Source organism: Vicugna pacos, chromosome 6 (assembly GCF_048564905.1).
Source record: "Vicugna pacos chromosome 6, VicPac4, whole genome shotgun sequence".
Classification (NCBI taxonomy): domain Eukaryota; kingdom Metazoa; phylum Chordata; class Mammalia; order Artiodactyla; family Camelidae; genus Vicugna; species Vicugna pacos.
Genome location: NC_132992.1, coordinates 62,615,743 through 62,747,541, shown reverse-complemented (window position 1 = coordinate 62,747,541; position 131,799 = coordinate 62,615,743). Strand labels below are relative to the sequence as shown.

The following is a 131,799-nucleotide window of genomic DNA, read 5'->3' as shown; positions in this document are numbered from 1 at the left end:
TTCCTAGAGGAGCCAAGAGTCTCATCCCATTACGACTCCTGTTCCAAGTCCAGAATCTCATTATCCAAATCAGAAACTGGGTGAAATTCCTCAACATCTATCAATTTTTAAACCTAGAGACAAGTTATCCTCCCCTTATCCCTGCAACCCACAACTGTGGAATAAGCATAGAATAACAGCTATTGATATTTCTGTTAAAAAAGGGGGAAATGGGAGGTACAAAGGAGTGCTAGGAATGATTCTCACTGGTCCTTTCCTTTAGGCTCTTTGTTTCATCCTCTGAATGATCCTCTTTTTTTTTTTTTAATGATGGATAGCACTCTTTGCTGCTTAGTAGTCCTATTAGCTGCTTCCTGTAAGTAGGATTTTGTGAGTCCAAATGCCTCATTTCACTTGGTCCTACCTGTTTCCTTCAGTTCACCCTGGCCGTGTTTTTGCTGAAGTAACTTTCTTGAAACCTTTGTGGATCTTACTTGGATTCCATTGGGGTTCACTCCATTAGGCAAAAGCCACCCCTATAGATCTTTGTGAGATAAACCCTTCTCTACCTGTGCTCCTGCTTTGATGTCTGAGGGACAAGGCTTCTGCACTCCCTACTGGCTCTTTGATTAAGAGGACCTGGGAGAATACCCTTAATGTATCGAGAGGACCTTCTGCTCCTCTGATCTGTCTTGAGATTTTAACAAAAGGTGTACAGTCACACTCTTGGCTTTTTCTCCATGCCACATCTTCCTGACAGTGCAAAGGAAGCCAATTCTTAATGTTAGCAACTTTCATCACTTGGGAAGTCTAATAATTTTCAGAATCATGTCCTTGTTCTTTGTTTAACACTTTTCTCTCAATTTACCTGTCTCCTGTGCATTTTACTATTGTACAATCACCAAGAAGCCAGGCAGTACGTTCTTCACTTTGCTTGGAACTCTGTTTGGCTAAATAACCAAGGTCTTTCCTTACATGTTCTGCTTTTCATCTAACTGCAGGAGACAACTTTGCTAAGCTTTCTGCCACTGCACCACAAGCATTTCCCTTTTTCCAGTTTCCAATAACATGTTCCTGACTGCCTTCTGATCCTTCTCCAGCAGTGCCCTCAAAATCCCTTCTACTAAGTCTATTGGAGCCGATTTAGTTTCCTCTATCATGCTCCTTAAAATTCTTCCAGTCTCCACACAGCTCCAAAGACGTGCTCATATTTTTAGGTATTTGTTACAGCAGCACCACACTTAAACATACCAAAATCCATATTGATAGGTTTGTGTATGCCTCCCATCAAGCTGAGTTAAGGGAAATTCACAGTTGACTCACTTTGATTGCCTAAGTGCTGAGTGAAACCTTAGCATACTCCCAGCAGCAAGTTAGGTGCAAGAAAAACTATTTGATGGCAGTTACCTTTTTGGGCAAGATTGATAGTATTTTTCTGACTCTGTTATTCCATTATCATGGATAGATTTCCTCTGTACATTTATATGCCTGTGGGGTTGTCTCTCTGCTGAGTGAGTAGGGCAAATTCCCTTGAAGCTAAGTCACTGGGTATAGATTTGAACTTGAGGTTTCTGGGAAACAGCATCAAGGGGATATGTCCGAGTGAGAGTGGCTTAGAGGGGTATTTGGGATGGAACATTCAGTGATGGGTTTGTGCTTTGTGATCTGCAACCTGTTTGAAAACGTGGCTTCCCTGGCAGGCTGCTGGGTCACTGCCTGCCTGTTTCCTCCAGCAGTCTGACCTTTGAATGAGAGTTCCTATGGCAGTTGTCCCCTGGGGTGGCAGCCAGGGTACCCAAGCATCTTGACACATGATAAAGAAGCTTCAGGCTAGAAAGCCCTCCTGGCAACCCTGTTCTGCTACTAACCAGCCCAGCTGGCAGTGGGATTCCATGACCTGCGTCCACTTCTGGGAATACACCCTGAAGGGCGCCTTGGGATCCCAGCTGGGGGCCTCCCACAATTCAAGAGTGCTGCTTGGCATTCATGCTTGGTCCTTACCAATCTGGAATGTTTCTCTCTAGCAAATACCAGAATGACAAATCTATAGACATTTGAGTGCCCTAAGGATCATGCCTGTCTAACTTGGTATATATCGCATGAGCTTGATTCAGCATGATCTCATGAATGCCGCGGGCATGTCCTTATACTTAGTGTCCTAACGTCTCGGTTGACCGAGTGAATCATTCTTCCACATGGGAAATTGCTACTGCATGCGTAGCACCCATCCTTACAGATTGTTCCATTTCATCTAGGTCAATATAGTCCTCAGTCCTAGCCAGGATCCTGTTCTCTGCTGTCATGTAAATGTATTCTTTCTCTTTTGACAGATTCATGTTTACTTCTTGTCTATTAGGAAAGTGCCCTCAATCATGTGTGGACTTGTCTTGTAATTATCCCCTAGAGCCTTTGTGCAATTTTCCGATCAACTTTAATTAAAACTCATCTGTTTTACTTTTTGGGGTGGATGAGAGGCAGGGTTCCCAGGGACAGTGTTGTATGGTTAACAGTAATTTCAGCTGATGTGAGAAACAGGCGGTCTTAGAGTCTTTTGCTAAGTAGAAAATGCTAATTCTTTTTTTTTTTTTTAGAATTGAAGTATAGTTGATTTACAATGTTGAAGAAAATGCCAACTCTTAAAAAAAAAGACTCACAAAGGTAATTTTTGTTTTATTGGCTCCCTTGGAGTAGGTTCCTATTCAGGTCAAGAAATATCACATTATTTTTGATGATTAAGCCTGGAGTGTAACTTCTCCAGAGGCAAAGGATAAGCTGCTTTAAGCAGAGGCAAGAATAGCATTTGTTCATCCCTGCCCACCTCCTCTTCTCTCTTCTCTTTTCTTATGGTTTAGTGAGTGAAATGATGGCCCTCCAAAAAATATACCCACACAGAACCTATGAATATGACCTTATTTGGAATGAGTCTTTGAAAGAGAATTAAATTACGGATCTTAAGATGAGGTCATGCTGAATTTACAGTGGGTTCTAAAACCAATGGCAGGTGCCTTTAGAAGAGAAAGGCAGAGGAAAATGTAGACCCAAATTAAGCTCCTTGGAGTTCTAGGATGAAAGATCAGAAGCTGAAGGGACAGTTGTTGGCCATGGGGTTAGAATACAACACGCTTATACTTTCCTCCTAATCAGGTGAAGGCTAGGTTTAAGAAGTCATACAATGTGTTCAGTTATTTATTAGAGCATGGTTAGTGGTAGCTGAAGATTGGAGAAAATGAAGCAATATTTTGAACGGATGGACTATACTATAGCATACCATGCAGCTAGAAATAAAGGATGAGGGAGAGCTCTGGAAACTGATAAGGTGAGATCTCCAGGATATATCGCTGGTTGAAAAAAGCAGTATTAAAAAGAATTTATACCTAACTACTATGTATAAAATAGATAAACAATAAGGTCCCACTGTATAGCAGAGGGAACTGTCTTTAATACCTTGTAATAGCCTATTATGAAAAAGAATATGAAAAATAATATGTATATAATATATATATGTATAACTGAATCACTATGCTGTACACCAGAAATTAACACCGCATTGTAAATTGACTATACTTCAACAACAAACAAAAAATTGGAAAAACGAGTTCACATAATATGCTTACATTTAAAAAATAAAAAAAGATTTTTAGGGTATTTCTCTGTATTTACCTAAGGATATACTAGAAGTATAAGTAAGCCATTAATATAAATGGTTACCTGTGGGGGTGAGGGCGGACCTGAAAGGATGGGGACAGGTTGAGAGTTAGACTTTAATACTGACTTGCTTTTTAAATAATATATTAAAATAAATAAAATTTTTAAAATATATAAATATATTACTTTTCAAGAAAAAGAAAGAATTAATAAGATTTGGTTTCTCTTTCTTCAAATATAACATAAAAATCTGATATATAATAATGTATGATAATATATATGATATTATATAATGTATATGAAATCTATCATTTATCAGTCTAGAATTCTTAAATTCACTTGACAATTTAGTCTTTTACTTAGAGTAAAGGCTTTGAGAAGATGAGTGTCCAGAACAGAGAGAGCAAGGAGCAAGGCTGGTGAGGTGGGCGAGAGCTAGATCACACCTAGCTTTGCAGGCCATATTAAAGCATTTGGATTTTACCCCAAAAGCAATCCAAAGCTACTGAAGGGATTTAGGAAGGGGAAGAGTTGAATACAATTTCTGTATATCATCTTGGCTGCTCAATTTTTTGGCCATTTCACTGATAGGGTCAATCGAAGTTATTTGCAACTCCTAGTACCTTATCACAAACCATTATGAATTGACTATATTGCAGGGCAAAACACTTTTGAAACTTAAATAAAATCTGATGCTGTTAACAGACTAATCATCTAATATAAAGACCATTCTCTCAGTTAAAACAGTTTTGCCTAAAAACTACAGGAATTTTATTTTGAGATTCAGGAAGAAATCTTTATTTGGTGCCAGTTGATATGTTACTGACTTCATAACCATTAATGAGAGTTGCTGATTATTTTATTGGAAATGTAATTAAATTTATTTTACTTCTGCTATGAATAAATTCAGGTAAAAATGATAGTGACTTGAAAAAATTAATTAACCAAAAAGCAAATTTCTCTCTCTTTCCCCTAGTCTTTCTAGTCTAAGTTTAGTCTAACTTTTTTTTGTAGGGTGGTCCTTCTCAAAGTATGGCCTTTGGACACTGAGATCCTTTTAGGAGTTTGTAAGGTAAAAACTATTTTCAGAATAATATTAAGGTATCATTTGCTCTTTAAACTATATTGACGTTTCCTCTGGTGGTGTAAAATCAATGGCAGATAAAAGTGCTGGCAGAGAGAAGTGCTGAGTTAAGGGCACCAAACCATGTTAGTCATTGAAAATTTCACCACCACACATTCTCAGTTAAAACAACATAATGCTAGTTTCAATTAAAAATGTCCTTGATAAAGCAGTAAAAATGATTACTTTTACTAAATTTCAATCCTTGGGTGATTTTAATATTTGTGTGATAGTGATATGAAAAGTACATGTAAAGCATTTCTGTTGCATATTAAAATGTGGTTGTTGAGGAACGCACTTGTATGACTGAGTTGAGACCGAATTAACTGATTTTTTCCATGGAACACCTTTTTTTAAAAATTGAATTGTAGTTGATTCACAATGTTGTGTTAGTTTCTGGTATAAAGCATAGTGATTTAGTTTATATATTCTTTTTCATATTTTTTTCGTTATGGTTTATTACAGGATATTGAATATAGTTCCCTGTGCTACACAGTAGGATCTTGTTGTTTATCTATTTTGTATATAGTAGTTCATATCTGCTAATCCCAAACTCCTAATTCATCCCCCCCCAATCTTTTTCCCTTGGTAACTGTAAGTTTGTTTTCTATGTCTGTTGAGTCTGTTTCTGTTTTGTAAATAAGTTCATTTGTGTCATTTTTTTAGATTCCACATATAAATGATATCATGATATTTATCTTTCTTTGGCTGACTTACTTCACTTAGTATGATGATCTATAGGTCCATCCATGTTGTTGCAAATGGCAATATTTCATTCTTTTTTATGGCTGTGAGTAGAATTCCATTGTGTATATATATATATATATATATATATATATATATATATATATACTGCAACTTCTTTATCCAATTATCTGTTGATGGACATTTAGGTTGCTTCCATGTCTTGGCTATTGTAAATAGTGCTGCTATGAACATTGGGATGCTTGTGTCTTTTCAAATTAGAGTTTTCTCCAGATATATGCCCAGAAGTGGGATTGCTGGATCACATGGTAAGTCTATATTTTTTGTTTATTTACGGAACCTCCATACTGTTTTCCATAGCGGCTACACTAAATTACATTCCCAGCAACAGTGTAGCGTTAATTGCTCCACACCACTCCAGCATTTATTGTTTGTGGCCTTTTTAATGATGGCCATACTGACTGGTGTGAGGTAATACCTCATTGTAGTTTTGATTTGCATTTCTCTGATAATTAGCGATACTGAGCATATTTTCATGTGCCTGTTGGCCATCTGTATGTCTTCATTGGATAAATGTCTGTTTAGGTCTTCTGGCTGTTTTTTGATTGGGTTGTTTGTTTTTCTGTTATTAAGTTGTATGAGCATGAGACAACATTTTTACTTGAAAGAATGACAAACTGTGGTTATTTAAAATTGGATATTTGGCATATATTTTCTGCCAAAAATTTCAAGTGAACCTGTCATTTCAAGGAAACTAACTGTCAGTATTGCTTGGCAAAATGAATTTTGAGATTTTAAAGGAAAATTAGAATTTTGGAAAACTTGTATCTGCTACCATGAGCTTGTCAGCCTCCAAAAATGTAAAGACTTTTCTGCTGAGGGTGCTGGTGAAATGAATGAGTGTGATTTTCTTTGGATACTGTATGATGAAATGTGTAAACATTTAGAACATTTGCAAAATTCAGTCAACTAATGTTTTCTAAATTACCAATGCAGTACGTGACATCATGCTTGGGTAAACAGTCACTTCAAAGTGAAGGCATACAAATGGATTTCAATGTAACTCATTATAAAAAGTTCATTGATGTGATTTCAGAGTCTACATTGTACCCTACCTTTAAGAAGTGACCACTTGCTGAGTTTCGGTTTAGTATCAAAAATTACACCTTATCTGAAAAGGGTATTGCAATATTCCTCTCATTCCCAGCTGTGTATTATTATGAGGCTAGATTGCCTTCATATACACCAACAAAAATAACATATCACAACAGATTGAGTATAAAAATACTTATGAGAATCCAGCTGTTTCTATATGCCAGATATTACAGCAGTTTGTAAATGTGTGAAACAGAGCAGTTTCCCCTACTATTTTTTTTTAGGGAACATGGAATTTTTTCCACAAAAAAATGTTATTTATGTTAACATGTAGTTTAGCTTATTATTGTTATGTTAAAACTAATTATATATTTTAAAATATCTATGGATATTTACCATAATAAAAATGAAGACTAAGAATTTGATGGATAGAACTGTATCAGCAAAAGCTCTTAGGAGTCCTCAATAGTTTTTAAGAGAAGAAAGGGATCCTGAGACCAAAGAGTTTGGGAACTTGTGGTCTAGAAAAAAAGCTCATGTTCTGTCATGTGCACATCCAATATTATTCTTGTGCTCAATGATTTCACATGATAAAGTCTTTAATTTCAAAATTCTTAGTTGAAGTGAAGCATAAACCAATTTGTACATGGGATAGACAATGAGATATTTAAAAATTTAAATATCACTCTTGGTAGTTTATTATTCTTTCTTCCTGTAAAACAGCATTAACATCACCAATTTTATGGAGTTGTTGTTGGGATTAGATGATGTATGTAAAATGCATGGCATGATTCCACTTGCCTCTCAATAGTCTTGATGATTATGTTTCAAGTAGGTGTACAAATATGCTTAAACATGTTGACTTTATCTGGGTCATGTATTTCTTGCTGGTGGCTTTGCTAGCCCTTTCCTGGGTGGTATGTGCAGTCCTACAGCTCTCCCCCTCCCTTATCATCAAATGAAAATTCCATATAAGGAATATTTTAGATATTTTTCTTCATGCCCCATAAGAAGAATGAGTCCAAGTGATAACCTCTAAGCAACAATTTTTGCTTTTCTAAACAGAAAAGGTGATGAAGACTGCTATAGAATATTACCTATGGAGAGCTGGAAAGCCTGCTAGGACACTGCATTATCCTAAAGCTACCTTGGAACCTTAGTGAATTTGAGTGACAAGTTCCTAAGAGGAGAGATTAAGCAATTCCGTTATTGCATTGAAAAGTCCCTACTCACAATCTTTTCTTTTTCCCTCCACTTGACAAACTATTCCTAAAACCATTACCATTACTACTATTTTCTGTGAGGTTTTGTTTTTTTTTTTAATTTAAATTCACCTACAACTCCCCTCAGAAATCCTTGGCTGTGATATCTGAGATTTCAGAACAGTCTGGCTCATTATTATGACTAGAAACCAAATAATGAAATTTGTGTTTGGCTTAACTACCAAGGAAAAGAGTATGGAGAACTAAGCCATAGGGAGTCCTTCTAGTATTTTTCTTTGATCAAATGTCATGGTTATGAATAATAGAAATCCTGCTTTAGCTGGAAAGTTGACTAAATAACACAGAGTTACTATGTCATTCTAAAGTAAACAAACATGTCTTTTGTTGTCTTTGTGGTTTCTTTTCACAGATGGGTTTTAAAAAGTTTTATCTTTTAATGATAGGGATTTCATAACCATTGATGATAGCTGATTGGCAGCTTATGAATATGAACTGGAAGAAGATTAATTCTTTAGGGGAAACTTTGGAGATGACTGGAGAATGTTTCATTAACAGGTAGATATCCTTTCTGAAGGAAACCTTCTTAGTATCTAGTCATACGAGAGATTAGAAATCCACTTAGAGCTTGCTGGAGAAAAACTGGATAATGGAATTGGAAGAAATTTATGTAAAGTTGATTTTTCCATATTAGCTTATTCTAAGTTCTGAGTAAGTGGGCTTTATCTGCCTAAACAGTGACTAATTTATTCTAACTTTGGATTATTGAAGTCTCTTGCTTTTATGTCTTCTCTTACTTTCATTACTCATTAATGTTTACACCAAAGGATGAAGCTTATAACACAGAAGAAATTTAAGCAAGATGGAAGTCTAATAGTTACTTTGAGCTTGCCTTTCCTCATCTGAAAAATGAGAATGACAATATTCTCTACTTCATAGGGTTGTTCTGAGGATGAAAGGCATAATATGTGTCGAGTGCTTAACACAGCACCTGGTACAAGGTAAGACCAACAGATACGAATTGTAAACCATTTTACGTAAATTAGTTTTGTTGATTGAGGGGACGTGGAGGTCAAACTACTGGCTGAAATGAGGCTTAGATATTATCTTTGCTTTCCATCATTCTCTCCTGAATTAGCTGGTCAGAAATACTATCAACAATGTACTTATGAACTCACCTAAGTAATTGTGCCTCTGAACTTCCTGACCTAAATACATGAATACTTCAATTTAAGTAATTCAGTGCTACCTCCTCACTGCAACAGTGTTGTATGAATGACAGCTGGCAGGTGAGGGATTCCACTCTGTTGGTCCTGTATCAGATGGAATGCGGCTGCAACTAACAATAAATTGGACTAAAAGTGGCTAAAATAATAAAAATATTTATAAATTCACATAAGAGGAAGCCTGAAGGTTGTTTAGTTTAATGGAACAAGTGGATACAGGGACTTCCATCTTATCATATTGCTGTCCTCATCACGCTGGCTTTTGGCCACAAGCCTTGTCTTCTCCTGCCTCCTAGAGGGCTGCCTCAGCTCCAGGCATCATGTCTGCATGTTACTGCATCCAGAGGAAGGAAGAACAATTTCTCCTTAGCACTCTCTTTTCATTAGAGGGAAAATTCTTCCCTAGAAGCCTCACAGGAGTCTTACCTGCCTTTGCTTGGGCTCCCCAGAATGCAAGGTCTGAGTGTCAGAATCTTAGATCTTAAAGAGTAGAGCAGGGAAAGCAAAGAAGTACCGATCTGAGGCAAGAAGAGTTAAAAAGGATGAATAATAATGGTGAATTTTTTCTAATGATGACCGTGGTCTTCTAGTATATAACCCACTTTCTCTCTTGTGCTCTCATTCTATGTGTGTATATGTGTATACGCACTTTTGGTTGTGTATGAATTCATTCATTCCTTTCTTTCATTCATACATAAATTCAGTATGTACTGAGCATCACCAATGCTGGGTGCTGGGATTCAGAGATGAGCATGACATGGCCCTTGCTGCAAGCACGCCATGGCCTATCAGCTCTCCCTTGTCCCTGCTCCCTCATCCAGTTCAGACTCCTGCTTCATTTCCTCACCCACTTTGTTGACAACACTCTCAAGCCCTTTGCCTTTCAACAGTCCTGGAAACCTCCTAATCTTGCCTCAGTTCAACTCTCTGCTTTCTGCAGTTTGGCTGACCTGGGTCACTCATTTCTGCTGAATAAAACCATGCAGACCTGGAAATTAATTTCTCTGCTCTATGTAGCTTCAGTCTTATCTGACTTTGTTTTGTAGCCTGTCTGTCTGTTTACTCAGCTGAAACCTCTCTGTCTCCTCAGTGGCTATTTTAAACTCTTGCTAGTCTTCTGTAGACCCCAAGTCCACTTCCACCTTCTCTTTGGCTTACTTTCTATTTTAGAGAGATAACATAAACCATAAAATATCTAATTCCTAAACTTCTTATTAGTTCCTTTCTGGCAAATCCGTCCACTCTTGCTGGACTCTGCTTTGGGAAGACCACAGAGAATTGCGGAGAAAGAGGGAAAAAGCTTGCTTTTTCCTGGAGAGTGTCCGACCTTGGGGATTTAGCTGTGTGAGATAAATTCCTTAATTGTCTAAATCTGAGTCAGATTTTCTTCTTTTTCCAACAACTTATTTATTTATTGTTTTCTTTACCTTTAATGTGTTTTCTTCCCTTCTATTACTTTGTTCCTCTGTGTTTTCTTTTAACTTTTTTTATTGATTCTTTAAATTCTATAGTGCTTTACAATTTTCAAAAGTTTTGCACACATGATTTCAATACCCCTTTTAAAAATCCCCTACCCCTATATTGCTCCTCTCCCTTCCCTCTCCCTGATGGTAACCACTAGTTTGTTCTCTATATCTGTGAGTCCACTTCCTTTTTCAACAATGTATTTAACATAATATCTACTTAGTAGCTACTATGTGCCAGGCACTGTCCTAGGTACTGGCTGTTCAGCAGTGAACAATATGGTCAGAGTGGCTACCCTCATGAAACATGCTTTCTGGTAGGAGAGAAAACAATACACACATGAATACATAATATGATGTCAGGTAATCAAGCAGGGAAGGGAGGTAGGGAGGGTTGATTGGGGGGTCATACGTCTGAGAGGCCTGCTATTTGGTCAGGGAAGTGAATGAAATGAGAGAGTGAGCCATTAAAACACTGGAGGAAAGAAATTTCTAGGCAGGGGAAACGGCAACTTCAGAGGTCCCAGGGGAGGAATGTGGTTGGTGTGTTTTAGGAAAAACCTAAAACACTGGTACAGCTGACTGAGATGGAGATTGATGGTAAGAGGGAGGCAGTGGTGAAAACATGGGTGTTGATAGACGTGGAATTGCCTGTCTACATGAAGCAAAGCTATTGGAAAATACTGAGAATGGGAGTGAATTGCGGCTCAAAGCATCCTAACGGACATTGAGGTAAAGTGACTTGGACCTGAAGGTGCAATCTGCAAAGACTAAGGCACTCTGATTGCAGGGCTTGCTTTTGAGTCTTTAAATTGTCATTCCACTCATTTTGCCTTTAAGGAACTCATCAGACCAACTAACTGTTGCTGCATTTTCTGATCATTCTAATAACCAAAATTCAGTGTAACTACGTATATATGTGTGAATATACAGATGATATTGAAAAAATACCTATTTTTCCTATTTTACCAAGAATTTACACATTACTTTAAATTAGGAAGAACTGTTGAATTTATTTTATTACGTGCTTTTGCAGTCTCTGTTGACATGACATCATGTGTTTTTCCTCCTTTGATCGATTAATATGGAGAATTAATGAACAGACTTTCTGTTAGTGAATCATCTTCTCATTTCTGGAATAAACCCAACTTGGCCACAGTATATTATTTGTTGAATATGTTACTAGATTCAATTTGCTAATATTTTATTTGTCACTTTTACATCAGTATTCATAAGAAAAATAAGAGTATAGCTTTCTTTTCTCATGCTCTTCTGTTCTGGTTTTTGTATTAGCACTTTGGTAAAAAAAAGAATTAGGGTGTTTTTCTTCTCCCTGGGATTGTTCACATAGTGTCAAAATTTTCTTTCCTTGAAGATTTGAAGTAATTCAGTTTTTATGATTTACACAATCTATTCACCTTAAAAAATTATTTTTCATATGACTTTTCAGTTTTTGCCCATAGGCTTGCATAATTGTTAAACAGATGTAGTTATACCATTTATTATGTATAATTTTGCATTTTGAGTTTTCTCCTTAACTTAGTTCAAAAGCTCTTCCAAACGCTACAGCCTTTATAATAATTTAAATTGATAAATACTATTCCGTTGTGTGGATGGACTGTAATTGAATGCTTTCCTATCCTTGCACGATAAGGATATTCCCTACTGCAATTTTTGTCAAATAATGCTGCAATAAATGCACTTTGCAAAGTTGTGTTTTCATTTTAGATTTTTTTTCCCGTTAGGATAAATTCCTAGGAATGAGAGAACAGAAAACTTTCAATGACTTGTAAGACCTACAAACAAACTATTTTCCAAAAGGTTTGTACCAATTTACAAGGTCTCCAGCATTTTGGTGCGTTATTTGCACAACATTCTTATCAGTATTGGGTGTTATTTATATATATTTTTTCTGTTGTCAGGTATGAAATAGCGCCATAAACATCTAGGCTCTGGTCTGAGGGGCAGGAGGGTAAGTAGAGGACTTTTCATGAAACACTGACCATCCCACTGAGATTTCAGAGTTGGCTTAGTTGCTGTCCTTTCTCAAGTGTAGCAAGAGTCATTCTTGAGCTTTGCCTGGGACCGGGGTTCCAGCTCTTGGCTGCATTGTACTGACTGAAACCAAGGCCCAGTACTCAGACTTGGTCACCTTTTAGTTTTATTTGTTTTGCTTTTAAGTTAATGTTGACTGAGCTCTCACAATATAGTAAGCACAAAGCCTTAACTGCATTTGCTTAGTTACTAACCAGGACACAATGTTTGGGGAGCAGGAGGCCCTCTCCGGGCAGATGGAGCAGCAGCCTGCCTCTGGTGGCCTCTTTTCAAAGACGAAATGCCTTCTGGCTTAACTTTCTCTCAAACTTAATTTAGTGCCTATAAAACAAATCACTATCTTCTGAGCAGGAGAGCTGGCTCGGGGAGGGGAGGAAAATCTTGGCTCTTTGACACTGAGCTTGTGGTTTTTCCCCAGTAAATCTGTACAAAACAAAACACCACTTGCCACCTTAGCAGAGAAGACCTCTTATTTTTGTGAAATCAAAGGACTTTGTAACCATGATGAACTTCCAATGTCAGTACACTCTCCCGAGGGAGAGGCTGCGATTACAAGCCTCACATACAGTAACCACGCTGCTGGAATTGTCACACTGGTGCCCGCCCTCAGAGGGAGTCTGATCTCACCCTACCTGCCAGGGTCTCAGAGAAGGATTAACTGGAGAGCAGAAGCCAATCAAGACCATTTCTATGGTTTTTAAATTTAGTTTTAAGAGTGAGCCCAGAGAATCCATTGTTTTCTCTGGTGACTTGAACTTTCTGTGGATTGCAGACCTAAATGTTTACTGTGAGTAGACATCCCCACTCAAATGTCTGACAGATATTTCAAAGTCAATCCAAAGTGAACTCACCTTTCCCCAAACCTCTTCCTACAGTGTGCCCTGCCAGCCGGTGGTACCACCATCTACTGAGTCAGCAAGGCAGACACGTGGGCCATCTGAGATATCTCCCCTCCTTCATCCTTTATAACTGGATCTTGAGTTAACCTCTCAGATTTCAGTTGCTCTCTTTTCTCTTTTGTCCTACACTTCCATTGTCTTAGTCTGCACTCAGGATTTCTCCCTTCGTTACTTCAGTGGTCTCATGTCTGGTCAGAGTCTCCTTTCTCCAGTCTCACCCTCCCTCCCCTACCACACACACTTTAGCTCCCTAAGTCAGAGGGATCCATGTGAAACTCATATCTGATCACATCACTCCTCTGAGTAAAACCTTCTAGTGTCTGCCCAGCAGAACCTGGCCCTTGCTCCCCTGTGTGTGTGCCCTCCACCTCCTGTCGCTCCTCCTCATGTCCAGATGACTTCTGATTCCCTGACCCTTCTGTGTTCTCTTTCACGTCTGAACATTTTCATGCTCTTTCTTCTACCCAGAATTCTGTTTCTTTCCCCTTAACATGTTCACTCCTAAATTCTTCACATGCTCAAAGGGCACCTCTTCCCAGGAAGCCTTTCTTCCTTCCTGCAGGCTGGCTCAAGTGTCCCTCCTAACACACAGCCCCTGTGTGTATGATAGCCCTTGTCACTGTTGAACTTTATTGACTTATTTTTCAGTCTATTCCTCTAGACCAAGAGCTCCTCAATGGCAAGAACTATTAACATGTTCTTCACTTCTGTTCCCCGCCCCCCAACACCTAGAACGGTATGACGTCTACTGACCGCAGGATGACTGTTGTTGAAGGGGCAACTGAAACCCCCACATCCAAAAACTATGGTCAAGTACTTCGGACCAAGTAAATGACATTCTAATCTAGTATACCTTACAGAACTAACACCAGAACCATGGCTAGTGACCTTTTGAAATAATGGAGGGCAGCAAGAGAGCCAAGAAAGGGATAAATGTTGCCTAAAATAATTATAATGGTGAATTCTTCAAAATTAGACAGGTAAGATTGATAGATGTGCAAGCACTTTGGAAGGCAATACTCATTGGTGATCCACGTGAGCTCACCAAACAGTCATGTCCAACTAGATAAGAAGGATATAGAGCATATTGATTTCAGAAAAATGCCTAAAATGTTTTATTTTTCCTTTTTGGGGGGCAAGGTGGAAGAGAGGCCCAGCACTGGTGATGGTCACTAGTGCTGTCCCAGGTGCTCTGTTCATGGCCCCTTCTGTTTCCCCCTCTTTCCTTGAACCTGCTCAGGAAGATGGGATCACCAACCAATGTTTTTAAAAAGCATTAAGTGAAAGAGAAAATACTGTACTTGGGGTTCAAAGAAGGTACACTATTAGGGCACACTTGCTCTACCCCATTCTTCTCTCCTTGACATTTTGAAGTCATCATGAGGTCCTTGGTGGGACCTTTGGGTAGGATGAAAGAAAAAATTATGAAAACATCTTTGTCTCTCTTGCCTCTTTATTTTAAAAATATGCAAATTTTTAGCAAAGGAACACATTACCTGGTTATAAACTCACATACTATACCAAGAGCTATAATGAAAAATGGCATTCTTGAAAAAAGAATATGAAAAGGAATATATATATATATGGCTGAAACATTATGCTGTACACCAGAAATTGACACATTATAAACTGACTATACTTCAACTGAAAAAAAATGGCATTCTCTTGCTGTATCCCAACCCACTTCCAAGTTAAGCTATCCTGGAGCAACAATTTTCAACTTGTAACTGTTTGTTTTGTAATTTACTTCTCCATTTCCAAGTACTATGCTTATGCTGCAATTTGTAGATTTATACATTTTAGACATTATTTGTTGACTTTGTATAATGAAGATGAGGGAGCAGGGCATGGTGGGATAATGGTCACTTATGCCACCAGCCCCCTTCCTCTTTTCCCCTCTTCAAATGCCATCACTGTACACCCTTCTGCTCTGGTTTGGGTTTGCCACTCTCTGAGCCTTCTGTACAGCTATTATTTCTGGACTTCTCTTCAACTCTGTCCTGCCCTGGATCCCTGACTCCTGGATTTGATGTTTTCTTCTTCCTTTATTTACTTCCTTGTTTACATTCTTTGGTAGGTTCCTGAGAAAGGGTCCACGGGGTGTACATTTTTTGAGATGTTGCACGCCTGAACATTTCTTTATTCTACTTTGATGCTTGATTGAAAATTTGTCTGGATCTAGAATTTCCTAAGTTGAAAATGCTTCTCATTAGAATTTTAAAGGCATTTTTCCATATTACTGTGAAGAAGCTCTGGTGAAAACAATAGTATATGTTCACCAAATTTATTTCATCTTCTTGGGTATACAGGACAGCCTCATTCCTCAGCCTTATTTGCAGTTAGGTCAGGGACCAGAAGACTGTGTTATGGCCAGTGGGATGTGGGTGGAGGTGATGTGCCCACCTCAAGCTTGCACTGTCCTCCAGGCTCTCTCTTCCCCTTTCATGGTGGTCTTACAGGCCACACCTTGAAGATAGTGTTATTGCAAGATAGACCCTCTGTCCCTTAATGATTGCAGAGCCCTGCCCTCTGCTTCTGCTGACTGTGAGTGATTTCATTGTGTTAAGCCATTGAGAGTCAGGGACTCTTGTTAGCTGATCCTGATTAGTAAGTAAATCCTATGCCATTCTGACTCTAGTTCCTTCTCATATGACTTGTTTTCCATATGATCTGTTTTTCTCCTTGGAAGGTGAATGGGAAGAACACAGCCAGGATGAGACACCTCATCACATTCCTGAAGGAGGAAGGAGGCTGCTGGGCAGAAGGAGCAGGATAAGCCAGGGCACAGCAGAGGAACAGAGTACATTTGGAGGGCAGTGAAAAGTCTGCACAGGGAGTCATTCATTCATTCTTTAAGTATTCATTTTTTAACACCTTTATTATGGTATGATTCCTGTACAGTAAACTACACATATTTGAGACGAACAATTTGATGAGTTTTGATAGATGTATGCACCAATGAAACCACCACCACAATCAAGATAGCTAACATTCCCATCACTCCCCAAGAGGTGCAAATTGCAAATGCCAAACATCTCTTCCCGCCCCTTTCCCCGCTGGTAACCGTAAGTTTCTTCTCTATGTCTGTTTCTGTTTTGTAGATAAGTTCATTTTTGTCCTTTTTTTAGATTCCACATATAAGTGATATCATATGGTAGGTATTTTTCCTTCTCTTTCTGCATTCATTCTTTAAGTATTTATTAAGTGTCAACTTGCTGTCAAGTTCAATACTAGAGGATGGAAAGACAATGGCCCCTGTGGATTAGTGGTAGAACTAGAAACGTAAACAAAAGTGAAGAAACTATTTAAAGACCGTCAGAGAAATATAACAGAATGGTTGAGGGCATGGGCTCTGCCTACATTCAAATTCTGACTCCGTTACCTTTAGCTGTGTGACCTTGGGCAAGTTACTTAATTCCAGTTTTTTCATATATGAAATGGAGATGATAACATAATCACAATATTTGTGTGAGGGTTAAAAGAGACAATGAAATATGAAGTGCATCATATGTATTGAGCGCAGAGTAAGGCTAAAAACATTAGCTGTTATTATTATTACTGAGTGTGTGTGTGTGAATACAGGCTGATGCTAGGCTGGGAATGAACTTTTATAAGCTATGTCCAAGCATTCGGGCTGTACCTGTAGACAGCAGAGATTATTTCAATGCAGAGTTGAAGAGACCTGTTTTTAGTGCCTTGTCACGCTGCTTGTCTTATAAAACTCAATTTCAAAGAAATAGCAATTTTCCTAAACTCTTGTAAGCCCGTGACATGGCCACTCTGAACAACAGGCTTGGGGCATATCCACAAGTTCCTATTTTTATTAAACTGACACTGGCTTCGAAGTGCATCATTATTTACTAGTTTTGATTCCTTAAGGCCAATATAAGTCAATGTGAGTCAAATTTTTTCCCTTCATAACACTTCTTAGGCTCCGTGTGATTTGCTTCACTGCTTGGAGACATTTGAATGCACAGTCATAGAACCAAGGACTGTCGGGGCTGGAAGGGGGCTGTAGAGATGCTCTCATCCAAATCCCTTGCTTTGCAAATAGAGAAACTGAGGGTGGTGGTTTATTTTCCCACAGTCGACAGTGCTCCTGGCAGTAACTTAGTGTTAGAGGGTAATAAGTAATCATGACTCTCTGCTTGCTCTGAGCTCGAAACTAACAGAAAAATAAGACACAGGCATCTGACAGGAGGAAGTAAAAATATTGGCTTTCCTACTGAATGAGGTTAAGTTGGAGAGCACGACTTGACATGGCCTTTGCTCAGACTTGAAGCGATGCGTGTGACAGGCACTGGTAGCTGTCTACCCTACCCCAGTAGGTGCCTTTCTCCCTTGCCAGCAGAGCTGCTCTTCCATGGTACAGCCTGGAAATGCCAGGTACTCCCAGCCCCAGCCTTCCTTACAGTCAGGGCATGATTGTGTGGCCTGATTCTGGCCAATGTGATTAAAGAGGAAATTGGCAGGAAACTTTTGCAGGACCTTTCCTCTCTTAAAACAGAAATGCTGTGTCAAGGTACTTTCCTCTTCTTATTCCCTTTCTTCCCTCCTTCCACCCTTCCTCCCTTCCTCCCTTCCTTCCTTTTTGCTTTTGGACACTGGTGCTTTAGAGTACTCAGTTTGGAGCTGGGGTGGGTCATGAAAGGAGGTACATCAACATGCGGGGGATGACAGCCCTGAAACGGGGAGCATCTGGGTCCTTGATGACACCGTCGAGCAGCCGCAGCAGTGCCAAATCACCCTGACTCTGGGCTCCTGGTTACTTTGTTCAAGTATGCTGATGGCACCTTCAGTGGCTTGTTATTTGCAGCCAAATCCATTCCAACTGATAAATCTACCTGAACTCTAAAGCTCAGGTGTTGAGTCACCATGTTTATTTCCCCGTCTCATCAATCGACCAGATAAGAGACACAGGGTGGGAGTGTGACGTAGAGAGACAGAGGTCTGAAGTGTTCCAGCCACGCTTTCTCCCCTTGCCCACTGCAGACACGCGGGAATGGGAGACAAGCATCCTTCCCCGCAGCCAACCCTGATAATCACATCAGGAGGAAAAGATTAGATCAGAGTCTGAAAACACCAGGGTCTTGTAATTTTTTGAATTGAGGAATTAGAGCCATGAGTTTACGTGATGAACGGAATTGAACTGAGTGCGTGTGCGTGTGCTCTGATAGTACTTTAAAAAAATATATTTTTATTGAAGTATAGTCAGTTGTGTCAATTTCTAGTGTACAGCACAGTATTTTAGTCATATAGGAACATACGTATATTCATTTTCACATTCTTTTTCACCATTAATTACTACAAGATATTGAATATAGTTCCCTGTGCTATACAGTATGAACTTGTTTATCTATTTTATATATATTAGTATCTGCAAATCTCGATGGTACTTCTAAAGCATCATGCTTTTGGCTCAGTCTTCTGCAGGCCTCATCGGTCTTCCAGGCAGTTCAGAAAACAGCATCAACAACTGTATTAGCCATGCCTGAAATATGCATCTTGTTTCCAGAGTCCTGGACATGAACAATGCAAAAAGGATGAACCTAGTGACTACATCTCTGAGGCACAGTAATTTCATTATGAAGTTTCCTTCTTTACTTTTGCCCTTGAGGGGAGAGGATTAGTAAAAATTATGTCATTGCCCATCAGGCTGTCAGAAAAGCCTAAACTCCTTTTTCCAAAGAGAACTACAGGATAGCAGAAGTGATTGAAGCAAATAGCTAGCTGCCAATCAAATCTGATTTCCATCCTGTCCACATATCTTTGATGAGCTATTTCAAGCTGCACAGAAGGAAAATGTTTTTTTTTTTCCCTCCAAGTGATTGAAGTTAGTCATAACACCCAAACAAACAGACCAAGGTGCCAAGGAGTTCCAAGAAACAGATATGTGCCCTGCCTGACCACTCATATGAAGGAGTCTTCATATTGGTGGGGGTGCTGGGGTGGAAGCCATCAGGTGTAGTCTCTTGTGATGGGAAAGAGGATAATGGGGAAGTGGGTGCTCACCCTGCTCCCTGGGCCTAACGCTTCCAGGACTGCTCTTTGCCTGTGTAAATCCACACCCCACCGTGGGCTCCACACTGCACTAACTCAAAGCACTTCATGGTGACACCTGCGCTGGCCCACTGAGTTCTCATTTACATATGGGAAGGCAAGTCTTGTTGCATTGACTGTTTGCTCTTCTGGAAATATTTGCCAAACCTGAATGGAGACTGATAAAGTTTTGAGTTGGGGCAAAATGGGAATAAGTGATACTTGGTGTTCTCCACAATCATTCTATCTTTTACTCATTTACTTAGGTATTTGTTGCCTACGATGTGCAGGCACTGGGGGCGGAAGGGTGAGCAGGAGAGTGACAGAGCAGCTGCTTGGAGCTAACAGTCTGGTGGGGGTGGGAGCCGAGGTGACCGTGGATGATGACCCAATGTGGAAGGAGCTGCGGTTGGGGAGGCCGGAGGCATGGTGAGAGCTCTTGTCTTGGGCACCCGTCTCAGTCTCTGAGGATGGGGAAGCCTTCCTGAAAGAAGCAAGTAGCTAAGCCAAGTCCTAAGGGATGGGAGACGGGGTGGTGCTGGACTCAGGCTGCAAGACCTGAACGTGGGGTGAGAATGGGGAGGGGCAGGAGAAGAGGTGGCGGGGCTAAGACTGCTTTGTTAAGGAGTTTGTAGTTTATCTTGGGGGCTGTGGGGAGCAGTGAAGAGTTTAAACCAGAAATGTACAAATCAGGGTTTGACCAACATTTACAAAAGAGCTTTCCAGCTACAGTGAACAGAGAGGAGGGGGTTAGAGGCATCAGCAAGAAGGGTCTTCAAGGGTTTTGAATTAGGAAACGGAGTCACAGGTACTTAGGAGATAAAACTGACAGAACTGTGTGTGGGGTGGTGCTGGGAGGGTATGGAGGAGTGTGGGACAGGGATGTGCTTAGACTGAATCTCAAAGGATGTCATTTACAGAGATGGGAAATACCAGATGGAGGGGGTGGGAAAGACCCTGGAGAGAAAGATCATGAACTTTGGGACATAATGACGCTGAGGTGTTTCTGTGACATCCATATAAAGAAGTCATTATCGATAGTGAGGAAGTCAACAAATGGTATTAGACATTTAGATACATAATCTTCAGACCATTTCAGCTTCATGTTCTGGGCCTTAGTTTGCTTTCTATCCATGGCTTGTTAACTCAGAATCATGGGTTTGAGACTTTAACTTTATTCAGCTTTTAAAAATCTCAAACTACATCTCTAATCCTTGGCCAGCACTTTGCAAAGGCGGGTCACTGGTTCCAAGAGAAACCCATGACCCAGGGGAAACAACTACAGAGAGAAATGGGTCTTAGGTCAGCCTTAAAAACACTGCTGTTCACTGTCCCCGCTGCCGTCATGGCTTCAAGGTCTTATATTGTATTTTCCTCCCCCTTAGCCTTTGCTTGTTGAGATTATCCTTTAGGCTGGTGATTTTTTTTTTTCTTCCCCAAAGCCTCTCCTTTATTATGAAATTCTTCCATCTCCTTGATTATGTTAGTTTCCTTTCTCTGGACCCGATTACCAAGCGGGCTTCATTGTTCACTAAACGTCAGGGCCATCCCTACTTAGGGGAAACTTCTCCCCCCATAATTTATTCCGATGTAGGCTCTTCAAGGTCGTTAAGGTAAGAAGCAGTGATTCAGTCAGGCAGAGCAGCACATTTCTAAAGACTGAGACTCTCAAATCAAGTAATTAGGCACAGCAGATCAGGAGTCAGGTTCTGGATAAATAAGCATTTTGATAAATTCTGATTTAAAAAAAGATCATCTCTTGGACTCCTTGCTGCGTTAAGCTTTGAAATTTCACATGCATCAGCTGCACGGGCTCAGCTGGCGAGGGCTCAGATGTTTCCGTAAGATTGATCTAATGCCCTCTCACCGTGGGCCACATTTTTCTCCCTGGAACAGCGTAGCAAAGTGGCTAAAGCAGCCGGATACAGGGAAAAGCAGGCAGAGCCGAATTTGAATCCTAGCTCCATCCCTCATTAGCTGGAAGGCCGTGGCCAATTTGTTTCACTTCTTTTGGCCTCAGTTTCTTCATCATAAAGGGTGGGTAATAATACTTCATAGGGTTTTTGTTGTTGTGAGAATTAATAGATATGCCACATGAAAAGGGTCTAGAAGGAGTTCAAATAATTTTTCCTTTCCATGGTAGCACCATCTATGCATTAGACCTGTGCCATCCAATATGGTAGCCAGTTCAGGTAGCTCTTCAGCCCTTGAAATGTGGCTGGTTTGAACTGAGATGAGCTATCAATGGTATATATACATACAGATGAGACTCCAAAGACTTAGTTTAAGAAAAAGATGTAAAAAGAATGTAATGTATTTCATTATTAACGTTTTATATTGATTGCATGTTGATTATGTAATACTGGGTACAATCTTATTTCTAGCACTTAACTGGAATTAATTTCTATAATTAATTTCCCCTTTTTCCTTTTGTTTTCTTAATATGGCTACTAGAAAATTTAAAATTGCATGTATGGCTTGAGTTCTGTTTCTATTGGACACCTCTGCCTTGGACATAGGACTTACCCTGAAGGACCTCCAACATATAAGATTGTAAGCAAAGGACGTACCACTTACCTGGATCATCACAGCAACCTCCCCAGGTGGTGTCTTTGCTCCAGTCTGTCTCCTCGCTATGCCCAGAGAATTTTTCCGAAACACAGACGTGGCTCCTACTTTACACTGGCTTAGAGGTTGAGCCCTTCGGAGTGCCTGACCTGTAGCCCATCTTCTGCTACTGTCCTTAGTCCTCTCTTCCCGAACATACTCTCCGCTCCAACATGATGGCTCCTTGTAGCTTCCCAAACTCACCACACCCTCTTCCATGTCTTTATTATTCACTCAACAAACAGTTTTTGATAATTAACTGTGAGCCAGGAAGTGTATTAGGCCTTGGAGAGAGAGCACTGAACAAGAGAAAGCTTCTGCTCTTAATTCCACTGGTGGAGTACATGGAGTACATGGTTTCCTCTGCCCAGCATGAATTCTCTCCCAGCTCGCTGGAGGCACCTCAGCAGGAAGTCTAAGCCCTCGTAACATCTTCTTCCCATTTTTATCACTGCACTTATCCCGCTTAAAATTATATTGATTAATTTTTTAAGCTTCTGGTTCATTTAATTTCCTAGTAGTAATACTTAAAAATTAACTTCTTACTTTGTTTTTCTTAATGCAGAATAATTTCTTCATTAAAAAATGAGATATATATGGTATATACCTTTGTCTCAGTGTTAGGGGTACAACATGATGGTCTAATACATGTGTATCTTGTGACATGATCACCACATGAAGTCTAGTTAACATCCATCACTACACACATAGTTACAAATTTTTTCTTGTGATGAGAACTTAAGGAACTACTCTCTTAGCAACTTTCCAATATACAAAACAGTGCTAACAACAGTCTGCACTGTGTACATTACATCTGCAGGACTGGTTTGTCCAGCTGATGATAACTGGAAGTTTGTACCTTTTGACTGCCTTCACCCATTTTTCCAACCCCTAAATAAAATGTTGATTTATTTTTAAAAATGTTTTTCTTTCTTTTCTTTCCCTTTCTTCCTTCCTTCCTTCCTTCCTTTCTTCCTTCCTTCCTTCCTTCCTTCCTTCCTTCCTTCCTTCCTTTCTTTCTTCCTTTCTTTCTTTCTTTCTTCTTTCTTTCTTTCTTTCTTTCTTTCTTTCTTTCTTTCTTTCTTTCTTTCTTTCTTTCTTTTTCTTTCTTTCTCTCTCTCTCTTTCTTTCTTTCTTTTTTCTTAAACTGCATTCTCTTTCATTTTGGGCGGGGAGGGGTAATTAAGTTTATTTATTTACTTCTTTATTTAGATAATTTTTTGGAGTGGTTATTAGGTTTATTTATTTTATTTATTTTTTAATACAGGTACTGTGGATTGAACCCAAGACCTCCTGCATGCTAAGCATGCACTCTCCCACTGAGTTATACCCTCCCCCTGATTAATTTTTTAAATCCAACTTGTAATCTTGAGAGTTTTAGATTTGTGTGCAATTGTAAGAAATAATATCGAGACATCCTGTGTCCCATTTATCCAGTTTCCCTTCAATGTTTTTTATACTTAAAACTATAAATATTATAACCAGGCTATTGATGGCGATATAATCACCCATCTTGTTTCGATTTACCCAATTTTACTCATATTCGTGTATGTGTGTATATTTAGTTTCATTACATATTTTGTTCATTTATCTACCACCACAGTCAAGAGCAGAACATTTCTACCATCACGAAAATCCTACCTTTGCCCCTTGTAACCACATCCACTTCGCTCCTATCTCCTGGTCTCCTTGGCCACTGGCAACCACTAGTCTGTTCTACATCTCTGGAACCTTATTTCGAGAATGTTATATAGATGGAATCAGATGGTATATAACTATTTGGGATTAGCTTTTTCCACTCAGCATTATTCTCCAGAGATTCATGTGAGTTGTGTGTTTGTTCCCTTTTATTGCTGCGTGGGAATCCACTGTATGGATGGACCGCAGTTTGTTTAACCATTCACCTGTTGAAGGATACCCGAATTGTTCCCAGTTTGGGGCTATTATGAATAAAGCTGTCATGAACGTTTCTGTAAACATAAATTTCCATACCTTTGGGCCGAATGCCCAAGAGTGCAATTTCTGGGTCATACGTACGTTGGCTTATTTATCATCCTCGCCAGACTAACGACTCTTTGGTGGCAGGTTCTTAGCTCTGTTCATGTTTGCATTCCCTGTACTTAGCATGTATCTGACATCTGGTAACTCTCAATAAAATATGGAAGGACAGAAAGAAGGGATGGAGAAGAGACAAAGAAAGGGAAGGAGGAAAGAAATCTATCGTTACCGTCAGTTGTTAGCTATTCCGTCTCCATGCCTCCCAACATCATCTTTTTCTTTATTTTTAATGAACCCAGTGAATCAAGTGCTAGACAGTGCCTGGCACATAGTAGTTGCTTAATAATTATGTGTTAAGCTATGCAAGGAGAACTCTGGAGAGCAGAACAGCTCTCCACTCTCCCATCGCGCTGCTCAGTCCCTCGGGCACAAGCACGGTGCACACAGACACACGCACACGCTCTGGACCCATGGTCCTAGGAAACTTCTTCTAGAACAAAGCCAATAGCTCACAAATGAGGTGCTGTTGCTTCAAAGCTTAGCTAACAATAACTTTGGCCTTGTCTGTGCGGCTGCCTAGGGAATTACAAATGAAGGATTTGGGGACCAGCAGCTTTGTGGACTCATTCCAATGAGAATACAGGATGCACTTGAAATAAAGAATGCTTCTTTGTGACTCATTAAGCTCCTCTCTGTTCCTCTCTATTAGGCATGTGTCTGCCATGCCCTGCAAAGCTATGACATTCACAAGTGGAAGAGTCAGGCGGAAATAAAAACATTCCACTTCAGTGCCTAAACCATGTGCCCCTTAATCTGAGATAAATCTGTGACAACTTCTTTCAGACAGTTGTGGAGAAAGGCTTGACTTGTCCTAGTAAATCAGACACAGGCTTCATTATTTTTAGTCTCGTTAAAAAAAAATGTTACCATGGCAACGGCACCATCATCTAGGGCAAATGTTATCTCTTTAAATCAATAAAACGAGGAGCTGTCCCACAAATACCCAGGGCTTCGAAAGAAAGAAATGACTTTTCAATAAAATTAATTTCTTCCACGACTTCACCATATATCTTCATTTATAAGCCCAGAAGTTTTTTTTGCCATGTAAATGAGGGATATTAAAAGCAAAGTACACCCTTGTAAAATCCCAGGCTGACCTTTCTTGTATCTGTTTGCAGAAAATCATTAATTCTATTACTTCCTTGAAACAGATAGCTTCATTTGTGGCTTTTTTATTCATCCACAGGAGGCACCGTGCTAATGAATTTGACCCTTGGACAGAGCATTGTGTATTCCCAGAGGACAATGGGGAGACACACTGCAGAGCATGCCCACCTTTTCTCAGCTCTGCAGAGATCATTGTAGCTGGCGCAGCAGAAAGCTGAGTTCCTACGGGCCCGCACTTACTACCTGTGGACAGAGGGTCTACTCAGTACGCACTGGTTGACTCAGTTTCACCCCATTCTTGGTCAGAACTGAATTTATTTGGGAATCTTCATGAAGATTTATGGACATACTAAAATTTGGTACTGTGGTAAAGCTTGTACCCACAAAATGTGTGCTTTGAACTTTAAAAATTATTTATGTTTTATTTTTTTAATTTTTTTTTATTGAAAAAGAGTCAGCTACAATGTGTCAATTTCTGGTGCACAACATAGTGTTTCAGTCATACATATACATGCGTATATTCGTTTTCATATTCTTTCATTAAAGGTCTACAAGATATTGAATATAGTTCCTTGTGCTATACAGAAGAAATTTGTTTTTTTATCTATGTTTATATATAGTAGTTAATATTTGCAAGTCTCAAACTCCCAGTTTATCCCTTCCCACCTCCTTTCCCCCTGGTAACCATAAGATTGTTTGCTATGTCTGTGAATCTGTTTCTGTTTTGCAGGTGAGTTCATTAGTGTCTTCTTTTTCCTTTTTTCAGATTCCACATATGAGTGATATCATATGGTATTTTTCTTTCTCTTTCTGGCTTACTTCACTTAGAATGACGATCTCCATGGACTTTAAAAATTAAATCTAACATATCAGCCTTTTTTTCCTACTGAAAAGTGTGTAATTTCAGTGTCTGGACAAAGCACCACAGACCATGGGGAAGTATGGCTGGTGCCCACCCAAGTCTCCTGGCTTCGGAATGCTGATACAGTCTTATAGCCCCCAAAGCCTTTGCTTCTATTTTGAGACATATTGTTTTTTCACATTTAAGACTTCCTGAAATCAGGGTATGCCTAATAATTAATGGAGTGACATAATTTTTTATTTTTAGGGGTACATTTAATGATGGTAGGAAAAAAGGCTAAAATATTTACTGCTTGTTTATCATGTATCAAGCGCTGAGATCAGCAATTTCTGGACGTTATTTTGTAGATGCTCACAAGATCCCTATGAAGGAGGACTTTTCAGTTGTGTGGAAAACTGAGACCCAGTGGGTTACTTGTCCAAGATCACAAGTTGGCAAGTGTCAAAGTCGGACAAACACAGTGCTGGATGACTTTATTATAATATGAACCATCAGATTCTCCAGCTGACTTGCCCTCAGCTTGTTCTGTTCATAAATAGTTTGCAAACCTTTAAATTCTGGTGCTAAGAGGGACTTCATAGTCCTAGGGTCCAACCTTATCATGCTACAGATGAGGAAACTGAGGCTGAGGGAAATGACTTGCCCAAGGCAGTCACAAAGAAAGTTGTGCCACTGAGAATCAGCATGGCCGAGCCAGAGAGGAGAGTTTCCAGGCTCTCGCAATGACTCCATTGCCTGCACGGAGTGTGAACTCCCAGGTCCTCCCTGCCTGCTGCTCGCCCTGGACCAGGCCTCACCCCTTCAAGACCCTACCACTCAGCTCATTGCTCCTCTGTTGTGGTGCTCCCTTAGACTTCAAGATACTGCTCTCCTGCATCCTTCTCCCCTCTCCTTGCCCCTACTGAACCTGTATCTTGTGACTCATCCTTCCAGGTAACAGTGAATCCACGTGAAGATAATGGAACAAGATGAAAGGAGATCCTCTAGGACTTGTGCATGGAGACATTGTCCACGTCTTTGCTACATCAGGAGAGTGACTTCGATGGTGGGAACGACAATGGGAATGGAAGGGAAGACGGCAGATACAGACCAAGGGGCCAAGATGTTCTGTAGGTCTCAGGGCCTTAAGGAGCCCTGGAAGTCACACAGTGACTTCTCACTGCCTATAGAGAGCAGGTGGCATGGCACAGAGAAGGACTGCAAAGATGTGGCCTCCGTTCTCCACCCCCCTTTCCTATGCTCATGATGAAGTTGATGGACCACTGCCCTCTGCACTGGGATTGGACTCAGAGGCCTTTCTTAACACAGTGTTCTCTGTGGCACCTTCCAGTTGACTGCAGTTGTCTGCAGGGATGAGACAAATCTATCTGCATCCTCAGTGTCGTCAAAGGCTTTGGAGGCAGGTAGATGACAAAATAACTGAGCCTCCATTTCCCCCAGTGGAAAAAGGAGAAACTAATCTTTGATTTACAGAAGTGTTGTAAGACTTAAAAATAACATATGCAAGAGCACAGCTGATTCCACAGCCTGGTACACAGTCGGTGCTCGGGGACTGTGCGTTGTCACTCTTGTGAAGTTAATGCTGATGAGGAGTAGGTGTGATGCCACAGCTCTGCACTGTCAGGAAGCTGGGGATTGTGAAAGCAAGGGACTCTTGGCCTCCCTTTGTTGTCTTTATCTTGTGACATTGCAGACACAAGTATGTATGTTTCAGGTCTCATCTCAAAGGCTTGAACAGTCTCAGGTCAGGACAGCAGCTTGCCACTGGTTGGCTAGCTCTTGGCCCGGCAAGTTAGGAAGATCACGCCAGGTAAGCAGTCTGAACACATAGTAGCCCAGGTCTGGTTGTGCTACTCATAGGCTGGAGGGCTGAAAAAAGTCCTTTATTCCAAGCCTCCTTCAATTTCTATAACGTACATATAATAATCTGACTCCAGAGATCGATATGTTGATGGTATCATGATGGATTCACTTAGAGTTGTTATATGTTTTGAAAAACATCAAACCCTTTAACGTCTTTATTTAGTAACATTTATTTATTTAATGTGCATCTTCAATGTCTTGGGCTATGTCATTATTTGCTATGATATGTAAATTCCTAAAGGCAAGCATGAAGTCTGCTTCATTTATTTTTTAGAGCACCCAGAATAATGCCGTGAACAATGAGGTTTTCAATCCATTTGTGTGCTACAGTTGCAGACTGGAATGTTAACTGTGTCTCAAACTCATAAAGAATACTATTTCATTCTTACTTTAAACTTTTAAGAAGCAGAAATCGAATGAAATATTTCCATTAGAACAGCATTGATTGTTCTTACATACAGCACAAATGTACACTTACCGGTTTATTTTGATTTTTAAAGTATCAATACTAATTGACTTTCTGTTACAAAAGCCTGCCTAATGGAGAAATTGTGGAAAATACTGAAAACTACATAGAAGAAATAAGAAGTCATCTTTAATTCCCATGCTGGAAGATAATCACTTTGAACATCTTAGTATTTTTTCCCTGTATGATTTGAAAGTGTTGTTGATACGATTTAATCCTTAACTAATTTAAAGACATTCACAATGTTCCTTCTCACTGTGATTTCCATCCTTTCAGTTAGCAATCCCATGTTCTTTCTAGGAAGAATTATTGCTTTGTTATTTTTCAATGTATTGAAGTGTGTTCTGAGTTAAGGGAAAGAGTTCACCATGAGCCGCTGGTGACTGCCTCCTGTTTCGAAGGAAACTCGTGGTTACCACGAAGGAAAATCTAATCCATCTTGCCCCAGTGCACTTGTTCTCCTGGAGCCAGGTGAACTACCTTTGACTCTTTCCCTAGGATTATGTCACCCACCAAAGGTAACTTTCTGTTTCAGTAGTTGATGTTAAGAAACAAAACAACACCCTTTAAGTTAATCACCTTTGGAAAATAGAGGATGGCTTTATATCCCAAGGCTTTGATGTGTTTAGTGGTTCCTGTAATGCTCTGCCTCCCTTTTGTTTTGATTGACAAGGCCTTTCCTATATATTTGAGCAATCAAGGAGCCCAGTTACAGAGGGTAGAAGCATTTACCCAGAGCAAAGTTACTCATTGTGGCTTTCTGAAATCTTGGGTGCAAGTTTCTGCTTTAAAAGAAGTTAGCTCCAGCAAAATCAGGTAAGTGCCTCTCCATACTGCCTGAGAGTAAGTCCAGAGAGTCTTGCTAAGGTGATAGATCAGAAGTAGGAACTAAGAGATCAGTTTGGAAATAAGTAACTTTGCAGCCCGTGTTATGTAATGATGAATTGGGGGAAGGGTTCTATAAATGCAGTGTCCACCCTTGTTTCAACATGTAGTATGTTTTGTCTGGTGGGCCAAGCATGAAAGGAGTTATTCTGGCTCCTGAAAAAGCATAGGAAATGATCAAGACCCAGAGAGGACAGACGTGGCAGTAGATTGGGGTTATGTTTTAAATACCTCTGGTGCTGTCCATCATTTGGATTTAATGTCAATCACAACGAGGAGCCTATCACAGCAGAGGCACAGAACAGAGGGAACTTGTAGCAGGTAGGACACGTTTTATGAATGGTCACCAAGTCAGGGGCCAGGTTTCGTATCTTCCACATATCCATGTATTGTGGTGGGTTGAGTTAGTAACGGTATGTACAGGACATACAATTACTGTTTATCTACCCCTCCCCATTCCCCATCCATGACATTGGAAAAATAATTTTGAGCAAAGCATGTACCATAGCATCCAATACCTTGGTCTGAATAAAAATAATTTGTGTGTAATCATGTATCATGTTAGGCTATGCATTCCTTTTGGTGTTACTCATATTTTGTGTTCATTTTGAAGAGACCATTGGAACATATTTCTTTAACACCCAAGTCCAGTCCAGTGTAAGGATGGGCTTGGGATGCTGTAATGAAAAGCCTGAGGATGCCCTTAGAGGGCTGGGTGTTTAGTGAGCTCCATGGGTCCATGGAAACCATCCTGGAGCCACTTGGAACTTCGGGCATCTTTGTTGGAGTCTGTAAGCATTTACAATTTCTTGGCTCATTTCTGCTGAAGTGGGAAAAGCAATGTCCTTTTGATAGTGACCAACACCTGCAGGCAGCCTCGTGGAGGCAGCCAGTTCTGTTAATAAGTGCTCTTTCTTTTCCCTCTCTGGAGGAACAACATGAGGCTGGCACACCTCTTCCTTGGCCCCGTGGCCCTCCTCCTCCTGGCTGGCTGCGGCTGTGTCCTCAGCACCTCCAGCGAGAATCTGCGTACTTTTGTGGGCTGTGCAGTGAGGGAGTTCACTTTCCTGGCCAAGAAGCCGGGCTGCCGGGGTCTTCGGATCACCACGGACGCCTGCTGGGGCCGCTGTGAAACCTGGGAGGTGAGTCCCAAGACAGGGCAATGACTTCTGGGCCAGATACTTGGCCTGATTCTTAAGTATTCACTTCTTAATGAAATGAGACAGAGCTGGGGTATCTACCTTTTCCTGTGGTTTAAAAATAATCAAACAAACAAAAAACAATGACATGGCATCATCCAAAAGTAATCCAAAAGAAACATGATGTTGCTCTTCTCACAAAGCATTGATCAAATTGATCATTTGATTTACCCGGTGTCTATTTGGGAATCATCTCTGGGAGATCAAGATATACTATTATTCTACCCATTTTACATATGCTGTGGAAGAACTCAAGGGGTGGCTGACTGCAAAGTCACGTAGGGAGTTAGTGGGAAGTTCGGAATAAATTCTTGGTTCAAACTTGTCACCAAAACTTTTCTTCCTATTCCTCCACCTGTGAAAAAGCCAGCCAGGTGCCAAGAGAGGCCCTAAGCTGAAGAGCAGGTGAGGGCAGGTCTTCAGCCTCCCCTTCTGTGCCTCCCCCACAAGCCCTGCTTTCTTCCCTCCCCCTGGGGGTAACTCCTGGGGACCCTCAGGGATTATCACTAATAGATCCATTAAGGCCCTTCAAATGCAGTTATATCCAGTCTTTTTAGAGACAGTGCATTTAAAATGGGATAAAAAATCTCCAACAAAGTTAGAATCCTCTTGGACTGAGATAAGGAGGTGTTTGAGGGGTGAGCTCTTAAGCACTTATGTTTGATAACTCAAAAGGGGAGTATGTCTGAAAATAAGGACACGCATGATGGCAAAGTGAAGCTAGGACTGTGGCTGGAAATCACCTTTGCTCATGGCCAGGGTTCGTGGTTGCCAGAGTTAGCAAAAAACCAAACCAAACCAAACCAACCAGGATGCCAGTTACATTTGAATGTCAGATAACCTTTTCTGGAGGGGGAGGATGTGTGTATAAGTGTGAACCATGCAATATTTGGGACACACTTATACTAAAAAAAAAAAGCTTGTTTATTTGAAATTCAAATTTTATTGGGCGTCCTGTATTTTATCTGGCGGTGCTGTCTGGGGTCCCAGATTACTGAGGGTAAGAGGACACAAAGACAACTGAGCAAGGGAACAATGTTACCTGAGAAGGAGGAGGAAGCAGTTGATACTGAATTCAGCTGCTCTGCATGGTCCTTGTCAGAGGCAAAACCATTATTTCTGTGATATTCATGTAAGAGCTTCACCCTGGGCCTCCATTAAACATACTTTGTTTGCCCAGGACAAGTGAGGATGCTGTCCTCTACAAGCTTGTGAGTTGTTATTTTGATGATTGATTCCTTACTCTTATTAGAACTCTGATAGGAACACTGCATTACCTTTACTGAACACTTACTTGGCCCTAGGCAGGTAGCTATTTTGTTTCACAGATGAGGAGACTGAGGATTCAAGAAGTTAAATGGATTTTCTAAGGTCTGTGGCGAGTGGCAGGACAGGGATTCCAGCTCAGCAGGTCTGACTGCAGGGTTTGAGATTTTAACTATGAATTTGTGCTGATTTCCTGATCTAGATGCTTTATTGACTGACATTATCCTTGAATTCATGATTTATAAAAGGTGGAGGAAGGAAGTGAGGCCTTCAATGATCAGAACTAGCGCATAGGGCATTCAGGAACCTGCCTTGCTCTGTTTTCTTTCATTGATTCAACAAACATGGTTGAGACCCTCCAGGGTGCCAGGTACGACGCTAGGTAGCCAAGGCACAGCCATGAGTAAAATGGGCAGAAATTCCTGTTCTAATGGAGCTTGCCCTCCAGAATGGGAGAAACGCAGCACACATGTCACATGGCACTGACAGGTCCTGTGGAGAAAAATTAAGCAGGAAGAGGGAGAGAAAGTGGCAGGGTGTGTGTGTGTGTGAGGGGGTTGTTGCAGCTTTAAAAAGGGTGTTGAGGAAAGGCTTTCCTGAGAGGGTGACGTTTGAACAAAAACCTAAGGTTGGAGAAAGAGTGCATCACAAGGGAGAAGAACGTCCTGGGCAGGGGGAATAGCAGAGGCAGAGGTCCTGGAGTGGCACTGTTCCTGGCGGGTCTGAGGAACCGTCAGAAGACTGTTGTGGCTGGAGCAGAATGAGGAAGCCAGCAAGATGGTCTCGTCAGAGACATGTCACAAGGTGAAGACCTAGGGAGGGTGATGTTGGGTCTTGAGGGTGATTGTAAGGTCTTTGACTTTTGCTCTGAGTGAGGTAAGAATTCACAGGGGCTTTGAGTAGAGGACAGATTGGATCTGACTTACATTTTAAAAGGATCACTTGAGCTATCCTGTCGTAAATAGACCATAGAGGGTAAGAGTAGAAATGGAGAGGGTGGGGAGGTAATAGCTCAAGTGGTAGAGCATGTGCTTCGCAGGCATGAGGTCCTGGGTTCCATCCCCAGTACCTCCATTTAAATTAATAAATAAATAAACCTAATTACCTCCTTCTCCCAAAAGTAGTTTAAAGAAGTTTTTTTAAAGTAGAAGTGAAGAGACCAGCTAGAAGATTTTTGCAATGATTAAGATTATTCATTTGCTAAATATTTATTTAGCACCTACTCTGTGCCATGGGCTCTTCTGGGAGTCCAAGATATGCTGGTGAACAAAAATTAGCCTCCTGCTTTCAGGAATTTGCCTTCTCCTGGGAGGAAATTGATTAACAAGTAAAGACATGAATAAGAAGCTCATTTCGGATAGTGATACATGGTACCAAGACCATGAAACAGGATGGTCTGTTCTAATGGGTTTTCTGTTTTCTACCTGTGGGGACAGAAGCCCATTCTGGAGCCCCCATACATCGAAGCCCATCACAGCGTCTGTACCTACAATGAGACCAAACACGTGACCGTCAAGCTGCCCAACTGTGCCCCCGGGGTCGACCCCTTCTACACCTACCCCGTGGCTGTCCGCTGTGACTGCGGGGCCTGCTCCACGGCCACCACGGAGTGTGAGACCATCTGAAGCTGGTGTGACCTGCAGAATATGGCTGGCAGCCTTGAGCCTCACGGACCCACCTGTCCGGGCAGCACAAGCAGCTCTATCCCCTGGACTGAAGAACTGTTCAATTTGGACCACACCTGTGGAGGAGGTGACCCGTCTCCCTTACACCCAGCTCAGGCACAAAACCCAGAGGCAGCAAGTGTATGCTGAAACTGCAGACCAATATTTGTGCCGTCACTAAAGTAATTTCTCTGGTCCACACACTGCAAATTAATTTTTCTTTACCTTGAATCTCAGAACACAATTCACGTAGCACCATCCTCCTCCAATTTGAATTTATAATCAGCCAAGGTTTTAAATGCATTGGGCCTAATTAGGAAATGGGGTTAGAAAGTCTTTAAGTTCTCATGTCTTATTTAATGACTGGTCTCCAACTAGATTTATGATCAAAGTGCCAGAAATTAATAAAACCAATGCTTTAGACCTCATGCCCTCAAAGAAAATCCAATTGCAAGCTCCCTTGGAGAAAATACTCTCTTCTTTTAACTGAGCAATTATCTACAGAAGAAATAGCCCCGGCTCAGATTAAAAAAGGGAGGGCAATAGTAGCTCAAATTGAAAGGTGTCTGGAGTTGGGTGATTTTTTTCCCCCAAGCAAAATTTTGAAAGTCCCTTTAAGAGCCTTAATAAAGAGGCCCCTTAGTGATTTTTAAAAAAAAACAACCTCAGAAAAAGTATGTAATCAGAGCGATTATTTGAGCTTCAAGCAAAAGTGATTGATTACAAATATTCTTTCCCATTTAGCATATTTTGAATTTAAATTGTAATTTTTTAAACTTAAAATTTGTCCGTGTTTGTAGGGGTAAGACTGCACTGCTGACTTAGAGGAAAAAGTCTGCGATCGCCTAGCTCTTGTCCTCGCTCAAATCTTACAGCAGCTGATTCTCTGTGACCTTTTAAAAAAAAAAACACTCTGCTATGCAAGTGTTTTTAATTCTGACATTTTTGGGGTTGAAGTTAACTTCGTTCCTTTTTCACACTACGCCAGGAAACTCTGTAATAATGCCAATAAAGCATGCCCTCTGCCTTTTGAATTCATGAAAACTTTCAAAAACGTCTTTTCTGTCTTTAATATACTTGGAATAACGGTAACAGTCACACTTAAAATGAACTACAAGATTATTTTTATTTGCATATTAATTTAGGATGTCATGTTTAGTAAGGGACACAGACAGATGACTGGGTACCAGGAGTCCCAAAAGTGGCCCCATCTGTATGTATACCCCTGGTGTATCATAACTGGGAGCCAGGAGTCCTCCTTGAGTGAGGAGTCAGTGTGTCTCCATGGAAACAGTAAAGCAAATGTTGAGATTGATGGTCAAGGACTGGGATGCTGAGGTGGACATCTGGGAACACAGGGCGGGAGCAAAATCCACCCACCCTTCAGTGCAGATCTGCTGGAAGGCAAGAAAGTCAGTCTAACGTGAGAAGTGGTTGCATGCCTGGGGTCTCTACTAGGGTGGAGAGTGGTGATTAGGGATAAGACTGGAAGGCACCACTCAAGTGTTTTCAACCCATCCCTGAGGACTTCCCTCAGAACTCTCTGGGAGAAAGAGCTGCTTCTTAAAGAAACTTAAGGGAAGAAGCAGAAGCAGTAAGGTCTTGCCAGAATTTGAGAAAAGATGACTGTAGCTTCAGTAAGGGTCCTGGCAGGAAACCAAATGATACACCGCAACGGACTACTGAGAACTAAATGAAGAGACTATTTATAAACGTGAGGACAGAGTTAAGGAAGCCAACAAGGGGGCAGTGAAACACGTCTAATCATTGTTTAGAAACAATGGCCACCTAGGCTGAAGGACCAAGAAGAGGAAGTGATTATCAGAACCTGAAGAGAACGGGAGGAGAGGAACGCCTGCTAGTGGCTGTGGCTGTCCGTGGGAGGGCGCAGCTGTTACCAATTTGAGGCCTGGGAGGGGGAGAGGTGGGGGAGGCCAATAGTCCAGCCTCACTGTCTTCCATGCCCTGATCCGCTGAAGCAACTGGGGAGGTGGGGAGGAAGGGAGCCCATTGGTTCAGCTCATAAGTTTTGGCCACCTAGGAAGCAGGCTGAAGCGGATGGAGAGTGGATCTAAGGGGGCTAATGGAAAAAATCCCCGACAGGTATCCTTTGGGAACCTTAGTTGGAATGCACAGGCAGTAACGGCTGTGAGCGCGGTAAGGTGGGAGGAGCATGGTGATTACTGAGACTCCACTTACGCAGACGCAGGATGGGATCCACGTGGAGAGGGCTGGGCTGGCTAATGCAATATCGACAACATTTGAGAAGTGTGGGAACAATGGTAATGGTCAGGACCGTGGGATCAATTGGTTGTAAGTGCAATCAGAGCACCCAGCGCTTGGTATGAAAGCCACGTTTGAAGAGATTCGTCCTGGAGCTGGAGGGCAGACTGTGCTGAGAATCAGCCTCAGATCTCATCAGAAGAGCGGCTGAACCAGGCAGAATCCACCACCCTGGCGGCCTCTGGTGCTTAAGGCAAGGCCCTCACAGGGAGGGAGCAGGACACACGACCTACAGTGGGGACAACACTTGGGTGAGCAGGAGGTCCCCTTGCCCAAGGGGCTGGCTCCTGCCTGCCAGAGAAGATCAGCTGCCTCTGCTTGGAGACCAGGCCATGGCCCCAGCCCAGGAGGCTGCTTTACTTGATGATGCATGCCCTCCTCAAACACCGTCCGCAGCCCTCATTTATTCTATGTGAATAATTAGGGGCAAGTCTCAGGACGACTTGGCTGGGGAAGGACTTTCCCTGTGACGGGAAGAATGAGGTTTTCCAATGAAGAAGCCACAGGACTTGATAAATGCAGGGATCAGGGGAACGTGCTTAGGAGTAGATCTTGAGGGTGTCAGAGTAGGAATGAGGGGGGCAGGTGGCAGAATATAAGACTGGGTACGAAGAGTTTATTGGGGCCACCCTCCCATGACCCTGATGTAACATCCTCGCAAGGGCACCTGGATCTGGTTTCAGTGTGCTTGGGGGAAATAGTGGTTTACATCACTGAAGAGAAATGCCAGAACTATCCTGGCAGAATATTTGAGGACGAAGGCTCAGAGAGCGGGGCCTGGTGTGCCCACATGGAGAGTTCATTGGACACTCCCTTCATGAAAGCAATGAGGAATGCATGAGTGAGGGGCTTCTGCATCACAGAAAAGCCCGATAGTGGGTGTCCTTTGTAGACTGGGGTTGATGGTGGGAGAAAATGCCGTGGACCAGGCTTGCTGGTGTCAGCAGAGGTGAGAGGGGTCTGGACCAGCAGAGACCAGGTGGTGACATAGCTGTAAGGGGCAAGGTGAACGTGGCTGCTGTAACAGACAGCAAAGCTGTAAAGGCAATTTGTGGGCTCTAATCGGCAGGATCCGTGGTGCCGGCTGCTAGTCCACGGTGTTCCTAGTCCTTGGTGCTTCAAAAACTTCTACAGTAAGTATTTATTATAATAAGAAAAGTTATTAATGAAAAAGAGGAAAATGTCTCTGTCGGTGCTAAACCTGAATCTTTTTCAAATCTGTCTTCCCTCTTCCTGTCTCCCTCTCTCTTGTTCTCTTTTCCTTCCTCCCTTCCACAAATATTTATTAACTCTAACTTTGCACAAGGCGCTGTGTTTGCAAAGTGAATTTATAAATATTGCTACCATGCTTGGATTTCTTACTATAAGCAGGACCCTTTATATTCTTCGTAATTCTTGTGTCAGCCATGTTCGTAGGCATTATTATTGCCATTTATTACCATTTTACAGATGATGCCAAAGAAGCTCAGAGACGTCAAGTCACTTGCCAGAAATCAGAAAGCTGATTGACAGCGTGTGCTGGGCTTCTCTGACCCAGAGCCAAATTCTTGCCCCTGGAACACGATGGCTTTCTGGAGTGTTCCTCCCAAGTCATTCCTGCTTGGAGAAGTCTTTGAGTTTATTGCTGTCAGATGGTCTCTTGCATTGATTAGCAGGCCTACGGTCTCTCCTGGAGGCGGCTCAGTGCAAGCTTGGCTTGTTTTCTGGAGATTGCAATCTTTCTCTAGTTTCCTCTCTAACCTCTAGCAAGATAATGCTTTGCCACAGCTCAGTTCAAATCTTACAACAGGAGTGACTGAGGGAGAAAAGGAGAAGAGCCTCAAACGGAAATTCAAAGGGACTGCAGCAGAGATAAAGGTTGTTATTCTCTCAACTCATCTCCCAGGCAATGTGGACACTGCGTGCAGAGGGACGGTGGTCCAGTGCCTTTTGGGGACGCTCTAGATAAAACTCTCAGCAACTCCTTACTCTTGGAAATATATTTATTTTGCAATTAACAGAAGGTAAGCAGAAGGGGGAATTTTCTGGATTCATGCTTTCCTCCTTGCAATGGTTAGGAAATGAATCAGCCACCAGAAAAGCACCAAAGCCTGCTGCAGTGACCCAGTTAACTCTTCAAATTAATTTCATATTAATTTTTAATGTCATACAAAGCATTTCTGAGATAATAAATGAACTGTTTATCTAATTGAAAGGAATGTGGCATTGAGAAAAAAATTTGCATGTCATACAGTTTTCCAAGAGTACTGATTATCTTTTTCATGCCGGAGACATCTTTGGAAAAATAACATACACCTTATCCTTTTTGCTTTTCTTCAAAATATTAAAGCAAATTATTAAGGAATTTTTAAGCCATTCTTTAGCAAATTTGGAAAATTTTTATTTTCTGTTGAAAATTTCTACTAGAGAAATAGCTTACTGGGTTAGAAGAATTTTGGTCCTTATTGGCAAGATGAGTCTTCTAGCATTTCTCTTACAATGATCTCCTTTTGTTTCCATGAATGAGGTTGGCTGGAATGTGTACAGGGAGGTGTAAAAGGCACAGGGGCTGGTTGGTGCGATCCTGGAGTATCGGAAGAGGGTGCTAAAGATCTCTGAGGAGGTGATGTCTAACAACAGGAAGAAGAAAGCGGTAGAGGATGAGAAAAGGAGCAGGCACACAGCACTGTGACTGGTAGTGGAGCAGAGACTTGTTCCGGCGTTAAGGCATTTGGAGGGATTATTCTGTTCTCTTTTCCAGGCCCTCGTTATCAGGAGTAAAGTAAACATATCCTAAGCTCTTTGGCTTTATTTTTGCCTCTAAGTTCCTCTGGCTGCACAATTTCTTTAGCATACTGAATAACTGGGTTAAAAAAATAAAAAGGCTTCCTGATACACAAAATTGCTTACATGTTTTGACCTCGAGTGTGGGCCATTGGTGCTTCTGGAAACTCATTCAAACCCCAAATACAACCACTCCCAAACACACACACACAGAAACAATCTTCCCCAAAAGAGAAAAAATCACTTTGCTTTAACAAAGAATATCAGTATTACCAGGCAGTGAGTGGGTAGTGATAGAGTGCATGCTTGGCATGCACGAGGTCCTGGGTTCAATTCCCAGTACCTCCATTAAAAAAACAGTTAAAAAATAAATCAATATTACCAAGATGAGAATGCTAATTTTCTTTTGGTGATGTTGAAGATAGGATAACCAGCAAGGAATAAATGTAAATATCCCTGAGTCACAAATAATATTGTACACCTTAAAATCACTTGAAAGAGCATTTATTCACTTAAAATAGATTTTGTATAGACACAATAAAGGATATTGATGAATTATTAATGGTCATTATCTCGAGGAAGTATGCATGCAGAATTAAGCAATTAAAATAGAAATTTAAACCTTTTAGTTTGCAAATTCTTTCCACATGAAATATATGAACAGATCACACTTTCCAGGCCTCACTCTGTTGCTTGTGCAGATATTAGCAAGACAACTGCGACATGGAGAGGTACACCCTCAAAGGAGAGTGGTTTAAACTTCTAGATGGTTCTCAAACTCCATTTTCCATTATCTACTTGGCATCTGCATATCAAAATTAAACTATTTGGGTGGGGCACCAATTTTACTGAGCAGATTTAAGACATCCAGCATTTTAAACTATGTTGGAAATATCTTTATTTATTTACTAAAATTGAACTATAGTCAGTTACAATGTGTCAATTTCTAGTGTACGGTGTAACATTTCAGTCATACATATACATACATATAATTTCTTTCATATTCTTGGAAATATCTGTAAGAGGAAGATTTTGCTCATCTTGTGTCTTCTGCTTGAGCAAACTCAGGAAGCTAATGCTGAAACATCTCCCCATGGAGACATGAACACTAGTTAATGAGAAAGTCCGATGGAAATCAGCAGCAAATTTTAGCATTAACAAAATCTGAGCCACCTTCAGGACAAATCTGGGAGGAACGAATGTACTGTAAGTTCACCTATACGGGTCTGTCCACGCAAGCTGCAGACCAGTGGAGGAGTAGAAGCAAGTGGGCTCTGACCAGGGGGCTTCTCTTCTTCGGCATGTGATTATTTTAATGTGCTTAATTCAGTAGAGGACTTTCCAATTTCCCGGACTGGGGTTTTGTTTTACTGTTGCAGTAGAGGGGCTGGGAATCAAGCATTTAAAAATGATAAGTAAATGGCTTTTTAAAGAGAGATTGATCAGAGTGTTTTTCCACGTGTTGAAACATCAACTTTTATTTTCCATAACTGGGCAGACCAGTTGGTCTACTGAAGCACTCTGCCCTTCCATACACTATTGCACTATTGCAGTGATGCTGATTGAGAGACTGATGGTGCCGCGTTTTTGCCCTATTAGTTTAAAAAAACTCACTTATTTTACATTGTCTTCTATTTTGGCAGGGGGAGGTAATTGGTTTTTTTTTTTAATTTTAATTTATTTACTTTATTTTTGTTTAAATGGAGCTACTGGGGATTGAACCCAGGACCTCGTGCATGCTCTCTCTTCCACTGAGCTATACCCTCCCCTGCCATTAGTTTTTTATGAAGAAGAAAAAATAGACTTAATTTTGTGATCTGGGGAAGGAAGTGAGTGGGTGGGGGTGCAGGGCTGTAGGAGGCTGTGCTGTCCCTGGTGTAAGAAGCACTTTTTGGCAGCTCACACCAGTGGTTATGAGCAAGGAGTCAGGGATTCATTTGCAATAATGAAAATCATCTTTGGTAAGACTCTGTTTTGGGATTTGACTAAACTCTTCCAAGAATGCAGGCTGCTTTGGGTAGCCAAGCTGCTAGGGATGGAAAAGACGTCCCAGTTTAACGCTGTCCCCGATTTAAGGGTACCTTGGGACACAAGTGGGCTCTTGCAGCCTTGAGTGTGAAGAAGCACCTGAGTGACAGTGTGACAGCAGCCTGCTGCAGGAGGCGGGGATGACCTTCTCAGAGGAGAAGGTGGTCCTTTAGTGACGGTACCCACACAGTAACATCAAGTTCTTATTCTGGGATGGGATCATTGATATCCTAGCCAGAAAATTAGTAGGTCACTGGTAGGCACAAGGGAAATAGTAGTCCTTGTCCTCTTTATTTGTTTGAAAGTAATTATGATTTGCCTTCGCAACTTTTTCAGCAACAGTGGAATTTGAGTAAGATGATAGGCTTCAGCGTGTGTGTGTGTGTGTGCACATGTGTGTACAATTTTTAATTTTTCAAGGGCTCTTGTACACAAGGTGGGGTGTGGGTGTGGAGAACAAAGCATGGTCCCTTGTGATGTTTAGTAGAAACATGTTGACTAAGTGACTACAACTCTGGCCTGTGCTCAGGGCAATAAAGATGCAAATCTGTGGAATACCCTTTTTAGAGGACAAGTTGTTTGTGGTCAGTCTTTATTCTGTCACCTAGGGCACTGTCTAGAGTCTCGTCTTAAGCAATGAAGAATGAAGCTTCACCAAGAGTTATGCCTCAGAAATCTGTTTCATCTTCATTTTATAGGTTTATAACTTTAAGTGATATAAACCTTTATTTCTTTATGGAAAATAATTTTGGAGGGTATTTTTTTCTCTCCCTTATAAACATCAGAAAGACTTTCAGAAAAGGAGCACTGTAGAGTTACCAGCTCTTCCAAATCAGATGCTGCTTTTTCTGTTTTTGATTCTAAAATATGCTTTCTCTTTTATGGCAGCTGGGAAGCCCAGGATGAACAGGAGAAAGGACTTCTGAGTCTTTATTCATTCAGTAAATGTGAACAACTCAAACATTAGCCTAAGGAATACCCAGAAGGTAGTATCAGACAGGCGAAGCCGATGGTTTCATCATTTGGCAGCTATGTGTTTGGGTGTTAAGACTGACAATAAATTTGGTTGTCTCATAGATCAGTATTCTTAAGTTTTAACGTGCACACAAATCACCTGGAGGTCTCATTAAAATGTAGATTTGGATTCAGTAGGTCTGGCCGGGGCCTGGGATTCTATAGTCCTAACTAGCTCTTAGGGAGTGTCCATCGTGCTGGTCCCCAGACCACACTTTGAGGAGCAAATTTCCCATTCTAACAGAGGCCTGGGCAAGGCAGTTTTCTTGACTGGCTGATGGAGACACCCTCAGATAACCCAGAAATGAGAGTAGGAAAAAAGACTGTTCAATGAGTTAAAAATTAGAACATGGCACAAAATAAACCGCATGGTGAGAGGACATGAAATAACATTCCGTTAGTTATGAAAAGTGTACACAGACGGCCATTACATCAGAAGCAGACTGTAAGAAAGCCAGCCTGGGAGCGGGCCAGCCGTGCCTCCCTTGTCTGTCATCTCTCCGTGGAGGTTACGTGGGGAGGGGTGTGGATCCTTTCCATCGGGATGAAATTCTGCTGAGATGTACTTAAACGGCAATTACTGTTTACTCAGAGCGAAAAACAATTTAAGCTGGGTGGTGAGAAGAATGTGGAAATCATTCATCTTCCCACCCACAGCTCCTCTAGGAGAAAAAATTCCAGTTGCTCAAAACAATTGATTTTAAAAATAGCAGGCGATTGTACTTTTAGGTGTGTGTTTACGAAGTTGCCTCAAACATACCACCCTGCCGGGAGAGTTTCTATTTCTTTCTCCAAAGGATTAACATGAAAAGACTGAGGTGAAGTGTGCTACTATGGCTCTTAGGCTGAGAGTCAGCTCTGGGTTTAGAGACCCTCTCCGCAGATTACCCTGGACATCACATCCCCTAAAACACTGAGCAGATCCTCTTTATCAAAAAGTTAACTGCATATGCTGGAAGGCTTGGAGGACATGGCTGAAAATACAACAAAATGACACCAGCTATAGTATCATGAAGTTTCTGAGTCACTGCAGAACTCAGAACAAAATGACATTACCAGGGTAGAACACGTTTATAACACACACACACGCACACACAAAATGACTCTGGATTTTAACATCATATTCCCTAAGGAGAAAAAAAAATAGATTGTGACCAAGATTAATCATGCAGCTTTTACTCTAATTTCCTGTAGTGGAAGTTAAAAGCCAAGAACGGTCACTGAACTTGGATCCCACGGATTCACAGATGAGCCAAACCGTCCTTGACTCATTCCTGTCCTAACCCCGTGATATCTCCAAAGAGCAGGGCTGAGCCTCTGATGCCTGGCAAGCCTCTGTGTAGAGCTTCACTCTTTAATTTCCTTTCTGGCCTTTGTTGATGATGGAAGCGCCATGAATTGTGACTTTAGCTCATATTTCTGTACTCCATTATTGCTGTTGTGCATTTTAAATGCTATCTTTCTATTCAGAGATACTACACCAGGATGAATAAATATCCTTCACACAAGTAATTGTCTTTCCAGATATCCCCAAATCATCCTTTTCAGGTTTTAAGTCACATTCATTCTCAAGGAAACTTTCAAAAAGAATTTCTTCACTCATATTTCTTTGGGACCTTTCCCTTGACTACTTGCTCTGTGTTAGCAGGGAAGGTGTGAGGGCAATGACCTGACCTGCTATTAAAGACCCAAAGACCACTGTCCTTCACTTCACCCAGTTTTAATGAATCAGGAGGTGGAAGTATCTAGCATTATCACACGATTAACCCTGTTGGCTGACTCGCTTGGATGCCCAGAGTCATGGAATGCTCTTCACGTGACAGGACCTGCTTTCTGCCCTCTGCCTCTAAAGACCTAGCAGAAGTTAGCAATTCTCTGGCAGGACTGTCAGCTACGTGTTTTTGCCTTGTGTTTGGTTTTAGTTTTTTCTCCATCCTCTAAATATTTCCTTTTTAAAAGTACCTAACTTTCTTTGCAAGAAACTTGGTCTCCCTGATCTCTCTCTCTCTCTCTTTCTCTGTTTCAAATGGTCCTCGAAACTAAAATAATTTCTTGAGTTTCCTTATTTGTACCTGGGCAGCCTACCCAATGACTCCTAAGGGAATAGCTGGTGACCTGTGGTTCTCTCTGTTGAAGAGAATGCACATTTTGTATTCTGGCATCTAAACATAGGGGTGGATTTTAAAATGAAGACATAAATGGTTAATCACCTCCAGCATGGTGTCAAACATTCCATTAAAGCATAACCTCAGTTTCATACCTTCTATCACTTTCATCTTAAGGGTGAGTTTGCCTTTATGAATGCAATTCTGCCTCTTTAAAGGCTGACCTCAAGTCAGGTAGTTCTTCTTGATGACTCTCTACTTTGCGCAGTTATTGCTCATAGGAACTTGCAGTACTAATTATGACATTTTTTTCCTGGATTCCAATTTTGGGTTTAACTTTTCAGACTTTCTCCTAAAATTGTGAGTGTAGTTATGATTGCCTCTTTCCTACCATTTAAATGTTATTTCTTTATTGGTGTTCTGTGAAAGTTGTGTAAGCTTACATCCACTTCATTTATACTTCTCCTGTAGAGTGGAAATCTTCCGAATGGTTCTTTGCATGTCATTCATCAGACATATTGTTCTCGAAGTCTCAGGACTAAATCTCTCTTCCTGTCATATGTGAATGACTTACTTTTTGATTTCCCAGTTTAGTGCTTCCTGGTTTAGGGTTGCTGTAGTCACTGCATTCGGTAATTGCTCTTTGAGTATAAATTTTCTTGGCGAGAAAGCAACCCAGATTTCTACTGTCAACAAGGCTCTGACCAGTGTCTTAGTCCTTTTGTGTTTTCAAAGGAGTCCATTAATTCTACCAACCAACGATCTGATTAAAAAAAATCTGTCAAAATAGCTACTTGATTAAGCCATTAGACTGAGATTGTATTACACTGTGTATTGTGGATTCCAGGCGTATTAGCACACAGGTCAAATTCTTTTCTCTAGGCTATTACTAGTTTGATGGATTATCTTATTTATGGTAGCCCACGTCACATGTTTGAAATGTGGCTAGGATCTATAGGCTAAACAGATGCAGCCTGAGTGATACACCTACAAAACTCCAACTTGATATGTTGATACTGAATAGATTATAGTATGGAGTTGAAGGGTACCAGATGGGAAGCAGAAAAGCTGAGGTCTACCCCAGCTTTGCAGCATCGCATCTGTTTTAACTCATCTGGGCTTGAGTTTTCTCATCTGAACAATGAGGGCATTAGACTATAGCCTCTTCTCTCTCTGAAAAGCTGACTCTACCCTCCAATAGATACTGGTTGCCCCTTCTTGACTTTGGAAGAGAGTGTAGACCTTTAAAATATCCTTGTTGAGATTTCTATGTCTTTTTATCTTTGGTTTCAGAATATAGTTTTTATTCAATCTTTTGGAAGAAAACTTTTTTTTTCTTCTTTTTTTAGTCAAATGAAGTACCACTGGCCATGAAACAGAGAGTACCTGATTAATTTGGTGGAACGACATTAACTCATTTAGGTTGCTTTGTTCTTCATCATTTTATTCCACAATTAGCTCGTAAGACTGCTAAGAGCCTGTGCGCCACCCAGACACTAACAGTCTCTCTCCAGGCTCTGGTTCCAGGCAAGAGAGTGATCTTCCTACCATGAACAAGCTAATCTCTGCGGCCCACTAGGGAGGTGATGGCCTGGGGAACCATTTGCCTGTTGAGTGCGCACATCTGGAAAATTCTCCCTGGCGGAGGAAATATACTGTTCTCAATTTTTCATCCACATCAACGAGAAGTGAGGAGTGGCTCTTTAGCAAGATGTAACCACGCAATAATGGAACAAAACCAGCTAACAGCACTTCATTTATTATAGGGCTAAATGCTCATTATTGTTTCATAACCTCTGCAGAGTTATAGTTTATACACGGTTCATTTCCATTTACAAAGAGAGAAAGTCCTTGTTTTCTCTACATGTCAAGCTTTGACTTACAAAACTCCCGTTTTCTTTTAGGTTTGTGTGTGTGTGTCTAAGAAAATGTTTAGCAACCAGATAGGGAAAAGGGAAATCAAACTTGAAATGTGGAAGAAGGGAAAGCACATTTAAGAAATCCTAAAAAAACAAAACCCAGCAAACTGAGGGGGTGTCATGGAAGGTCGTAACAGAAAAGACCCACGCCATATGCTTCTTTTTTATGTGCTTCCTCTAGGAGCAGAAGAGACCGGAAAGACTGGATTTTTCCAACAGGAGTGTGAATCTGGTAATTCTTAAACTAAAGCTGGTGTAATTTCACACTGCAAAGAGGCACTGTGCTTATGCAATTGAAATAAAAAAATAAAGTGCCTACCTGGGTGTGTTCAGGGTAATTGTAAGCAAATAAGACCAATTAGAAGCTTTCACAGTCTCTAATTAAAAGCTAGGAAATAACTCACTCTGCAACACAAGACTCCCTGGATGTTTGGAAGAGTCACTTCCCCAAGGCCAAAGTCCCTGATCTAGGGAGCACATCAATTTGGAAGCAGGGGATAGATGGATCCAGAGCTCAGTACCCAGGGATCTAGCCCTGAAATACACATTTGGGACAATGAGGACAGGAAAGAGGGAGAGGCAATATTTTAGTACCAGTAGTACTTGGAAAACATCATTTAAAGAGAACGGGAGCTCCCACGGGGCAAGACGAGAAGCATTTTCAGCTGAAGCTAGAGGGAAAATAGAGGCACTTGGCTTAACTTCTGGGACCTTCTAAATACTTAGCTTCTTCATGCCCCATGGCCAGATCCTTCTTGGGAGTCAGGTTACTATTGGGAGTGGGAGAGAGCGTGAAATCAAGAGAGGAAGAGGGCATGTGATGGGGAAGGTAGGGAGCAAGAAAATTCCCTTTGCTGAATGAAGAATATTTTAAAAGAGAGGCCTACCATTTTCTCTCCCCAATCAATTTGACTGGAAAGCAACAATACTACTTTCTTAAACACAGTTCATCTGTAATTTTCCATGACAATGTAATGTGGGAAAAATAAAGCTACCTATCAATACAGGCATTTCTGGGGCGAATCTTTGGCAAAAATGTGGACCTGCAGCAATTCAGCTGGTGTTTTCTTTCAACCAGGCTCAAAAATCATGGCTCTGTATATTTCCAAAAGTTTCAATGTTTTCTTGTATCTTCTTAGAGTCAGATATTCAGAGGTACATGTTGGTTCTAATATCTTTGGTAGAAACGTGCTGAAAAGAGAAATTAATACAAAATCCTTTGTCTTTAGGCTAATTCTGTATGGATTTGAAAGGCCTGAGTAAACTGGTAAATTAGTAAATTTCTTAAAATAATACAAATGAATGTAAGACACAGAGTAGAACAGCAGATTCAGGAAAAAGGTTAGTATTGCATTCCCACGGTTTGTAAAAGACATCAAGTAAGGCTGCCAATATGAAACTGAGTTTTGTTTTTAGTTTTCCTGTGATGATTTCCTATCAGCTTCTCATTCTTGGAGGGGGAGATGCCAAATGCAAGATGGCCTTAGACTTCGTTTCCAACATGGTCAGCAGCGGCACTGGCTGAAACCCGGGCTCAGTGTTCTCGTAGAGTGTGCAGCGTGGATGCTTCTGGCTGGTTGGGAGGACGGGGCAGTTGACTGATAGTGTGCTGTGCTCAGGAGGGCTCACAGGGCGGAGGAGCAGGTCTCTGTGTCTGAGACTTCCTCTCTGGTCATGCCCTCCTTTTGGCTGGAGCTTGGTCCCAGAGGTTGGCTGCCATTCTCACCCTTCGATGGGGTGGAGGCAGGTCTCCAGCCGCCTCAGATAACTGAACAGCAGTTGTGACAGCCGGAGCAGTGTTTCTTCTTCTTCTTGGGGTGGAAGATGGTGAGGATCGCTTCATCAAAAACTGCTTTGAGACCTTTCTGAGTCAGGGCCGAGCATTCCAAGTAGCACTGCGCTCCAATCTTAAACACAAAAGACAGAGGGGCGTGAGAGGGAAAGGAAGAGAGAAAAGCACAGTGGTGTCTGCCGTCTGTCCAGCCAAGTGCTACTGCTGCTTGTCTCACAAATAGCCTGGGGGCTGGTCTTTCCCTTTCGCATTTCAGTTTGCATCTGCTATGCTGATGTTTGGTATTTTGACATTTTTTGCTTTCTGATATTAACAGTAAATGGTGGTGGATTGCTTCTGATAAGCAGTAAATTCTGAAAGTGCTCCATAACCATTTATTTCTAAATATAAGAACATAAAAAATGTAAAAATTAAGAGGCTATTCAAAATCAGTGGTACAGTTTAAATACGTTCTGTGAACAACAGGATATGTGATGTTTTAGTATCGTCTCATTTGTATGCAGAACATGTAAATCTGGGACACGTGAAATGGTTTTCCTTCTGTAGGTCGGAGGGCAAAAGGTCAAACTGGTTGATAAAGCACCTTGAAAGACAGTGGGTGATATGGTTTCACAGATCCACAGATTTCTGATTAAAATGCACTTCTGATGAGGTATCTCTCAGCAAAGTAATGTCTGATTGATATTCGGTTCTTGACTTACTTTAAAAGGCATATTTTTAAGCAGTTTAAAAAAACCCAAAACACATAAAAATAAAAATAATAAAACACATTTATTGACACAGACACCCTCCTTGTCAGTATAGAGTCTATATGTATTTAAATGATAAAATATTTTGTGCTTGCTTAGAGCTTTACTTCAAAGCTTTTGATGATTTCATACTATGGTATATTTGATAAGCACAAAATCTCAATGAGAAATACAGAAATTCAGGCCAGAAATACAGACTCTCATTAAAAAAAATTGCAGGGTAGAGCCAACCATGTTTGGCAGTCAACTTCATGAGATAATTCATGTGAGGGAGACCTGGGATTTTAATTACTCCCTAGCTTAGTGAGCTAACAGTTTGACGTGGGCCTTTGAATATTAAGGACATCTGGAGAAATGCTGCTGTTAGATGCTTCACATTATAAGAATCACTTTGAAGAATGAAAGCATATTCCGAAGAGGGTGGCTGGATGGTGAGCTCCTGGAAACCAAGAGCAGATAAAGGACTAAAGTGGGGTGGCAAAGTCACATGCAGTTAAGGCCAGTAGCTTATGTATAGGAGTAGAGCGGGGCTCGTGCCAGACAACAGGGAGAGGTGGAGGCTGCGGTGGACTGTGAGGAGCTTACCCCCTCTAACACTGGCAGTCTACTCGACTTTGGACAGTTGCTGCCATGCAGGAATGTTGGTTCGTTGTGGCCCATCTTTGTATTTTTTAAGAGGACTTGGACATTTGGGTTTTGGTTAATATTTACCAATTTAAAAACATGCTGTGGGCCAAACAAAACACTGATGTGGGATGTCTTTGGCAGCAACCAGCAAGTTTGCAATATGTGGATTAAAGGGATTTTGGTTTAGCTTAGAACAGAGTGAGAACAGCCCCGGAAGGTAAAATGTATTAAGGACATCCAACCAGAAAGTGCAAGATCTAGACCTAGAATCTGAGTCACTTGATGTGTCTTCTTTTCCTGGTTCCCTGGCGGAAATTGTGACCCTCATCACTCAACTTTGCAAGAAGCTGGTCAAGTTGTCAGTTCATGAAATGAAGTTGTCCACTGCTTTGAAAGTCCAAAGACAAGAAAATTAAGCATGAGGTAAAATCGTTCTGATGAGGTCCAGATACTATGTACTAGTTTGTCCTGTAAATAATGCTTACTGTATGAGCCAAAGAAAAATGCCCAAAGAAAAGATGTTAGATATTAAAAACTTATTTTATGGTTAAATTTTGACCATGATTTGGGCTTTGGATTATAAAATGGCTTTTTGATATAACTAAGAACAGTTGGATGCTAGAGGGGGATAAACGATAGAGAAATTTGTCCAAATAACATCATGAAATGTCATCTGTTAACGTTTTGGGGTTGTGCTCAGTACTTGATATGAACATGAATGAAAAGCACACTAATCTGATGAAAGTGTCAACTGAATGAGAGCTTGTAATGTGCTGGCTCTTGTCAGTCATCCTGAAAAAATACCAGGAAAACGCTGTAGGGCTGTTGTCTAGAATACCTCCCCTGTAACGATCACAAACCTCAGTTGATTCTGGAAATTACAGGAGAGCTGGGCTGAGCTGGGCTCACACATGGACTTCTGGGTCTCCTGGTCCTGCAAGATGGGTGAGTGCACGCTCTCTTCCACCCCTCAACTCCCGCCTCCCTTCCTCCCCCTCCCCCCTGCTCCACTGGTGCTGCTGATGGTGTGTCAGCGTTTGTCTTTTGATGCTGCAGGAGGAGTCCAAACTTGTCTTTCCCAATTCAGACATTTCTGAAGATAATTCAACAGTTGATCAAGGCCTTATTGTGTAACTGGGTTAATACATTATTTCATATTGATAGTTCCAGGAAAAGTAGCAAACAGATTTTGCGTGTGATGTGGGAAATACGTGTGAGAAACAGATCCCAGTTATGAAGTGAGTATCGTTAACCATGTATCAAGTGCTTTGAGGGTCAGAGAGAGTTCATCCAGGTCCAGGGAAAAGGCACGGCTGTGGTACACAGATGGCTAAAAATAATTTGTGCCCTCAAAGATGTGAAACGGAAAACAGTCTCAAGGAACTACAGTCTCTCTTACAGCAGCAGCTTCATCTGCCTTTTGGAGCAAAGTGATATACACAGTCAAATATTTAGAACCAATCTGTAAGAGCTCAGGATTCGCACATCTTTGTTTAGATACACGTGTTAGCAATCTGGGACGTGTTTTACCAAAATGATTTATTTATAAGAAAAAAAATAGAGATTGAGAAATGTAAATCGAGAGAACACTTTCCTACTATCTGTATAACAGCTAAACCTTACTGTCTCAAATGCTGGGAAATTTATCAGAGGTGTACAGAATATAAGAGTCCAACAAGAAGAAACTAAAAAAACAAGCAAACACTCACAATGACTAATCAAGGAGAAGAAACCCCAGTACTTCTTCCAGGCCATCCTTGTGGATGGTGGGACATGTTCTAGAATAAGATAAAGTGGAACTGAAAGAAATAAGGGCAGAGAGGTCTTCCCAGCTGCAGATGTGTCCTGAGAGGGCACACAGATTTCCCCAACAACTCTAGCTTGCTGAGCTAGACCTCGTGGTACACTGGCTCATTTAACTGCTATAAAACACTTTATGAAGTTAAGTCTGTCACCATCCTCCTCTGCAGCTCAGAAAACTGATGTCCAGAGAGGTTAGGTAACCTCCCTAAAGCCACACAACTAATAAAACGGCAGAGATTTGAATTTGTCTGTCTCCTGAGCCAGAGTCTTCACTGTTCTGTTGAGCTCTCTCTAGCAAACATGAAGAAATGTGTCTGAAAGGGCAAAACTAATGAACAGGTGGAGATGCTGTTATGGACTGAGTGAGGGTGATCAGAGAAGAAGGGAAGGAAAAATAAAGCAGTTCCTGCAAATGGAGAAAAGAGATGATGGTGGAATAAACAGTACGCTGGCATCTAAAGAAATGATTAATAGCAGAGAAGTTCTTTATTTCTCATTTAGGTGTTAGGAAAGGTACACGGAGAGACAGGGCAACTTGAGAGCCAAGCAAAGGAAAGTGAACCAAATGGCTTGTGAAGGAAATTCCATCTCAATGAATCAGCATTATGAACAAATTAGTGATGAGGACAAGGGTTTCTAGGCTGGAGGTATTTGCTGCTAATGTTTTTTCAAGAGTTGGTAGAAACTGCGAATTCAAGGGTGGATAATGTGAGTACACTGCTGGAGTGTAGGACATTATGGAGTGGCGGGGATTGTGGCTCATGGAAGGGTATATACCTTATCCAAAAGACTAAAAGTTGGTGAGGAGATGCTGGATAGTGTTGCCAAACTTACTCATTTTTTTTTAGAAGCCAAAAATGTGTCTATTTACATAAAGTGTCTAGATTGTTCAATATTAGCCACTAAATCACTTTAAAAATACCTGTGTGGATCGATCAAACCATTTGTGAGTGAAATTTGGCCCATTGCTTGCATGTATCGGTCTACTTATTTGAATCCGGTCTCCCCAGTTCTCTAACTTTGTCCACCTGACAAACTTGTCCCTATCCTTCAAACCTGGCTCCAGGAAATTGTCTCTGAGTCCTCCTCCCCTGAATGTCCATCACTCTCTCTTCTCTGCTCCCTCAGTCCTTTGCACATGTGTGTATCGTAGGGTTCAGTTGGCCTGCTTTTGTTTGCCTATCTCTCTCGTCCTCTGGCCTGTGGGCCTCTTGAGGGCAGGCCTGTCTCTCTCACCTGTGTAGCCCAGACCTAGCAGTGAAGTGACCGATTTCCAGTGACCACAGGAGAAAGAAGAAACGGCCAGCACACAAAACAAGGAGAGTAATGGTGACTTTTGCAGTCAGGAGGAGGATATCAAAGACTCCAGTTGATTAAAATGACCAAGCGTTGATGACAGGATTTTGGCTGCAAGTTTGCTCCTGTAAACCCTGCTAGTGCAGGTTAAAAACCCAGCGGGAAACAGGTGCTAAGTCAAAGAGTTAGAACAGCAATTAAAAAAAAAAAAGGCGCTGGGTGAAAAAGATGGCAAGAGAGGCCAAAAGAAGGCCAAGGACTGAAAGAGGAAAAATGGTCAAGTGTTTTATTAAGAAATACCTTAGGAAGGTCTGAGCTTAGAAAATCACACCTAGGTTGTATTCAGTGGAACTGGGAAAGAGAATGCATGAAGTATCTTCTTAGAGCTGAAGTGCAGCACAGCACCTGGCACATATGGGGTAGTCAGTCAGTTATTGCCAAATAATTGTGCATGTCCAGCAGCAGTATGGATATTCACAAAGGAGAAAACATGGGAAAAGCAGGCTGAAGATATAAAAAACAGAAAAATGGAAAGAAGAGAGAAGATAAAACAAGTAAAGGGATAACAATAAATATTTATTAAAAACTGATACAAAACATTTATGTAAATGTAGCTGACCTTGGATTGTAAAGAATAACGTAGGATATGAAAATGGCCTTTATAGATAAAATGGCCTTTGAGGTAAGAAACAGATGATAGATCAAAATGTTTTGGAAATTAAAAGGTATTGAACGAAAGGAATCAGATAGAAAAATGATGAAGCATTGTCACATTGGCGAATTTGAAATCATCGATGATCAGAGAGCTGGAAAAATTGTGGTGAACCTCACAGGCAGACTAAATACGTGTGGGGTGATCAGCCCCGGATTTGAAATGCAACTCAAAGATCTAGAAAAATGGCAGAATAACCTGCTGATCCCATCCCATTGCTTTGGTTTCCTCGTACTGACAACCTCAGCTGGCGTCATGGACCATGAAGCAGCAAGATGAACACACAGGAGGGAAAATCCTTGGGTTCTTTTTCTAGCGCTGTGATACATATGTGCAAACAAAATGCCTTACTGGGGGGAAAAAGGAATCAGATAGCAAAAGAATATGAACTTTCAAGGTATTTAAGCTACAGGGAGAACATACACATTAAAAGATGAGGCTTCAGTCTATACACAAAGACACTCCAAACCTAAGGGTTCTTTTCAGATTATAGAAGGGACGCAGGAGAGTGTGGCGGTTAAAGCACAGCTTCATATCCTGGCTTTGCCACTTTCCAGTGGTGTGACCTTAGCCTCTCTGAGCCTCAGTTTCCTCCAGGAAACTGGAGGTAATAATATACACACCTCAGGGGTTTGCTGTGAGGATTAATTAAGACGAGGCATGTGAGGCGCTTGGCATGAAGCCCAGCACGCGGCAAACACTCCATTAATACTGGCTGTTATTATAAACTACTTGACAGGAAAGTCAGGGAGCAGAGAAACTTAAAGCATCTCTATAATTACATGAATTGTGATGAAACAAGTTAAACTCTTGCTTGGTCTTCTCCCAAACTGAATCTTGTAAGCGCAACATGACTCTCTCTGTATCTGAGAGCAGTTGCTAGGAGAAACTGGCAAAAGGCAGTGAAGTGGTGAGCTCAGCCATTGTTCCTAAAATAAGTATGAAATGAGATGGGAGGCTTTGGAACGACTTCTTTTCAGAGGGGGAAAAACAACTTTCCAAGTGAGAAGGCAGTCTAGGAAGTTGACAGGGTGGTGGCAGGAGAGAGGCCAGAAGCCAGGGACCCAGAAAAGTAGCTCCTGCAAAAAAAGCTGGTGCTGTGCCTCCGGGACCTTTTGTCATAAAAGATGTCCAGCTGGGAATCACACAGAATCATTTATAGAGACATATTTATGCACCTTTGTGAGAGAATGGAAGCTGAATATTTGAGGAAAAGGTAGAAGAACCTATTGACAGGTACTCATTTTATAGGAGGAAAAAGAAATGGCTGGAGGAGACAGTTGACACTATGGTCAGACTCATGGGGGGCATGTCCATGGAGCTGGCTTAGAGTTTTACTGTATTACTACCAGTTGCGTGAATCACACGTGTTCATCTCCCTAAGACTCTTTCCTCACTTGTAAGAGGAGACCAATGCTCTCTGCTTAAAAGGGTCAGTGTGAGGCTGAAATGAGACAGAGCTTTTAAAGTGCTTAGGGAGACCGCAATGGATGGCTCCCACCGCTCATCCTGACAGTACTACTCACAACAGTAGGAAGTGTTCAGTCTCTCAAACATTTGTGAGATGTCCTCAAGTATTGTATACAGAAAAACACAATTCTATTTAAGCCATTTCTATTCAACTGTATCATTTGATTTTGTTGCCGATAAGAAAGCTTTAATAAGAGAAATGCACGCAGTTTTATTCATGAAGCATTGGTGGTTAATGCTGTTCTTGGCCAGTTTTAAAGGGTGACCTCTAACTTTGTCCAGAGCATGCACTTTGCAGGATTAGTTATTGTAGAAAGGGAAAGAGACATTTCTGAGCCCCCCGGCGGAGGTTGACGGGTTTGTGACTACATCACTGAGGAAGTGGATGCAGGTAACGGAAATATGATTAGAAACCTCCCCTTGCATCCAGTACCTGATCCTTTCATGTCCATTTTTAGGTCTACTTTTGTACACATCTTGGTGATAAATGGGAGACAAAGATTCGGTCCAAATCGTTTCCCAGCCAAATCACTATTCGCGTTAAAGCTCTCAAGAATGAAGAAAGGTCTGTGGAAACAGTTCCAGCTGTGAGCAAGTTGCTATTATCTGTCGAATAGCCACTTGGAATCTCCAGCTAGTTACCTTTTGGGCTATGTTATTCTTCTAGATGCTTATGTGACATAACCCAGCCTCTGTAAGTGGCTATTCATCATAGGGTGAGAAATACTGGCTATAACCCTGCCAGATGCAAATCTAAGTTTCTCCCAGGAAAATCACCTGCCTTTTACAGAGTCATATAAATGAGTTACACCGATAATAAGCAGCGAGGTTTACAAATATATATCTAATGACTCCCTTTATTCATGCTAAATACGGCCAATGGATATTCTAGAGGTTGCTAAATCAACTGATAAGTGCTTCGGCTGTTTAAATTCACCAAGTTTCTTTCTTAATGAGAAACAGTGCTGGCTGACAAGAATGCAAACCAAACGGTCCCTTCCAGCCCGACTAGAAAAGAGGGGGGCGTATAAAGCAGTGAGAAGTCTCTGAACATATTGCATTTTAAAGCAAATCCTACATAGCCCTTCAATCCCAGAGCAACATCTTTCCCTGACATCCATTTCAAATTAAATTCAAATCTGTACCGCTTTTGCAAGCTTCACGCCGTGCTCGTACGTGAGAGGTTTCTCTTTCATATACAGCAAACGGGCCAAGGTTTTGGGGTCATCTCGGAGATCAATCTGGCAAAAAACACACATGTGATACACTCATTTATTTTTTCAGGCGTTGCCAGATATTTGAAACTTTGACATCATAGAGATGTTTTTCCCCTCGACACCCATGAAGTTGCCGAATTTTCTCTAAGGAAGCACATACACGTGCCCATAGTATGTCTAAAAGTTACAGTGAGTTCTTTGTAAATGTATACATCAGGCTTTCCTTACACTTTCCCCTTCAAAGCTATTACCCTGGGAGCTGAGGACTTATTCCAATGATTCCACGGCTGTCTCAAGTGTTTTTTGAAATTTCCTATTTATTTCTAGATCGCACTTATAGGAGTTGTACTCCTATACAAACAATCAGTCAATCTTACTACTCTACAGTGATACCTCATTTCATTCCCAATTATGACTCATTATTTTGTAGTTTATTTCCTGGCTCTGAACACATTTTTTTGGGGGGGGGTTGTTTTCCAAACCAAATCTTTACCCTCAAAGGGATGAAGATTTGCCACCTGAGAGGATATTCTAAACGCATGTGCCACAAGCTCTGAAGACAAGTCCTGAAAAGGAATTTCCAAAGGGTTTGCTCAAGGAATAAGCATTAATCTTTTCAAAGGTAGAACTACCTCAAAAACAGAATCAGTTTTTGGATTAGGGTTGATAATTAAAATATTTTAGTTGCTTCAAAATCTCACAGTGTATGTGAATCCAGACATACATGAATGGGTATAAACATGGGCACCTAAAGGCTTGTGTTTTATTTTATTTCTTTTAAATTTCTTTTTATTTTTTTAAAGTAGAGATAATTAGGTTTATTTATTTCTTTGATGGAGGTTCTGGGGATTGAACCCAGGACCTCAGTGCATGCTAAGCAGGCACTCTACCACTGAGCTAAACCTTCCCCTAAGACTTGTGTTTTAAAGAAAAAACAGTATCTTCATATATTAGGCTCTCATTTGTAAGCACATTTCTCAGCTTTACACATTTGTGTGTGTGTGTGTGTGTGTGTGTGTGTGTGTGTTTTGCCTTTATTTTTCAACTTAGAGCCCATCTATTAATCAAATAGGTTCCAAATCATACGAAGATGCTTCACCTGTCCCATCACATATTTATCCATCAATACGGTCAAACATGATCATCTGGAATTAAGGCAAAAGACTTCATTTAACAAACAATGATCTTTCAGAGCAGAAGCATTAACTGTATTCTGACTTATGGGCGTGTTAACTATCTTTCCATGTATTCTCTAGGAAATACTTTTCTTTCATTTATTTATTTTTAAAATTTCTCTTTATGAAGTGTAATATAAAATGAGAAACAGAAAGGAGCAACATATGGAACAAATAACAAGAAAGCTCTTTGGTAGTATTACACTTATATGTCTTTGGTATAGATATTTGGGTTTTAACATACCAAAGAAAAAAATCTACTTAAAACTATAAAAATTTGGAACAAGTTTTAATACATTTGCGCAATGGGCTTACCATTGGAGATTCGAACTATGGAATTTTATTAGCTTTCAAAACACTTTAAAGGCTTTTAAAATCTCAGCTCTTTCTGGTATATATGTGTTTTAACTTCTTTTCTAAGATCTGGAAGACCAAGGGGCTTAACGGGAATATGGAACAGTGAATTTCTGTCTTCCTTCTCAAGGAGTGTTGTTAAGGAGTTTCTGCCATAACGAGCCTATTCTATTACTGGGGTCATTTTGACATTCACACCTATTTTGTGACTTTCAAACAATCAGGGATTTTAGATATAAAAAATACTAGGTAATGAGTGTAACTGATATTCGCACCTCATGCCTTTGGCTCAGGCCTGGAGAAGGGTGTCTATGTAAAAATTTCTCTGTTATTTAAAAACAGAAAGTGAAGAGATTAGTTTTTAAAGGCCACATCAAGACTTCCTGATTCATATTAAATTGGGCTGTTGTCTTTTCAACCATGGGCTAAATAATCATGCAGCTTAAGAAAGGCCTTTCATAGAACTGATACATCTGAGACACTCTTCTATAGTGTTTGGTAGAATAGGATGTTGGTGAGATACCTAAAGGGTCTTTCCTTTTTTGCAAACCTTCCTTCCAGCGCCCCACTCCCATCCCACCCCACCCCTCCCCCCTCCCCCTTTTCACCTGTGTCCCTATGAGGACATAAGGCACGTGAGGCATGCAGTCCTTCAGCTCTGGCACCCATTCCTCCTGGACGTTGTGGTAAGAGGCAGGATTTACCACCGAGAAGCAGATCAAAAACACATCCGTGTTGGGGTAGGACAGTGGCCTCAGCTGGTTGTAGTCCTCCTGCAGGAAGAGCAAAGAGTTTGTGTGTTTGTACCGCCAGGGTGAGGTAGGTCCCGTGGGGTTCCAGGGAGTTCCATCGCAGCACCCTCTGACCCTGTTCCTTCCCTCAGCCCTGAATCTGATGGTTCCTTCTATCACCAGAAAAAAAGGAGCCATGGGTTAAGAAAACATCTGATGGTTGTGTATAGAGATTATGAATTGCCCCCTTCTAAGATGAACTAAAAAAAAAAAAACTTTAAAAAATATTTTTAACGACTTTAGTGAGAAAATTTCCATACCGTAAAGTTCATCTGTTTAATGTGTGTAACTCAATTAGAATTATTGCAGTTCTTCTGTCACATGGGAATTGTGTTGTATTGAATATGGATTTAAATTAGTGGGCCATTGGCCAAGACATAATTTTTAAAAATTGCATGCGAATTTAATTTCAAATAAGCTAACTAAAATGCAAAGCAAAGGACTGTTGCCAAATCAGGCACCACAACATTTAAAGAAATATATTGTGTGGGGGTTTAGAGTTAAGAATTAGGGATTTATTTCTAAGTCTACCTAAAGCCATAGTATGGCCTAATGAATAAAATACCAGATTATTTTTCCCCAAAGACTTTTCAGACCAGAATATGCTCTGGTTGAAGAGTTCCTGGTTGCATAAGATGTTTACATATATGCTATTCTAGTGGGAGATGGTAGAGGTCAACACGGGATCACCTCAGCTTTGAGAAAATGTCAGCGATTACTTGTTATTGTATGTAAAGTGTTTTAGGAGGTTCCAAGGTGAAATCTGCTACTTCACTAGAAGCTTGTATATATTTTCATAGAATTTAGTAACACATAAGCCCAAAGAAACATTATGTGTGTGTGTACACTTTATATGCACCTACTAGGTACACACACAATGTTCTCACATAACACAATATGACACAAACGTCCATACACACAACATATAATTCATGTATGTATACAGACTACATACAGGCAGTAATTATACATGCATTGGTGCAACCAAATCTGTATTTTCACACTTAACACATGTGCACATAGACATGGACAGCATACTAATTCATTTATCAGGATTTGTCCTGACTACCCTTCCTGACATTTAAAAAGTTATAAAATTTATATATGCTCATTGCAAAAATTCTGACATTATGAAAGTTCATAGAGTAGAAGTAAAACTTGGCTCCCATCCCCCATTTGGTCCCATAGTTTTTCCTCTCTTCCCAGAGGGAGCAGTTATGTAACAGCATCCTTCCTGGCATTTTATATTTATTTACATACATAACATGCACATGTTTATGTAAAAGAGAAATAGATTCTATAGCTCATATTTTTGTGACACTTGTTATTTTAAACTTAACATGTCAGGGGTATTTTAAAATATCAACCCCACTATCTTTCTGTTGACTCTAATGACGTCTTTGTAAGAAGAGGTTGCACACATCCACGTAAACGTGTGACTGGAAGGAAGCCCCTTCGTATGTCAGGCGTGGTCATCTCTGGTTGGTGGGTATGTATTTATCTGTAATTTACCTCTTCAAAGTGCCCAGCATGCAGGGGCGTAGTATGCATGGCCGGCACTCTTACTACTTCTAATATTATCAAAACCTAAGCAAAGACTTTTAGCTACCTAAACAAAATGCAATGCAAAATGGCAAGGATGCTGAAAAATCCTAAAATCCTAAAAAATGAACTACAGGGACATATATAGACAAAAATCAGTCATGGTGGCTCGTTCACCACATTTCTATTAAAGCAAATAACTGGGAGTTGGGTACGTTGGCTGAAAAACTGGTGGGACCACGCCTACTGATTGTATCTCAGTTGAGTTGTGTCCTTGTCTCTGTGTGTGTGTGTGTCTTCATGGTGGGGTTGGGGTCGTGGGAGCAGACAGCTCATCTCTTTTCACTACCTCTTTCTCTTTACACAACTAGCCCTGGAAACCAAACCTCTCCCAGGGTCTCTCTGCCTTTCCCCTTTCTCTCTGAGAGTAGCCATGAGGCCCACAAACTAGGACCTCTCCTTCCCAGGCCATATTCTACAACTGTCCACGACACCACCCGCCCCTACCATTTCAACCTCTCATCAGGATTGTCATAAAAGGAGGAGGGGCTGTGTTGGCTTTTTCCCCTCATGCCCCACTTATACTCTGTCCAGAGCAAATATCCCATAAATGCTGTCGATTGACTGGGTGACACCAGGTCTGCAGTGACCTACAAATGAACACATGGGTTTTCTGTGGGTCATTTACTGCAGTAGTTTTCATTAGAATCACCCAGTGAGCTTGAAAAACATCCTGATGCCCTGGTAGCCAACGACCTGCCTCTTCCCACCTGCCCCACTACTCTGGGACCAATGGAATCAGAATCTCTGGAGAATGGGCTTGGGTATCTGGGCGTTCTGACTTCATTGGTCTGAGGTTGGCCTGGAGTGGAGAATAACTGGTTTACATTAACATCACCATCACTGTTAGCTGAGGATGTATCAAGGGCTTATTGCTAAGGGCCAGGCACTGTTTCAAGCTCCTACATGCACCATCTAGTTGGAGTCTCCCACTAGCACCGAAAGGATGGCACCACCAACACCCGAATTTCACAGAAGAGGGAGTTAAGGTTTAGAGAAGTTCGGTAATGGACGAGTTGGTCACAGCTGCGAGATACCAGGATGGGGAATTTAGCCTGAATCCAGGTATAGTTCTTAATTGTGACCATGCAATTTGCTTCAGCCCAGAATTTGAAGTGACAGATGAAGCATTTTCTTGAAAACTCAGTTATCCAGGAATCTGAATATGGATTCATGCTTTACCCGAGGATCTAAGAAATGCTAGACCGTGGGGTATGGTATAGCTATAGATCTACAGAAAGGCCCGTCTCTAGGCCTGCACCTGCTAGAAATTACCACCAGATGGCAGCAGACACTGCATGTTTAAAACCTCAAAGCCAAAACCAAAACACCCTTGAAGAAATGGCACAACTAGGTAAGACTGTCTCACAACTAGATAAGCAAATGACTGGTGGTCTGAAAGGATCGTGTTCACTTGATCCTTTACCCAGAGACTCTTAAAGGAATTCGCTCACATTATGGGCAAGTTAGGAAGACGGTGGGTTGCTGGACTGACTGTAGGTGGGGAGGTGAGAGGAGTTTGGTTTTTTGAGATTTGCCCTCCTGGTAGAGCAGCCAACGCCCTCCAGCTGAGTGACTTCTGACGGTGTCCTTTATCCGGCTCTGTATTCTGAATCTCTCTTCTGTTTAAACCTGAGTCATGCTGTATAATTCCATTAAAAAAGGTTTATTACTTTCCCACTGACCGTCTAGCGTCCAGCATTAAGGATGCTGTATGAACCGTATAAAGTAAGAATTGGCAATCCAGTGGGGGAAAGAAAATGAACATGTGAGAAACTATCCAATTTGTGTGAAAGTGAGACAGGTGAAGTCTCTCTTGCTTTTAATTTGATCTCTGGTAATAGAATAATGTACAATAGTTGCTGGACTGAGTTAGGAAAATACAGTTTGAAGGCCGGAAGAGGACTGAGGGATCAGCGAGGGCAGCGGCTGGCACAGGAGCGTCCCGACGCGCAGCGCTGGCATAAGCTGGGAGCGGGTTGGAAATGCGCGTTCCAGGCCCCGCCCAGCGGCCCGAAGCTGAGGGCCTGGGGGCGGGGCCGCTCCATCCGGGTCCGAGCAAGCCCCCGGGGGTGACTCCGTCTCAGAGCCGTAGGTGCTGTGCTTGCCTGGCCCCTCAGCCAGTCTGATAGTTTTAGAACCGAAGTCTAGACACTGAATGATTCAACTGGGGGTACAGAGCAAACGTACCTTTAACGAAGGCTTCACCCGTGGGCTGGCCGGGCTCACTTCAGCGCCCGTTTGCCGCTGGCTGCAGCTATGAAACATGGCGGCGGGTTTTCAGGAATAATAGTAAGTAAGTGTCCTTTCGGGACTGACGGGGCTGGGCCCTGGGAGGCTGGGGAACTTGAATCTGTACCAGCTGGATGATTGGGTGGCTTTTTTTTTGTTTTGCGATGGGGCAAGTTTTGAGCCTTGGTTAGTTGCTCACATGTTGAGATGATGGAAAGGGGCAGTGAGTCGATGGTCTGTTTGGTATTGAGGTCCCTTCCTATGTTGAGATTGAGAATGGAAGACTGGAAGAGTGACTCGGAAGGGGCTTTCAAGGGCCAACGTGGACTGAGGAGGCTGGAGTGTGGGAGGGGCTGGGGAGAAGGGTAGGGAGGGATTTAGGCAGGGTCGCTTCTGAGTGCTTCTCACCCGGCTTCATGTTGCAAGTAGGAGAGGGTTTGGTTTGAAGGCTAGTCTAGTGTTCTGGGGTGGCTACGGGTGATTATTAAAAAGATAAGTTCAGGGACAGCCTCAGTGTCAGATGGGCCAGACACCTGGGTTCAAATCTGTCTGGAATAGCCTCATCAAGATGGCACAGGTGTGAGGAAGTGATACCATGAGTCCAGGCCTTCTCAGACTTTGTGCATATTTGAATCACCTGGGGACCTTGTTAAAGTACGAATTCTTATCCAGCAGCAGGTCTGGTATGAAGTCTGAGAATTTGCATTTCTGACTGGTTTCCAGGTGGTGCTAATGCTGCTGGTTCTGGAACTGAGCCACACTTTGAGTGGCAAGGGGATTTGCACTGAACACTCTCCCTGTCTCTCCCCACACCCTCTCTGCACCCCTGCAGCCCATACATACATTAAATTGGAAATAGAGTTCTGCTTCCAAATTCTCTTGGGTTTAGAGACATTTATCCCAGGTTTTCAGCAGAGTTTCATTTTCATATTCTCCCATAAATATACTCATATCTGTCAGGCTTCGTTTGGAAAATGTGGACAGCACACATAGGGCGGGAGTACAGCAGAGTGTTTCAGAGCATGGGTTAGGGAGACAGTCTCCCACTTCAAACCCCAGCCCCACCTGTGACTACCGTGGGACCTTGGGTATTTTCTCTCTGCCTCAGTTTTCTTACCTGTAAAATAGGCTGATAATAGTGCTGGCCTCGGAGGGTTGCTGTGAGAATAAAATGTGTGTAGACCATTTAGAACAGTGTCTTGAACACAGCAAGTTCTTGAGTGTTTAAGGGTCCAACCTCCATCCCACGTCAATAGCTCCAGGTCCTGGTATGGTGTCCTGACCCTCATTGGATACAAGGACTGAAGCAGAAATGAACTTTTTCTAAACTGAGAAGCAGTAAGACTCAAATGTTTGCGAACTCTGATTGTTCCTCTGAATCAGTGTTCCCACAGCTTCATTTTTCATGATCTGGAGAGAAGTAAGATCATGTCCTAGGATTACTTTTACTAATAATTTGTCACATGGGCCAGCTTCTTCCTCATCCCCCAATTTGAACACCGCTAAAACCACATTAAGGTGCATATGAGCAAGAAAGGTTGAGTTGCTCATTGAAGAAGAGCGTTTGTTCTGAAGTTCTGGGCAAACTTTCCGTGGAGGACTGATATCAGATTCTGGACTCCAGATGGCCTAACTGGGTCAGCCGATAGCAAAGGGGAAGGCTCCTGTCCTTCTAAGTGGACCCTCGGTTGCCATCAGTGAGCCCCAGATGTACTTGCCTCCTTCCTTAGTCGTATGTCTCTTTCTTCAGCCCTTAGGGGATGGGGAAGGGCTTCAGAACTCAGGGCCAGTGAAGACACGTGGCGGCGTGCAGCCCTGGCTGAGTGAGAGGGGCAGCTGACGGCCTTCCTGCTCCCACACTCTCGTGGTCACTGGTGTCAGCTGAGCTGCTGTGGCTTGTCAGTGACAGACACCATTCTCTGCTTGCCCACATACAGACAGCCCCTGAGCCAGTGGGGCTTGTGTGCAGAGAACTCGGGCGTTTATCCTGCTGATAAGCCAGGCTCCTGACACCGGGAGATTCTCACTCCTCCCTGGCAGTGCTGCTAACTGCCACTTCTGTGCTTGTTGCCTTTGAGATAGTCCAGATGTGGAGTTTGGCCGGAGAGGCCGCCATCCGAGCAGGGTCTTGCCCACATTGCTCCTGAGGCCATCTTAGTACCAGGGCTGGTTCCACTCTAGGTGGCCGGTGTGGGGGTTCAGGGCCCTGAGCTGGGAGAGACCCCTCTCGGGGTTTGTCACTTCCCAGCAGGTGAACGTCCGGGATCACGGCAGCAACCCCCCCCCCCAGCTTCCTGCTCTCCACTGGCCTCTCGTGATGCCCCCTAAACAAACTGGCCTGCAAGTACGTCGCGGAAAAGTCGATTCTCAGACTCTGTAGTCAAGCCAAAGATCTGAGCTCTAGAAATCCCTTTCATAGAGACTTTCGGTAACACACTGCCAGGGGCATGTGCCGTTCAGGCTGAGTTGGCACCACCTAAAAAGATCTGGCTTACAGACCTGGCCTACTTGTCTCCCCAGTGTGGGCTGACGGGTCACCTGTGAAAAGCCCCCTGCTTCATTGCCTGACCAAATGTTTGGAATTCCACCTAATAGAAGAACGAGAGTTCTGAAGACTCTGTCTCCAAAGGACTCAACTCAAAGTCCAAATATGTTTGTTTTAGGGGTTTGGGGAGAGAGCTCAGCGGCCATGGGCTGGCAGTATATGCATGTGACTTCATTGTCAACTGTCTTTGGCAAACACTCGGCTGGCTTGTGAAGTGCTGGAAACGCGTCTCAGGCGTGGCCGGTGGGGCTGCAGTGGTGCCCGGGGCAACTCGGTGTGGGCAAGTGGAGAGAACCAGGTCAAATGATTTTGTCCAGGGTTGACTATGAGGGTAGGAATAATGAACTCCTATCACTTTATCTTTACGAACACATGCTTCTTGAAGTTGTTTTTGCCAGCTCCGACCCACAGTTAGCTCACGACAAAGCCGAGGGGTGCTCATGTAAGAAAATCTGATTATTTACAGCAATATGGAACTATATACAGCCAGGCTCAGAGACTTACTTCTTTTTTGTGGTTTAGGGATTAATCGGTTGGTTTTGAGATCACTTCTCTTTCTTGTTAGTAACTAACCAAATGAGTAATTTTGAATTAGTTATAGATCTCTCTTAGCCATGTGACCTCAGCAGCATTTGCTAGACTATAATTGAGGAGGCTGGATTAGCCTCCCTGAGGCTGGGAGTGGAAATTCTGGGACAATGCTTCTAAATTAAATTTGTCACAAAGCCTTATTGGCAGAGTCATAGGACCACAGGAATCAACTTGAGTAACGGTTGTTTTCCACTGCCTCCTCCTAATGTTAGGCACAATGTTTCAACCCCCAAGACTTCAAAGAAAGTAGTCCTCAAATTTCCATGTGCGTACAGCTCACCTGGAGATCTTCTTTAAATGCACTTTCAGAATCCTTAGGCGGGGGATGGAGCCTGGGATTCTGCATTTCTAGTAAGGCCCCTGGGGAGGCTGATGCTGCTGGTCACCGGACCAGACTCTGAATGACAAGGTTCTAGAAGGGTGGTTCTCAAAGGATGGTGTACAGACCCGCAGCAGTGGCACCGGGAAACCTGTTAGAAACCTAAATACTTGGGCACCATCCCAGCCCATAGAAGCAGAAATCCTGGGGGTGGGGTCCAGTGGCTGGGGTTGAGCAAGCCCTACAGGTGACTCTGATCCCTGCTCAAGTTTGAGAACCACTGTTCCAGGAAATGAATCACGTGTCCTCCTTCAGTGAAACGCATTCCAACATCTAACAGTCCTTTACTGCTGCGAGGTCTCTCTTGGGTCGAGCCTCAAATTGCTTTGCTTAATTACTCCAGTTGTTTTAGGTGTTCTTGAAGTCATTTTTTAAGGTCCTAATCATAGAATTTTCATCCTAGAAGGAACCTTAAGATGTGTTCTGATTTCTCTCCCCCATGCTTTCGGCTCCCCTGTGAACCTTGTTCCCCCCCTGGGCTTTCAAAGTAGCTGGTGGAAAGCAATGAAGTGAAAGTGAAGTTGAAGAGGTATCTGTAACCCATTTGTTGTGACATTCTATCAGTGCTCATCACTTTCTTCTGGGTCAGGGGATTGGGTCCATTTGGAGTTTAAAGAAATTTTTCCCACTGCCATAGAGCCTCAACTCCTCTACTAGTATTATTTTAAAAATTTTTCTAAAAAAGACGACAGCGGAGAAGAATAAACTGTACAAGAACTTTTTTTTTTTTGCAGTTGTATTGGACTTGTAATTAAATAGAAGCTGGGGAACATTGTTCTGGGGACAATTAATGCACAGAAGCTAACAACTGTGGATTTCTCTAGAAGAGGGGAGGAGTGGGTGGGCACGAGGGGCCAGAGAGCTTTTTCAGGAGGCAAGGGAAACAGAGGTTTCAGAGGCAGGCAATAATCCTTGCTGTTTTGAACGTTTCAAACTGGATTATATTCATAAAATGTGACTATGGGGGAGAAGGGTGTAAGGTCCTCTCTCTCAGGCTGTGAGCTCTTGATGAATGTGGACACCCCAACGACTGCATGATTGAATGAGAACAGGCAACTGCAGCCCAAAGAGCAGTGTACCTCTTTCCTGGAATGCTTTCTGGTGGAGGGAAAACCAAGCATGAGGTGCACTGAGGCCTCTGTACCTTAGCTCAGAGGAGCCAGTCAGTTTCCCCACATGGGCACCTAGGCATCCTTTCCTGGTCTTATGTCTTTCTCAGTAATGATGTGAGAGGCCTCCTCCACTCCCCAGCTCCTGAGAGTACCTGGCCAGAACCGCTGTCTGCCAGAGAGGGGGACCTGGATGCTTTTAGGAGCCTTGAGTCTGGTGCTCGATTTTCCAATTTCCCCACTGCCTGGCCTGCCCAACACCAGCCTTTGAAGTCCCACAGACATTTGTACAGTGGTTCTTGCCAGTGCACACAGAAATCCCAAAGAGAATTTTATTTATTATTGTCGTTTTCTAGTATAGAGGTTTCAAGCTGAGCAAAAAGACATATCTCCAGATAACTGTGAAAAAAGGCCTAGACAAATGCAAACCACAATTACCAGGAACCTCGCAGTGGGACTTGGTCAAACATTCACTCTGAAGGACTTAAGACGTTTGCATTTGGACAGACTAAACAACCCGCTGATTTTGACCTAAATAAATGACCCAGGATGTCTGGTCACAAAGCTCTGTCAGAGAAATCAGGCCACAGCCATCAAGTGCTTAACCACGTCCCCTCCAGCCCATGAACTTGTAACATCAGAAACTTTGTAGTGCAGTGGAAAAAAGTGCACTATAGGGTGCGAGGGAAAAGAGATAAGGTAGCATTTTCACCCAAGTAGAGTGTGTGCCAACTGATTAAGCATTGAGGGTCCCAGTCCATTGCCTTACATTATTGGTTGGCCAGGCCCTCCAGCTTGAAGAAACATTTCTGACGGAGTGAGAATATTTCAAGAATCTTAGAGAATTTAGAGTCAACCCCAGTTTCTTCAAGAGTTGACCCTCACTTTGGGAAAAAAATCCAGGATCTTGGCTTTTCTTCCTTCTAACACTTAATCCATCTCCTTCCTGCTCCTCAGTCCCCATCCACTGTATCTTTTTGTACCCTTCCACAGCTCATTAGGCAATTCAGATAAAGAGTGAGCAAAGGATATAACTTGAACAAAAACAATGGGTGAGACTAAAGTTTGTAAAATTGACTCAGTAATCCTGGATCTGGAATTGGTATGGGTAGAAATTGGAACTCTGGCCCAAATGTGATATTGGTTATTGATAGTCATCAATCAATAAATGAATCATTATTTGCCTGTCAACACCTTGAGTCATGCAGTGATTTAGTTCTTTGTACTTATACATATTTTTAGATATTAAAAATACTTTGGTCACCACTTAGGTACACAGTAAATTTGTCACAAGCGATCAGCGGAGGTAATACCTGTACGTTAGTCCCCATATGCTCAGCCAAAGGATCATTCTCCCCCCTCCCAAACCCTTAATGAGTCAAGAAAATAAAAGTGTACCTGTCCTGCGGTGTCATACAGTCCGAGCAAGTGTTGCTTGCCTCCCACTGTCACAGTAACTAGAGGAGAAGAGAAGAGAGTCTATAAATGCAAGCTTCAATCAGGAGACTTCACGTTTCTCCATGCCAGCATCTCCCTCGGCAGCAGGGACAAGCATATGCCTCACCCGAGTATATTCCAAACCAACTTGACAGCGTGATTTCCAAATGAAAGGCAACCTTGGGCTGCAGTGAGAGCAGGTAGGCTGAGCCAAGTCCAAATTTCTCAGCCAAGGTGAACACTTGGTGCCACTGGGGCACTCTGCAAGCTGTTCATCAGTCCTCATTAGCCCCTGTGATACCATGTTTCTGAAGGAAAAGGATGCCAGACTCTTTCTTGGTTAGATTATTTTCTTTTGTTTGGTTTGAGCCACCTTTCGGAATATAGGATCATGGAAGCAGCTTTCTTAGAAATCGTTTGGCTTTTATTTGTCATTGGAATGTTAAACACTGAAAACAAAGAATATTAACCCATTTGCCTGTTTTTCAAAATTTTAGAAAAATGTTAAAATTCTTTTTTGGGAGGAGGTAACTAGGTATATATATGTATATATAAAATATATTATTATGTATTTGAATTTATGTATTTAATGAAGATCCTGGGGATTGAACCCAGGACTTTGTGTGTGCTAAGCATGCACTCTGCTACTGAACTACATCCTCCCCCTACTTGCCTGTTTTATAGTCTATAAGACAGAGCCAGTAATGAAATGAGAAAGGCTTAACATTTATTTCAAAAACTATTCTTATGAAATATCTCTGTGCTGTTGCTAAGCGGATTCATTACAATTTGAACCTTAGTTGCAGAAGGAGATACTGTACAGAGTTAGTCTCTCATACCTGAAGGGTGCATGGAGAGTGGAAAGTAAGACAGTTTGATTAACCCAGCAGGCTTCCTGCCTCGCCAAGCAGTTATGTCCGAGAGTGAGAAGTAATAGAGGGTACCAGCCACTCTTCATAGGGCTGGGAATGAAATAAAGTCTCAACTCGAAGCTAAACTGAGATTGAACAGATCGAATGCAAGAGTAATACAATTCTCTTGCGAATGGAAAGAGTGAGTTTAAATTTCCAAAAAAATTTAATCTCTTCTTGGAAAAAGAAAGTAAATTATGAAGGAGAATGTGATTTTTTTCCTAGTTGCTTAAAAAAATGTACCAATGCAGAGATTTATATTCAATATCTTGTAATAACCTATAATGGAATATAATCAGGAAAAAAATGACTGAATCACTATGCTGGACACCTGAAACTAGCACGATATTGTAAATCAACTATACATCAATAAAAAATGTGCAATCCCAGTGCAAAGATGATTTTTGATTCCTCCTCCCATTAGCCGTGCAGGAAATGAAAGATAAATGGAGTAGCAGCTTTTATAACCATATCTCTAACATGCGCCAGCCAGATTCTCTCGTCTGCTGCTCAGAGTTGCTGAGTTGGTTGCTGATTTTACTTTTATTTGTTTTCAGGTTCATAGGCTACGTGTAGGCAAAGTGCTTCTTCATGGCTCATTCTTTGAAAAGCACTTGTTTAAAAGCACTGGCTCCCCAGACACTGGGAACAATTTTTCTAATCTACTCAGATCAACATGTGTTCAGCTTGATAACATGGCTGCAGCCACTGAGATGAGCTTTGAAATGTGTCCTTTTAAGTGGTGAACCCAGCTCCATCCAGCACTGGTGACAACAGTTGACAGGAGAGGGGGCATTTAAACATTTTTACTTCCTTTCGTAAGTCTGGCTGGCGATGGAAGCGAAGGCGAGATGGTGCAGTCCTGAGCTCTGTGTCCTGTTATATTTTCCTCTTCCTGCCCAGTTGGAGCCCAGTCAGATGTTCCTGAAATCTGCCTAAATGGTTTCTTTAATGGCCAGTTCACCACCTAGTCATGGATCAGGAATGAAGGGAAGAAATCCAGCCATTACAACATGGAATTTCCTGCCTCCAGTGAACCCAGTACGTGCAGGTTGGGGGCAGCTGTTCTGGGGACCCCCTTGGGCAGGCCCCTGACCTCCAGACCCCAGGCCATCTGTGCAGTGAGCACTAGAAGCTGACTCATCCTCATGGCCCCACTGGACACTGCAGATGTGCCAAAGCCATGGCTCTGACCTTTGTCACTGGGGCCCTGAGGCTTGAGTTTTCTCAGAGAACGAACATTCCCCCCAGCCTACGTTTCCTTAGGCCTCACTCTTTTCTTCTCTGGCAGCTTTGACTGTGGGGAACTGTACCAGGGCCGGAGGCGCACGCCAGCCCTGGGAAGGTTGGGCTTCAGGCTGAGAGTCTGAGCCCAGCCTTCCCTCCATTTGTCCTTCCCTCCATTTGTCCTTCCCTTCCTCAAGGGTTTACTGGGTTCTTGGACCGTGCTCTGTGTTGGGAGTATAGAGACCAGATACAGTTCTTCCTGTCATAGGGCTTGGAGGGGAGGGCACAATGGCATGCAGTGAACCCGATGCCAGGCAGCGTGGGTGGGTGTGGGAGCACGCGGTAGAGGTATGACTGTGCCTGTGTGTCTGCTGGTGGGCTGTGGGAACATGCACTGCTGGGGTGTGCTCAGAGAAGGCTTTCTGGAGGACATGTCCAGGCTGCATCCCAAGGATGGCCAAGAGTTCCCCAAGGTGCCCTGGGAGAGGGGCTCAGGCTGGTTCTTGTGCTACCCAGGGTGCACTGGGGGAGATGGGGCTGAAGAGGTGGGCATGCAGGGTCTGGCTGCCCTGACTCACTAATTTAGACTTTACTCTGAAGGCTCTGTTAAGCTATGCAAGTCCTGAATTCTTCCTTTTCCCAAAGTAAGTGAAAGAGAAGGAATTACCGTAATTTTCTTGGGTTAAGGCAAAGAGGTGGGAGGAGGGAGGATGACGTTGTTGGGGTAGAAGCCAGGTTGGCTCTCAGCTTGGCTGTGGTGGCTGCCTGCACTGTTCCACCAGCCCTGTGGGAGGAATCCTAAGGGAAATGGGGCAGTGCTTGTGCCCCTGTCTCTGGAAGTCACTTTTATTCTCTCTTCTTTGCCCTTTGATTCTCCCATGTCATCAGAAGGAAGATAAGTGGGTCACACAGTTCATGCTAGAAAGACAGATCCAAGCGTCACTGATACACCGTGGGATGTACAGATGGCTTCGGGAGTCCTTATCTTGGACTACCAAGGATGCCTTATCTCTGCCAACCGGTGTCCTGTGAGGCTCCTCAGTTTAGACATGAATCAGTCACATCAGCACAGAAGAAAGGTATGCCCTCAAATGCTAACGGGAAACATAGAGTCTGGGAGAGCAGGCTCTTTGCAGTCGGGCGGCTCTATGTGCTAATCCTACCTTTGCTGTTCACTTTTCTGAGTGACCTTGGGAAAGTCTTCTAACATCTCTGAGCTTCTCTTCCCCTATTTGTTAAAAATGGGGATAACCTCACCCACCAAAGAGAATACTTGTAAGGGTGATGTTAAATGAGAAAACGCCTGGCACACAGCACAGTAGGTACTGAACAACTGTTAATTTTGTGGATGAAAAATATTGCCAGCCATATCAGTAAACAAAGGATGCTGCGGCCATTAAGTCATCAACTGCTACCGCTGCCCCTGACAGTGAGTGAAGGGAACTCAGGATGGAGACAAGCAGGCAGCCCAGCCCCTGCAGCCACCCCCAGGGGACTCAGGATGGGAAAGAACAGGACACTGGCCCTAGATAGCTAAAGGTGCATATCAAAGGGGTGATTTCAATGAGCCCAGACTTTCGTACCTTCCCATATTTAGAAAAGCGCTAAATTCCTTAACTTGAGATAAACCTGGCTTTCTTTAATTAACAGTAATCTTTTAATGTTCCAACCACCTGGTCTTTGTTGCAAAATCCCCTGTATATCCTGGCTCCTCCCTTGCCTCTTTGGAGCAGTCTCTTAGAACAATCTGAGAGGCTGCCTGCCCGGTTCGAGTCCTCAGAAAGTCTGCCGAATAAAACGCAACTTCTGGGTTGTGCAGTTTTTCAGTCAACAGTTTCCCTCCTTCAACAAGTGTTTACTGACCCTCTTCTAAGGACCGCGCCTGTCTTGCTCTCCCCTGTATACTCGGTGCACATGAAATGGACCAAAGCGTTTCTAATATTTTTGAATTATTGGTCACTTTCTACCCTAAATGACAGCTGTTTAGAGCGATGTCTGTGTTTCTGACTGGACAGGAAGACCCTTGAGGAGGAATCTCTGTGCCCCGTGTCCTGCACGGCCCACAGCGCAGTGCCTGGCACACGTAGTGGATGCCGAGTATACAGAACAGGACTGAAGCACCAGGGGCGGCTCAGGCAGAAGGAGGGCCCTCCGGAAGTGCGGAGCTGCCGCTTCACACTCCCTGGCGAGGCGCTGACTGCCGGCAAGTACCTGCAGCCAGCAACGCTGCCTGGCAGACAGTGGTCAGGCCAACATCCCAGAGCCCTTTCTGTTCTTGGAGCTATTAGAGTTGCTTTTGAGCTTAGAGACGTTATAAAGAGAGGGTTGAATGATCTGCTAATGGCTCCGATGGTTCTCTCCATCAAATGTGAAAGGTTGTCGGTGACCTGTTAGGTGTGTTAAATAAGGACTTCCTCCCCAGATCCCTTCCACTCTTTGCTTCCTTGTGTTTGTTCTTTGTGTGGATTAGTGGGTCATTTTATGAGGTGGAGTAAGTGCTAATGAAGTTGAAATCATGGGTTTGCTCTCTCCAGGGTCAGCTGGTTTTACCCAGAGAGAAAAATGTCCCTGCAGGACCTGAGCTGATGCCCCTCAGCATCGTGGTCACCTCACACAACTGTGTGTCATTTGCAAGCCTGGATGAGGAAGTGTTGGTTATTCCCTGTGAGGCAGCTCAGACCACCAGTCCAGCCCCTCAGCAGCACTAGGAACCTGGTTCTCAGCCCCTTCCCTTTTGGGTGGTGGGCTGGCCGTCTCATCTGCCAAGAGCAGTCTTTTGAAGTCAGTCTGATGAATGATGAATCCCGAGAACTGGAGTGTGGAAATGCCAGCTCAGTTAGGAGGAAGCCTCCCACTGCCCTTCCATTCGCAGCCCGCAGCCAGCTGTTGGCATCACTCACATCGAGTGTCCTCTGTTTGGCAGGTAGGATGAGGCAGACCTGACTAGGTGTGTGGATACACTTGCTAGACACAGCAAGAGAGGTTATTTTAACACAGGTAAAAACATGGCTGTCATGCAAACGTAGGATGAGGATATGTCAAAGAATTATTGACTTGTTAATGAGAGAATCAGTAAGATGATAAATCTTGTTCAAAGAGCGTTTGAAGAACTGGGCATTTATAGGAACTTAAAAAGCAGAATTTAGAATAAAATGGCTAGAATATTTCCTTCCTGGTGGGGTTTCATCCTTCCATCCTTCAGTGGACAACTGGTTGTTGTCCTGTGGAAAAGACCACCTTTGGTGTTCTCCTTCTTACTAAACAGGAATCGTTTGCATCTTTACCCAACAGGACTTACAAGTTGATGTGCAACTTCAGAAAAGTCTAAACTTTTTGTTAATAGCAGAATCAAACAGAAGTGTATTCCCTAAGATCACTAATCTTTGGGGGAGGGGTGTTAACATGGCCCCATGAAGTTGAAAGGACAGTGCATGCTCTTGGCCTTATATCCAAGTTCCAGATAATTCTTCATGTCTGAATTCAAGTCCATACTTAGCTAGCTGCTCATGTGGTGAGATGTGGGGCGAGTCAGTGGGTTTTTCCTTCACGTGGAAAATGAACAAATTGTGTGTACCCTAAAGGGGTATAAAAACTGTTTATAAACTGTTTAAAAGTCAGAGGTAATCTTCACTACAGTTTGTCTCTGTCTCGGAGGCTGCAAGAAATGGAGTGTTAAAGTGAAAAATCTCAGTTCTGACCCTCGTCATGCTTGCTGACTGAGTATCTTTAGCAGAGGCCACTGACCTTTCTCTCTCTGAACTGACCCTCATCCCTGCTCTTCCTCCTCCCTGGAAGATCCCACCTGGGACAGTGGCTCACCTAGAGCCAGGGTCCACTCTTAGGAGATGCTTGTGCATGTTTGCAGTGTGGTTTAAGCCTCACAAACTCACATGTACATTTTATAAGGAAGCAACTCAGAGGCACCTGGGATGAGAGTCCCCTCAAATTAAAATAAGTTAGATTGAAAGATGATTGGATAAAGAAGATGGGGGGTACATACACAGTGGAATACTACTCAACCCTTGAAAGGAATGAAATATTGCCATTTACAGCAAAATGAATGGACCTAGAGATTATCATACTAAGTGAAGCAAGTCAGAAAGAGGGAAAAGAGAAATATCATATGATACCACTTATACGTGGAATCTAAAAAAATGATACAAATGAACTAGTTTACAAAACAGAAATAGACTCACAGTCATAGAAAACAAACTTACGGTTACCAAAGGGGAAAGGGGGTGAGGGATAAATGAGGATTTTGAGATTAACATACATACTACTATATATAAAATAGATAAACAACAAGGACCTACTGTGTAGCACAGGAAACTATACTCAGTATCTTGTAATAACCTATAATGGAAAAGAATTTGTAAAAGAATAGGTATTTATACATATAACTGAAATCACTTTGCTGTACACCTGAAACTAACACAACATTGGAAACCTGCCATACTTGAATAAATAAAGAAATGAAAGAAAAAAGTTAGAAAATAGAATGAAATTAGAAATTGACAGCACATTTTCACAAATACGAATGGTGGTGAATTCCTTCCTAGTGGGGTTTCATCCCTCCAGCTCTCATGTTTCTCTTAAGGTGGCTTGAAAATCTTATCCGTCTACACTGGCCCCTTCAGCCAGCTCATTTCCTTTCTTTGCAAAGAATGCCTCTTGTTTCCTGAGCAGCAGAGGTGTGTGTGTGTGTGTGTGTGTGTGTGTGTGTGAGAGAGAGAGAAAAGTTGCTCAGGCAAGTTTCTTACTTGATGTGCTGGTGTGAGGTCCTGTTTCTGCAGAACAAAGACCGAGGAGAAAACAAAATGGGCTTCTTGAGAATCCACTAGGACCCTGAGCGGAGAGTTTTCCTTTGTTAGGTCTGATGTTCATCCTACAGCAACAAGAGTTCCATTTGAACAGGGTAACCGTTTATCTGCCAAGTGTCTTCTGTCCCTGGTCATGTCTCTTTTCTCCTTTAGGTATGCCTGTCATGACAGGGGGTTTGGTTTATCATTGTTTGGAGTTTTAACCACCCTGGATTTTAGAGCAGAAGAAGTGGCTCACTGTGAATGAACTCTGGGACCTTCAGCAGGTCATAGCTTCCCTAAGTCTTGATTTTCTTGCTGGAAGTTTGAGGAGGAAAAAAAAGATCATGAGTCTAAAAATTTTGTATAAGAAAGCTTACACAAATGTAAGCCTGGCATCACTGAGCAAATGGCTCCTAAGCAATACTTCTGGGAACAGAGCTTGCTGGAATGAAGTTGGGTGTGGGGTGGAGATTCAGAAAGGTCTGTCCTTGTCAGTACTTGTTTGATGATGGGGGAGGGGGAGAGGGTGAAGAAGGAGGGGAGGAGGAGAAGGAGGGACACGAAAGGCAAGAGGAAGGGGAGCAGCTTGTGCATTTCCAGGACTCTTGAAACTGAGGATGAGGCCAAACCAAAGACAAAGCCACGATTCCATGACATTCACATCCTGGGATTTCAGTCTTGTTTGGCCTCACCCTTCCTTCCTCAGCACTCATTTGGTCTCCACATCCTGCCAGGTCTACCTGCTAAGTATGTCTGGAATCAGGCTCCTCTTTACCATTCTTGTAGCTGTCCCCACGCAGCCCCTTGCCTCCAACTGCAAAATTACAAAAGGCTTGTAATCCACATTCAGGTCCCCAGGCTCTGTCTCCTGTGCTGCTTTTTTGTCACCACCACCAGCAGTCATGCAGCTGTGGCTCCTGATCATCTCTAAGATAAAATTCAAATACTTCCCAAGAATGGACAAAGTCCTTGTAATCTGCGAACCAGAGGGTTTACCTTTTCAGATCTCCTCTATTTTTTTTTAATCTTCCTACAATCCAAGCTTCTTGCAATCTATCATCTTCACAATGCCTCGGCTTAAGCTGTTCCTTCTAGAAATCTGGAAAAGAAATTCTGGAATGCTTTCCCCACACCTGTCAGCCTGGAAGACTTCCCTAAACTGGAAAACTCACTTCCATAACCCCTCCTTGATGCCCCCTCCCCAAGTACCTTAAGCCTCTTTCCATGCTTACTTGCCCACTGGGTCTTAAAGTGCCATGTGTCATTTACTCTCAAGTCCTGGCAGCCAGCACGGGCCTGGTGCGAAGCTCTGTGAATATTGGTTGGATGACTGAAAAGTGAATTCATCTCAACCAAAGTGGAGATTTTCTCTGAAGCATCTATTTCTCTGGATGAGTCTTTGGCGCTTCTCAAAGGGTCACCATGAGCTTTTCTGGACACTTAGTGGTCGGATGGGGTCACCAGCAGTGACATTCTGCACTATAGCTGGCCTGCCTGCTATGGGGGTTGCCATGGAAACGTGGCTCCACTGGGTAGGAGCTGTGCTCAGAGCACTCTACCACTTTTGCAGGCAACTCACCAGCTATGGGGCTGCTGGACTTCACCAGTGGTGCAGGACTGAGACAGGAGGGAAGGGGACAGGGCTTACCCATTAAAAGAATGACACAGCAATTAGCACCAAGATAGTGGAAGATCCAACTCCCAGTAGACCCTCAGCTTCATTATACACTGATTGTAATATATTAGCATGGTAAATGACACACTGACAGGCGCCATAACCATAAACAATCAATAAGTGATCAGTGGTCCAATTCCTAGGAATCCCCACCTCTTCCCCCAAAGTAGTTGGAATAATCCTCCTGCTTGTTAGCATGTGAAGTTACTGAGCCCATGAAAACTAACCACCCCTACACCCGGTGTCCAATCTCACTTTCTTATAGGACCCCATGTTCCGAGGCTGCTGCCTGTCACCTCTTGCCTCTCGAGATGGCCCACATTCTGCCTATAGAGAGTGTGTCTACTTTTACTTTAAAACGCTCCCTACGTCTGGTGTCCTCTCTGGCCTTCTGAGTTGGCCTGCACTCTGTCTGTGGAGTGTGCATCTCTGAATAAATCTACTTTCACTCAACTATGGCTCTCTCTTGAATTCCTTCCTGTGCGAAACCAAGGACCCTCACTTGGCAATGTGCGTCCCAGGCACTTGCCTGAGACCTGGGACATGGCCATCCTCTTACACCCCATTTTTCCTGTATCAAGACCACTGCCTAGGTGTCCTGAAGGTCACTGTGACTGTGTAAGCCATAGTACCAGGCTCCCTGGCATGAGCCACAGAGTACAGGGGAACTGTCTTTTGATTAGGACTTTGGGAAGAAGTGACTGAATTATAAATGAAGCCTACATGTGGAGGTGTGTGGTCTGTAAACAAGGGTGTGCTTTTTGCAGGATCCTCTGTATAAGGAGATACTTAAAAAAATGCCGGTTCCTTGAGTCACACTCATACATTACTAGAAATTCATAATAATTAAGCTGCCATTGAGGTATGCTAGAATAAATATCTAATTTAGAGGCAGAAACGTCCAATTTCAGCGTTGACTTTAACTTGGTGAAATGAATTTTCATGGCAGCCACCAGGGGGCACTAGTTTAAAAACATAGGTTCCCTGGTTTCACACCCCACCCCAAAGATTCTGAGGAAGTAAGTCTGGGGTGGGGCCCAAAAGTCTGCATTTTTATCAGACTCTCTCAGAGAATGATTCAGATCTGAACCTCAGTTTTCTTATCTTTAGGATGCGAATAATAATAACTTGATTACTTTCGACCCTCCCAGCCACTTTAGAGTTTTGTGAATGTTAGATGAGGTAGTATAAGGGGAAAAAATTAAAATTTATAAAGTGCTACACAGATTTTATCTTTTTGATCCTATCTGACACACAACACAGGAACAAGGCGGCCTGTGTGTAACAATACTGTCCCTTTCGTTTTCTGGAAATCGTCACTAAGGAAATTCAAACACTGAGGTGATGATAAAAGTGGAATAGTGTGTTCTTGTGAAGAGTTTTCAAAGAATTATTAGGCTCATAAAAAGTCTGTCAGGTACCCACTATTACTGCTTAGAAAATATGATGGAGAATATCCTTTTCACAATAACAACAAAAACTCTGAAGTGTCTAGTAATGAAAAGAATAATAAAAAAAGCACTTTGCTGAAATTCATAGAAGATGATGAATGGAGAAACAGCTCATGGTCTTGATTGGGAAGCTCGGTACTGTAAAGATGTTAGATGTCCCCAATTTAATATGTTTAAAGTAATTCCAATAGGCTTTTGGAATTGAATTGAATGACAAAGTGATTATAGCAGTTATATTCAGAATTTAGCTTGTGAGAATAGCTAATAATTTTAAAAGAACGACAGGATAACTGAGCTAATGTATGTTCACATGTACTGTAAAGTTATCTAGGCGATATAGCATCGGTACAAGAATCAGTGAACCAGAGCAGGCATCTCAGCCACTGAACTTGCGCTGCATACGTAAGGATTCGGTATGTGATAAGTGGCAATGGGGAAGGGCGCAGTATTCAGTATATGGTACGTGGATAGTTGGTTACTCTTTGGAAAGGAAAAAAGGACTCAACATGTAAAAGCAAATGAAGAGAACCATAAAGAAAATGACTGATACATTTGACTTTTATAAAGTCACATATCTTCACATATATTGTGAAAAATGGTCACAATATATGAGAGTCAAGAAGGTTATTATCTTTGATGCATAAGGGTGCTTTCTGGCTAATAAGAATAATAATTACTCCAAAAGAAAGCAAAAAAGAAATATAGACAATTTACAAATAAAGGGCGAGTGAATATTAGAGTAAAAAAAATCAAATTAAACAAGATGCCATCTTTGGCCTGCCAAATTGGCAAAGATGAAGAGCGTGGTACCCAGGGCTGGTGAACAAATGATGATGAAGCACTCACATGCTGCTGGAGAAAACATAAATTGGTTCAAGTTTCCTGGCAAGTCACTTGGCAATATAGATCAAAAGCCTAACAAGGGGTCTCTCACTCAGCAATGCATCCCCAGGAACAATCATACAAGTGCACAATATATATGTATAAGACTATTTGTCCTCAAAGTGTTTGCAATAGCTAACAATTGGAAACAACCTAAACGTTCCATAACTGGGGACTGGCCCTCATCAGTCCTCATTATGGAACAGCCTTACAAATGGAACCTTTTGAAGAATGTTGAGGTAAAATAGTTAAGATATAATGTTTGGAGAGTAGGAGATAAAATTCTCCATTGCATATGTAAAAACATTTATAGAAAACACCTATTTTTTTCCTTACTTGGTTCCATGAGCATGTAAATCAGAAAAGATAGTCGAGTGCTCAACAATTGTGGTTATTTTGTTGTCATCATTACTGTTGTATATGGATTGGAGTCAGTGTCATCTAAGTTGTCTCCCATCACTTGTGTTCTACCGTTTCTTCTTGATTCACTCTCTGATTTTGTCTTGGACTTATCTAGATTTATTTTAAGCTGTGGGACCAAGCTTATATTTTCACGAGGAGAAACGTGATGAATAGGTCTACTGAAGTGGAGGTTTATGAACTGTGCATCACAGAGCAGCTCGTCTTTTTCCGAGAATTATGGTGAAACACTAATACTCTACCTATATGTGCATTCTGAAGGTACTGAGAAAATATTGTGCATTTGAGGATGTTGGAATCTGCCAAGGGTATTTGTTGTAAACCGAAAGAAGTGTATGAGCTGTAAAGACAACAACAGTAAGTTGGTTCTAAATATAGCCCTTTATTGACCATATCTAGGCACAGTGAAATAAACTAGTCAAGTGAATATTTAGAGTGTTTGTTTCTGCTCCCAATAACTTCTTTTCCAAAGTATTACAAGATAATTTGGAGAACATTAAGTGCTTTTTCTGTTTTCTGCTTTTGTGAATGGTTGTTCTAAATTATATTTGCTCATCTGCCTCTTTGTTATTCAGGATCCAAGAATTCTATGTATTTGTGTTTTTTTTCCCTTTATTTCATTTATCTTAGTGTAATATGGGATTCTTTTCAGGTAGAAACTTTATTTTTTTAGTTCTTAAGAATTGTCAAGAAATATTAATAGTTGCTCATTAATTATGGTCAAAGGAGGATCTATGTGTGACAATTTGAGATAAAATAGTTCTTGTATCTTTTCTGTAATGATATCTAAGAGACTATCTTATAACTTTATTATTTTCTCAGAGTTGGCATGCAGTAACATCTACCACTTTTATGTCCCTGTTCACATGTTTTTCTACAGTTGTTTTTCTTCAAACCATCTAAAAATGAAAAGTATAATTTTGGAGATGCTTATCAGCAGTGTCACGTTCATGGCTAGCCAATTCTATTAAGGAGAGGTCCATAGCCAGTAAAGGGATGTCCTGAATGTCAGGTACCCTCAGAACCCACGGTGTGCCTGTCACCCAAAGCTGGAAAGAGGCTTTGTGCAATGCTTGGTGCCTGAGGTCAACTGGTTCAGTGGATTAGCACTCTGAGGCTTTGAATTCTTATTCTTGGTTTTGCTGATGCTTTTCTGTCAGGTTTTACAAGGTACAATTAATTTAGTAGAATCAAGGTACAATTAATTTAGTAGAATTTCTGTGCGTTTTCAAGTATTTAAGAAATGTAAGAAATAAAAGGGGAACCATATGGTGTGGTCTCAGTGTGGTTTCATTCAAGGACACACAACACTGACAACCCAAAGTCCTCATTAACCGTTCTGACCTTAAGTGAAAGATAAAGACACCAAAGGGGGATTCAAATTATAAACCAGAGTACAGCTTCTTAAACTCATCTTCTTCTAGGTATTCTTCCTAGTCTGCCACAGCCTTGAAGGCTTATCTCTCCCCTCCTTTCATCACCAGCACACCTTCTGTGAGTATTTTAGTCTCCTTTCTGCCAACACAAGAAAGCCAAGACTTGACTGGCGTTCTCCTTTGGAGGAGAGCTGAGTAGCCAAAGGCACTTTCTCTCCCCGTAAGAAGGGGGAGGGAAGGATAGTGGGAGCTCTCTGACTGGTGGCTTCTCTGTCCTTCCCTCATTCTGACCTATGACTCTCCACGTGGGAAAACCCAAACTTGCTCTGAAGGATTCTTAAACTCCCGATTTGAGCAGGCTGGGTCAGGAAAGACATATGGGCCTGGGCTGGGTTCTTGAGAGGCTAGCTGTCAGGGGGTGCCCCGGGCGGGGTGGAGGGAGGGCTGGCAAAGAAATCCTTGTCACTTCTGTCTGGCCTGTTCTTTTCTCGGTGGAATCAAGCAGTACTGAGTCCTGTCTTCCCTGAGGGCGCTGATAAAGGGACAAAGGTAGATGGGGGACATTGCACAAGACCAAAGTGTTGACGTGGGCAGGAAGGCCTCACCAACACGTGTCAGTTACCTTTGCTTCAGCTCTGCTGCCCCACCTTGTGCTGCTGTGCCTCTTCCTCCCCTCCCATTATGAATTTCTAATAAGGGCTGTGATGGTTAATTTCATATGTCAATTTGACTGCACCATGGACTGCCTAGATACTTGGTCAGACTTTATTCTGGGTGTTTCTGTGGGGGTGTTTTTGGATACAATTAGTATTTTAATCAGTAAAGCAGATTGTCCTCCATAATGTGGGTGGGCCTCATCTGACCACTCAAAGGCCCAAATAGAATGAAAAGACCCACCCTCCCCTGAGTCACAGGGAATTCTCCAACACACTGCCCTTGGGCTCCATCTGTACTGTTGGCTTTCCTGGGTCTTAAGCCTGCTGGTCCACTCTGCAGATATGGAACTCCCAGTCTCTGTAATCACCCAAGCCAATTCCATTTAATAAATCTCTTTCTCTAGCCTGTTGTTTCTGTTTCTCTGGAGAAGTCTGACTAGTACAAGGGCTATCTCGTGGGACTGCACAGTCTGGTCTACAAGCTCTCAGCTAGATGATGAGTGTCTAGCATAGAGTTTGGCTGTCCATAGCGATTTACAAAGAGACAATAAATAAGAGGATACTTTTAGTGACAGGGTTTCTTAGGTGACAACGGACACTAGTGCCAGTTGGTATATAGTGTGGCAGGTGAGGGACACAGAGCATGTACTCTAGAAGCATGAGGTTGATTGAAAAATGTACTAAGATGATTTGCTAAGGGCGTGGCCATTGGTGAATGGCTCAGAGCACCCCTCTGTTAATGGCAGAAGAGGCATTCTTGGTGAAGGCAAGGCAGGAGCTACAGCTCCAAAACAGAGATGGAAGAGACAGATATGGAGCGGGTGGCCCGTCAGCTGAGTGTGAGATGGGGAAAGAGCAGAGCGGGGGCTGTTTTCATTCCATGCTGCCATCAAGAGGTGCATCTGAATCATGAGGGTGGTGGTTAAGGATAGGGAGGTGAGATTGGGTGGTAATGTGGTTCTCATTAATGTGCAGATTCTGATTCAATTGGTCTGGGTGAGGCTTAAGAATCTAGATTTCTAGTAAGCTTCTAGGTGGTGCTCTTGCTTCTGGTGTGCAGGTCACTCTTCAAGTGACAAGGCTGTTATCCCTACCGTAAATGTGGTTTCTTTGAGCCCTACAGGTGGTTGCCAGGTACAGAGGGGAAATATACCCCACAGAGGAGATGCAGAAAGGACATTGGCTGGAGTACCACTCTCACCTGCCCGCAGAAATCAAGGGAGTGGGGCGTAATCACCTTGTCGGTCCTGCAAAAGAGCCCAGGGCGTCTGCCGTGGGGGAAGCCTCTGACTGGCTGCCAGTTTCATTGGTGAGGATTTGAGGCATGGAAGGAACTGCAGCCAAAAAAAGAGGACTTAAAAAGGATGAAATTATAAACAAGTAATCTTGAGGCTTGGAAAATTCTGTCTCACTCCCCTGGGTCGTTACTGAGGGGAAATTGACCTCAAAATGTGAGCGCATGGATGAAGGAGGGAGGCGAGTGATGTGGGCAAATTAAACCATGAAAAGGGCTGATTTTCTCAGTCACTTATTTCAATATTTCAGTAGATTGTACCCAGCAGTTTGAGTATAATAAAAATCAACGTGCTTTCTTCTATATGGGGTTTCTGAGTGTCTTTGTGAAGTTCTGTGACCTAATTTGAAAAAACGTGTTTCTGGACCTGTGGAGGTACCTGCTATTGCTGTCTGTCTGACTGTCCACTGTAAGGGCCTGTGTGGGCAAGGCTTCAGGGTCAGCTGGCGAAGTCAGACAAATTTACCTTCTCTGGGTGAGCTCCCCTCACCCTGCTTCCTCTTCCCTGGCCTAGTAATTGGTGTCGTTCTTTCCTCTTCTTTATCAAAATCTGTCCTCTCTTCTTTTCCTCCCAGGTCACTGAGGTTCTACAAATGATTAATAACTGACTAGACTGTGAACTCTGTATAGGCAGAGAAAAACTTCTAGGGCCCAGAAGATTGTCTTGAAGGTAATGGGTGTTTGATAAATGGGTATTTGTTGAGTAAATGAATAGCTTAAAGTCTGCCCCCCCCGCCCCCAGCAAAAGGGTATACATTTTAGGGAGGATCACGTCAAACCGATGTCTCTCTAATAGGGATCTCGGGAGCATCTGGTGTGCTGGAGGGACATTTGTGTGAGACTTGTAGCCTTCCTAGCACTCAGAAAATCACAGCAGGAGGTCCTGGTGATCCTTTCTAGGGTGGATGACAGAGACATAATTGTTGAATTGAAACTGATCAGTTCCAGGAAACAAGGAAAGCTATTGAACCCATGGCTTGGGCACACTCCAAGACAGACAGTGATGGAGTGTTTGGCTAGTTCCCAGCACTGACAGTTGAGACAACTCTGATCCAGGCTTGTGGCAGCTTTTGAGGTTGTCAGTTTCATAGTCTGGAGTGGGGAGCAGCCCAAGCCCTTGACCCTAGTCTCTGCCAGGGACTGGCTCTGCCATCACTCCAACCGCCGGGCTGCCCGGGAGCCGCGTGCGGGAGATGCTGGGCTGCCGACTCTGCTCCCGAAAGTGACCCCCAGTTAAGAAGTGTAGAGAAAAATAGCAAAGTTCACCTGCTAATTATGTTACAGATTTAAAAATATATATATAATTGATGAGTGTAAATGAACATTAACCATATTTCCTGAGACAAATTGAAACAGTTTTGTTTTTTTTTAAATCATCGCATTGGCTGGCCCTTCAACAGTCAACAAAGAGTTTTCTCTTTTAGACTTTGGTCTGAGGATCAGGTCTTCTGGCTCTTGGTTAGGCAGGGCATTTGTAACTAGCTGTTTCTGTATATGATCTCAGGAAGAGTGAGAAAGGAATAGCCTTATAAATCGGTAAGTGCTGACCTGCCTAAAAACAGAAATGCCTGGAGGAAAGCAGAGATAGGCAAGGAGTGGGCAGTGTTCTAAACTAGTGAAAGAAAATACTAAACAAATGATTCAAAACACTATCTGAAACCTACATGCTTTTGAAATTTTCAGGTGAGGGTACTGTTGGCGTGTGAAGGAATTAGGAATTGGAACTCCCAGACAAACGATGCATCTACTGAACAACAAGCATCCATTCACAAACATGCAGCTATTGAATGCCCCCCACCCCCGCACGGCACTGTGCTGGGTTCCCAAAGGCTTTCACCTTGAGAATTACAGAGGCGTTGACCTTTTGGGGCTTGTAAGTAAGTATACATGTAAGAGAGTAAGGGAAGGCAAGAGGAATGAACTGTATATATATGTAATACAGAGCTAGCAGCAGGGCTAGAGAAGTTGTCTAAAAATCCAGGCAAATCCTTCTTGAACAATTACGGAGAATTTCCTAATTTCTGTGTTAAATGTGATCCCATCTTCATGTTCCTGTTTTTAAGAGATGCTTTTTATCCCATCTTTATGTTTCAGTTACATTTCTGGGAGTAGGAGTGGAGGAGTGAAGAGAGGTTGGAAAGCTCTAAGAGTTGGGGGTGGAGGGGGTGGAGAGGGTTTAGGGGACCACGGAGAGAATGGTGAATTCCAGGCAGGAGGAATAACAAAATAGTTTCTTTCATCACAGCTGCATGCTAGCGGGCTATTAATTAGGAAGCAATGATGTTTCTCTTAGGGTTAAAAGCATCCAAAGAATATCCCTGGACTACTTTTCTAGGGTGAAAAATGGCTTTATATCACATCCATGGACTGAACTGTTGAAATACATGAACTGGTTTGAATGGATGGTACCAGATGCTGGAGACAGTTCTTTGCTATGGTTTGAAGCACATCCCAAATTCATACCTTGGGATGTCCACAGACATCTATCTATTTAGAGTAACAATGGTAGGCAGATAATGGTCCCCCAAAGATGCCCACCTCCTAATCCCCAAAACCTGTGAATATGTTACCCTGTATATGCCAGAAGAGACTTTGTAGGTGTGATTAAGTGAAAGATTTTGAGTTGGGGAGATCCTGGATTACCTGGTGGGCTCGATGTAGTCACAAGAGTCCCTATAAGGGACAGAGAGTGGCAGGAGAGTCAGTCAGAGAAGGAGATGTCAGAACGGAAGCAGAGGTTGGAGTGATGCGAAGGGGACCTTGAACCAAGAAATGAGGGCAGCCTCTAGAAGCTGGAAAAGGCAAGGAATGGATTCTCCCCTGAAGCCCGTAGGAACGCAGCTCTGTGGACACCTTGATTGGAGCTTAGTGAGATGTGTTTCTAGAGGTCAGAAATAAGGTGATAAGATAATAAGCTTTCGGTAATTTGTTACAGAGGCAATAGGCAACTAATACAGTAACTTCATTATAAAATATCTACTAACTGAAATAAATGTTATAAAGTCAGTAATTATTTAGGGGAGAGAAAGCATCCTTGCCCTTGACTTTCTGTTCCCATGTGACAGGCATCACTTAGAGTTAACACTCTTGGCCTGACTGCCCCCAGCGGAGTGGAGAGAATGCCCTGATTGGTATATCTGAGAACATACTGGGCGGGCCCTGCTCAGTCCTTCCTTTCCTTTTGAGCTCTGTCTGCCAGAGAGGTGAAAGCTCTGTTTCTCTCCTCTCTCTCTGCCCCACCCCCTCCATACGCCTTTATTTTTCCATTGCTCTTTGTGATGGGTTATGTGCTTAAACCCATTCTGATCTCTCTCAGTTTGCCTCCTTTTTGTTTCCCTCTAGTGGAAAAAAGGGGTGTCCCTTATTGAAACCCCTGAAACATAACTCATCACATACTCTTTCTCTTTTCATTGAATAAGTTATTTTTCATTATTTAATTTATTTATACTGTCTTGCTTAGTTCCAGAGAGTATTAAGATAGTTTACAAACACATTATAATTAAAATGAAGAGCAGAGGGAAAATGAAAGAATGACTGATCAGATTAAACTGGAACAAGGTTAGGATGCAAAATGCATCTCACCAGCATCTGTTCGGGAGCTGATAAGGGGTGGGGTTGGGGACGGTTTCAAATTTGGCTCTGAACTTCTTATCAGTCAAAGCAAAGAGGGAAGCCTAATTGGTTAATGATTAATAGAATCATTATAGAATCAAAATAGAATGATCTATGGAATATGGTAGCAAAACACCAACTGGTTACTCAAGAGAACCATACTATTCCTAGAACTGAAACTGAAAAACTCTCCTATGGCTCTTTGTAAAGAGAACAGTTATCTTATGTAGTGAACAGGACTCTAAACATCATCTTGAGTAAATATGGCTGTACTTAACCTTTATAAGCTATTTTAAAAATAATATCCTTCAGTGTAAGTGGATGGTACAATAAAATACACTTCCTTCATTTACACTGAGCAAGGCAAACACTGTGTGTGTAGTGGGAAGAGATCGTGGGGGTGTGTGTGTGTGTACAGAGCATTCTAGGCAGAGGGAACAACACACACAGGGGCGCTGGGATGGAAAAGATGGAGGAAATCGGTCAGTGTGGCTGATGTGTCATGAATGATGGGAGTGAGCAGACAATGGCCTGGAGAGTTTGTGTACTTTTTAGCATAAGCAGTGAGAATCCTTTGAAGGTTTTTGAGGAAGGAAGTGATGTGTTCTAATACATATTTTAAGAAGCTTACTCTGGCTGCTGTGTGACAGCACACAAGAGAGAATTGGGAGCCTGTTGCAATGGCCCAGGGAGATGCTGGTGGTTAGACCAGGTGGCAGTGGAGATGTGGAGATGTGTCTGTGGTGGGGGTGGGGGGCAAAAGCAGGCACAGAGAGCTATTTTGCTGTGGATGTAGGGAATGTTTCTCCCTGTTTCTGAATTTAATTTAATCCTAAATCAACTTCAACTGATTGGCTTGAGCATTTAAATTAGTTGCATGTGCAAATTGGGCATGTTTCCTAGGAGACACATCATCATCCCTAACAAGGTTCTACTTAGGGCAGCAGTTCTTAACCTTGGCTGCACCCTGGACCAATGATGACAGAATTTTTGGGGCTGAGACTTAGGCATAGACATGCTCTAAACTCTCCAAGTGCTTCCATTTTGCTGCCAAGATTAAGAGCTACTGATGTAGAGCATTAGATTAACGATGAGGTGTAACATGTGAGATTAGAATTAAATCCAATACTCAAGGTTGTAAACAAGGTGGAGAAGGAATATTTTTAGTAATGCGAGATTTGAATGAAGCCAACTCTGCAGTTTTCTCTAAGTGGCTCTTCATGTGGAATATTAAATCACGATTAAGTGAGGAAACTAACATCCTTGCAACACTAACTTACAGCAGCTCTTGTCAAATTTATCTGAAACCATGGACTTTATAAATAAAGGTGAATTCTTAGGCACTGCATGAATCAAAGTGTAGGCTAATTGGGATATGAAAGGTTTTATCTGTAAATCACTGCCAGAGGCTGGCAGTTTTGAGCATGTGGTGGCTGGTTAGCCATGAACAATCGGCCTGCATCCTGTTGCTATGGGAAGATTCCCAGGGCTACACACTTGTTAGCCCTCATGTATCAGAAATGATTCATGCGTGCACTGAATCAGTGGGTTCCCATTGTCCAGCCCATTCTGCAGAGGCTATTAACTCCATAAGAACAGGAAGTACAGCAGATGTATCTTGTTCTTTCGAGCATCAATTTCATGCCTTCCTCTGTTTCCCAAAAGGGCTTGGAGATTCTCAGCACCACTCAGTGGGCTCTGACTGGTTCCAAGAGCGGGCTGTGATTACTGTAAGCCTATCACATACCCTCTATCCCTGATCACATTGACTGGTTGGGAGTTGGCACATGACCCATGCCAGACCAATTGGGACCAACAAGACTCAATTCCAGGTTCTTTATTTGTGGTATAGGGGGATAGACCCACTTTCTGACTGAAGCTGGGACTTCCCCTGTAACTTGCAATGACACAAGGACTACGTCCGCCTCGTTCACTGTGGCTCCAGCCTGACAATAAACGTCTGTCGAATGAATGGGAAATAGAGGAAAAAGAGCAATGTTAGGAAATAGACATCAATATTGAGTTTATGTAATTGCAGAAGAAAAGACCATTACCTAAGAGGCCACACTCCCATCACTTTTCTGATTCTGACATCTACTTGAAATAGCAAAATATGAAATTTCCTTCTGATTACCTTACAATGACAGAGGGAGCTAAAATGGAAAAGAGCAGTAATAAATAATAAATCTGGCCATGGGATGGAAGGGAGGGAGAAAATCCTTTTTCCATAACACTGGTATCAGGGGAAATCTGACTCAGATTTAAGGCATGTAAATCAATGAGTTCCCAAACTGAAGGATTTTATTATTTCCTTAGCTTTACAAATGTTCCACTTCAATTAATCACATTTACTTTGACATAAATTATTAAAATCTTGCCCATATTTGAATTTTTAGAGTCACCATATTGTGAAAGAAAATACGTTCACACGTCTCAATATACGAATCAAAAGATAAAGATTAGTTAACAGTCCACATCATAGTTTCTTATGTGATGTTTTCCTGGGGATGACAAGCATGCTTTATGTGGAAATCTATTTCATTTCACACATAATACACAGGTGGGAAGAAGGCAAAGGAAAGAATATTGACCAGTGACCTCTGTGATGATTTTACCCAAGGATATATTCAAATTTGAGGAGACAGTTCACTTTTACAAGTGGGAAAAAGATAGTTTGCATTTGCCAGTGGAAGTTTATGTAGTTTCTTCCCAGATAAAAAGCAATGAAAATTTTCATCACTTCTTCCCTTACTGATTTCTCTCTCTCTGTTTTTAATCTATTTACTGGAACACACTAGGTTCTAGGCGCAGAGGCTGGAGGGAAGTAGAAACATAAGGATGATAAAAACAGGGTGGAGTCAGCCTAAAGGAAAGGTTTTAGTGTCCAGTTTCATGCTTTGGAAAATTTGGGTCCATTTGGTGAACCCTTAACCACCTTTGGAGATGCTGTTCTAGAACCAGGTACTGGCTGTGGGATGTACCCTTCCAAGTTCATGCCTCAAGAGACTTGTTGAGGGTCCAAGGAGCCAAGAAATACTGAGTGTGTACACTGAGAAAGCCTTAGTGATTATTTCAACACAGATACACCAACTTTTGCTTAGACTTTGATCTGGCTACTCCATTCTTCACTTCATCTAACAATAAGGACCAAGATCTTATGCCTCTTAGGAGCCTCCCTGGTTAACTCTTTCTGATTCCAGCCTTGTTCCACATCCCCTTCCAATTCTGTCTCCAGATCTGTGACATAGTGCCCATGATAAGAACCCAGGGAATAGTTAAAAGGAATGAATGAGTCTATTTCCACTAGGGGCTGAGTCTAACATCTCCTATAAACCTATAAACAGATTGTAATCTGAAGTTTGTCAAGCTGAATTAGCCACTTGGAATCCAACGTGCCTCCCTCCTTCCCTCCCATCAATGGCTAGGTTTCTAGGCTAGCCCAAGATAGCATATAATAAAGCTAAATTCTTATAAATGTATATAAAAAACAACAGAAAGTTTTCTTACTCCACATACTGTTACAGAAAAAATATTGTTAAAAATTCATCTTGAATCTAGCTATCAAAGAAAAGCTAAGTGCAAGAAATAAGAGGGGGGTATAACAGGATTAATAATACTGAACATTCCCTGCATGCTTGCCATATAGACACTGTGCTAAGTGCTTCATGTGAATGATCTCATTTAATTTCTCTTTAACGGTTAAGGAAAAAGGAGTCTCAGGTTATAGAACTTTTCCCAGAACACACCAGTAGTAAGACTCACAACTGGGGGTAGAAGATAGATTTGTCTGATTTCAAAGCCCGGGCTTTATCTGCTGTGTGGTTTTTGTAGAGGTTCTGAAGAAAACGCCTGGAATCCTACCAGGCTCCTGATGTCACTGGCTTATTATTAAGCCCAGTTTTCCTAAACACTCAAGACTTTCTTGATTTTTTTTATTGCATGTTGTGCTTTTAGCTTATACATGAAATGGGAGAGGAGAGACTCAAAGAGAAATATTTTGAAGACAGAGGTGAAAGGGGGGACTGAGTGGTGAGAAGAGCAAGCATGAGGAGCAGGGAGGAGGGGAAGGGAGTCCTGGAGAAGGTGATGGGAAACAGACTTGGGGTTGGGCCCTTCCCTGGATTCTGGCCCAGTTCCCTCGGCTGTTGCCAGGAGAGAGCTAGCAGTGGGGGAGGGAAGCGTGAGACGCTCCTGATCTGGGTTTTTGCGATGTCAAGAAGCCCTGCGCTAGGGGTCTCCTTTGGCTCATTAGCTACATGGCTCGTAGGTGGCAAAGCCAGGATTAGAACCCAGGCTCTAGCTTCTCCCTTCTTTTATGTTTCTGGTGGTCTGAGCTGCTGTGTATGACTGTGAATGTCTTCTATGAGGTCCCTGCCATTCGGAGTTAGGGGTTTTAGAAGTTTTCCAGACCCTTCAGTTTGTAAGCATTTACCTGCAAAGAGATCATAGTCCCAGATTTATACATTGGTCTACACTTAGGTAAGATTTGTGTAGTTTAAAAAATAAATATTTTTCCAAAATATTTTTCCTTGTGTCCTAATGTAGCCAATTGGATCTTCTGCCTTTCTTTCCAATGAAGTAAAACAATCTTGAAAATTTTCCCATTGTTGGGTTTCCACTGTGATGACTTGCAGGTAAGGCAAAGTCATGTTCAGAAGCAAAGGCACTGAGTTTAATTGCTTTAGTACAGAATTCTGAAGAACTAGATGGAAACAGTTTGGGTTTAGTATTTCCATAGATGTGACTGAGGTGATGAGGAAATATTTGTTTTTTTCGTTATTTAGTGATTTGATATTACATTGTGCTGGACCAATTATTAATAATTGATAAATTATGCAATTTTATTCTTTATGTGTTCAATATTTTGCTTTTCCAGAAAGGGTTTAAAGGGGTTTGCTAAAACAAATAGAGAATTTTTGTAAAGTGAAGCAATCAGGATGAAAAGAAAATCAATGAAGGAAAAAACTAAGTGAAGGCAAAGAATATGTCATTATACAAGATACACAGTATAAGCACCTGTATACTGACCCGTGAGAGGCAGAACACAGATTCGGCCCTGCAGCTTCTGCCGCCAGTGTGAAGGGGGTAGAAGGATGTCACAGTGTCTATGAAACAGACACTCCCATTTTACAGTTCAGGACCCTGATGTGCAGAAAGAGTCACATGGCCAGTAAACTCTGGACACTGTATTTAAATTCATGGCTGTTTGACTCCAGAGCTCACGCAGCTTTCAGTTAGCGCTTGCTGCTTTTGTGTACTCACAGGTACCCGTGTGTGAGTGGACTCAGAGTCAAGTATAATGACATCAAAGCTAAGGCTTTGCTTATCTGAAAACTCCCTTATTTGTTGAAAATTACTTTTTATGTAGTTTTATGATCTTGGGCAAATTTTGTTCTTGTTAGTATTCTTGTTGTGGTGGGTGGTCCAAAATAGCTAGTAATGGAGGCTCACAATTGGCAATGCCACTTTTGCCACATTCCATTGGCTGAAGGAAGTCACGAGGCCAGACCAGATTCATGGGGTAGGGATTCCATCTCTTGATGATAGTTACTGCAGAATCACATTGTATGGGGTGTGGATACAGGGGGCTGGAACAATTGTTGGCAATTTTTGTACTTAATCTCTTACAACCTCAGCCTGTAAAACAGAGATGGTAATAATAGATTCTTCTTTGTAGGTGGATTGGGAAAATGAGATAATATGGATGTTACCTGGCATTTAAGAAATGTTGGAAATTTGTTATTATTATCATATTACTTATCCTCACAACCAACCATATGAAGATACTGTAATCCTCATTTTACAACTGAAGGCACTCAGAGTTTAAGTAACTTGTTCCTGATCATACACCTTGTCTATTATGGAGCCAGGATTCAAACCAAGGTTTGTTTGACTTCAAAGCTTGTAGCAGAGACTTCTAACTTTTCACAAAATCTATTTTTTTTCCAGACACATTGGTAGACCCTGTTTCCCAGCCTCTCTTGCTGTAGGGGTGACTGAGTGACCTAGTCTGTAAAAGATGCTCGGTACTGCCCAGTAGGGAAGGAATCCAGATGTCTGAATCTCCACATGGAAGAGAAGTACCTACAGATTAGAAACACTGGTTGTGGATTTTAGTGAGACAGAAATAAGCTTTTATTGTGAACAGCCAATGAAGTGCAGGAGTTTGTTACAGCAATAACAAACAAACTACTAGAGTTTAACTGTTAACTAGCTAGCTCCAACAAACTGGCTAATACTAGTTGTAACAAGCTAATAGTAGCTATAACAAACTAATACTAGTGGTAGCAAACCAGCTAATTATATTATTATTAGCTATAAAACCCTGGGCAGATTAATTTATGTATTTGAGTTTCAGTTTCCTTGTTTTTGAAATTGGGATCTTAATACCTTTGTGGTACTGTTGAAAGGATTAAAGATGGTATCTATCTCACTAATGTAATGCTTGAGATTCAACAGCTGTTCCCAAAAAAGCGGCCGTTATTAATTTCCAAAGCTGCTCATTTTTGATCAGACATTACCTTGGGTTGACAATGTCCCTAATAGTTTCACAAATGACAATAATAATAGCACTAATAGCTAAAATTTATTGCCTTCTTGCAATGTACAAACTACCGAGCACTTTTTATGAGCATGTTATATCTCACATGTTCCTCCCGGCAAAGCCTATGGAATCAGAACTCTAATGTCCCCATCTTAGAGATAATGAGACTGAGGACGAGAAATTAATAGAACCATCTGTTTCAGAAATGAGTGTTGTAACTGTTCTGAGCAGACATAGGTGCTATTAATTGATATTAGTCTGTTGCAGGAGTTCATCTGTAAAATACGCTGGTCATGATGCTACTGTTTTAGCATCACATCAGAGATAGTGCCTTTTGGGCAACTGTGCAAATGACTGATTCATCTTGGAGAAGAGTTTATGGCTCTCACTACCAAATTCAAAAGAAGGTCAGCACTCCAGAATAGTTTTCCCACATCATGTTTAAAGGAGCCATGCATGAGTTAAGCCTTCTTCAATTTCTGAGGAGCTGTTGGTTTCATGGCATTTCTTCTTAGACTATCCTAACCTTTTAGGCAAAATATGATGTGGGTCAAATCCTTTGCTGGTGCTTCAGAAATAGCAAGTTTCTTGCCAGCGTGTCATTACCAAGGACAGGGGGATAGGAGGAGCTAGCCTTGATGATCGTCGGTGGATCAGCCCAGTAGAGAGACCAGTTAATGATGCCATCTGTGTTACCTCGGGACACACAGCGAAGACATACTTTTCTTTCCTTGGCTTTTAGAGGGGCTTGTTCAGATTGGGAATTGAGAGAGCCTGAAGGTGTATTTTATCCCTTTTTTTCCTTGGAAGTTTTTTCTTCAATTTGTTTTTAGTTTAAATAAATTTTTTAAAAATACAAGAAGGTACAAGTACTCCAGTTCCATTTGGCCACCCTATCATTTTGAATATCTGAATTCCCACACTATACATTCCCGTGCTCCCTGGAATCCGGTAGGTTCCTTGCATATGGTCATGGGGCTGACACAACATATGTCCTCTATCAGTTTGAACTGTAAAACTCAATAAAGAGTGAACCTTTACAGAGTTTTTCATTTGTATAAAAATACTACATGTAGCAAATCATTGCGTCATTTCATTTTATATCTCTGAGTTATCTTTTTTGTATACCTATATGATGTAACTGCTCATATAGGTCTGTTGACAGTTGTGTTTAGTTTGGATAAGAGCTTGTGGCTTTTTCTCACAAAATGGGAGTGGAGAATGGCTTTTTTTTTAATTGATTTTTTTATTAAAGTACAGTCTGTTTACAATGTTGTGTCAGTTTCTGGCGTATAGCATAATGCTTCAGTCATACATATACATATATGTATTCCTTTTCATATTCTTTTTCATTATAGGTGACTACAGGATATTGAATATAGTTTCCTGTGCTATACAGTATGAACTTGTTTATCTATTTTATATGCAGTAGTTAGTATCTGCAAATCTTGAACTCCTGTTTTATCCTTTCCCACCCACTTTCCCCCCTGGTGACCGTAAGTTTGTTTTCTATGTCTATGATTCCATTTCTGTTTTGTAAATTAGTTCATTTGTGTTTTTAAAAAAAAAATTTTAGATTCCACATATAAGTGATACCATATGGTATTTTTCTTTCTCTTTCTGGCTTATTTTACTTAGAATGATGATCTCCAGGCCTATCCATGTTGCTGTAAATAGCATTATTTTATCCTTTTTTATGACTGAGTAGTATTCCATCGCACACCACAACTTCTTTATCCAGTCATCTGTCGATGGACATTTAGGTTGTTTCCATGTCTTGGCTATTGTAAATAGTGCTGCTATGAACATTGGGGTGCATCTATCTTTTCGAATTAGAGTTCCCTCTGGATATATGCCCAGGAGTGGGATTGCTGGATCATATGGTACGTCTATTTTTAGCTTTTTGAGGAATCTCCATACTTTTTCCCATAATGGCTGCCCCAAACTACAGGGAATGGCTTATTTAAAGAGAACTATGGCAAAGAAATTTACGGTGATTGCTACTGTGTGCATTTCCCTCAGGACCAGGCTTCTCACACTGGGCTTGAGGAATAAGGCACAGAGAGAAAAGTGGAGCTTCTTCTGGCCACATCAACTCCCCCCAAAACAGGCAAATGACAACATTTCATTTTCACATTAAAACAAAGAAGACTGTATTATGAATGCTGAATTCATAAGGATGTTACATAGGACTTCAAAGAAATTTCCACTTGTCACTGTTGGGTATACACCCCTGCTTTCCCCTTCCCCTCATGCCCCCAGTGTTTCCAAGGCGCTCACCTCCCTTTGGGCTCACCACCAAATGACTTACTTTGCAGTGCTTTCCCCGAAGAGATGACATTTGGTGGAAAATTTTGAGAAGCACTGGGGATTCCACCATGACCCTTTATTTCACTGGAGGGTATCGTGGTCTCTGAAAGTGGTCCCCTTACACCATTTAGTCCTTTGTCATTATACCATGGACTCTCCTGGTCTGAATATAAATTAGCTTGACATTGTGACAATGAATATATATATTTTCATGTATAACTGAAAAATTGTGCTCTACACTGGAATTTGACACATTGTAAAATGATTATAAATCAATAAAAAATGTTAAAAATAAATAAATAAATAAATAATAAATAAATAAATTAGCTTGACATTTGGCTACTGAATCAACCAGAGCCGACACCCTGCAGGCCTCAGGCTGACTTCCCAGTTGGCTCTGGGTACCAGCCTGTGCTTTTCCTCTTAAGCTCTCAACAGCATAACTAACTGCTCTGCAAAGTTAACTGGATATTGATGTCTCTGTCATCTGCAGAGCTGCAGAAAGCACATAAAGGTAGTTAATGTGAGTGTCTTTGGCTTGTACTCACTTTCCTTTATGTCAATAAATCCTAAATCCTCCCTTGAAGTCACGAAAAACTACTGGCAAGTCATTCTTCTGAACGTGTGCCCAGAGGCAGGGGGGACAAGTATTTGTTTAAAATATAAAACTATCCAGGCATGTGCAGCCAGGCAGGCAGGGCTCTCTTTCCACCTCATTCCCCATCTAGGGATGTGGCTTCCCTCTTGGGGGTGGGGTAGGCCACTGGCACTTCTCAGCCCCAGCCCCCAGTTCCATAGTGCAGAAGCATTATTCAGGACAGACACGGCCAGGAGAACCTGTCTCCTTTCCTGACACATCTTCCGCTCAGAAAAGAAGCTCTAATCCAGGGACAGGAGGCTGAGGATACTGAGTCTTAAATGCTTCCGCCAAAGCTCACTTACAGGGCAAAGATTCCATGCCAGGAGGAGCAAACCAAGAAGGCGAGGGTCCACCGTCCCCACTCAGAGCTCTGTTCATGGACCAGGGGTGTTATTCTTGGACAAATGAGCCACCAGCTTCACCGCAACTCCAGTGCAGGGGCACAGAAATTTTGCTTAGAGGGAGGGACATACTTAAAGAACAAAGAGCATGCCTCTGCTTAAGGTAACGGACTTGATTTGGAACAGAGTAAGGGGAGGTTCCTACCTAAGGGTGTTGTGGAAAACAACTGAGATCTTGGTGGTGAGCAAGTAAGAGGAGGCAAGTGGCTCCTGGGGGAGACAGCTGTGTAGGAGATGAACTGGAAGTTTAACAGGGAGAACCAGAGAAAGACACAATTAAGAAGAGAGCTAGAGGCTTGAAGCAAACTCCAAAGAGTCTCCCCAAAGACAGCCCCTGCGGGGAGGACCAAATTTATTGGCTCAGACTGTGGGGCCATTTAGGTCCCCAGGTGTCAGAAACAGTAGTGCCATCAGCCCTCAGTGAGTGGAGGCAGCAGCAGCTCGTGGTGTCCACAGAGGCAGTCAGCCTAGAGGGGAATCAGGGCAGGAGAGCCCCACAAAATCCACTTTCATCCGACAGTGATCAGACACAGGCCAAGGCAGTGCCCTCAGAGGAGTGACAGCAGAGGCCGCCCACAGAAGGGGAAACAGACTTCACTGGAATAGTCCACTCAAGACACAAAACCAACCAACCAGCAAACAGCAAAAATAACACGCCCGGAGCTGGGGAGGGGAAATCAGTACCCACAGTTGCTATGTCATTGAGAATGTCCAATTTTCAACTAAATAGGAGACACGCAAAGAAAAAGGCAAATGTGACCCAGACTCGGGGGTGGGGGTGGAGGGAGGGGAGGAAAAAAGAAAGTAAAAGAAAGCTGACAAATCATTGACGGGATTAGAAATCTCTTTGTCTCTCCCTCTTTCTCTTGTGTATCAAAGCTTGGGAGGTTGCAGAATTTTTTGGTCCTTGTTTTCCCAGAAAGCTTGGAGGATAGATGATCATTATTATTAGGATGGCATTGTGTTTTTGACTCACTGTTTAAAATCCACATTAAAAAAAATGTACATCAGTGATCGTGGGACAAACATCTGTGTGGAGTGGCCCCCTGCCGTGCGGGAACTGTCCCTGAGTAGTTTTGTGAGAGCCTCTAGAACCGATAATAACTTCAAAGGCACTTCCTTGGGCAATGTCTTTGACATCTGGAATTTATATCATATTAGTCTATTTCTCATGAGTCCTCTGGGAAGAAGGCACGTGAAATATTGGGAGAGAACTGGCCATGGATTTGAAATTGAAATCAAAAGCTTTAGCTACTGAGTCCATGGTGGAACACATTCTTAACAAAACATAGTTCATTTAATGGAACCATTTTCATCTCATGGAACCATTAGCAAAATGAGAAAACAAAAACAGTGGATTCCTTTTATAAACATCTCAGTTGCACTAAATGAGTTAAATAATTTTCCTTGAAAAATCTATTATAGGGTGGAAAATCCTGATACAACTTCATTTCGCTATGTTTTTACTTGTTCTGTAAAGTCAGTAAGTGCTTATGAAGTAACCACTGTGAGGCTTAATAACAAGATGATTATAAGGTGGTCCCATAGTTTGTGGGCTCGATTGTTTTTCTTGACAGCTCGTACTGGGCGTTGATCATCCAGTCCCTCCCTCACTGCTCCTGCCTTGTACTCAGTGTAAATATTCACGGATCTTTCTGTTTCCTCATTATTTCTCTGCTGCTGCCTTGAGCTCTCCACATCTTCAGCCATATAATTTTTTTTCCCTCTGAGATCAATCAACCAGCAAGTATTTGTTATCCTGTGGCTGTAACAGGCTTTGTTGGAGGATTAAGCTATAATTCCTAGAGGAAGGGGGAAGATTTCTGTCCAAATTGCACCACCCAGCTGTTAATGTAGTAATATTTCATCCCAAAAAGCACCAAATGATGTTGATGACGTTAATAAATATACACCTTAGGAAAGAATGGGATCATTAGTTTCTTTCTTTTAAACACAACTGCACTATTCCAGAAAGAAAGGATATTCACATACTCTTTTCCTTTCTTTTTTTTGAAAGGGACTCTATGGGTATCTGTTTGTGGTATAATTGGCATGTAACATTGTATTAGTTTCTGGTGTGCATTAGATAATGATTTGATATTTGTATATATTGTGAAGTGATCTCCATACTAAGTCTAGTTAACAGCTATCACCAGACATGTTCCAAAAAAACCTTTTTTCCTTATGATGAGGACTTTTAAGATCTGGTCTCTTAGCAACTTTCAAATATGCAAAACATTATTATAAACCACACTCATCATGCTGTACATAATATTCCCATGACTTACTCATTTTATAACTGTAAGTTTGTACCTTTTGACCCCCTTCACTCCATGTCCCCAACCCCACCGGCAACCACCAATCTGTTTTCTGTGTCTATGAGTTTGGTATTTTTAGATTACACATATAAGTGAGATCATCATGTCTTTCTCCATCTGACTTATTTCCCTTAGCTTAAGGCCCTTAAGGTCCAATTCACATTCTCTTCTTATTAAAACTTTTTATGTTTTTGCTTAATCATGAATCACCTTCAGTCTCTGCTTCTTCCTATTAACCAAATCCAGCTCCTTTAGAGTTTTCTTAAAGACCCTGTTTTCAATGTTATAAATTCTTCATTTTATCATTCTATATTTACAGACTATTCACCATCCAGACTAAAATATAAAATTCTGTGAAACTTTGCAAAGGACATGCAAGTCAGGGCCATCGCCCCTGAGGACCGGAAGTAGGGAGGTTCAGATAGCCACAAAGGTTTCGATTTTCGTTCTTCAAAATTTCATCTCTGGCCTTTTGGCATAGAGCTGACTTGCTTGATGGCCTCCCCTTTTCACTGTCCTTAATTCCAGAAAATACCAAATAACACACATTGTTAAAGAACCTTGTCTCTCCCTTCCTCTTCTCATCTTGAGAGAAGTCTGCTTTCACATATCCCTGTCCCGCAAGTAAAGAGCGGTGACCATCACAAAATTACAGGCAAGGCACCCTGACCTGCCTCTCTTAACTGCTGAAACAGACAGTTGGAAACAACTTGAAGCCATTTAAATGTCCCCAAAGAGTCCGTGAAAGTACTTGGACTTCTTAGAATGACATGGGAACCACGGAAAGTCTACGAGCCCCCCCGCCCCCCAAAGTCTTTCTAGTAACATGGGTCAACTTCGTTGGAGTTCCCATTTTAATTTTCACTTTAAAATAATTTGTTATTCATCTGAATAAATCATGCTCAGCCATGTGTAATGACCTAGAAAGACCGTGGGTTGAATTTGGGCTCCTGATATCCCCAGCACCAGCCCAGGGTGTGACAGGGTGGTGTGGGTTTATGGTTATGAGCATGGGGTGGAATATCAACTCTGTTGCTTGCTTACATGTGATATGACAGTGGGCACATTTCCCAATTGTATGGCACTGTCTCATCTCCACAAATGGAGAAATCACAGTTACCTCCCAGGATCACCATGAAAATGTGCTGACATATGTGAAGGTCCTCATCGCAGTTCCTGAAGCATGAGCAGCATCCCACAAACTCTGTGCTGACTGTCATCATCCTAGGCAGAGTGAAAAGTACATAGCTCAAGACTTCTCTGGACCCTGATTTTTGAAAAGTTCATTATATACTATGCTGATGATGACTGTGGCTTTAACAGTTTCCACAACTTTCCAAGTGGTCTGGTCTGAACTAAGTTTTTTTTCCCCCTGTGCTTGAGAGGAAAAAAAAAAAACAAAAAACCAAAGACACAAACAAGCAAGCAACATATTGGAGTTACTTTTAGTAACACTTCTAAGATGGATTTGACTTTGCTTTCTAAATACACCTGAACTTTACAATGTTTTTCCCCCTCATCTCTCTCTCTTTTTTTTTTTTTTGAGGTGGGTGGAGGTAATTAGGTATTTTTATTTTTAATGGAGGTACTGGGAATTGAACCCAGGACCTCATACATGCTAAGCACATGCCCTACCACTGAGTTATACCCTCCCCCACCATCTCTCACTTACGAGTTATCAAGGACAAATTTTTTCCCTATGTGAAAGATTTGCCATGTTAGGCCGTGATCTACTGCTGGTGGAAACCAAGGCCAAGAGGTAAACGCATTAGAGTAAATCTTAAGCGAGTTGAATATGGTCTGACGCTTGCCGATGCTTGGCAGCTGCAGGACCAGCAGGACAGAGCCGGGTGGGAAAACAGCCAGGCTTAAGTGGCAAGAAAAATTCCTTTCACACCTAAGCTGTGCTTGCTAAAGAATGAGAAGCATGTGAAACATCCCTTGATCTCACTGTGCCGTTAAAGCAAACAGATGTGATGAAGATGTTCTGATGATGTGTATCAATTAATTCAGCCTCACCTTCAAATACAGTAGAAGTTCACGATAAAATCAAACTTAACAAAATGTCTACCTAAATTTTCATCAGCATTTCCCAGTTATATTTCTTGTTTCTAACATATTGAGATATTTGGAAAATGGAACAAGAAATTACCCCTTGGAGCCATAATTAAACTGAAACCTCACAAGTGTGTAATTGGGGTTTTTGACAAATAGCTAGCTCACAGAAATGCCGTGTCACCCACCACTCTCCTGCTGTTGGCTTAAGAGGGAAATGAGGAGGATTTAAGAAATAATAATGACTTTTAAGAGAAGATGTGTTTTAATGCTTAAAATTAAAATTTTCCAGGGAAAATCTTCCAGGGAAGATCTGACATTCAAACGATCTCAAGTGTTGTGTAGCGTCTTTGGAAACAAAAGAATTCTTCTTTTTAAATTTTAAATTTTTTTCTCATGAGATGAAACTGAGTTGGTCAATGTCAGATCATGCTTTCTATGTTATGTCATCTTGGTTCCTGCCAGCACCAAACTGTCTAACAATAGAGAAACTCTGATTTTTCTTCTCTTGCTCGTATCTTCTCTTATTTCTGTAGGCGAAGTATATCTCACGAAATATCCTCTTTTTGTCTACTTAAAGTCCATTGAAATAAAGTTTCCTGTACAATGAATATATGTATGTTCATGCATAACTGAAAAATTGTGCTCTACACTGGAAATTGACACAACATTGTAAACTGACTGTAACTCAGTAAAAAAAAAAGAAGGGGAGGAGTTTCCTGCAGCATGTGTATGAGTATGTGTGTGTGTTTGCGTGTGTGGCTTTCTGGAGTCAGAATAAGAAGAAAGGATGTCGAAGGGGAGATTTGTTCTATGCAGAAAAATGCAGAAACAATTTCAACTATTTGTGAGTGCTGAGTTTAGCTTTTAGAACATTGAAAAACTGAAGAAATGTATTTATGAAGGAGAATTTCTTCCATGTGTCCCATATGCACATTTTTCTTTTGGGGAAATATATTTGTCCAAGTGAAGAAAAAGAATGTATTAAAGACGGTCATACGTTTGCATTTTGATATTTCCTCTCTGGGAGAAAATAGTTCTAACCTCAGGTCTTTTGGTGGGTTCTAACGTAGGATTAGTGAATTTAATCTTCTGATTTAAAAACAGTTCCAAAGTTAGTAAATGAAAACAAGCACTGCCATCTCTGTAGCTGCAATTCCAACAAAAGACTTACTTATCCCTAATCCCAAATGACTATCTCAGTTTGAAAAAGTGTGTGTTGTAGCACAGGGCACAATTATCATTGAAAAAAAAAATCTTCCTCTAAAGAGGATTTTCTCCCAATTTTTTATTTCAAAAAATTTGAAATATACTGAAGGGTTGAAAGAATGATATGAACACCTCTACCCCCACCTAGATTTAATACTGTTAACATTTTGCCATGTATGCTTTGCCTCTCTCTATATGCACATAATTTTTCCCTCTAAATTATTTGAAACTGAATTGCAGACATAGTGACATTTTACCCGTAACTGCTTCAGCAGGATCTCCTAAAAAAAAAAAAAAGGGACCTTCTCCTACAGAACCACAATACCCAAGATTATTAACATTAATTTCTTAATATAATCTAAATTATTCCATATTGAAATTTCCTTAATTGCCCACAAAATGCCTTCAACAGCTTATTTTTTTTCTTTTTTTCAAAATCAGGCTCCAGTCCGGATTAAAACCTAACATTTCATCTTCTCTTCCCCCTCTCTGTGTTACTGACTTTTTTTTTTAAGTCCAGGCCAGTTTTCTTGTGGAAAACATTACATTCTGGAACTAGTAATAGTTTTAATATGCCTTTTGATCACTTAGCATCACCAAAGAAGCAGCCAAAAACTTAGTTTAGTATGTTAGTAAAGAGATAGTTACCAAAGTGGTGAATGCTTGTGTATTAATATATTTTAATACAGAAACCCCAGGAGGTTTAGACTGGACAGAATGAATTCGGCAGGAAACATAGTAGTATTTTGGGAGCACAATGCTTCTGAGTTTACTGATTTTTAGATATTTTAAAATCAAAAGAAAGGAAACTGATTTCTTTAACAGGTGATCATTCCTCCGTGGATATATTTAGCAAATGGTTGAGAATGCTGGCCTGGGGCTTATAAGAGAAAGTGTGGTTAAAGGAAAAAAATTATCTTTTCCAACAGAATAGGAGGGAGCACTTCCAGATTCATTTGATTAGGGCAACATTACCTGATACCAAAACCAGGCAGGGATAAGACAAGAAAATTACAGGCCACTATCCCTGAAGAACATAGATGGAAAAATCCTCATCAAAATATTAACAAACTGAATTCAACAATACATAAAAAGAATCATACACCAAGATCAGGTGGGACTTAATCCAGGGAGGCATAGGTGAGTCAGTACCTGCAAACCAATCAATGTGATACACCACATTAATAAAATGAAGTATAAAAATCATATGACCATCTCAACAGATGCAGAAAAAACTTGACAAAATCAAACATCCGTTTCTGATGAAAGCTCTCAACAAAGTGGGTATAGAGGGAATGTATCTCAGCATAATAAATGCCACAAGCACGTGGCTCCTGTCATACTCAGTGGTAAAGAGCTGAAAGGCTTTCCTCTAAGATCAAGAACAAGACAAGAATGCCCACTCTCACCATTTTTATTCAACATAGTGTTGGAAGTCCTAGCCAGAACAATGAGGCAAGACTCTGATGTACCAGAAAATCAGTTTCTCTGCATGCTTTTGGTCAAGACAATCACAGAACCAGTTCAGACTCAAGAGTTGAGGAATAAACTCCACCACTTGATGGTGGAGTGACATATTTATGCAGGAAGGAAGGGATTGATGGTGGTCGTCTTTGTCATATCATTAATACCCTATTTTATCATTATTATTTAAATCAAATTTTAATTATTAATTTTTATACAACTTTTTCAATCTTTGTGAAGGTGATCATACTATTTTCTCCTTAGACCTATTACTATGATACAATTTATTAATACATTTTCTACTCTTGAGTTATTCTTAAACGCTTAGAATAAACCTCTCTTGCACGTGGCTTTATCTGGATGACTCTTCATAAGGTCTGTAGCGTCTATGATTTGAATCAGATGTATGGAGTCTTCTAGAACCTTCAGATATTCTCTGTTCTGTACAGTTTTATGTACATGGGATGTAGTTCTTTTGCCTTCCAGATGTGGCCCTTATCTTTGAAAATATCATTGTTGACAGTGTTTAAGACCAGTCATAACTGGGCTCTGTCTCCTAAGCTTCTCCTTCAATCATTCCTTCTGTGAATTCTTCTGTTTTCGGCATCCTTTTCAAAATATTTTGGGATCTAAGTCTTAGTTTTACTGAAAATATAGTTTGTCTTTTTGTTTTCCATTTTTTTCCCCTTTGGATGGTTTTCAGGAAGAGGAGAAAACTGGATTTATGTACTAATGGTCATATCAGAAGTCCCAATGAAATACTACTAATTTTACAGAAGTAAATATCAAAATATAAAATTGATTTTCACAGACTCTCAGTGGACATCTTAGAGATTGCTTGAGCAATAAAAGATTTCAGTATTTATGGGCATAGGGATGAGATTACTACAAGTTAACGATTTACCTTCTTTTCTTTGGCAAACACAACCCTCTCCAGAAAAGCTAGAGGTAATTTACATTGCTCCAAAGGAAAATTTTTCTCCTCCATCAACCCCTGACTATAGCTTAAAAATGTCTAAATGATAGTTGTATAAGTGATAGAGTTTAAGTGATAGTTGGATTCACTTGGGGAAGATGCTTTTCCTTGAAGACTGACCTCAATCACTTCTAAAATTGTGTGGGGCTGAGGAGCTGAGGAACCAGACTGGGAGTTAGTGAGAGGCCCCAGGGCAGGGGTATGGGGTAAGGGTGAGCATTAACTTCAGAAGCCAGAGAATGCTAGGGCAACCAGGAAAAATACAAACAAAATCTTCCAAACAACGAACTTCTGAATCTATCCTAGTAGGAACTAATTGCACTTATTAACTGCTCTGTGAATTTGGTATGAAGTAGGCTCTGATTTTTCACTAGGCAATAAATGATTTAAGACTTATTTTCAACAGTAAACAGTACAATTACAATTATTTTTTAGAATAGAGTGTTTTAATATCCAGATGTTCTTATGGTGAGTCTTTGTAAGGTCATAAGAATGGATTTACATGCTTGATTAGAAATGATTCTTCTGGTGCTGCCGCTGGGTGATCTGGGCTGTGGAGACCACCCCCTCCCCACACCTGCTGTGAGATAAAGCCAACAGTTTGGAAGCATTTCCACCCATAAGAGTAGTGAGCAGGCTGTGTGCATGAGTTACAGTACGTGGAGCAGAGACTGCTGGTTCTGAGCCCTGTTTCTGGCACTCATGCATATTGCTTATGTACGTGTAAAGGAACAAATAAGGATTAACTGCATTCTTAGAGATGCAGTCCTGGGGAAAGAGGATGTGCTACTTCCATGCTTTTGCTGTATTTTGTGTCTAATTACATTTTATGTCATTCTCCATGTCATTTTATGTCATGCAGCGTTTAATAAATAAAGTGATTTATTACTAATAAGAAACAATAACATTTGGTAGTGGTTTCCAGCGCACAAAATGCTTTCATATGCATCATATAATTTATAATTTCTTGAGGATGTTTGGCAAATACAGATAGTTGCCTGGGGACCCCTATAATACCGTGTTATCAAGAAGACAGGTTACTTCCTAGATACCTGGTTTCAACGTAAAATGACATGTTAGAGAGAGTTATAGTGGTAATGAATTTGCTCAAGATATTTTTAGAGGCTCTCAGGGTAGAGTAAAATTAAACTGTGAAATGAGACTATGGAAACTTTTAACGGGCTTTTATAGGTAAGCCGATCTTTTCTTAAAAATAAATAAAACTCATTGAAATCATCTTGTAGGGATGAGATTAAACCCTAATCTGGAAAAGCAGAGCTGTGTAAGGGCAATACCTGAGGAGTGTAGCCATATATATCCTTCCTTCTTTTTTCTACCAAAAGAGTTGGGGTTTTTTCTGTTTCTCTGTCTCTCTGGATCTCTCTCTCTCTCTCTCACACAAACACACACAGTCAAGATCAACAGTGAGTTGCATTGCACTTATTTTAATCTTGCAGTGGTGTCCATGAACTTAGATGGGAATGCTCATAGTGAAAACACTGCCGCCAGCGCTGAACTGATAAAATAGGTATGGAAGTCACCTTCTTTGAATATTTCACAATTTTCCTATGAAACTCTCCAGATAGTAACCTCCTTGTGAGGGAAACACTCATCCAGGGGTGACAGAATGAGGCTTAAGGGCAATAATCAACTCACTGAATGTGCTCTGCCCTTTCCTCCCTTTTCTGTGTACCTCTGTGGATCACCTAGGATGCTGTACACCAGAAATTAACACAACAGTGTCGACTGACTGTACTTCAATTTAAAAAATTAACAAAAAAAGAAATAACAAAACACCTTTTAAGGAAGTTGCATTCCTTTGCCTTTGTTCTCTTGACACCTAGACCCAACACATTATCAGGCTGCTCCCATGATGACATGGATCCATTCACCCTGAAATCATCTCCGATCCTTTGAAAGAGAAGATGCCCAAGCTACTTTGGAAGTTGGACAGCAACATCATATTTGAACCAGTGCTCGTCCAGATCCCTTATTTTGTAGTTGAAGACGATCTCTTTGAGCATGTCCGTGGGAGATGTATAATGCAATTTTCATCCCTGGGGCATCCATTGTGTTCCTGACACTGGAAAAGGTGCTACATCCTTTATCACTATTCTCTGGTGCTACAAATATAATCAGCACTTGTAACCTAGTGCCGACTCTAAGCCCAAGTGTGATAGAGGGAAAGAGCCTTGTCTTACGGGAGCAGCCTGGCAGAGAAGGAGAGAAGCAGCTGTTTTAAGGGAGGTATTCACATAGCTGAGAGACAACAGAGAAGGAGGAGTGGGAAAGCTATGGGGGTCTTATTGCCTTAAGAGACCTGCATAACAATACAGATATTTAGAGATAGGACATAATGCCAGATTCTTCAGTAAAAAATTATAGTTCTGCTCTTTGAATTTCTGCATCTTTAGCCATTGAGCGATAATGTGTATAAAAGAAGGAAGGCGTTTGGGAAGTCAAGTTAAAACCACAGTCTTTTATGAGTCAAGAACACTAAGAACACCCAGCTCTCACTTTTTGTGCCTACTCTGATTTAACGGAACAAGACTCCATGCAGATCCTGCTTTAAATAGCACCTCTCTTGGGGAGTGAGCTGGAGTTGCCTGGTCAGGTAGCCCAGGGAGTAGGAATTCCCTGTGCTAGTCTTCATCCTTTGAATACAGGAATGTTCCTGCCTCTGAGACGTGATGTTAAAATGAGCAAAAAGGAGAAATAAGGATATTAGAAGAGGAAGATCACTGTATGTACTGAAGAAAGGATCCTAATGGATCCTAGTGGGAAAATGACCAAGGATTTGGGGCTGACAGAACCTTGTCCTTGAAGAATCACAGAGAAAAATTTTACTTAATTTTCTCTTTCCATAGATTTGACAGACATTGTTTAGGGGTAGACTTGCATTAGTCCTTCTGTTATTATTTTATTTTATTTTATTATTTTTAATTGCAGTACAGTCAGTTACACTGTGTCAATTTCTGGTGTACAACACAGTGTCCCAATCATGCATATGTATACATATATTTGTTTTCAGTTCCTATTCTTTTTCATTAAAGGTTATACAAGATATTGAATACAGTTCCCTGTCCTTCTTCAGTCCTCTTGCATCATGGTATAATTTCCATCACTGAATTTCTGTGATTCTCACATGTACCATTTAAATATTTTTCAAGTATTTTTTTCCTTAATAGAGGATACAATTTAAATAGTATGAGTATGAAAGTTGGTTTATCAGGAGCTGCTTGTCAAGTTAGTATACCACTGCCGTTTCTTAGAAGATGTTTATTCCCTTTTCTGCAGAATTCACCAGATAGAGGGACTTGAGAGATGGGAGAAAGCCCTAGTGCACATACCAAAGAAAGTGTAGGATTTTTAAAAAAAGAAGTAGGAGAACATGCAAAGACTAAATAAGAACAAAAACAATTTTTATGAGGCTTTTTTTCGAGTATGTCATCTATCTTTCAATAGCTGATTATTGATTTTAAGAACCATGAAAAGAACAACAAAGCTGCATGAAATCCTCTGAAGTCATCATTTTCAGTTACTTTGTTCACAGGTTGTTGGTGCCCATTTACAAAGAAATAGAATAATGCTAACAGTTTTTTTAATGGACAAATGGATCATTCTGTGGGCTGACTGACCCTTCTCATCCTCAGAATGCTTTACTTGGTGCTTTTTTTCTCTGGGCTTTGGGTGATTATCAGGGTCTGTAGGAGTAACCAGATGTCAGCTCTGTAAGTGGAGCTAAGTGTCTGTCAGTGGAATAGAAATTCTCTTCCTCATTTCACAGGGAGCAGGCTTCTTAACTGTCCGTGAATTGTAAAAGCAAGGTGGCTAAAGCAGCAGTATCAGATAGGAAAACTATGATGGGGTTACTGGCTCCTTGTGACATGGAACACAAATAAAATGTGTTTTTCCAAATGCTGTGTGGATGCTTTGAAAGCTGTGCATCTATTAATCCATCTTCCCAAAGAGGGTCCCTCTTACTCCTCCCCTGCCAACACTTGGATAGCAGTTGAAATTTTGGAAATCACTTGAGGACCCACATATACAAGTAGACACAACATGAAGTAATTTCTTTTACTGTGTAAATTACTTAAGTTTAATTCATGATGTAGTAGGGTCCAAAATAACTCATGATCTCCTGTAGGTATTTCAGGGTTTGTTTATACCTTGGAACTCAAGATTTCTTTCTGTGTCCAGAAAAATCTAGGTTACCCTGGAACAGAATGTCTTCTGTGAAACTGGAATTCAGTCAGTGGTAATTGGTGAACTTGTTAAATAGGATGCTTGTCTGCTATACACTACCCTGAAGAAGCATTTAATGTGTTGACTGGTAGGAAGTGAATGAAGTAAAAAAAAAATTACTCATTTGTAATCTACTATATACTAAATCCTAGTAAGACTAGCGTATCTGTTACAATGATAGAATATTCAGTACTATAAAATACAGATCTGTGATAACCACAGGGACCAAAATGTCTCCTATAATACCAAAGAGCATGTCAACCTAAGGACACATTAATTCCCTAATAACAAGGACAAAACCCCCAAAATAGAGGTGATCTAAAAGATTATTTAGCCTAGATTTCTACATCTTGTTAGGACTACATCTAACCATGTTGACGAAGTACCTGTTACTATGAAAAAATTACAAAGCCTACTTACTGTGTGCTGGCTACAGATTTGAAATGTAGGTTGTTCATGATTTACTTGAGGTGAATTCATGAGAAGTTGCCCACTAAGAATGGGAAATGAATAGGTCAAGTATCTATGAAGGGAGTTGGAAAGATCTGCGTGTATTGTCTGAGGATGATAAGGATGAAAATTTCCTTGGTCTTCAGATACACTGAAAGCTGTTATTCTGAGGACGATAAAGAGGATTTCTCCATCTATGTTAACTTGAGTGAGAGGAAATGGCTTCGATCCGCACCCTGAAAGATTCAGCTTATCTCAAAGGGAGGACTTGGTGGGGAGAGTTATTTGGAGGGTAAATGAATGAAATGAACAGAGTACAATCTCTACAGAAAAATTTATGCCTAATATTGACACTTAAGATTTAACATTCACTCTCTGTCTCTTGTGAGAAGTTTGGTTGAAAACATGTTTACTATTGAAAATTCTTAAGGCTCTAATTTACCAGCTTGAACTATTGTAAATGTCATATGAAATTCATTTTAGCTGAGGAAAGAAGTATTTGGGCTCATAGTGCAGTCTTATCCAATTTGAGCAGAGGAGGCTTGAGGAAAGAGAGCACAGCCATTTTCCTCTTAATAACTCCTATTAAAACAGGTATAAAGCACCCCATTATTAATATATATGAACATGTTCATTGCATTTCTTACAAGCATACCAACTGAAAATTAGTATACTTTCTAGCAAGTGAATGGTTACATTTTATCAACAGCATTCATAATTTTTATGAAGTTTACACTTGGTATAGACTAAGGACATTATTGACTTATTGTTTTTCTCTTAATTACTCTGATTATTTAAAAAAAGTGACACAATACATACATTAGAGAATTAAATTTTTCTTTTTGCCTCTAGTATATAGCATCCAAAAACCAGAGAAAAAACAGAAATCTCTAATATAATTAGGAAAACACTTTTTTTTTGCCTCATTAAATCATTCAGCTTACAAGTTTGAAATTGGACTGGAAACAAAAGCTTTTGGAATTTTTTTCATAGAAAAATAAAATTGTTTTACAATTTTTAAAGCCAATAAACTATTTTCTAGCGTATGTCCTTGATGCTTAGGATAGATCCTTTGAGGATGTAGGAGAATCAAATTTCAACATAGAAAATTATCCTGACTGTTTACCCAGGGTGTTAACTTCAATGCAGTGCAGTGGTTAAGACTATGAGACTCTCGGATGTCAGCCATCCATTCATTCAATCATGTATTCATTCAGTCATTCAACAGACATTTTGGGTGTGTATTGTGTTGTAGGCTAATTCCAGACATTGGGGACATAAGAGTAAATAAGACAGAAAGAAACTTTCCTTTATGAAGTATACATTCTAGGGTGAGACAAGCACTGGACAAATAAATAAACATATAAGATAATAACTGTAGAGAAAATAAACAGGTTTTAAAAAGGTGGTCAGTTTAATCAGAGTGATTTGGCTTCCTGAGGAGGTAACATTTGAACTGACAGATTTTAATCCCAATTCTACCACTTCCTGGTCCTGTGGTGTTGGACAGGTTCCTTCTCTGAGTTTCAATTCTCTCATCTGTGAAATGAAGATACTTACTAACTAGAAATAATTTGAGGCTCAAAGAAGATAGCAAAGTAACACAAGGCTTGGCCCATATTAAATACTTAGCTGATTAATATTAGTTAGTTACTATTTTATCAGTAAACTGTAAAAGGGACCAGGAAGCAGTTTCTTTCATTAGGGTACATTCTGCTCAGGCCACACAGAGCATTGTTTTTCTCTCTTGTTGGCAAGTAGGATCGCATTCTGAGGCCTGACTGACTAATCTGTATTAAAACAGCTGGAGAGAATCCAAAGGAAGGCTTGGTCCCCGTGAGCAGGAGTGCTGGTCAGTTAGTTGTCCAGATGAGGATGCCTGAGACTCAGTTACAAAATGTCTGTCTCTCCCAGAATTTACATGTTATCTCTTTCGGAAGCCAGATTCTAGCCCAAGGAGAAGCTTTCTGGGACTCTGAGAAATTGAATTTTAGGCAACGATCCATTTTTGTTTTTTCCCCCCTCCTTTCCGCCAAATGTTAGGTCAAAGCATGAAGAAGAACAGAAAGATTTGCAGAGGGGAAACAGATGTTTATGTTCATTTCACAATCATGGGCCCGGTGGATATGGAAGAGCTCTAACAGTGTCCAAGACAGAGCTGCACCAAAACCACCCCAAGGATTCCAGTCTCTTTCCTGTTTTCTTGAGACTCCTTTGCCTCCTCCCATGAGACTAGGTGTTCTCTAAGTTTCCCTCAGTGACCCCTCCAAAGGTCTCACAGTCATGCTGATGGCTGTTCTGCAGACAGCAGGCTCAGTGAACAGCGATTCTCACTTACACAGCTTTGCCAGTCCTGCCTACGGCTCTTCTCCCAGCAGCTGGTGCTCGTGCACCCGAGTCTGCCTGTTTAGCCTTCTTCCTGCTCTGTTTTACAGCTCTCTGCGGCTTTCCCCACCTTGCGCCAGCCTCTGCAAACACCTCTGCTTCTCAGCCTTGTGCATTCTCTTTCTTCCAGGGTTTCTCTGCGTCCCAGCCATGGGCACAGGTCTTTCTAAAAAGCACTCTGACTCCTCATTTAGGAATTTGCTAGCTGTTTCTGAGAGGCTCTGAGGGCCTCTTCTGTTTTACACAATTTCTCCTGTTAGAAACTACCAACTCAAGAAATTCTATATATATGTATACCTATTTTTAAATTGCTTTTTACTGATTGTTTATGGAATTGTTCCTCCTAACTTGATTTCTAGGTGGTTTTATATCATAGAGAAGGGTTTTCTGAACTTCCTAAATTACATTAGATTGAACAATAGGAACTTAAGATAGCCAGTGGTTTTGAACTACAAAATGGTAATTTCATAGGTTCTACCTAATAGGGAATGCTTAGGATGCTTGTTGAAATTTACATTTACAGCTCTTTCTCTTATTGGATCTGGTATAGCAGCTCTGGTATGGACCAAAGAATCTGTATTTTTTTTTTCCCTTTTAAAATTGAAGTACAGCTGATTTACAATATTGTGCTGGTTTCAGGTGTAGAGCAAAGTGATTTAGTCATATATATATTTTTTCAGATTATTTTCCACTATAGATTATTACAAGATATTGAATACTATTCCCTGTGTTATATGGTAAATCCTTGTTGTTTATCTATTTTATGTATAGTAGTGTGTATCTTTTAATCCCATACTCCTAATTTGTCTCTCTCCCTCTCTCTTTCCCGTTTGGTAACCATAAGTTTGTTTTCTATGTGAGTCTATTTCTCTTTTGTATATAGATTCATTTGTATTATTTTTTAGGTTCCACATAAAAGTGATGTCATATGATATTTGTCTTTCTCTGTCTGACTTACTTCACTTAGTATGACATTCTCTAGGTCCACCCATGTTGCTGCAAATGGCAATATTTCATTCTTTTTTATGGCTGAGTAATATTCCAGTGTGTGTGTGTGTGTGTGTGTGTGTGTGTGTGTGTGTGTGTGTGTAGGTATCTATCTGTGTGTGTGTGTATGTGTGTGTGTATATGTATATATGTATGGAAACTCCATACTGTTTTCTATCATGGCTGCACCAAATTACAGAATCTGCATTTTTAACAGGCAGGTTTTTCTAATAACCAGGCAAATTTGGGAAATTTAGGTATGTCATTTATAGTTGAATAAACAACTAATTAAATATGGCACTTAGGGCAATTTATATTGCTTATGGGTCGATTCTATTTGATGTAAGAAATTTTAACTTAGTGTGATGATGATTACTAAGTATCCACTAAAATCTGTTCACCCTTTCTTTGGGCATATAGCTAACCTCTCTTATAGTGATGTGTGGCCTAGAGTTTAACTTCTCTCCAATGAAATGTGAACAGAAGTCATGCCTGCCACTTGAGGACCTGGCCCAGACCATGACTCTCTGTCCTCACTCTTCCATATTCTTTCATCTTCTCCTGTCTAGATATAGAGCACTACAAAGTTCTACCCAATGGCAGAGTCACAAGATGGAAAAAAGTAAATCCTTGAATGACCACGTGGAACAGAACCATCTCATCCATCTGAACACTTGCCCAGGTCTGTTATCCAAGCAAAAAAATAGAATTCTAACAGTTTGAATCATTATATATTTGAGTCTATTTGTTCCCCTAGCTTTTCTAGTGTGGTTCCATTATTACAAAAACCAAAACAAGTGTGCTGTTAGCTCCACCACTAAGAGGCAGGTAATAAGAAAACAGAACAGACTAGAAAGATGAAGAACATTGTTACACCGTGGCAGAACATTCTGTACAGCTATTGTCTGCCGAACCTGGAGGGTAAACCTAATTCTTACTGAGTCTATAGTACTCAAAGAAGGGATTGGGAAAAGCCAGAATATTAGAGTATATTAGTTGTTGCTGTATTGAGCCAGGTGTCATAAGAAAGAAAAGAATTGAGTTGGTTGTTTTTTAAGCAGGGGTTGATAGAACGCCACTATTAATGGCCTTCTAGAGAAGGAAAATCGATCATTTTTGGATTCCACAAATAGAAGATACAATTAAAAAAGGATTTGAGCAACAAATGTTCATTTCTGTGTTTAAACAGGGAATCAACTCTGTGGCAAAGATAAGTTCCAGGGAACTCATCTAAGTTTTCTGCTTCATATGGCTTCTATGTAGCTATTGTTAATTTGAGGGCAAAAGGCACTGGCTAGACAAAGCAGACAAATAATGTATGTTTAAGAAGTATGTCTGGGAAAGACATACTTTCATCTTGGATGTGGTTACTGGTACATGGAACTTAGCAGAAGCCAAACAAGTTTTTGAGAGAATTACATTTCCGAAGAAACTCCAAACTTGGACTAAACAGTCTTATGACTATAAAACAACACTTGAGCCTCAAAATTGCACAAGCAAGAAGCTGGCTGTGAAAGCTGCATAGCTCCTAAGAAAGACAGAGTCCCTAAGGTCCAATTCAGATGTGTGTTATGGAAGATAATTGATGAGGAAGAAGAAATTCCCAGAGACCCAAGCCAGGGAAAGTTGAGAATAATGGATGAAGAAATTGCTCCCAGAGAATAGGATGAGTGTCAATTCAAGAAACTTCCCCCACTGCCAGGGCATGGAGTCTTCTCAGTATTTGCTATCAGGATTCTGTTATTGCTATGTCTCTCCCATTCTTCCCTTTTCCAGAAGGGGGTTTGAATATTTTTGGTTATCCCATCCCTGTTCTATCATTGTCTAAGGGGTGAGTGTGTGTATGGGGCACATCTTGTGGTCTTCTATCTCCATCAGATGGAAAGGACCACTTATCACCTGAAGACGCTTTGTTTTACATGTGGGAAAAAGAATGCAACGATATTTGGTGGCTAGAGAGCCTGATGCAAACAGAAATGGCTAGTTTCCATCAAAATCCATTCTTTCTCTTGCGGACATGTAGGTGGGTTTTATTTCCCAGCTTCCCTTAAACCGAGATGGGGCCTGGTGACTAAGTTATCTCCTATGGAGTCTGATGGGAAATTATGTCCGTCACTTCCATGCCTGACCCATAAAACTTTCAAAATTCAGGTTTCTCTATGCTCTTTCTTGTTAGGCTGCTTGGATGCAGATGCAGATAACTATGAGATCTTAAGAGATGGCAGGGTCACAAGATGGGAAGAGCCTGGGTCCCTAAATGACTGAATGGCGGAACGCAGCTCCACTGACTTGACTACCTGCCCAGGACCATAACATCAGCAAAGAACATCCTGCTCTGGTGTTAATCCGTTACATGTCTGGGTTTATTTGTTGTAGCAGATTAGCATACCCTAACTAACAGTGGCTTTTCAATTAATGCTGTTAGCTGTAAACCTATACACAGCTTACACTGTTTATTTACTGTTTCATGGCCTCCACTTACTCCCTTACAAGTGATTTAATCTCGGGCAAATTGGTTAGTAACTTTGTGCCTTGGTTTCCTCATCAGTAAAAATTGAGAAAATAATAACACCTCATAGGAACACTGTGAGGAGGCAATGAGTCTACGTCTGAAAATGTGTCAAATATGCCTGAATCGTAGCAAGGACTGTGTAAGTGTACAGCTATTGCTACTGTTGTTGAGTACATGTTCTAGTGGCGTTTGAGTTTCAACCACACTGCGTGTAGGATCACACGTGGGCATAATGAAATTCACACTGAGATTGTGAACGACAGACACCATAAATAGAAGCTGTGGTGTGAACCAAGACAAAACATGGAATGAATACACATGAATCAGGTCCTTTTGTCTCGTAAATATTGGGCACATCCAGAAAGTTGGTGGACTTCAGAGAATTCAGGAATGATATTGGGCCACTGTATGATTCACAGTGGGTACCTGTTGAATTCATGATGGGATTTATTCTGACTGCATTACACCCGGAAAATTAACTATCCAGATTCTGCTAACTAACCGAAGGGGTGGCATAGATTTCTGTTGGTGGGAAAATACATTTTCAGCCTTATCAGAAACCGCATCCTTACATGAAGGGTAGGACCTCTGTATATCCTGTGACCTTGTGCTTGGGATTGGTGAGGGGGGTCAATTCTGTTGAGTTTTCTTACCTGTCCTTTCCTCAAAGTCCACATTAGTTGCCCACCTTCAAGCTGCCTTTGTAGAACAAGCCAACTGTATCCCAAAACATAGATGTCCAATGTACAGAGCCGTCTCTGAGCTAAATTTGTTCTTTGCCCCTCAAGAATAGGGAGTGATGGCAGATTCTGAAAATGCTATCCTGGAAATGCAGTACTGTTTACCTGAAGCCCAACCTCCCTGGGCAGTTAGGTACTAATAAAATGCATGAAGGATTTCCTAGCTTGGACAGTGTAGGGGGCCAGGCCTTGCAGAGTGAAAGTCTTGGTCACAGGGAGCCTGTCCACTGAAGCCGGAGTTGGCTGCAGCGCTTGGTTTGTTGCCAGCGGAAGCTGGAATGCAGAAGGGTTATGAACCGCAGATGCAGTTTCTTCTGATCCCGGGAGCGTGACTTTTCTGGGGTCGCTCTGGTCGCAGATACTTAGTTTTCTTTTTCCCTCGCCTATTCTTTGTTACTCCTAGGAGATGAAGCTCACGATTCACACTCTCTGCATGTGCTTACACTCCTAGGCACCACAGTGGAGACTGTGGAAGGGACTGTTTCTGTAATTCCTGTCACTGCATCTTTGATGTGGCCTCCAAAAGTCCAGAAAAAGCATCACACACACACATCTCACCGCCTCAGAAAAGGACACTGGAAGGTTGAACACCTATAAGCCGTTGGGTACTGAGCATCACGGTATTTAGAAGGAAGTGATTCAACGGGCCCATTCTTGTCTCCTCTTTCACATACTTCTTTTATATTTTTGCCTAAGTTTAGAAACCTGGTGATTTATTTCAGTGTCCCAGGAGAGGCATTTTAGTTTTGCTTTTGGCTTACAGAAAAGCCCAGAATCTCATCCCTTCTCCAGAGACTCTCAGGTGTCTTCAGAAAGAACAAAAGAGAAGCTCCTGAGTAAATATTCCCAAGTGGGCAGAACTATGTCATCACACTTGATAGGCCTGGGGTTTTGTTTTTATTCACTTTTTATTATTTTATGTTAGTTTTCCCTCATTGATTGGGCACAGTTTCCCCTTGCTCTGGCCATTAAGGTTCTGATTGCATCTACCTTGGACTGATAACCATTTAATTAGGTGGAAAGAGTTGAGAATTGATGTTCAGCTCTCTGGGAAAACAACTTCCTTTTACGTCTCACTCAGCTGGTAGAGCAACTAGATTTTTTTCCCCTTTACACAAATTGTGTTAATATCCTGCATAGGCAGCCTAGATCTGCAAATAGTGACTCAACTTTTTAAACATAAGGGGTTTTCCTAAAAGGGTGGGTGATAGAAAAAAGAGTCATAGACAAGACCAGTTATAATATAGAGGATGATGGACAAGGTGAATGAGGTCCATCATGCACAGGCTTCAACCTGAACGGCCTTATTTTACACAGCCATGCACATAAATGTACAAACCACAAGCATAATCTAACTCAACATACAATCTAAATTCAAAATGGAATATGTCATCTGTCATGTGAAACATTAATTGGTAATACTTTGTCAGTGAGAGGTCTGCCATAAAACTCAAAGCTGATGATCAGATAAAGACAGGAAGGGAGAAGAAATATGATTGTCCCATGGTAAGCTGTGAAATTTCTAAAGGTTGTTAGGACTTCTTGAGTCATTCCTGGAAGGGAGTAGGAAGCAGAGCCCAGAAATACTTCTTAGGCACCCTTGTAAAAAGCATGAGTGATCCATTCTGCCTTCTTCCTGCTGGCCCCAAGTTTTAGACCTAGCCCTTAGCTGAACTTGGGGTTACTCTGGAAGATGCTTCTTTATTAAGAACTATAAATGTCTGAGTGGGTCACTCAAAGTTTAGGTAAGCTTTTGAATGTAATTCAAATGGAGGAATTTGAATGCATCCCATCTGTTTCCGAATGAAATTTTTACATTATATAGTTAACACCATTTAATAGATGTGATGCTGGCCCCTTGGGTCAAAAAAATTCAATTCCTGTAGGGGTAAAATGATTATTAAAATGTGAGCAAAATATTTCAAAAATATAATACATTTGATAAATATTTTATATGTTCTTTCCTGAAGAGACATATATTGGACCAACAAATTGTTCATTTATTTGCCAAAGTTTTAATGGACCAGGACTTATCTAAGCACTTATCTAAGATGATTAAGACATAGGAATTAATTAATTCAATAACTAGCTATTGACAGTTTATTATATGTTGAGTTCTATTTTAGAGATGAGGATAGAGCAGTGAACAAGACAGAGTCCTTGCCCTCGTGGAATTTATATTCCAGTGTGGGACAAAAACGGTAAGCAAATAAATGTAACATCAAGTAGTGTTAAATCTTATGAGAAAAGATGAAGCTGGATAGAAAGTGACTCTGTGTGTATGTGTGTTTGTGTTTGTGTGTGTGTGTGTGAATGTTTTGATAATGGGATCAATTGAAGATGAGGAGGATCTGGAGGAATAAGGTCAGGTTGGGGGAAGAACAAGTACAAAATCTTCAAAGAAGGAAGGAGTTTGGTGTGTTTGAGGAATATCAAGATGGCTGGTGTGGCTAGAGCAGAAATGCTGAAGAGCAGAGTGTTAGGAGATGAGGTTGGAGAGATATCAGGGACCAAGTCTTGGAGTGCCTTGTAGACCATGATAAATGAGGTCTTAGGGTGAAGAGAAGTGATTGGTGGATTTGGGGCTATAGATAGTCCCTCTGTTAGCTGTGTGAAGAATTGACTACAGGAGGCAAGATCAGAAGCAGGGAATCGGGACGTGATTCCAGTACTTTGTGTGAGAAATGATGGTGGTTTGGATAAGAGTGAAAGCAGTGGAGATGGTGAGCAGTGATCAGGTTTGAGATGTATTTTGAATGTTGACCTGATTGGTAGTAGGAAGGGATAATAACTGGTGGTTTGAATGGAGACAGATGGTAGGTATTGTCAAAGGAAGAAAGGAATTAATGATAATAGCAAAATTTTTGTTCTGAGCAACTGGGTAAAAGATAGTGGTCATGTACTTCGATGGGAAAGACTGTGGAGGAGTAGACTGCGAGAATTAAAAAATTCTGTTTTGAACAGGTAAAGTTTGAGATGCTTATTGGATAACCAAATGGACAGTTGGTTATTTGAGTCTGGGTCAAGGACTTTTTTTTGTGGTAGAGATATACATTTGAGAGTCATCAGTGTATGAATAATATTTAAAGTAATGAGAGTAGATACAGTTAACCAGGGCAAGAGCATAACTAGAGAAGGGGACTGAACACAAATATGCCAACACAGAGTGGTAGGGAAGAGATGGAGAGAGATTTACCAGAGAGGGGAATAAAAACCGGGAGATGTGGTATTCTAGGAACTAAGCAAGTGTTTCAAGAAGGAGAGTAATAAACCACAAGAAAAGCCTTCAAGAGATCAAGTAAGATGAGGACTGAGAACTGAACACCAGTTTTGGCAAGACATGACCCTTTCCTTCAGGAGCTTACAGTACAGTGGGAGTGGGAAAGTAAGGAAACAAATAAATTGTCATACAATGGTGGGAGCTGTGTTCTAGCAGTGTTAGCACATTTCTGGAGATGTGTTGAAGATAGAGCAAGGAATTCTCTTTGGGGAGTCAAGGAAAGCTCTGTCAAGGAAATCTCTATCAAGGAGAGGTAATTTTGGATTCTGGTAGGTAGGAAGAAGGGAACATAACCAAGATTCATAGAACTTAAAAGCAGTTTTTTCTAGTTGGTTGTTGATTTTTCTACAATCACTCATGCAAAATTAATACTTCCTCTCTTGAGTGAATATCCCACTATTATTGCTCCACGTGGACATATTTATTAATTATCAGTAAACACGGTGTCTATATTCTAGGGACAATATATTCACTCTGTCATACCCTACTCCATCTGGAGGAAGTTCTCTTGCTTTCTTGCTTTCTTTCTTTCTTTCCTTCTTTTCTTTCTTTTCTTCTTTCTATTGATTAATGGAGGTACTGGGGATTGAACCCAGGATCTTGTGCACACTAAACACGCACGCTACCACTGAGCTGTTACCCTCCCACACCGGAAGATATTCTTGAAATTATCTTTCCTTATTGTAGTATGTATCTTTTAATTAATTTTAATTCCCTTTCCTAGCTGTGTGCAAGTGTAGAGACCCTATTCTTAATAATAATAGCTACTATGTACCTAATGTTTATCATGTGTAAGGCTCTGTTCTAAGAACTACATGTATTACTTTATTTTGTTCTCATCATCTTAATACCTCTATCGTCTCTTTAAAAAATTCATGATAACTGAGGTACAGAGAAGTTAAGAAACTTGCTCCAGGCCACACAGTAATGGCAGAGCCAGTATTAGAACTGGGCTGTCTGGCTTCAGAACTCACTGTCTTGAGCAGTATGCTGACTTCCATTCTTACTGTTATATCTTATATCTCACCTTCCTGGGATGGGCGGCTATTAGGGAAAAATCTTCTTTAACAGAGAGATTCTCTTTGACTTGAATTTTTTAAAATTCTTCGCCTGCAATTTTCTAGACTCAGTAAACCAGTTGCAGAATGAGCCAGTAGGACCCAGGTGCTGGACAGTAGAGAAGAGAGCTTGAGTTCTTTTATAATTGTAGATTCTAGTGTGACTGTGTAAGGGTTTATGTTCAATCAGTTCCTGTATGAGGGGGAGGGTAGTAGAAAGAGTTAGGGTCTTTGTGGGAGACGACCCCTCTGCTAATGGATATGTTCACTTCCTTGCGCTCCTAGATGTATGTGGCTCATGTCTTCATTTCCCTTATAAACTAACTGCAAGCCCATGAGATGACTGTGTACTTACAAAGGTACAAAGTATAAACCAAAGTAACAACACTTGGGAATGCCTGCTATGTGCAAAGTATTGCTTTGGGTACAGTGGCTGAGATTTCTTGAGAGCTCAAACATGGGGTAGCCAAAATCTTTAAGAAAGTTTGATGCTCAAATAACAGTAAGTATGTACACGACTGAAATATAAAACAGCTTGATCCTACTGGACTCTAGCCGTGGTTCAGCCTTCATTTGATTGCTAATGTATCTTTTTATAGGCTGCCTTTATCTCTAAGGATGGCTTTAGCCTCTTTCTTCCTGACACTATACTGTAATCGGTTTCCCCAATAGATGGGGAGGGGAGATATAATTTTTAAAAGCACTTAAAAGCTCTCCTTTTGATAGACTTTGGGTTCCACTTTTGATCTTAAAGTTTTTGAAATTAGGTACCAGCCAGTTCCCTATCCTGGCAGAAAGAGGGTGTAGAAAAAATAACCTTTGCTGAGATGTTTACAGGTCAAGTTGCAGACCTAATTTTATAATTAGTTTTTTTTTTTCCCTCAAGGTGAAAGTCTACCTGTAGTTCTCTTTATTCTGTTCTCATTAAGATGTTTTTTCTCAGGGCATAGTCATCATGTTTTCAGAAAAGCTTAAGAGAGCCAGCGTTCAAATTTATTCTTAATTTCCACAAATATAGAAAACCTCGCTGGGAAGTGAAGACTGTTTTCACTGTGGTTCCCCCGGGTCTGCTGTGTTATAGTGTCATAAATCATATACGCGTAGTAGGAGGCGGAGTCATAGGTGATTGTTTAGTTCTGGAAAAGAAGCTACTTCCTATAGAAAGGATTTCAAATGGCCCCACAGCAAAGCCAGCACGCACACAGGTTTCCTGTGGGCCATTTCCCCTTTGCTGAGTCGGACCCAAAGCCAAAGTGAAGACGAGAAATTTTCCTCTCACAAAACCTCAAATCTCTGATAACTCAAGCTCATCTTATTGTGATATAGTGATCAACTTGATCACTGTATTCAAAAAAGTTATACAATCTAGGCTATTGTAAACTCAGAGAATTTTATGAGTTGACTTCTAAGAAATTTAGTAAGTTTTCTTGCGGGGAGGGGGTAGATTAAGAGAAAAAGGAAGAGTCAAGATGCAAAAAATTTAGATAAGCTATCACACTACAAACTTTAGAACACTCAAAAAAATGTACCTGGAAGACTGTAGTGACTACAGTATCTTAACTCTCAGACCTTAAAATATTTTATGCCATATTTTGTCCTTTTGAGACAGGTTTTGAAATATTAAAATTTTATTTTTATGTTTATTTTTACTTTAAAAACATACTGATTAAAAATACCTCTTTTAATTCCACATACAGATTGTCTGATAGACATTTAAAACCTTTTAATACTCTTCCCTCTAACTACCTCCACAGGAAACTGAAAGTATAAGCACAGCACCAACTTTCACAGAAAAAGGAATGTTCTAATGTTGTTAATCTCAGCATTTCATTTATAAATGGCCCACGGTGAGTATGTGAAAAGTGGCAAGAACACTTCCTTCACCAGTTGTGTAGTTAGTGGGGATTTTTTTTTTTTTTTTTGGTAAAAAGGAATTGTGATGCAGTTACACTATATTTTAAAATGTTCACAGTAAAAAGCTGATGAATCTTCGGGCAAATGCTGAGTAAAATTTCTGGCCCCAAAGCCTAGGGGGCAGTTCAGGGTTTTCCCCTGCGTTACTCATTTAATTTACGACGGGTAAAAAGGGCTGCAATAAAATTGATCGAGTTGTTCTAACAAGTCCAGCAAAGACTTGGTTGTACTTTACGCCCAGCTACCTGGCTCCTGCCAGGCCCACACCCAGGACTGATGGTAGAGATAAGCCAGCCCCTCTGGGGCCGGGATGTCGCCCCCCGCATCCCAGAGGGTGGTACCCCAGAGGCAGGGGGCAGTTTTCCACTTTCCTTACCTGCGTAGTGGTCAAACACAGTGGGCACGTATTCCTCCGGGAAGGCGTCGTTGGCGTAGCTCATGAGCAGGCAGGTTTTGCCCACGGCGCCGTCCCCCACCACCACGCACTTGAGCATCTTCTTCTCCTCGCGGCCGCCGCAGCCGCAGCTGCCGTCGCTTGCCTCCTTGCCGTTCATTCTGGCGGCTCCGGCTGCCGGGACCGTGACCGCGCGGCTGCTGCTGCTTCTCCCGCTTCTCCCAGAGCCCGTGCACAAGCGGCAGGCTTGAGATCAGTCTGTCTCACTCTGGGCACCTCGGATGGCACAGACTTGTCCCAAGTGGCTGGCATGTGCCCTCTGGCTGACCATCCTGGTCAAGAAAGGTAACACGCTGGGGAGAATGATGAAAGGGATCTGTCCCTTTTCCCCAGCAGTTTGAGTTAAGAAACCCTCATTTTCACCGATTCTAGGGGCTTCCTGTCCGTCTAGAAGTGTCAACAGCCTGAGGGTTACACTCTGCTCTCCTGTTCTCCCAGTCTGGCTGAAGACACAGTGGAATTTTGCTAAATCTTCCCCATTTTCCACTTCATATCTAACATGGAGGAAAGCTGGGCTTTTTCATGGAGTTTTCCCTTGCTTCCTCCGGCTTGCCGAGTGTCAGGAAATCATGGGTTTCCTGCTGCATTCCATATTAGGATCAGTGGGCTGGAGAACGCTGTAACAATGGGAGCTCTGTGTGTGTGTGTGTGTGTTTGTACTTCTGGGGAACGCTGCCAGGACGTGGAGTGGGGAAACACTAGGGGTCCCGCTGCAGACTCAAGCTGTCAGACTTCCTGTTCCATCCGCGGCTGGGAGGCTGTTTGCCTGCGGCTGGCTGGGAAGAAGCTGACGAAAGGATGGAAACTGGGGAGGCCTCTCTGCCCCAGGAACGGAGGGAATGGTTTAAATGAACAGAGAGAACCACACCAGCCGCTGTAGCATAACACATGACATCATCCCTCGCTGAGTCGCCAGTTAAAAGCTCTGCAAATTAAAGATGGTCAGTTCTTTGCACACTAAAGTGAGAAACCTTACGCAAGTTGTCCTGGCAGTAAAGAAGAAAACTTTCCAGAGTTTCATTATTTCAGAAGGAAAGGTTCTTGGAGATCATAGGTATGAGATCTGTGATAAAGTTTATAAGCTGCCACGTTTAAGCACAACGCTCAAACGTGTATTCCAGACACAACCCTTTTTATGGTTGTAGCACATAAGAAATCAATCATATGTGGGATGCTTGCATCTTCTTATTAGCGAACAAAAACACACATGTGCTTGGCTCACCCTTACTCTTGGAAGTGAGAGTGTGTGGGACGGCTGTGTTGGTTTGTTTCAGGTCCCCAAACGCTGCTTTTGCCGGAACAGTTCCGTTTTTTTATTTAGTTTTCTCTTGTTCCTCAGCCTGGCCCTCTTCAATTACAAAGGAGCCATTGGCAGCTAATTTATTTGTCTGCTGGTTCACTCAAAACGAAGCCCCTTTGAAGCTCGGCATTTGATTAATGTACTTGGTCTTAGAAAAGAAGCAGAATTCTGCAAGTGATTTTGACAAGTGGGTAAAGTACTTTTTTGTTGGGGGAACTGTGTGTTTCTTTGAGATTTTTGAGCACTAAGTTTTAAGAATTCAGATTATCTAGATTATCCAATTGATTTGAGGAGGTTTTTTTATTTTATTTTTTATTTTTTTGTGGGTGGGGTGAGAAGCCTGTTTTAATAAGTGGCTGTCAATATTATATATATCCACACATATATGCTACTGTATAATAGATATAGCCTCACACTTCCTCTGTGTTGGATTGTAGTAAAATTTGCCATAGTGTTTAATGTCCTAATATTTCTTTCCTATAAAAGGATGGTGATTTGGTCATGTTGTCTTGTATCTACTAGATTATGTTTCTATAACAACTCCCAATGCTCAATAATTTAAAATAAGATGTATTTCAGTGAAGTATCACCTCATCCCTGTTAGAATGACTGTCCTCAAATAGTCCACAAATAACAAATGTTGGCAAGGATGTGGAGAAAAGGGAGCACTTGTACACTGTTGGTGGGACTGTAAATTGGTGCAGCCACTGTGGAAAACAGTATGGAGGTTTCTCCAAAAACTAAAAACAGATTCACTATATGGTCTAGCAATTCTACTCCTGAGTATATATCTAAAACCCCCCTGACTAATTCAGAAAGATACATATACCCCAGTGCTCATAGCAGCACTATTTACAATAGCCAAGACATGGAAGCAAACTAAGTTTCCATTAACAGATGAATGGATTAAGAAGATGTGGTATATATGTACAATGGAATATTATTCAGCCATAAAAATGAGATTCTGTCATTTGCAGCAACATGAACGGACATAGAGAATATTACCCTTAGTGAAATAAGCCAGACAAAGACAAATATTGTGTATTATCACTTATATATGGAACCTTAAAAAACCCAAATGAATGTGCATGCAAAACAGAGACAAACTCATGGTTCCCAAAGGGGAGAGGGGATGGGGACGGACAAATTAGAGGTAGGTAGGGATTAACAGATACAAACTGCTACATCTATTTATAACACAAAATAGATAAGTGATATACTATATAGCACAGGGAGTTATAGCCATTATCTTGTAATAATATATATAATACTATAATGGAGTATAGTCTGAAAAAATACTGAATCACTATATTGTACAACTGAAACTAATGAAACTAGTGTAATATTGTAAATTAACTGTAGTTTGATTAAAGAAATAAAATACTGTATATTTCTTGCTCATATGGTATCTGTACTGTGTTTTTTTGTCAGCTTCATTCAGGGATCTAGGCTGGTGGATAAGCCACATTGAGAACATTGATGATCCCTTTGGCAGAGGAAGAAATTAATGCAGTGAAGTGGCATTGGCCCTTAAAGCTTCCTTCTGGAGGTGACACTCCTGCTGACATAGCCAAAGCAAGTCTCATACCCATGCTAGGTTCAACAGGATCAGAAGCATAATCCCACCATGTGCCAGGAAGGAGAGAACTGAATATTGGTGAGCAGCTTGAATAGTTCAGAGATAGTTTAGACAACCAGAGATAGTCTAGTTGAGGTTCAGTAGTAAGTGTGAGAGTTGAATTGTTCAGGTTTAGTGCCATTCTGCAGCGTTGGAAGCCACCTATGACTTCATGTGATTTACGGAATTTTATTTTCATTTAGCCTACCTGAAACATCTGGAATGTGCAATAGTAAAATTGCAGTAGGCTCAAGTGTGAAGGCCAAACAGATCTGTGCAGGGGAAGGAGTGATTGACCGTGCCAAGAGCCCCACCCTGGGAACGAGCAAGACCACTTTGAGCACGGGGTGATGATGTGTTTGGGAGAACCTTATACAGGTTCTGCCTCTGACCTGGTTCCTGAAGTCAGGCAGTAAATGTGGCATGGAGTAATACTCCGTTCATATATGGAGTTCTTAAACATGGCTGCCCGGCCTGTGTTCCTACACCACAAATATGCCCCAGCCCACTGAGCACTTGGCCAGAGGAAGACTGAGAGATTGGATTGGATGAAATTTTGCCACATCTGTGTATAACCTAAACCTTGTGCCATCAGGCACAGATATTTAAGTCCATGCCAATTGCTGTGTGGACTGTAATTTAACAGACATTTAAAGAGACCTGAAGCAGCCAGTTATAGGTCCTTTATCTCTAACTCAAAATCCAACCTGACAGATTGGGTTATATGCAAAGATGGATCATGGCCATTTAGAATGTTGGCTGTATTTCTCAAGATAAATTTGTTTCATCGCTGTTTACTATCCCCACCTCACTGCCAAATTGAACATTTGTGGGGAAAAATGTTTGGGACGCCCTAATGAAAATGGTCAAACAAGTTAGAATTTCATTAGCCTGCTAATTATATGAATCATGTTGTTCATGTAAGAATAAATCTTCTTAAATATTAAAAAATTGACCTGAATCAGAATAATAGACTCTTAAAAAAAGTAAAGACAATTCAATATTGTTCTTATAGGTCCTTAAGTCCACAGAACTGTGACTACTTGTCCAGATAAAATGGTCAAGAAGATACTTAATTTCAAAAGTTTATAAGAATGAATTAAGTGGTCTGAAGGCTATTTGCTACAATATTCCTTACTAGATGCCTGTACTTTAGGATCTTCAGTCATGTCAACGACGGAGTGGTGGTTTGTAGCCATTAATTATTTGGTTTACCTCAAGCACCAAGTTTACACAAACTGACCAGTACATGGTAAGATCTTCTTGGATGATTTTTCCTGCTTTTTCCAAGAGGTCTTAATTCCCTGGCTCCGTGTGGTCCTCTGAGCTTTGGCTTCACATGAATTTTCCCAAGTGCCAACAGTGCATTTTTGTATAAAATTCTAATTCCTCTGATTAATTCCAGTTTTTGTTTGACTTTAATAAAAGCGCTTAGACTTTCTCCCGTCTATTTTTTTTTCCTTTTATGCTTGAAACTAGAAGTTATACAGGGAGATAATGCAATTGTATCAGATACCCTGATGCTGGATTAGCCTCTATGTAAGAGACTTTTTCAACTCCAGTCTTAGGAATGTGGGCTATGCTGTGGTTACTATGATTCCAGGATGCCCAGCCTTGCCAGGACTCACCCCCATTCCAGAGAAAGCCCTCCCTGGGCAAATATGAAAGTCAGGCCTCTAGTGGTGGAGGGTATGGTGTGAGGCAGGAGGGCTGTGTAGTTCTAGGGGTTCTGACCCAAATCTCCCACTGAGACTAAACCTCAAGATTAGTTGGGGCACTGCAAAAAGTTAACAGGCTGTCCCAAGACTGGCCTGGACTGGAACTGCTCCTCCGAAGGCCAGTGAGTCATTGCCATCAGGGATGCTTCTGTATCTGCGTTTGTTATCTGTCAGGCCACCTGCACTCAGCCTCTGGCTGTTGCCTGTTTCCTACCATATCATATATCATATCATAATCATATCAGCTATGTTTTCTTGAATATGATCTTTTTATAGTTCCAGAAATGGCTTTCATTTTTCCTGCTTGAAGATATTTTCTGTCTTTGCCAAATCTCTTTATTCTGATAGAAATAGTTTACTTGCAAATCTAAGTCAGATGGGGACTTCTTTCCATCTTAGGAAAGAAGAGGCTGATTTGGCCAGTAATGGTCAAGGGGTGTGTGTGTGTGCGTGCGTGCGTGTGTGTGTTTCTTCTGTGTTTCACTAATTGCATACCTTAATTCTGAATACAAAGCCTTGTTCCAGAAAGAGTCCCTCTATTCAGAAAATCTGGAGAAAGATGACAGTAAATTTAGAAAGAAGTTTCCCATTGATTCCTGATCTCCCAGTTGGAGAGGTATATTTTGGAAGGTGGAGAAGTTTGAGATTGAGGGGGTGCTGGGTTGTTCCTCCGTCAGGGTCATGGAGTGGGAAATAGCTTGTGGAAATAGCCCTTAGAGTCAAACAAAGATTCTTTTTTTTTTTTTTTAATTTATTTATTTTCGGGGGGGAGGTAATTAGGTTTATTTATTTATTTTTGGAGGAGGCACTGGGGATTAAACCCAGGGCCTCGTGTACTCAGCATGCACTCTACCACTTGAGCTATATCCTCCCCCCAAACAAAGATTCTTGATGATTGTTTCAACTGGTGAGTGAGATGAGCCCCCAAAGCCTACAGTCATTGGATTGGTCATTGTCTAGTGGATGAGCATCATGGTGTCACCACTACAGGCTGAACTTCTCTGGGCTCAGGGCCATGCCCCATCTGTTGCCCAGTTTGCATGGGGGATCTGTCGGGAGAGTGTGAGATTGGTGTACTTGTCTACCTCTGCTAGAAAATTCAAAATTTGACCTCTGCTTAGGATGCATTATTGTCATATTAAAAAAATTAGTACATAAATTGAGGACTTGAAGGGCCTCTCAACATAACAGGGGATATGGGATACGTACAAAACATAAGGGGATATCTGTTATGTACAAGGAGGCATTTGGTTGTTGTGACTGCATTAAGCACAAAGACGAGTCCTCCTGAGAGACTGCAGGTTGCTGGCCAACTCCTTGTGGTGAAACACCAAATGCAGAGGGAAGTGCAATTCTACTCCATAGACTTAATGTGTCTCTTTCTACTTCTTGAACACCCACTTGCTAATTAATTTCCATCTAGAAATTGCATGCCTCAGAAGAAAGAGACATAAAGACTAGCAAGGCTGAAATCACAGATCAAATCTCAGGTTCGGTGTTCATGCATGGTAGGGACCGAGAGGAAAGATCTGGAAACTGACTCTAGTGGGATAAGTGGAGAGAGAGTGTTGGGGGAAAGAAAACACCTTCAGACAAATCTATGAAACCCTCCAGGACAGAGGAAAGCAGAGAATGAGTCTTCCATGCTTGTAACCCCAACAACCGTAGGCAGAGGATGAGTGGAGTCTTTCTGTAAAAGGACACATGGGTTTCGGGGTGAGAGCCCTAGAAAGGACAGCCCATGACAGTAAGAATTGTCAAGGTGGAGAATTCTTGTGAAGTGAGAATTCCAGACAATTTTATGCAATATTCTTTTTGTTGTTTTTCTATCCACTCTTTATTGTGCTGACTTCTTAAAAGCACCATGGGTACTTCAAACATGTTAAATAGTGTTCTTTAATCTGCTTCTACTGGTTTTGATCATATTTGTCCATTCTATTGTACTTTACCTCACTTTTGGAAAACTAAAAAAATTGTAACTGATTTTGTGAGATGTGGATCTCCTTTGTCTCCTCTGGAATTCTAAAGGTAACTTCTTTTTACTTTAATTTTATACCATAAAATAATATAATTTTTTACTGACTTTATAATGGGAAAATTGATGATATGCTTAAAAATTTTGTTTTTGTAAATTTCACACATGTATTTTTTTAATCCAGCCTTTCTTTATTTTACTTTTCCATATCAAAGAAAGATGATCCTTCAAAAATGCCCACATCTATGAAGCATTCTTGGCTAATTTCAATGTAGAGCAAACCCCAAGTAGCCAAAGATTTATTTCTATTAGACTTGCATTTTTTTATTATGTTTCAAAGTCTTTCCAAATCTCAATCTCCTTGAATCTGGAAGGACCTTTTTATATTTATTCAATCCAACTTTCCAAACAATAAAGGAATTTTTTTTTTTAAAACATGGCTCACAGGCTGTGTCGACTGTTCACTATATAAAACAGCAACAATTGTTATTTACTATTTTAGTGATCAGGGTGCAGTTGGTTCTGTTGTGGATATTTGGTTTTTTTCTATCTATCTTTCCTTTTCTTGGTGCTAGCAGCCCAACTTACCATCTACCTCTTTCCTACCTTCAGTCCAATTGTTCATCTGGGGCTGACCCCACCCTTTAATGTGGATGTGGGCACACGATCCAGGTGTGGCAAATGAGAATTATTTTGGGGGCTTTAGTGATGCTCTCTGGAGACAGGAGCTCTTTCCCCCTGGAATGTCTCTCACTAAGGACCACATCAGCTTGTTGTTGGGGCCACCAGGTATAAAGATCCTACCTGATGCTAATAATAATAATGATGATAAAGCAGTTATATCTTTCAACCACTTAATCCTCCCCCCAAACCTAGGAATTGAACATTATTATTATCTCCATTTCTATGATTTAAGAAACTGAGGCTAAGTGAAATCAGGTGATTTGGTCAGCGTCGTGGATCCAGGATTCTAAATTTGGCAGCTGGCTTCTGGAGTTCATACTTCTTACTCTTATACTACAGAACAATACAGCTGGAAGACGGAAACACAGATTCCCAATCACAAAATTTGAACCAGTGGATCCAGCTATTCCTAACACAGCACCAAATTTCCATTTTGAATGAGCCAATACATTCTCATTTCGATTGAAATTAACTTGGGATGGATTTCTATTACTTGCACATGAAAGGGATCTGGCTCGAGCCTGAAAGAGCAATGGGGAAGTCTTGGGTAAACTATGCTTTGTCTTATAAAGAGTCTATAAAGAGGACTTCTTAACTAACAAATCTCTGCTTGCTTAACAAAGCTATGAAATACTGGACGAGCATTCTGGACACATGTGATTATAATTTGAGTTGATTTTCTCTTCAGATTTGTGCTTTTGATTTTACATGGTGCTATAGACTGAATGTGTGTAAAATTTGTATGTTGAAACCTTATCCCTAGCATGATGGAGTTTGAAGGTGGGGCCTTTGGGAAGTGATTAGATCATGGGTATGAAGCCCTCATGAATGGGATTAATGCTCTTATAAAAGAGACCCCAGAGGACTCCCTAGCCTCATCTACCATGTGAAGACACAGCAAGAACACAGCTGTCTATGGACCAGGACCAAATATGTCAGAACCTTGATCTTGGACTTTCCACACTCCAGAACTATGAGAAACAAATTTCTGTTGTTTATAACAGCCTATGGTATTCTGTTACAGCAGCCCAAATAGACTAAGACATGTGATTTAGAACCAGGTCTAAGTCACTTAAGCCCCTATTTGTGTGGACTATAAGAGAATCTTCATTAAATAATGACTTTTTGTCTTTTAAATAAAAATAAACTAATCACACTTCTAGAACATAGTAACGAATATATAAAAGATCTAAGGAACACAATTGGACCCTTTTAGTCTTAGCTAAAAGACATGTATAGTCATGAAACTGAGGTTTGCTCTAACTGGTTTGGCTGATCCAGGAATCTACGTTGCACTAGATTCTACTCTTGGCCTCCTACTTCCAGGCTGGCTTCATCCTCAGGCTCCATAAATGGGCCCTTGGCATCTCAGGGCCACTCCACAGCCACAATGGAGGTAAGCGTCACTTCTTCAGCCACCTAGCCTTGTAGGGAGGAGAGTGTGTATCTCAGCACTTCCTCACAAGGACCAGGTTTCTCTCTGACTTGGGTTAAATGAGATATGCTGATGAGTTTAAGCCAATCAAACTCCATCCCTGGTGCCCATGGAATCACAGGGCTGAAAGTGGAGAATGAGACTGAGGGAGGAAACTTATAAGCCAAGTATGGTCACCTATCAGTTTCTGAACTCTGGTACTTCAGGCTGTTACCTATATGCCTTTATTCTTACTGCAGGTGTTGATAAAGCATGATACGTCTTAGTGTATCATCTCTGCAGCTGATTCCAACCATACCTGAATCAAGGATGACTGTTAGATATCCTTCTCCCCTGTTTGTTTTCATGGCTATCTTTTGCACAATCAAATTAGGATTGGAGCTGTAAGTGTGAAACATTGCTCGGATGTTGTGACTGTATCTTTAGCTACATGTTTCTTGATTTGATGTAGAAGAGGAGCCATCTAACCTTTTGTATGGTTTAATTTTGTTCTCTTTTTCCTGGTAGGTAAAATTGGCAAGTAATAGGAAACGTTTATATCCTTCTAATTTGGCTACAAAAGCTTATTGTCAGATAAGTTGATTGCCTTTGATACCACTTTTTTTTTAAAAGAACTAAATACAATTTTACCCACTCCCTTCCTTCCTCCAAAATATATTTTGGACATAATACATGTTTTAGAAAATTAAGGTATCACATTCTCTATGCCATAAACATAAGAAGATTGTTACCAGGCCAAGTCAACTTGGTGAATAACAGATCATAGGAGAATAATTATATCCATTTCTAAAGTTCTTCTCCTTTTCAGTTAACATCTGTTTCATGCACTTATTCTTAGTATTTCTTATACCACTGGAATCCATACAATGCTTAATCTTAAATTATTCTGGACTGAAGATCTTTTTAAAAAAATGTTGACATTCCCTTTATGTCTTTGGGAAAAGCTCCCTTAGAGTAAAAGTGAGCTTTCAACATCTGGTTGAGGAGATGGGATTTGTGAAGCCTGATTAGCTAACCTTCTGTGGCTTTTAGGGCCTGAATATACTGAAAGAAGCAGACTCCATAAAATGAAGTGACAGCTCAATTGGTTTTGATAAGCTGTTGTAGAAAAGATAGATTTTCTGCTGTTTTTCCTTAAGCCTTTCCTTAACCTCAGAAATAATTCTGCAGTTGACACTGATATAACATAGCTCCCCTCACAGTTATGCTAGAAAAATCAAATGAGCAATTTGAGAAGTTGAGGGTTCTTCTATGAGGCAGTAGGGCAGGCCATTGAATCCTGGATGGTGGATTCTGCTCCATTGCCACCATTCTCTCCGCCAGTGCCAGGATAGATGTTGTCGTGGTGTGCTGGTTCTAGCCGAGTCTGGACGTGGCTGCCATGTCCTTCTCAACACAATGC

The 131,799-nt window shown here is 41.3% G+C and overlaps 2 protein-coding genes and 1 long non-coding RNA gene across 8 annotated transcripts; 2 read left to right on the top strand and 1 right to left on the bottom strand.

Moving 5' to 3' along the window:
- Positions 1 to 30,235: 30,235 nt before the first annotated feature.
- On the top strand, positions 30,236 to 33,387 carry GPHB5 (glycoprotein hormone subunit beta 5). Its single transcript, XM_006206979.4, has 2 exons — positions 30,236 to 30,439; positions 33,199 to 33,387. The coding sequence occupies exons 1-2, from the start codon at positions 30,236 to 30,238 to the stop codon at positions 33,385 to 33,387; spliced, it is 393 nt and encodes a 130-aa protein (XP_006207041.1).
- An 11,975-nt stretch (positions 33,388 to 45,362) lies between these two features.
- Positions 45,363 to 122,536, bottom strand: RHOJ (ras homolog family member J). Its single transcript, XM_006206980.4, has 5 exons — positions 121,590 to 122,536; positions 67,381 to 67,439; positions 57,342 to 57,506; positions 55,133 to 55,228; positions 45,363 to 47,445 (listed from the first exon to the last, which is right to left on the bottom strand). The coding sequence occupies exons 1-5, from the start codon at positions 121,765 to 121,767 to the stop codon at positions 47,299 to 47,301; spliced, it is 645 nt and encodes a 214-aa protein (XP_006207042.1). The 5' UTR covers positions 121,768 to 122,536; the 3' UTR covers positions 45,363 to 47,298.
- Positions 61,172 to 126,026, top strand: LOC140696949 (uncharacterized). Of its 6 annotated transcripts, none has more exons than XR_012073670.1 (9): positions 61,172 to 61,418; positions 82,689 to 82,783; positions 83,797 to 83,986; positions 112,279 to 112,391; positions 117,088 to 117,162; positions 121,054 to 121,146; positions 123,007 to 123,154; positions 124,399 to 124,624; positions 125,601 to 126,026. It is a non-coding gene; the product is annotated as an uncharacterized lncRNA (long non-coding RNA). The 6 variants fall into 6 exon arrangements; XR_012073671.1 differs by lacking the exon at positions 61,172 to 61,418 and adding an exon at positions 79,095 to 79,144; XR_012073669.1 differs by lacking the exons at positions 82,689 to 82,783; positions 83,797 to 83,986.
- Positions 126,027 to 131,799: the final 5,773 nt, after the last annotated feature.

Coding starts and splice junctions, on each gene's coding strand:
- GPHB5 (XM_006206979.4), top strand. CDS start 30,236: ATGAGGCTGGCACACCTCTTCCTTGGCCCCGTGGCCCTCCTCCTCCTG. Junction 30,440..33,198: donor GCCGCTGTGAAACCTGGGAG/GTGAGTCCCAAG, acceptor CTGTGGGGACAG/AAGCCCATTCTGGAGCCCCC.
- RHOJ (XM_006206980.4), bottom strand. CDS start 121,767: ATGAACGGCAAGGAGGCAAGCGACGGCAGCTGCGGCTGCGGCGGCCGC. Junction 57,507..67,380: donor TGTATGACACCGCAGGACAG/GTACACTTTTAT, acceptor CTCTTCCTGCAG/GAGGACTACAACCAGCTGAG. Junction 47,446..55,132: donor GCGTGAAGCTTGCAAAAGCG/GTACAGATTTGA, acceptor TTTGTGTTTAAG/ATTGGAGCGCAGTGCTACTT.